The sequence below is a fragment of the Gouania willdenowi genome, chromosome 8 (assembly GCF_900634775.1).
Source record: "Gouania willdenowi chromosome 8, fGouWil2.1, whole genome shotgun sequence".
Lineage (NCBI taxonomy): Eukaryota > Metazoa > Chordata > Actinopteri > Blenniiformes > Gobiesocidae > Gouania > Gouania willdenowi.
In genome coordinates, this window is record NC_041051.1 from 15004576 (window position 1) to 15114107 (window position 109532).

General features: G+C 37.2%; 7 protein-coding genes, 1 long non-coding RNA gene and 1 other non-coding gene across 14 annotated transcripts; 7 read left to right on the top strand and 2 right to left on the bottom strand.

The window, feature by feature from the left end:
• Positions 1-7163: 7163 nt before the first annotated feature.
• hmox2b (heme oxygenase 2b) lies at positions 7164-14571 on the bottom strand. Of its 3 annotated transcripts, XR_003674684.1 has the most exons (7): positions 14444-14553; positions 11169-11270; positions 10908-11025; positions 9706-10197; positions 7721-7844; positions 7438-7618; positions 7164-7368 (listed from the first exon to the last, which is right to left on the bottom strand). XR_003674684.1 is itself a non-coding variant. In XM_028455969.1 (6 exons), exons 2-6 carry the CDS (start codon positions 11234-11236, stop codon positions 7491-7493), a joined length of 930 nt encoding a protein of 309 aa, XP_028311770.1. In that variant the 5' UTR covers positions 11237-11270; positions 14503-14571; the 3' UTR covers positions 7164-7490. The 3 variants fall into 3 exon arrangements, 2 of the variants coding, with proteins under 2 accessions (XP_028311770.1, XP_028311769.1); XM_028455969.1 differs by having other exon boundaries at positions 7164-7618; positions 14503-14571; XM_028455968.1 differs by having other exon boundaries at positions 7164-7618.
• A 961-nt stretch (positions 14572-15532) lies between these two features.
• tedc2 (tubulin epsilon and delta complex 2) lies at positions 15533-25557 on the top strand. Of its 4 annotated transcripts, none has more exons than XM_028456248.1 (10): positions 15533-15621; positions 15684-15817; positions 16180-16247; positions 17619-18192; positions 18286-18339; positions 18437-18515; positions 18655-18793; positions 21645-21740; positions 23186-23379; positions 23481-25557. In XM_028456248.1, the coding sequence occupies exons 2-10, from the start codon at positions 15714-15716 to the stop codon at positions 23628-23630; spliced, it is 1458 nt and encodes a 485-aa protein (XP_028312049.1). In that variant the 5' UTR covers positions 15533-15621; positions 15684-15713; the 3' UTR covers positions 23631-25557. The 4 variants fall into 4 exon arrangements, with proteins under 4 accessions (XP_028312049.1, XP_028312048.1, XP_028312047.1 ...); XM_028456247.1 differs by having other exon boundaries at positions 15535-15621; positions 15668-15817; XM_028456246.1 differs by having other exon boundaries at positions 15564-15621; positions 15696-15817.
• Positions 15888-15961, top strand: trnat-agu (transfer RNA threonine (anticodon AGU)). The gene has a single exon. It is a non-coding gene; the product is annotated as a tRNA-Thr (tRNA).
• A 1051-nt stretch (positions 25558-26608) lies between the features above and the next one.
• Positions 26609-28947, top strand: LOC114468994 (uncharacterized). The gene is made up of 2 exons (XR_003674691.1): positions 26609-27209; positions 27352-28947. It is a non-coding gene; the product is annotated as an uncharacterized LOC114468994 (long non-coding RNA).
• Positions 28948-33816: 4869 nt separating this feature from the next.
• ccnf (cyclin F) lies at positions 33817-46936 on the top strand. The gene is made up of 17 exons (XM_028455532.1): positions 33817-34021; positions 34779-34933; positions 35062-35168; positions 35258-35325; positions 36046-36242; positions 37157-37210; positions 37390-37494; positions 37603-37680; positions 38339-38493; positions 39806-39970; positions 40053-40176; positions 40261-40441; positions 40574-40661; positions 42547-42646; positions 43158-43288; positions 44726-44904; positions 46113-46936. Exons 1-17 carry the CDS (start codon positions 34009-34011, stop codon positions 46553-46555), a joined length of 2343 nt encoding a protein of 780 aa, XP_028311333.1. The 5' UTR covers positions 33817-34008; the 3' UTR covers positions 46556-46936.
• Positions 46937-49084: 2148 nt separating this feature from the next.
• On the top strand, positions 49085-88133 carry abca3b (ATP-binding cassette, sub-family A (ABC1), member 3b). Its single transcript, XM_028455888.1, has 31 exons — positions 49085-49357; positions 50118-50204; positions 53909-54158; positions 57005-57128; positions 59963-60128; positions 61618-61878; positions 61975-62091; positions 63633-63753; positions 67905-68078; positions 69011-69192; positions 70609-70755; positions 70939-71068; positions 71171-71325; positions 71410-71565; positions 71661-71871; positions 72683-72833; positions 73133-73231; positions 75906-76104; positions 76190-76496; positions 77847-78120; positions 79230-79434; positions 79515-79734; positions 80669-80827; positions 80946-81118; positions 81271-81405; positions 81963-82157; positions 82252-82439; positions 82523-82693; positions 83535-83731; positions 83806-83879; positions 88002-88133. Exons 5-31 carry the CDS (start codon positions 60114-60116, stop codon positions 88131-88133), a joined length of 4548 nt encoding a protein of 1515 aa, XP_028311689.1. The 5' UTR covers positions 49085-49357; positions 50118-50204; positions 53909-54158; positions 57005-57128; positions 59963-60113.
• A 2832-nt stretch (positions 88134-90965) lies between these two features.
• Positions 90966-97580, top strand: LOC114468802 (cytochrome P450 2K1-like). The gene is made up of 9 exons (XM_028455890.1): positions 90966-91275; positions 91362-91524; positions 92504-92653; positions 93023-93183; positions 93462-93635; positions 93709-93850; positions 95120-95304; positions 96475-96616; positions 96710-97580. Exons 1-9 carry the CDS (start codon positions 91069-91071, stop codon positions 96895-96897), a joined length of 1512 nt encoding a protein of 503 aa, XP_028311691.1. The 5' UTR covers positions 90966-91068; the 3' UTR covers positions 96898-97580.
• Positions 97581-98390: 810 nt separating this feature from the next.
• On the bottom strand, positions 98391-103753 carry LOC114468801 (uncharacterized). Its single transcript, XM_028455889.1, has 4 exons — positions 103441-103753; positions 101312-101995; positions 101119-101220; positions 98391-99538 (listed from the first exon to the last, which is right to left on the bottom strand). Exons 1-4 carry the CDS (start codon positions 103549-103551, stop codon positions 98591-98593), a joined length of 1845 nt encoding a protein of 614 aa, XP_028311690.1. The 5' UTR covers positions 103552-103753; the 3' UTR covers positions 98391-98590.
• Positions 103724-107362, top strand: rnps1 (RNA binding protein S1, serine-rich domain). The gene is made up of 7 exons (XM_028455891.1): positions 103724-103857; positions 104826-104972; positions 105089-105274; positions 105365-105470; positions 106264-106417; positions 106698-106839; positions 106928-107362. Coding segments are annotated over exons 1-7 (843 nt in total). The 5' UTR covers positions 103724-103855; the 3' UTR covers positions 107034-107362.
• Positions 107363-109532: the final 2170 nt, after the last annotated feature.

Here is a 109532-nt window from a genome sequence, read left to right on the forward strand (position 1 = left end):
TTGAGTTTCCTGCTGATTCAGAGATTCTTTTTTACATTTCTGGAGATGGACAGCGGTTGAGTTTCCCCCGCGGACCGGGGTTGAGTTTGGTTATTGTGCATGGCCGTGCGATTTCTGCCTGATCAGCAGCTAGTAGACTGTCAGTACTGCAAGGGACAATACTCTAAGTGTAGACTCCGCCAAGGCGGAAGTAAAAAGGAGCGTACCTCTTAGTAATCAGACAATACCAGTAAAAAGCAATTAATTAACACTAAAAGGTTGCCAAGCATGAGGGGGCAATAAGAGCTCATTGACCCCGAGAGACGAGGTGGACTGGCTATCGCCATTGGTGGGTTAGATGAGACCTATATTCCACTTAGACACTGCAGCAAAACCTTGTGAATGCATGGACGTGAAAATTGAGGCATGAACGTGTGCGGTGCATGAGTGACTGAATGATGACACGTTACGTATGCCTGAGAGAACCGCGTTGTGAGTGCGAATGTGCCGTGGACGTGTCATTGAGTGATTGACCGATGAATGGCTGTTTGACTACACATGTTCCTCTGTTTCACCTTCCTTTCCTCCTGGGTTTTGATGCACTTGATCTTCTCCCTGTTTTTGCCAATTATGTAGTGGGGTGTTCAGAAAACACTGCTGCTTGTTAAAAGAACTATGGTTTTAGGCCTTGGGCCTTCTAAAAAGATTACCAGGTTTTAAAGGGTTTTTTTTCTGGGTGTTTAAAAACACCAAACGACATTTTTTATATATGATACCACTTTCAGTGGAATGACTGGCTTTGACCTTGACTGACCTTACATGTTCAGTGTCCATGTTTTTTTGTTGTTATATGTGTATACTCGTTGTGGTGTGCACTTGTCTATGTCTTCGTCTTAGTTGTTGTTATTATGTAGCTTTTTCCAAAATACAGGTCGCTGTAAGGAGACGAATCAGATCCAACTAAAGAAAAGAGATATTTTAAATTATTAAGTTAAGTCTTAATGGTTTCCTCTCTTTCTGTTTCTGAGTGTTTCCTAACAGAATGCCACCGCCTTCTCGACTCCGATCCTTCCTCCAGCCGCCATGCCTAGTCACCGCTCTTATGATGAAGGATGAGAATTAAAGGGAAGTATTGTCCATAACTGTAACTGGGAAGCAAAGGGGAAATAGATTGAAATAGACACGTGACAATATGACATATTGTGGATGTTCTAACATAATATTTATTCCAGAGACTACAGAGACTTCCAATCCAACTGCAAAAGTGGGGACAGATCTTCAAATTTCCAAAAGGAGCGTACAGTTGACCCTGGCTTTGACCTTTATGGCTGAGGAGAAGGAGGTCGAGGAGGTTGGAGGGCACAAAGGCAGGCGGACACAAGAGAGAGGAAAACGGAGACACATCCAAAATGATCAGATAAGTAATTTTCCAATGATATTTATCATATGGTTTTAAGAATCCAAATGTATTCTTATGTAAAAAAAGGGAAGGGAGGGGCCAACGTCCCTCTGATTCTTTATTTATATTTTATCATAGGAAAATATACCTCAAACCCTCCAACCATTTTCTTCTTGTTCCAACAGCACTTAGCGTGCAAGACCATAAAACACCTTCACTGGGTTTAGACACTTTTAAGGGAAAAATTAAGTGTTCTCAACATTGGGTTGGTGGCCCAATCTGGGTCGCCTGAGATTTAAAAAAGGGTCCTCCTGAAAATCTTGATAATTGATTGAAATAAGAGATAGTTTAAAGTTAAGTAACTTCCAAGCATTTAAGGAAGCTCTCCAAACCGTGCTGGGGCTCGTCACCCCTACGAATGGGATAAATACAGAGAGCAAAAGACAATATGATTGTTCGACTCAACTTAACTTTAATTCTGTCTAACCTTAAAGGGCCAATAATCTCGCTAAACTCTGGTTCAGACACAGAATAGGAGACACTTTTGCCACCAATTGACCTTCAAAATTAAGTAAATTACATCTCAAATAATAATTATGAGGGAAAATAATGAAATAAATGAACTGACAAATTCAGCTCTATAAAAGAATTAGGCTATGTAATTAGGTGTGGAGTGTTAACATTATTCAGAATAAATAAAGGATAGAATAAGATTTCTCCTTCACAAATAAGAGATAGCAAAGAAAATAAACAAACAATTTAAATAAATAAATAACATTATTTATTTATTTGGTTAAACTCAGTTAGCTTTCTCACATCTCCATGTCTCCCAATTGTATGTATTCATCTTGAGAAGACATGTAATCACACTCCACACTTCTCCGTCTGACTTGCATGTCCTTCTCCGTCCGACTTGCATGTCCTTGTAAACAGTGGTTCTCAAATTGTTGCTTCTCACCAGGTAAGTAGATGTACCACAGATAATCACTGCAACTCCAGCTATGCTTCTTCTTACTCCAGGAAAAGAAAATCGAATTAATACTTCCTGCTTTTCTTTCAGCCTCATATTTTCCCACTCGCGTGCGAATGGGCTACAGAGCTAGCATGGCTAAAAGCTCACTAACCCACACCTAACCATTGTGTGATTGTGCAGCAGCACCTTTTAGGATCTGAAAAGCTCTCAGATCCTGGCCTCTGACCTGTCTCTGCCTTCCTGGCCATACTAACTATTCATTTAGTTAGTTAACTAAACCTAACACCCCTAAACTTTTATTCTATTCTATTCTATTCTATTCTATTCTATTCTATTCTATTCTATTCTATTCTATTCTATTTTATTCTATTTTATTTTATTTTATTTTATTTTATTTTATTTCATTTCGTTTTATTTTATTTTGTTTTGTTTTGTTCTGTTTTGTTTTTTCCCCCCCCCTTTTTTCTGTCCAGGTACCAGCTAAAGCCTACCAGGTACCAGGTACCAGCTAAAGCCTCAGTAGTGGGATCGCGCCTGTGTTCAGGTACCAGCCAATCCCAAGAGTTTTGTTTTGGTGTTTTTCCCCCTCTTCTGTTCAGGTACCTTCCGATCCCAAGAGAGGTTGCCAGGTGTGTGGAGACTACCCTTCCTCAGACAACAACCAATCATCTACAACGCCGACCGGAAATGAACGACCCACACGGCAGTGAAGGTCGCACAGCGGGCGACATGGATCCAAGATGATTGCCGAGACCAGCTGATGCTGAGACGGAGGCTGACCGAACAATGAAGGGGGAACCGACAAGGCCACTGAGACACACACACACAAGAAAACTCTCTAGAACAAGGGCCTAGCTTTGTTTATAAGCCACACCAAATGCTCATAGCTAGGTTGAGGGACAACAACCTCACACCTAGCTGCAGGAATACAGTCATAAACCCTTCTGCTACGATTGAGGAAAATACTCAAGGTTCTTCACTCATGATGCCACCAATCAAGTGCAGTGATTCTAACCATGGCTATTGGTTACCCCAGTTACCACTGAACTCAGCCGATGAAGACGAGTGATGTCCTTGATGCAAATGATGATTTTTGCTTATCTAGATGTAATAAAGGATGATTTTTGATGATTCATGCCATTGATAATAATGATGAAGTTTTTTTTAAGGTTTATTTCCACATTTTTCTTGATATATCTGTGCCTCACAAAAGAAGAATATATCCAATGTATGACAATAACGATGCTAATGGTTAACCCTGACAGACAGCAAAGGTGGAATATAATAATTTTGTTTCTTGATTTGGTCGTTGAGGCGACCAAAAGTGGGGAATGTTATGGTCATTTTTATATTCATCATCATATCCTCAAATGTATGTTCATGTGTACAATTTGTCATGTTTTAATACATGACGACTCCATTAATCTTTACACTTTTGAACAGCTGAATCATGATTAAACAGTACAGATCGTATTATTCTCAGTGCAGCACAGTCTCTGCCAAGGCTCACATGCAGACATACACTGACGCACACACTTATCAAGACAGATAAAGACTGGAGCCAAACCTTCTCATAACATCTTCATCATCCTCCAACATTTCCACTATGGGCATCTGACTCCCTCCCTTTTGTCTCTCACTGTTGGGACCTTTTCTTATCTGTATAAAAAGCTTAAGCTTTGAAACTGTTGGAGCGGGGCGCGGCACTTCCTTCGGACGTCCGCCTGGACGGACGCTAATTTTGTTTCACTTTGTTCCATTTTGTACCTTTTTTCTTAGTTTAGAATAAACATTTTTTTATATAAAATCATCAATGCTTCTCCTGGATTCCATCATTCAACCAGAGCAATGAATCATGTCTCAAATGAGGTCAACCGTAAATTCTGCCGTAACACCCATAATTGCCAACCTGTTGCTTTCCTTCAAACGGAAAAATAGAATAATTCAGTAATTCAGTGTTTAAGTCAGGGATGGGCATTTTAGGAGTGTTTTAGGGGTCATTATGTGTGTTGGTGTGTATATTTTTGGGTAAATTTCTCTCATTTTCTGTATTTTTTTTTGTTGTTTTCTGTATTTTCCTATCATTTTATGTAATTTTGTTAACAGTTTGTGTCTTTGAAGCTATTCTGTATCGTGTTGTTTTGTGTGTTTTTGTAGTCATTGTCTGTTTAAGTGGTTGTTGTGTCTGTCTTTGTTGTCATTTTATGTTTTATGAGTCATTTTGTGTATTTTGGAAAATTTTCTGGGTGCTTTGTGCATTTTGCTGCCGATTTGTGTGTTTTATGAGTTATTTTATGTATTATGTTGGGTTTCACGTTCCTTCGAACTTCTTGAATTACAATTTCTGGAGATTTGCTTCGGGGGGCCACAAAAAATTTGACTCGGGCCGCCAGTTTCCTATGTCTGGTTTAAGTAATAGAATAATACATTTTAAACATTATGAATGTTTTCTAAATATATTGTCACATTTTGAAAAACTATAGATATTTACCCTCTTGGAGCTATTCTTTTTTTTTTTTTACTGTAAATGTTTAGGTTAAAGTGTAGGTCATTGGCGGAACAATATCGAATAAGGAAAATCAATGCATTAAAAATAATGGTAACAAGTTGAAACCACTGAATTTGAGTTCAAACAGTGAATCTTTATTTTGCTCATTGACAGCAACACATTCCTGGGTTCACTCTTATTCAAGTGTGAGGGATACAGTTCAAAGGAGACAGTGAAGGGATAACAGCATAAATTAGTCCAACACTTTAACCATGTTAAATTACAATGTCCATATCTAACTTCTTTAAATCAACTAAAAAATACTGGAGCAGGTTATATAACACGAGTGCATCATAAAATGTTCAACCAGCTGAGAGTCACGCATCACGCTTGATGCAATGCAGAGGACGTGCTGCCATCTGAAGGCCAAATGAAACCCAGGCAGTTCAGGAAACATGTTAACTCATTCATTGGCGCCATCTGAGATCAAACAGCCACACTTCAACCGCTGAAAAGTAATACACTCACATATCATATTAGCATATCAAAGTCTTGTGCAAATACAAAGCAAAAGAGGCATACAGAAATATTACCATTGGGTTTGTTTTGGTGCTCAGTGCTTAAACTGCATTGAAATCTAACACATGAATTAGAGATTCCACAAGCACATTTTTAAAGTGCCAGTACTGGGTACAAGATACATGTCCCAAACTTAACCGGTTATGTGTTTGTGTGCTCCTCGGATTGTATTTTGGAGAAAGCAGCCAAATGGGTCCATCCATCCATTTAAAAAAATGCCCTGTATATTTCACTTTCCTCACACATTTATCCTCACTTAGGCTTCAATGGGAGGTCAAAGTGAATCATATTCAAGTCTTTCATTATGGATATCGAAGTTGCAAATTTAATTTAAACAGGCTGAAGCAGTACATTTATAACATGCATCAGCATAATCAATTCACTTCACTTGCATTAAAATATTGTGAACCTATGATGAGAATAATGCATCTGATCAATATTGGTGCCTTACGTTAAGAGGAAATGGGAGAGAAAGTTCACGTTTTCCAAACAGATGATGTTGTCGACGAGCACAGTTGTTTGTCCAGCAAAACTGTGTAGTATATTGTGCACAGCACGCACCTGCTGCTGTGTTTAAACACGCGCTAGGAGACCCATTCATTTTCTTTGGTTAAAAAACTAGTGATTAAATAGGAGTACTTAGCACTGCCAACTCCATTAAACCTGATGATGGAGCCCAAACTTTATGAAGGGACGTAAAATGACAGGATGGTAATAAAGGTAATACCAGTAACAATGCATTGAGCTGATTACAGTTGTTTGGGCAAACACTTCTTTTTCTGTGATCGTTTAACTCACCTATAATCTATTTCAAAACAACTCTTAAGTGTTGATGAATCTTTGCATTAGTTATGTTAAAGATACGTTCCGCCTGTTTAGGATGCATACAAGTCATTCCATGTCATTTCACAAATGGCCCACGCACTTCAGTCCTAAAGTGAAAAACTAATACATTATAAGACACAGAGGCAAGTTGACTTCATGTAAATTTGGGTTCAAAATAAAAATTAAGAAGTCGAATAAAGAAAAATTGTTCTATATCCCAAGAAAGAGTTATCTTTATACTATAAATTAAACCAGATCAGATTTTTTTCATACATTCCCACATGCAGTTATGAGCCAATGATTATAGTAAAAAAAAAAAAAAAAAGAAAGTAGTTTTTCAGTTTTCAAGAGACTGTCACCCACGAATGAATGCATATATTTGACTAATCATTAGTGATTTTAACAGTCTATGTACATAGCTCAAAGCTGATTACATGACAGGGAGCTGAGGCGTAACATTTTTACCGATCACACAAACATGTTCCAGCCCCAAACCGCAAACAAACTTTTGTTTCAATTTTGAGAGACTGGCATGTCCACCAGATAGGAAGACTACAGCAGATCTTTTTCTATATTCTGAGAGTAGATTGAGGTGTAGTCATTTACTGTACCAAATTTCTGTTTCCTATGTGGTGTCATTTTTTAGATGTTGGAAGCTGAAAATAGAATAAAAATAAAGAAGCACTAAAATTGTCCATATCTGAAAAAGCATTGATCTGATCAAACTAAAAATGTACAGCGTTCCAACTGAAATATTAAAAAAACAATAGGTAAAAATTTCAGAATTTTTTGAGACCGAAGTGGATGTCCTGAAAATGTGCTGAAATGACATGGAATGACCCATACATGTTAGAAGTTTTAGTCTTTTACAATATAAGATCGAAATTCATATTAAAACTTTTTTTTTTTTTTTTTTTTTATAAACTTAACCACAAGAAATCACTGATAAAACAAAAAAGTATTAATTCAAACTGAGGTGGTTGAACAGAGTAAGCATGTATGGACAAAGTTAGTAACAACCCCATGCTAAACAGATGGTGTATTTTTAATAATTCTAAAGCTCAGTGTGCGCTGCACGCCTGGAAACTGATCCAAGTGACATCCTTCATCGAGTTGTGAAAGAACCTGTACCAAAATATGAATGTTTCAGACAAACTATGGCGTGGCACAACATTTTCCAAGGTTTTTTCCAACTGTGAATGTTTTGGTCCTTCTCAAAGCAGCGATGCGACAGACTGAGTTCCAGATCACATCAGATACCACGCAGCTAATCCAGCCAAGGCAGCAAACCACGTGGCAAACAGCACCTGTCCAGTCGGGTGTCGTAGGACAGCCATGGCCAGTTGACAGGCGTACGCTGTTCCGCCTGATGCAGCTGCAACACACAAGAGATACAGAGCTTCAAGTCTTACTTTCATTTTCAGAGAATAAAATTGATTTTTCATTAAAATAAAACCATTTTTATACTAAAACTTACCAGTTTTGGCAGCATAATAAGGACATTTGCTGATGTCTCCACCCATTGTTCCATGAACAGGCATCCCAGCATCCAAAACATCCTCTTGAATGTTTTTCCCCATTTCCTCCAACTCATCAAACACCTGCCAAAACAGCCATTAACACATGGAGTTAATGTTGGAATCAAGTGTTTTATCGGGAATCTTTTTCCACCTTTGCTTACTTAAAAAATGAGAAAACTTCCTTATAAGTGTCCTGTTCCAGGTGGATCCTATCCAAAAATGACTATACTATATATAAAAGGTGGTGAAGTCCTGTTGTAATGCGCCCCATTACTTCACAATCACTCACCCATGTGTGAGTGATTGTAGTCAGTAAAAAAACAACACATTATGAAAAATATAGTGACAAACTTCCCCTGCATGAACAGAATTAAACTTTGAAATTATTTATTTTATTATTTTTCACTTCTTCCTACTCCTTTTTTGAATGTGTAAATGTTTTTTATTGAAATCTTCTTACTTCATGTTTTGGACATTCCTTTTATTTTATATGTATTGTTTTTGTTATTATTACATGTTCAAAAATAAATCAAATCAAATCAAATTATTGTAAATAATTTTGAGCTATAATTCAGAATAAGATGTTTTCTTGTGTGTTTACAGAGTAGTATTATTATTTATATTTAAATCATGCATTATTCCTCAACAGGATAGGTACAATTCAGAGACAAATTTCACTGTAGGGATGCAATGTACAGTATATGACATTATTATGTTTTTTTAAGTGTGCGAAGGTAGGGGGTACATGGCTTCAGATTAAATGTCTAAAGGGGTACGGGATTGTGAAAAGTTTGGCAACCACTGTAATACAGGGCAAACAATAGGGCTGGGCGATATGGACCAAAACTCACATTTAAATGTTTTTTCTCAAAAGGGCGATTTATACTATTATTCTCAATAATTTTAACTCAATAAAGTCTGACCAGAAAGACAATTCTGTGTTAAATTTGCTGACGCAAAATGCTACACAGGCTCATTTATTAACAAACAGCTGCACAATATGTGCCACTTTGGGCTTTTTCTCCTATAAGGGACAGCACGTGTGAGTGAGTTCTGTAATGTGGCTTGTTTAGGGAAAGGTCTGGGTTAGGACGCACTCAGTGATCCATGTAACTGTGAGAGAAAGCAGCAACTTCTAAAACAAGTACTTTAATACAAAATAAGCTATAAAAAATGTATATCTCAGAAATATGTTAAAATTGTAACTGACACTGTCGGACTGCACTATATAAATAATATTAAATACTTGTATGATGTGATTTGTAAGGCTGGAGTCAACCAAAGAAATGATTGGTCGACCAAGACAATGTCAGAGCCAGACCTGAAACTGACAATTAAAACCTATTGTTTCCTCATACAAATGACATATTTACATTTGTTTTAGTGGTAAGCCTGCTTTTATTAATATACAACTAATGTCAACATCAGATCAGCGCACGGGGAAACAAACGCACGTCATAACACAGGTGCGCAGTGCACGCCGCGGTGCCAGAGACAGCAGTGGATCTATTTCCATAACCCACGTATCAAATATAAGGATAATCCATGTTCTTGTGCAGACAAAGGATTGATTCAATAGTGGATGCTTGTGCTTAAGCCTGTCTTAATTTGTTCCCTCTCTGCTCCAATCAGAGCAGTCACTGACAGCACTCACTCACACAGCTGTTGCTGGACATAGAATCATGTTTAGGCATTAAATAAATTATATTTGATATCTAATCATTATCACCGATATAAGTGCATTGCATTTTTTTTTTTTAAACGCTACTGAAACTGATACCATTGCTGGTCGACCAATTAGTCGACTAAACGACCAAAGTTGGCAGCCATAGTGGTTTGTACTCTGTGATTGTAAAAATAAAAACAAGTAAAAAAATATATAGTTATATCTCAATATATAGGCGACATTGTCATTTTCTATATTGCCACATTTCCTTCTCACCTCCATGTTAAAATGGAAAGCTTTGACAGCTTCCTCCACCAGCCTCATCTTGGTCTCCGTGTCCAGTTCCAACTCATTCATCCGACTTCGGTACAGCTGCTTGAATGCTTTAGCGCTATGGATCGCATCAAACTGATAGAAATCCAGGCCCTCGCCTGTGGATGGCAGCTTTAGCGCTCTCTGAGCTACCTTCTTCAGCACCTGTCCACCAGACAGGTCGCCCATGTACCGGGTGTAAGCGTGGGCCACTAGAAGCACAGGGTCCTCCTGGCCCACTTGATGAATGCGATCTACGTAGCGCTGCGTGGCCACAGAGCAGCTGACTCGGGTCTGCCAATCTGAACCATAAAAGTATTGAAGGTCGCGTGCCAGGGCTTCATGACGGTGCAGCTCGGCAGGGAAATAAAGAGGAGCAAAGTGGGGATGATCCTTGTTCCTTTCAATCTCCTCCTCCATGGCTGTGTACGTGAAGTAAAGTGCCACTGCCCCAAGCTGAAGGAACACGAAAACTAAAATTTACCAAATGTCATCTTTTTATAGATCAGTGTTTCTCAAATGGGGGTACATATACCCCTAGTGGTAAGCAATGGCACTACAGGGGGTACTTGAGAGACGGAGAAAGAGAGAATGGATTTTTTTTTTTAAATTAAAACACACAATTTTAAAGAACTGTATTTTTATATAAATCTCATTCAGCTAAAATGCAATATAAAATATATACACATACATATATATGAGCTCAAACATGATCAAAAACTAATTCTAAAAAAAAATGTGTTTGGGGTCACCAGAAATTCTTGATATTAAAATGGGGTCACAATCTAAAATAGGATGAGAACCACTGCACTAAATACTGTCTCTTTCCACTTATTTACAGAGTGAAATTCTTTTTAAAATGTGTGTTATCACTCGTTCATTCCATCATTCTGCTCTATTGTTGGTTTTAAATAGTTTTCGAATCAAAATGTTGTAGTCGGACAAATGGGGTACATGGATTCAGAAATAAGAAAAAGGGAGCACTTGAGCCAAAAATGTTTGACAACCACAAATTTAAACCATCTTTCAATGAATAGTTTGGAGGGAAAAAATAAGACAATAGTTCTTTGTTTAATTCCTTTAGGTTTTTTTTCTTTTCTTTTTTGCTTGTCCTCTCTTTCGAAAACACATGTAAACTCATACTTTGATTAATTTCTGGGACCAACCTTGAAAAGGTCTTTGCGGATACGTCCCCTGAGAAAATCTTTCACAAACTGAGTGTTCTCAGCCTTCTCGTGCACCTCCTTTGTCCCTGCAGCAAGCATTTCAGACAGATCTTCAGGACTGCAGAAAAAGAACATTTTAAATGAATTTGACCAAAGAGGAAACACTGAAATCCTACTATATGATGATTCTATGACATCAAAATTCATCATTTGTAATTAAATTTTGGTCAACACTAATTTAAATAGCATAGAACATTTTACCGGAGAGTTTCCTCCTTCTCCTCATAGGCAGGTACGGATGCTTTGGAAACATGGGCTGTTGTCTCCATCTTCTTTGCTGTACAAGTATTCACTCTTCGATTACTGCAAGAACATAAAGATGATGGGGTAGAAATAGAACACTGCGTTCATACTAATGTTAAACTCATATTCTAAAAATGTTGTAAAATTAAATGAGCTATCATTGCTTGACTGCCAAGAAAACCGCATAAAGCAACTGAAGATTCATCTGATCCTCCAAATGTATTATAAGAATAAAAATAAGGAAATTCTTATATTAAGTATTTTGGAAAAAGGTTAGGGCCACTGGGGGAAAAAATACAGAGCCAATAGTGGATAAAAAAAAAAAGAAATAATCACAATTGTTTTTTTGTTTTTTTTTAAATCAAATAGTTATCTTTTTTTTTTTTTTCTTGCAGTCTTAATCTCTGATTTTTTGTCTTTTTCTAATTTTCCCCAGTCCTGTTTTTTTTTCTCCTTTCTCTTTCATTTGTTACTATTTTGGAACACCTGCAAGCTCCTCCCACACACGTCACAGGTAGATAGTAGCAGATTAAAAATAGAAAACCAGGACTGGGGAAAAAATTAAATGAAATTAACACTAAAAAAGAAATAAAGACTAATAAATAAGTAAATAAAAACCCAGACCCAAAAAAAGAAAACATAATCATGTTTTTAAAAAATGTTCCACAATTGTGAACTAGCGGCTCTTTTTTTTTTTTTTCAATGGCCCTAATCCTTTCCAAAAATTACTATTTACAATATTGAATAGCTCTTATTAAAAGACATTGTAGGTATTATTTCACAAAAATGAGAGGCTTCGACAAAGCCTGGTGTCACCGTGAAGAGAAACGTGAGCTCAGCGCTTTCATCATAAGACCGTGAGGTAGATCACAGATTTACTGATTTAAATCAGAGGGTACATAACACAGTGTATCCTAACGTATCATTAATCATCACAAAACAGAAAACATTCTCACAAAAATCTGATTTAATAATTTACTAGTCACAATCACTGTGGCTATTGGAATATTTGTATTCTGCCACAATCACTGTCATTAAATGTCAACCACACCATACCAAAGGGAGATGACACCCCACTACTTCACAAACTACAGGGGCTGTGATGTACCAACAGTGGATGGAAGTGCTCCACTGGCAGAGGAGCTCAACTACTTCTTTGCTCGTTTTGAGACCCCACAGCACTCACCAGCCTCAGCCCCGCCCCCACCAGGTTCCAGCACCTCTTCACTCACTATTATGGAGCGTGACGTCAGAAGGGTGCTCCTGGCAGTGAACCCCAGGAAGGCTGCTGGTCCAGATGGAGTACCTGGCAAGGTGCTCAGAGCATGTGCCCACCAGCTCACGCCCATCTTCAATAGGATTTTCAATCTCTCCCTGAACCAAGCAGTCATCTCCCCCTGCCTAAAATCTGCCACAATCATTCCCGTGCCAAAGAAGTCGCCTCCTGTCAGCCACAATGATTACCGTCCTGTGGCCCTAACACCTATAGTGATGAAATGCTTCGAGAGACTGGTTCTTCATCACATCAAAGATTGTCTCCCCTCCACCCTCGACACTCACCAATTTGCATATCGGACTAATAGATCGACAGAGGATGCCATCGCCATAGCCCTCCATTCTGCACTCAGCCACCTGGAACACCAGCAGAGCTATGTGAGGATGCTCTTTGTGGACTATAGCTCAGCATTTAACACAATCATCCCAGACATTTTGATCACCAAGCTGAACACCCTGGGCCTCCCCCCTCTCACATGTGCCTGGATAAGAGACTTTCTGACCAACCGGCCACAGACTGTGAGACTTGGACCCCACCTCTCCTCCACCCGCACACTGAGTACTGGCTCTCCACAGGGCTGCGTGCTGAGTCCCCTCCTGTACTGTCTCTACACCTACGACTGCAGGCCAACCCATGAGAGCAACATCACTGTGAAATTTGCTGATGACACCACAGTGGTTGGTCTGATCTCAAGGGGGGACGAGTCAGCCTACAGAGAGGAGGTCCTGAAGCTGACAGCGTGGTGCTCTGCTAACAACCTGCAGCTTAACATCACAAAAACCAAGGAGATTGTCGTGGACTTCCGGAGGCACAGAGCAGACCCTGCACCCCTCTACATCAACGGTGAGTGTGTGGAAAGGGTCCACACCTTCAGATTCCTCGGTGTCCTCATCTCTGCGGACCTCTCCTGGTCAAACAACATCTCTGCGGTTACCAAGAAGGCCCAACAGAGACTACATTTCCTGAGAGTCCTCAGGAAGCACAACCTGGACTCAAAACTGCTGCTGACCTTTTACCGCTCGACCATCGAGAGCCTGCTCACATACTGTATAACTGTATGGTACGGGAGCTGCACTGAGGCAGATAGGAGGAGGCTTCAGAGGGTAATAAAAACGGCTCAAAGGATTGTTGGCTGCCCTCTCCCCTCCCTGACGGACATCTACACCTCACGCTGCCTCAACAGAGCACATAGCATCATCAAGGACAGTTCACACCCTGGTTTCCACATGTTCAACCTGTTGCCCTCTGGTAGGCGCTACAGATGTATCAAAGCTAGAACAAACAGACTCAAGAACAGTTTCTTTCCGAAAGGCATAACCATTCTGAACTCTCATATGCACTAAATCTACAATACCATACACTGTTATGCAATATTATCTAACTGGTGCAATATACTGGGTAATGTGCAATAGTTTCTATGCAATATGCTGGCACAGTATTATGTTAATACTGATATGAGTGTGTGAACTTTTTTTAAATCTATTTATATTGTATTCTTATTATTATTCTTATGTTTGTATTTTTATGGGGAGCTCTATCTCATTACATGTTATGTAATGATAATAAAAGGCTATTCTATTCTATTCTATTCTATTCTGTTTACCAGAGATAATAAAAACTCTGAACGCGTGAAAAACATGGTCAAACAAAAGACAGCTCAGACACAGCACAGGCCTTCTAGCGTCCACTAGCAATCTGAGAACATAAACTGTGGACAAAAGCTACTATAGTTGATACTAAATATGTGTGGAGACCAACTGAATCATATAGTTCACATCACCTTAGGGTGACGGCTATAAAAACTGTAGCTGGTAGCTCGGAGCATCAATTTAAACTGCTAACTTTACTAAAAGGCGTTAGCTAAACCAGTTTTAGAGCTAACAAATTTAGCATGTTTACATCTACATATTCGCTTTAATCTACTTTATTAAAAGTGAGTACAATGACCACCACAAACCTTCACAGTTTAAAACAACAACTGAGGATGACAAGAAGAAAATCCACCGCTAACTTCACCTCAGTCAGTGACCAGTGTTTGTTTTTCCTCTGATACCATAGACAGCGGTGGGCAGCAAGATTAGTGTGACTTTAGCGCCACTCTGTGTATCGGAGGGTGCATTACACTGCTTTAAAACTTTAGAATAAAACTCAAATAACATTGTATGGTCCGTATGATCTACATTAAATTCGAAATCAATGTTTTATTTCCACATTTTCGACATCAGTGGAAAATATTGAAAAGCAATGTTTCAAAAAAAACAAAAAAAAAAACAAAAAACCTTTAAAGTGTTAAATAATATAAATCCATGCAACGATATCTTGTTGATTAACTGTTTAGTGCAGTGTTAATTTTGTAAAAAATAAATGAATAAATAATTCCGTCATAGTTTGAGGTTTTGTCTGTGATAATAACGAGACAATGAATAATGATAATGAAATAAAAAATACATGTGAACAAAAACTATTTTAAAAATATGCATATTTGTCAACTAATAAAAACGTGACTATAATTTTGCCACGTGGGACGAAATCCATTCAGAAGTCATGGGGTTTAAAAATTAAGGATAAAAGTAAATATTTTGTACCACTCAATTTTAATTTTGGCACAAGCAAGTATCCATAGCTGCAGCTTTAATAATAATAATAATAATAATAATAATAATAATAATAATAATAATAATAATAATAATAATAATAATAATAATAATAATAATAATTTCTTCAATTTTAATTTTGGCACAAACAAGTATTCATAGCTGCAGCTATAAAAAATTATAATAATAATAATTAATAGTAATAATTTCTTCATTTTCTGTGTGTTTTTATTAGTCACTTCCACCGAGAGTGAAGGGTTTTTAACTTTCTTCTTTTCTTGTTTTTTTTGTTTTGTTTTATCGTTGTTTTGCGACATTGAGAACTGAGCTACAAATATTAAAGGTAATTTTCGGAATTAAAAAAAATCTGCAAAGAAGACAACAAATATATCAATAGAAGAAGATATCGTAATGTCAAATTTTCAAACTGTTCATTCTTTTTTCTTCTGATCCAGCTGACTTCCGCATCCGTTCGCGGGTCAGCGCGATCTAGTCTTTTTCCCTCATGTTTGTGTTTTTCTTTCACTTGGCGGTATTTCATGTAAGTATTCGCGCAGTTTTTTAATCTGACGCTCATCCATTTGAAGTTTTCATTCTTTTCAGTTTTAATCGCAGAGGACTGGGATCGTGAGCATGTCGCTGTTGTCAACGCTGGAACAAACTATCAGGGCCTACAAAGACCAACAAGCCGAGATCGATGCTAATATTCGGCTGTTAAAAGAAATTCTGAAAAGCTTGTAAGTAACCATGCAACATATGACGGTACACCATGATCAAAAGCTGATGTCATGGTCACAACAGGCATCAGGCGCTGTGGCTTAGTTGGTTAAAGCGCCTGTCTAGTAAACAGGAGATCCTGGGTTCGAATCCCAGCAGTGCCTTTTGATAGTTATATGTACACATGACTGAATGCTTTAAATCCCATATTAAAGGTAATTTTAAGAAATGGCATTTGAATCATAAGTACTGCTATGATTCTGTAATTCATATCCTCAGGTTTCGGGTTACTCTAAAGGTCCATGTTGCTGTTATTAGTGTTGGAAGCTCTATTTTCCCATATTTATTTGAACCCATAGTGATTTTAGATCCTTTCCCACAGGGTATCACAGCCCAAGTCAGGCTTTGATGCGTCAGAAGTAAAGGATGAGGCCGGAGATGCGGCTGCAGGTAATTGTGAAATTAATGTAAGTTTTTGCATAATACTGGTCAGAGAATACAGAGCTAAGAAATGTTGAATCATTGCAAAAAAGGAAATAAATATAAAATAATGTTGTGTTTTGCTTTGTGTGGCATATAATCCTAAATCCATGGGCAACTGGTGGCCCAGGAGCCACATGCAGCCCTTGGTTTAATTTTGTGCGGCTCCAAAAATGAACACAGAAAATGGCTCCAAAAACTCACAGTTTTATAAAAAAAGGACAATAAAATGCACAAAAACACAGAAAATAACAAACAAAAAAATGGACATAAAAACACACAAAAATACAACAGCAACCTAAAAATACATATATATAAAAAATAAATTCTCATCACACAAAAAAATGACAAAAAACAGACAAAATAACAACAAGAATGAACAAAATTCACACAAAACAACAACAGAATACATAAAATGAGGGAAGAAAATTTTAAATGACAACAAAAAAGTGAAACATTTAAAAAAAAATCTACAAATGACAGGAATTTACAAGACAATAAACAGACAAAAACCCATTTTCTTTCCTGTATTAAAAATTTGATTGTTTTTTATTCTAAATTCTGACATGAATTTTGATAATGTAGCCCTCGGATTGGACAATCACATTTTTGTGGCCCTTACTGTGATTAGATTTGCTCATTGCTTACTTAGAACATGCCATCATAAATGCCTAGAGAGAAAGGGCCTAAACTACAAAGCTAGATAATTATATCCTGGATTATCTCCGTTAGCGGGCACAATTGAGGAATAATTCTTTAAAAATCTGAAGAATTAATATCCACAATTCAGACCAAAAACAACACTGTTGCTGCAGTAAAAGCAGCAAGTAATTAATGCTGGAATTGATTGAATTGAGTGTTAATGCTTAAATTAGTGAGACTAAACGGATACTGATCAGTTTCTATTTCATTTTTACCTTTTTTGCGTGGCTCTGATGCTGCATTCATACAGAACAGCGTAAATCAAAAAGTCAGGAGACGGGACTTTAGTACTCGCTAAGATCCGAGCCAGAACAAAACCTGGTCTCGACCAGGTTAGTCGTTCAGCCTAAGTTACCATGGTGATTTAGCTCCGTAAAACGTTAGCCAGCTTTGTAGGACAGCACACACTGATTAAATCCCGGAAGTTTGCGCGATATGAGGTAATCTCGCTTCATAGTATAGGCTCAAAATGGCTAACACCATTAAACTAAATCAACACTGAAATCTTGAAAGCTAGAGTTTATTAAACTTTATTAAACATTGAACAAAAACATTTCAACATTTTTTTTTAAATAGAGATGTCCAACTCACTCAAGAGGAACACACACAGCAATGATATTTGTGTGATTCCATTTTCAGATCCAGCTTCCCCTCCAGGGCAGAAGGATGATATTGACCTGCTCGACCAAGCTCTGGAAAAAGCCCTTAAGATACGCAGTGGCATTGATTCCTCTAAAAAACACACAGTTAGAAACAAATTCCCCGGATGTGAAAAAGAACAAGGCCCTGGAGCTGACTCAGCCAATGACAGAACAATGTCTGCATCAATTAAAGGGTGTCAGAAAATCACTAAATCAAGCTCAAAACCTGCATGTGTGATAAGAAAGGGGAACCATAAGGACAGATCGTCAGCCAGCTCACGACATGCTGCTAGCTTTAGGTCTGGACATTCCAAAACCACAAATAACAGAAACATAATCCAAGAGCATCTTGCCTCATCAGCTGGGCTAGTGCATCATCAGGCTGCCTCAGCGTCTGCTTCTGCTAATGACATCTCCACTCGGCTGTCTAAAAACAAGAACACTCGGAACAACATGCTGTGTGATGACAACCTGGAGAAATCAGCGTCTGTCTCCACGACGTCTCCCAATAGCGTTACTACTGTTTCACATACTGAAAAATCTGGAGAAAGCGGTGTGTTTCAGCAGGATGGGTACGCTCTTCACAGAGTATCAGTCAATCCTTATATATTTCCTATCTGTTTACATCATTTTTTCTCCTTTCTTTATTTCTTTGCATCATGCAGGGTTCCTCCTGGAGAGGCGATAAGATGGAAATCGTTAAAGAGAAGACAAAACAGGTCACTGAAAAATAGTATTTATTTATTTTTTACCAGAATTTACAAATTATGTTTGGGTTGTTTTTTCTCACATTTGAAAACTCTATATTTTGTGCAGATTGTGGGACAAAGTCGTTGCTGTAAATCAGAAACATGTGGCTGGGAGGAGTCGCTTCATGGAGAGAATGAGAACTACAGTATCCTTCGTTGTTTCGCTGCTTGTGTAGCAGGACAGAATCATATCACTGTCGTTTTAAATGAATTAGTGTAATTGCACTTTTATTCATTGAGATTGTCTTCATACAGTGTTTTGACCTTGACAGTTTTGGCCACAAGTTCCCTAAGGACTGGCCGTGTGGAAGTCCAGATCAAACCAGAGTTCTATTAAACAGGCTGACTCATAGAGGGCGTGACCTCTTGCAGCTCCGCCCAGTAAATGATGTACTACCGACCTCCAAAACCCACAGGGAACTGGGTAAGTCTGGTCAAAAACTACACTGGTAAGCTGGGAATGATGAAATCAAAAAGAGTTGTGGTTGAAAATCGGCACCACAAAGTTTGAGGAAGATGTAGGGATCCCTCTCCAGGTCAGGGGGTGGTACTGCTTGAAGTTAAGCAGTGGTTCCCAACTTTGACGCCATTTTGATATCAAGAATTTCTGGTGAACCCTAAAGACATATTTGATCGAGTTTGTTATACTGTATTACAAACACAGAGTTACCAGTATTAGTAACAAGTTGTGCCAGCTCAGATATTTTTATACTGCATTTTATTATTATTAACTAGATGTACATTTGACAAAGTGAAAGTATAGAATACAGTTGTTTAAGATAGTGTGTTGTTTTAATTTGTAAAAGAAGAAGAATTTAAAAATGTCAAAAGCAAATTTTTAATCAATAATTAAAAAAAAAAAAAAAAAAAAAAGATCAATTACTAGACATTTCAGGGGACCCCATTTAAACTCAAGGCAACTTCACATGGGGTCCCGACTCCAAGGTTGAAAAACACTGGGTTAAAGTATTGTGAAAAATCACGATATTATGTTCACGAGTAAGAATATGATGGATTATGCAGAATGGCATTCGTAGTAACGTGTTTGCTCAGTCCATACATTGTGGTGAAGAAGGAAATTAGCCAGAAGATGAAGTATAAGCATATGATAAAGCTACGGCTGGCCTAAAAAAAATCAGATTTTTTTTTTAAAGAAAAAATTGAGATTCAATTTTCAGTTGTTTTTTCTAATGACTGCAGACATCAGATTTATATTGTCAAAAGTGCAACTTTATTGCTGTGATTGTCCTAAAGAGTTAAAAAGCATAAAACAATCCAAAAATAAAAAGTAAATGAGGCTCTGTCATTCAACAATTTCAAGCTTTAACCCAGGTTTAAGCAAAAGTGCAACAGCAACTTCACAGTAGCTTAAATTTTCTGATTAATAAATCAGATAACTACATATTTTATAACATAACATAACATTACAAAAAAAAAAATAATGAACTCTTCCCATAGTATCTCAGCATAGTGCGAATAAAAAATGAAACATGTCTGTGGCACACATATAGCCTACTCAAAGGGTAAACACAAAGAGGGGGCTGGCTCACACGGTAACCCACAAGGACGGAATGCGAAAAAGTCCGAAAAAACTGGTGGGAAAAAAACCCCCCAAAAAGTTAAAGAAATGTTTTTTTTTTTTTTTTTTTTATTAAACTTGAATTTTCAAAATAAAAATAGTTTTTATCTACAAATTCAATAAATCAATTAAATAAATTTTTTACCCAACTTTAGATGAAGCTCATTCAAGTGTTCCATTAGAGATATTGCATTAGAGAAGGCTTGTATCTTGGATAAAGCAAGCGCAGCATCCATTACATGATTAACGTTCTAAGACTAGTGATAAACATTTAGTTGTTAATTGAGTTTAGCCTTTATTTTCACCAGTTATATTCATGACCTCCGCCAACAAAGTCATATTTTCACTGTTTCACTTTTAGCAGGATTATGTCAAAAGTACAGATTTTGACCAAAGGTAGACCTTATGCCATGGAAGATTTCATTACATTTTGGAGGGGATTCAGATCAATATACCTCTAGATTAGTTAAAAAAATAAATATATATATATATATATCATCATTGGCAACGATAAAGATTTTCCTATCCCGGTTTGTAATTGACCGAACTTTATGTAATTTCAGGTTGGTTCCTCAATTACCACACTGAGTTTCATCCAGATCTGATCTGGACTGAGTATATCATCGTGATTTTTCAAAAACGAAAAAGGGGTTCCCGTATATTTGGACCTACTGTATCATTATTAACTCGTATAGGAATTTCTTCCAAGCCTTTAAAGCAGTCATGCGGCCCTCGGTCTAATTTTTTGCGGCCCCAAAATTGTAATTCATGAGTTTGGAGGTTGCATGAAGCCCAACATAACACAAAACTCCAAAAACACAAAAAATGACAGCAAAATGCACAAAATGATAACAAAGACACACTAAAAAACCACTTAAACATAAAATGACTACAAAAACAAAAACATAAACAAAAGGACATTCAAAGTGCCCAAAATGACAGAAAAATACACTAAATGACAACAATAACACACAAAATGACTCAAAAAACACACAAAAAGGCAACAAAAATGTCCCATATTGACAAGAAAATAGACAAAATAAATTGAAAAACACCAACAAAACCCACACAAATGGGCTACAAAGACAAAACCCTTTGTTCTTTCCTGTATTAATGCTCAGATTGGTCTTAATTCTAAATGGAAGGATCACTTCCACATAACTGTTAATATCTGATAGAGGAGATTTGGCGCTTGGCAGAGGTGAGTGCTCTTGTTGATTGATTTTAGTGTTTTTTTTTTTTTTTCACCATTTATATTCATTTGTGTTCATTCTTAACTATCAAAACCTCTTTCCTGCAAACTCGTCGCAGAAGAGCTTCAAAATTAATGACAGGTTCTTTTCAGCAACTCACAAACATCACCTAATCTAATGGTGCCCATGATCTGATCACTGAATGCACAGTTTAATTACACTGAATCTGAATAAGTGATGGGCAATTCAAGGTTAGAAGTCCCATTTATCTGTTTGTCTTTGTTCTTCTTCAGCATACCTTATTACAGGGACTAGATCATTGTCAGTTATTCTGTAGTGCTGCATGAGGATCTCACCGTTATGAAGGGTTGCATGGAAGCACGGTGGCTTCTAAAATATGCAGGAATGTGGCCCTGGAGGAAAGTTATTCTCACCCCAGATCTAAATTTAATTCCATTAATATTAAAATGAATGACTTTAGGTATTTCTATGCTTCTGCACAGTTAGTGACGAAGGAAAGACTGAGTTGAGTTTGACGAAGGAAGAGTTGGAGCACACCGTGGAAGAGTTTCGTAACCAGGCTGATCAAGTGATACAAGGTAGGAATTTATTGATTTTTTTTTTTTATAATCAAAATACATTTTGAAAAGCTGTTTGGTCCGTCACTACATACTTTAATATTCATGGAAATAAAATATAGAAAAGGTCATATATTTTTTCAAATAATTCACATGATCTAAACCATTGGTTACCAACACGGTGTCCGTGGGCCCCAGGTAGCGCTCATAGACCATGTGAGCGGCCCTCAGGAGCTCTAGTCACTAATGAGAGATGTAGTTGTTACTTAGTAAAGTTAAATGTTGTTGATAAAGTTTTAGTATTAACTAACCATCATTTAATGGTCATTTTCACAGAAACATTGCGACAAATGTTTTTAAGTGTTGGAGATCTATGTATGGTCAGTGTTATGTTATATATATATAGTACGATATGCTGTATATAAGATATTTAAACAAAAAATCAAGGGGATTTTTCAAAAAAATTAGGAGAAATAAAGTGTTTCATGTCAAAACCTCAACATTTCCTACCTTTTTAAGTTACTGCTAGCCTTCCTTATTATCTTACCCTTTAATTAAAGTGAAACATGAACATTTAGTATTTAAGAAGTACTTTTCTTACTGGTAGCCCTTCTGACTATTCACTACCTATGAAGTAGCCCACAGTTTAAGAAAAGTTGATGACCCCTCATCTAAACTGTAGTTATGTGATTGTACTACAAAGTAGATTTATTATATATATATATATCTATATATATTATAAACATTCCTTGGAAACAATATATTTGTAAATCACAACATACCTTTTGAAACCCATGACTGCTTTGTCAGAATATCCATGTAGAAGTATCAGGGTATCACTCAGGTGCTGGTGACAGAAAATACCCTGGTACAGTTTCCATGAGCTTCAGTGATACAGTTGTAATTAAGCTTAAAGCCCAGTCATTTTTTCCAATCACGCCACTCAGACGACCCTGTCACCTTCATGGATTAGGGTGTGTTTATCATTACCAGATTAAAGCTCATGTGCAGATCACGCGTGCTGCTTAAGCCAGAGAAGTTTCCAGTGTCTACGCCCACGCACATCAACCAGTCTGTGTGTATTCACACCAACATTACCTCTCAGAAAATGATTTGGCTTGTATTTTCAGTAACTGATCACACAGAGAGTGTAAACATCATTGTATTTTAATGTTTTTTGGGGGGGGGATATTATTTGTGAAAAATGCACTGTGCTAATGAGCTAATACAGTCTCTCCATCTTGGCTTACGGAAAATGAAAATAGAGCTGGCACAAAACCTCAGTGCCAGATTAGTACTTTCCTTGGCCTTCACAGATCCCCCTCCCTGTGATGGAGGGTTTTTAAAGCTGTCTCTCCTGACGTAGCTTAGCAAGGGTCTCGCTATTTAAAGCTGAGGCAACAGAGCAGAAAAAAGTTTTAGGGTACGGTTGCTCGCGCTCTAAAAATAACTATATTTTCCGTCAGAATGGAAAGCATGGAATCGATGGAGTCCGGAGGGAGGCTGTCTTTGTGCCACTGAAGCAAGCTGTGTGTGGGCAGATGGGATGACTGCACCCCTGCCCCTCTCTGTAACCTACACAACCGAGGCAGAGCTCCAAGAGCTGGAGAGGCTGCGGATGACGGTTGCACTTCTGCAACAGGAGAATTCCCTCCAACAGGTAGGGGGGGCGCCGCATCAGCAATAATTACATGGCTGATGATTAGCAACACAGCTGTGCTAATGTACTAATGAATCGTGTTTAACCTCTTTGTGTGGCAGGCTTTATCGGAGGCTCTCGCTCCCCAGCTTCTGTCCGCAGTGCCGGAGTCTGGATTTCCAAACCCAAGTGTGCTGAGAGATCTGTACTCGCTGCTTGGGGAAGGAGGGGAGCGCTTCCCAGCCATCGTCCTGGACTCTGAGCATGACTGACTGCAGGTGTTAATGAAAGGGCTGATTGTAGATTTAAGTAACCTTCTACATTTTCAGCATGTATAGGGAATGGAACAACATTTCTTTTCAAAATACTTCAGAACTTCCATGTATGAATGACATCACAGATATTTATTACATCAGAATGTAATAAAATAATTGTGACAACACTATTTTATTGTTCTTTCTAATAATTCTCATGGTGTAAAATAAACATGTTTCTAGTTTTTACTGCACAATTTCTTGAATTTAAAGCCCATTAGCCTTGCCAGCAGGGGGCACTACATTCTCAAAAGAAGTGACCTCAGAGTAGGTGTCTCCTAGCACCGTGTTCAGGTATTATTAGATCTAGGGGTGGATGTTATTCTGAGGTGTAAACTAAGGGGGAAAAAACAACTACTTTTTTTTTTTGTAATTTTATGAATGTATGTGAGCCACTGTGTCCCCAGCTGGACTTGAAAAAGCTGGAGTTTTTCAATGTATTGTATTTCCAATAAAAACAATACTATCTGATATATCTTGACTTCATAAATTCGTTGAAACCATGATTTCAACATCAAGTCCTCATTCAGTCTTTGAAGACCTCTCAGCCCCCCACTCTAATAATGCCCCATATTGTTTTTCCATAAAACACTTTGAATCCTACATTGAACTGAAATTGGAAAAACCTACAAAGCTTGTGCCCACAGATTTGTGCCCACAGATGACGTGTCAATGGCAGGGGCTGTGCCAGACTGGGCGACAGGTGGTGGTGGGTTCACACAGCAGGACGTGGGTGTTTTAGCTCTGGTGCACCAACCTTCATACATGCACGCACACTCACAGATGATGCTTCTGGGGGGTTTAATTCCCCACATGCTTCTATCTTCAAATAGCAAAGTAACAGAATGATGTAAAAATATTGTCAGTATGATTTTTTTAATGTCCCCCCAACACACACACACACACACAAACACTTCATGCTTTCCATCTCTACATTTCCAAAACCTGAAGTGTTTTCCTTTTGCAGATTGCAGTCTCATGTCATCTTTACAAGATGGTAGCAATGTGCTGCAGACTTCTGGTCCACCCATGCAGTCTTGGAACAGAATGTGTGCGTGAAGAAGTGCATGACACGAGGAAGCAGGGGTAGCATCCGTGCATCATGATAACACTACACACGAGTCCCATAGTGTGAGTGGCACCCACGCAATGTAGTTTTCCCGTGACCTGCATGCTGTCCAACTTTGGCTGTCACCACCTCAAATTAGGGTGTAAAAAAAAATGGATTCGGCGATACATTACGATATTTCACCATGCGATTATCGCATGGATCATATATCATGTTTTTTAACGAAAATAACAATTTATTTGCGCTAACAAATGCATAGCACATAAATGCCCGGTCACGAGGTGTCAGTGAACCACATCAAACCTTGTTAAGCTACCTCACTTATGAAATAGAAAGTGTCTATTCGTACGGTTGTCGTACGGACAACCTCCGATGCTATTGATGCAGTTACCGAAGTACAACATAGCGTCTTAGGGTTAAGGTTAAGATTTGGTTTAGTGTGAGGGTTAGGTTATAACCCAATATCACAACATATTTTAGAGTTAGGGTTAGGTTTAGGGTAAGGTTTAGTCTTAGTCACGCGACCTAAACTGGCCAAATAGGGGTGCTGCGTACGGATAGAATGTCGGTATATTGATACGGCAACCGTATGGATAACCACTGCCTATGAAATATACTGGGCACTTTGATAGATGTATGTGGTTACCTTTTTGTAAAGAATTTAAGAACCGAACAGAATCAGAATCTGTTGTAAAAGCAGAAGTTCAACTTTTTTGAGAAATGTAATTTGTCAGTTTGATAAACATGACACTTGTTTTTGATATTGGTACTTGAGTTACAGTTAGTTACCATTTACTTGTTCTCGCAAGTTTAAAACATCAAATAAATTTCATACCCTTTTGTACTTGTAAAGGTGAAATATGTAATTACTGATATCGTGATATATTGCAATGTATATTGTATATGTCGTATAGTGAAGTGCAAATTGTGAATTGTTTCGTTAGATTGATGGCAATGCACAGCTCAGATCCTTCACTTTCACCAATGTGGCCGTGCCCCTACCAGGTTATCTTGGTCTCACGCCCTTATGGTTTACACTGTTTTCTCATACTCTTTTTGTCATTTAATGAAAGATCCCATTTTACTTTGCAAAGATGAATAGGGAATACAAGAACTGCTCTTGTAGAATACAAATTACTGCTACATTTCACTTATTTACCCATCCAAAATAGTGCCAAAGTACAAATCCACAGAAACCAAACATTGCTACCAAGAATCCACTTCACTCCTTTTAATGCCCATTAGCCTTTAACATCTTGTTACCCATGGAAGCCTAACAAACACGCCTCTCTTTCCCTCATTCTGCTGTTCGGCCGATCGAGTTAGTCTTGTTGATTATCTTAAATGCAATTTCAGTAAACACACCTCTGACATTTGTATTAGAATTGATGGTTTTTTTTTTCTTCTTTTTTTTCAATAATCGATCAATGAATAATTCCCATTAAGTAGTAAAGAGCATGGCTTTCTCTTGACAACTATGAAAATAAACCTATGAGCTTAAGGTTTGTTTCAATTAGTAAAACTGAATAAAGGTTTATTTATATTTATAAGATATATTTTAGAACACTTGTGGCTAAATATAATAATACTCGGATTTGTACACGCATGCAGTGTTCCCCTCCAAATTTATCTTGTCTGATGTGTGGAAGTTAGGTTGGAAAGACTGGAAGGACAAAGCATCGATTGATTTCTTGATATTAGAAAATATTGAATATGTAAAACATTAACTAACTAACTAATCAGGTAGCCTTTCATTCAACAAGAACTGGCTAGCAGTATGTGTAGCCTATGTGGGGGTGGGTAACTGTTTTTTTTTTCTGTGTGCGCCATGTGTGGTCACAACATATTTGTAGTGATTGTGGAGGCTCTGGATTTTCATGTCCTCCTACAAATCAGTGTTTTCCGGTGATGGGATGAACGAAGGGAAGAATGCGTGGGAGGCAGCATCATTTTTATTTCTTTTTTGCTCTGCTTTGACATTCACATAGTACGATTTGAGGAACAGGAGAAGTGTTGGAGAACTGTTGCTACAGTTGCTATATGAAAGTCATATGTCAGTCTTATGTGTACTGAAGACGTTGCTTTTGATCTAAAATGATTGTTGAAGATGAAAGATCTTCCGCTTCCCTTCGATTTTCAGTGATCAATGAGCTCATGTTTTCCCAAAGGGGGGGTTTTATCCTGCAGAAAAAGAAACAGAGACTATACAATTTAGAGGCAGTGATGTGGGCATGAAGAAAAAAGGAGGCACCCGAATCTTCTCCCCTCCCCCTTTCTCTCTGCTCTACTGTCTGATGTCACTGAAAAAGGTCCAATGCTAGTGCTCGGACATAGCAGTTTTTCTCCTTTGCTCCTCCCCATCTGTTGGTGCTTTATATATCCACGTCACTGTGCTCTGCAGAGTGTACAATGTGCTGCCAGAGAACCAACAGGCAGTGCAGAGAGAAACAGGATCAGAAGGGAAAAGTGTAAGTGGATTTCAGCGCTGACTCACAAACCTTTATCTGACGCACTGAATTTGTTCCTCCTCTGGTCATTTTTTCCCATCTCACACAGATCGTACTTCATGGTTTTCTTTTTCTTTCTATTTACCCATTGTTGTTTCTTCAGGCCAGAGCTGACCACAACGAACATCCCAGAAGTCACTGTTACTGATCTGGTCAACCTCCATCAGCCTACATAGTCAGGATGGGCTGCACCACTGGCCAGCTGTCATGTCAACCGCAAACCAACACTGGGCAGGAGTGTCAGTCACTGGAGGCTGGAGGAGCCAAAGTTCCAGAGGTACTATCCTCTCTGGAGCGCCTGTCCCAGGCCACCGGTGGGATGGAGAAGTCCTGGTACCGCTGCATCTTTCCCTTCGGAATCATCTCCCTGGTCATTGGTGCAGCGGGCACAGGGGTAACCTATGCCTATAATGACCTGCCACAGACTAAAGTTGTGTCACTAGTGCTTCTTGTCCTGGGGGTTTTGCTGTTGCTGATGACGGTTTCTTGTTGGACCGTTCACAAGAAGAAGAGAAGAAAAAAGAAAGAGGGAGGTTCACTCACCTCTGAGCAGTGTCCATTATAAGCCTCACAGGAGGGGAGCTTTTAGACACTGGAAGACAAAGACCTGACATGAACTGGTAGCAGAGATTATAGGTGGAAAGCCTCCACTTCACCCTGCTAATGTCTATCAGTACGTCTCGGCTTTATTTAGTGATAATTCGAGACTCGGGATCATAGGATGTAAAACGATGGATTGGGTTGTTCTAGTAGACGGGGCACTGAGTATCTGATTAGTCTGATTGGGGTCTGGACCAGACTTTTAGGCTTAGTAAGAAGGCAGTAAGAAAACTTCACATGTCATCATCAGACATTGGGTGTCCAGTGTCAAAACAACCTCTAAGGAGACACACGTACACACAAATATGCAATGCCAACTGCATTCATATGCACACTCATTAATAGACTGTGGCAGTCCTGTCTGACACATGCAGAAGCAGTCACAGTGGAAGTTCCGACTGACACCCAACACGCTATGCAGAGCTGCTGTTGGAGTCAATGCTGGCGTCACAAGGCACGTCAGTCACAACATTCTTCTTTCCAGGACAGGTGACTCTCCAAGAGGCCAAAACTGGGCCAATGATGGCAACCTGATACCCAGCTGAAAGAGCAGCGGACTCGCGTCAGGGGCCAACGTCATTCACTCGTCCTGTGACACTGCAGCAATGTGTTATGTTGTTTTTTTTAAACGTAATGGGCAAGTGGAACTTGAGTCTACTTGGATCTTACTTGCTTTTATGTGGACGATCATCAGGAGGGATAAATAATGAAGGAGAAAACGGTTAGGTGAAATGTGAGACTTGTGGACTTAAGGAACAAAAGATTTGCACATATGACCAGACAAGGATCCCACTCTGGAAGGCCTTATGTAGCTTTAGCTTCCCAACACAGAAGAATTGGGCATTGAGACTCTGACTTAGTGAATGACTGACTGTCATGTATTTACATCCAGCCTACTGTATACGTGGGACACTCAAAGTCCACCGAGGCCAGTCCAGCATTACTGAAGGACACAGACTGAGGGGACATGCCTCTACAGGGAAACTTTGCCTAATCCCACCCCTGCGGCCCCTCCCGTTAGTTGGCTTGAACAAGCACTCATGAAAAAAAAAAAAAAAAAAAAGAAGCTCTGTCACATTCCCATTTCAATCGGAACTTCTGAGAATTTGCCCCCGTGTGATTTCTTTCCTTGCGTATCTAGTAAGGTCTCTATCGTCTCTCACTTATGATTTGTTCAAACAATATTTTGTTTCAGAACTATAGAGGCCCCTTTGCAGCCTTTCGGCACATAAACTTACTCCTGCTTATCACCAAGACTCTGACACCACTATAGCCTTTGTGCCAAAGGAACTGAATTTTTGTTTTGAGGGATGAAAGGAGAGTAAACTGTTATAGAGAAAAATATTTAAATGTAGCTGAATTTAACGTCACATTACAGTGCTTTTTGTTTGTCTGGGTCATCCAAAATTGATACGTTATGTTATCTCAGTCTTTAGAAACTTAAATCAGCAGTAGATTCAATCACAGGTTAGCTTCCTGAGAGTCTTCTATAATTGACTATCAATGATCTTGACAAAGTAATCAGGAAAGTGCTCCTCTGATTGGCTGACTACCTTTCTTTCCCTCACAGACACATCATATTAATCATTCTTATTCTCATGTATCCCACCTGTGTTTGCCTTTTGAGGATATCCATGTTGTCTGCAGGCCCTGCTTAGTTTGATTGATGTAGAAGACAAAGATACAATGGAGGATGAAAAGCAGAATTAGTCATTTCTGTCAATCACATGTAGGAATGAAGCGCTACTTTTAGTATTAAATGGGTGTCAGTCATCCTTTACAATCCCAGTGAATACAATGCATTACTACAAACAGCAACTAAGCTATGTTATGATGCCATAACAGTAAAGAAGAGTTGATGTTATATTTATTACAAATGTATTGCCTTGATTCACAGCTAATGCTGGAATACTCTACAAGAGGAAGTGGCTGTTGTGTATGATCAAACTGTACTTACAGTGATGAAGAGGTTGAAGCTGTCCTGTTTTATAAATAACTAAGCTTATTTTATTTGTGTCACACAAGAAGATGACCCCTTAATCAGGACAAATTGGCCCCAGGCAAATTTTGACATAAAAGGACTAGAAAAAGATAAAAGATTGCCTATTAGTATGTAGTGTACTGTAAGGTAGACTGAAGAGCTGTGCTGTGTGTGCCATTGATAGGATAAAAAAAAAGACTTCTAACACATGAAATACAAATGTGACAAACCATTTTTATTTTATTTTTTGCGAGTAAACAGCACATGCATGAAGAACCAGACAAGTGTATAACAGTACAATTTCTACATGTACTATAGCACACACTGACTACATGAATAGTTGGGGTTTTTTCTTGCTCATTCTAAACTATATTGTGCCAGTATGTTGTTGCTGGAAAATTAATGGAACGTGAATAGAAAGTACCTTTTTTTTTAAGGCGTAAAGTGATTTCCCTCTAGTAACCTTCTGATGAACGAAAGGGAAAATCTACCTCTCTTTGCTGCAGGGAAATGTGTCCCTCTCACTGAAGACAATTAAACTGTCTCACTATGCTGTTTGCCACTCAAGTGAGTGACAAGAACATGTTTTTGTGCCCTCTGATATTTGGTGCTGTATATATCGTTACCTTTTTTTTGTACTGTATATTTCTACTCTGTATGTAAAATGTTACGGTTTATAATTGTATTGTTTTAATAAACGTAATGATGATGTCGGTTTTTGGTTGTGGTTTCCTGAATCATTCCAGTCAATGATCTTTTTTTTTTTTTTTTTTTAAATACATCCTTAATTAACTATACCTGGATCTAAATAACATTGATTTTCCATTGGTATTTTCCAATTTTGTTTGCATTCATTAAGTTTGACACAATATCTGAAAGGGCAGCAGATACAAGCAGAAGACAATGAGGGTAGTTGAAGCGTCAGGATTTGTATACAAGCTAGCCAGTTTGAATGGCTGTAATTGGACGTAATGGTAGCCTACGGTAATTGTTGGAATGTGTGCATCAAAGTGACTCTCTGCTCTTTTATGGATCAATGAGCTGTCTAAGGACTACCCTAGTTCCACTTAGTATAATTTGTATAGGCTATACAACATTGAAAAAAAAATAATTGGACATTGAAGATCTGTGGATTAAGATTTCATCACCCTCTCTGAATCTCCAGGTCTTGGTCTAGTTCAGGGATCTGAAACCTTTACTCTCAAAAGAGCCATTTTGCCTCATCTCACCTGGATAAAAAGTCCTCCCGGAGCCGAAAAAAATACCTTTTTCATGATGACAACATAGTGTATGAAATTCTATGCAGTTAGAATTCTATTGAATACTGTTATGTAAGTAATAATTTTTTTAGATAATGTATTTGAAGGGCTACAAAAAATAACTTGATTGCTTATTGCTATTTCTTGCCACATATCAAGCATGCATATTTAGCCGACATGTTGGCAGCTAAATTAATCTGTCCCCACACGATTAAAATGCATATTTACTTCCAGAATAGTCTTTTAGTTGGTTTAGTTATCTTAACAGGGATAGCTGTAGGGAGCCATTGCAAAAGAGTCAAAGAGCCACATGAGGCTCCAGAGCCGCAGGTTGCAGACCCCTAGTTTAAACTGTTATCAGACTGTATAGCAGTAAATATGAAGAGCAGGAATAATGCCAAAAGAAACAATGAACTGACGCCATCAGGGATTAATCCTTATGTGTAGCATTTGTGTAAAAGAAAGAAATGAATCACCAGATAATAACTTCATTGTAGGAGAGTTTAATAAAAAAAAAAATGCTTTGGAGACACACGTAAAAGACTGTAGAATCATTCCAATCAAATATGATAAAAGTGCAAAATAATCAAATATTAAAATAAGTCCCTCCAACACTTACACATGTACAAAATGTATAGAAACTGAATTGCATAGAGTTAAAAAGCATATATATCCCAAAAATACATTTTCTTTTATTATGTTTTTTTCCTATTCTGGGTTTGCTGATTAATCCACATCACGGTTTTTTTTTTTTTCATACATAACATCTTCACTTTAAAATTCTCAACCACCTACAAAGTGTAATTCTATGATCAGACTTATATGTGCACACAGAAATAGACCTATCGGGTCTGCGAGTGCGTTGCATGTTCATGTTATTTTTTTAATCAGGCTCTCACTGTTTCTGGTTACTCTGTGTTTCCCTGAGAAAAAAAAGGTTGAAATTGGTTGGTTTTGTTTCTATGGAAACAGCATGTCACAGCCCTCCATGGCCTGCCACTCAGCAACGATACATGATAAGTTCATCATACTGCAATGGGCATATTAAACAGGAAATAAATGTTTTCTAGTTATATTCATCATCACAGGAGTAGTTTTGTTGAAGTACTGAAGCCTTGACTCTTGTAATGATAGTGCTGACTAAGCAGGTGACGTGCAGATCAATAGAGACCATGACTAGTGCAAGTGAATGCTAATTTGTTTTTCTTTTAAAAAATAACAGCAATAAAGAAAACATTATTCAGCTAAGAGCGTTACATGTTTTTCACAGCACAGTGGACAACACTACTGTGACATTTTACAGTCAAAAGCTAGTGTTGCGCAAACTGAAAGCAGCCATTGCTTTATTCGTTGACATTTGTTCTTGGTCACAATATAATTGATGAATTAATAAGTTCCCTGTGAATGCTTTGTGTGGTGCTGCCGTGCAAAAGGACAAGACAATCAATAAAATGATTTTCTTTTTAGCTCTAGAGTGGGGAAAAACATCAACAATCTTGTTTTCTCCAACAGAACTGTGCTCAATCATGAATCACTGAATAGTAGGCCAATAATGATAATGGAGTGAACGTGGTTCAGTGGTAGACTGGGTCGTCCAATAACTGAAGGGTTGGAGGTTTGAATCCCACTATATCCAAGTCATTGTCATCGTGTCCTTGGGCAAGGCACTTTACCCATATTGCCTCATATGAATGTAATGTGTGAGTGAGTGCTGGTGGTGGTCAGAGCAACCGATGGTGCACTATGGCAGCCTCATCTCTGTCAGTCTGCAACCAGGGCAGCTGTGGCTACATTAGTAGCTTACCACCCCCATGTGTGGAGTGAAAGAATAATGCACATCAATGTAAAGTGCTTTTGAGTGTCTATGAAAAACCGCTATATTATTATTATTATTATTATTATTAACATTTTACTGAATATTAGACCTATACTTGATGTTTGTGTGTGCACGCATGTATTTCCACCGGGCAGATCTGATTTGTCCCACAAATTTAAACAATATTTTTATTATTTAATTATTAATATTGTGAGTTTTTTTTTTGGGGGGGGGGGGGTGTATTATACCTGCAATGTATCTTATTGTCATAATTATATATTTGTAAGACCAGTGACAAGAGGTAAAAAAAAAAAACACACACACACACACACACACACACACACACACACACACACACACACACACACACACACACACACACACACACACACACACACACACACACACACAAACTAAATGAATTAAAGTTTTCCCTTTGGCTTTACATATTTTAATTAGTTCTACTGTTTTATTATTTCGGGGAGGTTTACTAAAATATCGTGCTGCCCTCTTTTTTCTTACACTGGCCCTTTAAACATGTTACCTTTAAATCCAATAACCCCTTAAACTTCATTTCCCACAGTTCATTAAAGAAGGCGGACTTTCAGGATGCTTCGTAATCAGGTCAGCCAATAGTTACGTCTCATTCACGAGCGCGTACTTCGAAAAGGTGTTACGTTCTCCAATGGGCCTTTAATATTTTACAATTTACGACAGTGAACCAATCGTCTCTTGGCATTTGTCATGTGAGCCAATCAAAACGACGTAGTATTTTAAAAAGGCGGTGTTACTCTCAACCAATCAGATTGAATGTGGAGTTTAAACACTGAGTGAGGGCGGGACATAAAGCCTTTTTAGGGGCGTGGTTAACCAGTGAGGACTCGTGTGTGAATTTGAATCCAATGAGTTAATACTAGGCTATGCGGACATTTACAGCCACTATAGCAACACACAGAGACTATTACTGTACTTTATCGTATATATCACCGGTAAAATAATCACATTTGTAGGTGCGTCGAACCTAATATTTACTATTACAAAGTGTACGTCTCTTTTCGGCATTATAAACTACTGGTTCCATTGAGGAAGGATCACTGCTTTGCAATGAAAGCGGGCGGTAAGTAACTATCACATTATACTCTTAAAGTTTCACTTTCACCTCGAACTTATAAAATGATGCACTTAGTGTTCAATGGCTGTTTGTAAACGTGTGTTGGATGATTATTGAGTGACATAAATTGTAGCTAAACTCATACTAGCTGACGGTAGCGTTACATAATGTAGCCATGGACTCCCTCTCTAAGTTACAGCCCTGTTTGATTAAAGTATCCATTCTTTATTCACCGTAGTACATTTTCACCCATTCTGTGATTTGTTGTCATAATAATTGTTAGTCGTATGGCACATTTTGAGCCTAAAAAAAGCTAAACGCCTATAATGCTAACCCACAGGAGGGAAATTTGGGCGCTCACTTGATGTGTGCTTCAACCATTCAGATCATTCAGACATCGCATTAAACAGTTGTTTATCACTTCAACTTGGCTATTTACTTTCTATAGTATCTTATTTACATGTTTAAAATGTTTTCACCATGAGGATCTTAGTTAAAACCAACTAAGTCTGATGTTTTGTCGCTTTGAAAGTGTAGACATGTGTCCTCAGTCCTCACCATGGTGTGCCTGTTGCTTTAATGAAGTGCAAACAGAAATATTTGTTCCAAAGGTGTTAATAAGCTTTACACTCAGTTGTCACATTCTTTGTGATTGACTTTTGTGCAGCAGCTGAAGTTGAAATGTGCCACCCTAGTATCTGTGCATGCTGTATAATCTACTAAATGTCTTCACTTTTATTTATTTCCCCTTTTTGTCTTTCAGTTTTTCACTGCCATTGCTCAAAATGTTACTCGGTTCCGGCTCGCAAGCGGATTCGTAAGCGTCCCTCAGCCGTGACCCTCCTGTCTTTACCTGAGGAGGTGATTCTGTGTGTACTCCAGTGCCTGTCAGCAGAGGATCTCCTGTCCATCAGAGCAGTGAGTGATTCCCTCTGTCACACACACAACCCCTTCATGTGTGTGCTGTGACCACCAGTTCTGCTAAATTGGGACCGTCTTTTTTTTTTTTTTTTTTGAAAATCAATTTGTTTGGATCTTTGTTGCAGGTTCACTCTCAGCTGCGGGATATTGTTGATAACCACTCCAGTATCTGGGCCAGGGTCAGTTTCAGAGACAAGTGGCCTTCCCCTAATACTCTATGGCTCTTTGAAAGGTTCAATTCATTTCCTATAAAAAAGTTTCATCTTATTTGCCTGTCAAGGTTTTTACATGTTTTTTGTTTTTTTTTAAAACATCTTTCAGAGCTGCTGAAAAAGGGAATTTTGAAGCCGCTGTGAAGCTTGGGATTGCGTTCCTGTACAACGAAGGGCGTAAGTTGGCTCATTTAGAATCCTCTTAATGATCGTATAGGTCAGTGTTTCTCAAATGGAGGTACGCAAGGGCACTACTTGGGATACTTGAGAGAAAGAGGAAAATTTACAAATAAAAACATAAAAAGATATGGAGTTTTAGAATGTTTATTTTTAGTTAACAAATGAAAATCGTACAAAATATTACCAACAACTCACCAAGCAATAAAAAGTGCACAAAATAAGAGAAAAATATACTGAATACTAAAAAGAACAGACAACAACAAAATACACAAAATGACATTAAAACACACACATTAAGAGAGAAAAATACTTACTATTATCAGCAGCGCACAAAATAACAGACACACTGAATGAGAGAAAAACACGCAAAAATAACAGATAAACATTCAAAACCACATAAGAAACAACCAAACGACACAGAAAACACACATTGTGAGAATATTTTAAATAATACCAACAACACACAAAATAAGAGAAAAATATACTGAATAATAAAAAGAACAGATAAACAACAAAATACTCAAAATGACACGAAAAACACACAAAATTATGATAGAAATCTTCAATTCAGTTTTTCAAAATGTGTTATCACTCATTCATTCCATCATTATGCTCCATAGTTGCTTTTCCACAGAATTCTGAGCAAAAAGTAAGAGAACCACTGATATATGCGATTATATCTCCTCTTCACTTGTGCCTTCTCTCTCGCGCCTCCAGCATTATTGAGCGACGAGGGCCGAGCAGACGTGTGTGGCCGAAAGGCCTCCCACTTCTTCAGTCTGGCAGAGAGCCTGCGCTCTCCTGCAGCCGATCCCTTCATCTGGGTGTTCATCCGTCCACCGTGGTCGCCCACTGGCAGCTGCTGCAAGGCCGTGGTGTTTGATCGTCTCAAGGCTGAGTGCGATAACAATGTGGTGGGTTTTAATAATGACAATTCATGTGGTGTCACTCTGGATAATTTATCCTAATATAAAAACAACATTTAATTAAATAACCCTGATGCCCGGCATGTAAAGTTTGTATTTTAATACAGTTTTTGGTCAAAAACAGTACTGTTAAGTCATATTTGCTCACAATTTTATCCTTAAAAAGTATTAAAAGGCATTAAATTATTGATTCTAAAAATTAATTGTCATTAAAATGTCTTCAATTAATGTTTCAAAAGTCTTAGATTTTAGCACATAATAAGTATGATTGTAATTGGTCTCACATTTCAAAATAAAGGGTAACATTCATTGAAAAATAAAATAAAAAATTATAAACAACATGGGAAAATGTAAATTTAATGAAAATTGCCTGTGCAACAAATATTTTTCTTAATGGTTTTTATTTTTGTATATTTGTTGTTGTTTTATAGATTTCTGGCTTTTTTGTAGCTATTTTGAGTTTTTGGTGTGATTTGAATTATTTTAGACTGTTTTTTGTGTATTTTCCCCCATTTTTTTCCCCAATTATGTTTACTGTGAAGTTGGTCTTAAATTTGCTTTCAAATAGCAATAAAAAGTCTTGAATTTAATTTGACTAAAGCTGTAGGAACCCTGTGTAATAAAACTGCCACCACAGTACTGTATAGGGCAAAGTTACAGGCAGCTTCCTCTCATTATGTTGTGGCTTTTTGCCACCCGATCAACCTTTTTATTAAACAATAAATTAATATATATATATTTTTTTATTATTATTAGTTTGTTTGCCAGGGGCTATTCAAAAAAAAAAGAAGTCAAGCCAGAGTTAGGTATAAAGGAAATTCTCATCTGTGGTCCCTGGGTACAACATAATAACGGTTTCATTTAATCGATATCTGTTTGTTTGTCTGTCTTTCCTTCCACAGGAGAAGAGGGGGCCCCTGTTGCACTGCTTGGCCAGAGTTTTGCAACTTTTCGAGGTGAGTGAAACCGCCTGGGTGTGGTTATTCATCCCAGTTTCTGTGTCTTGGCTATTGTTAAAGCTAACTAAAACCACGCCCTCGGGGCAATAGCAATACTACAGATATGTTTAGCTTTGGCATCATTTTAGGAATGAATGTAGCATTCGTGATTGTAGTAAACCTGTTGTGTTTTCCAGGAGGATAACAAACACTGTGATGCCGTATCGATGCTAGAGGAGTCGTCGCTGGCAGGGTGTGTTCAGAGCTCCTACCTGCTGTGGGAGCACAGCCGTAAGGCAGCTGTGAGTGCTTCCCTTGATATTCCTGTTCAAACACAGACCTTACTGCTCATCTTTAAGTCAAAACGACTCACAAAGTTAAAACAACTGCGTTGGTTTTATGATTGCCAGGTTTCAGATCCAGGAAGATACCTGCAGTGCATACGAAGGCTCAGGGACTATGCTGGCAAAGGATGCTGGGAAGCACAGGTGAGTGTGAGGGAAGTGATCAACATTCCAAGGCTTTTATCATGTGGACAGCGTTGGGGTCAGTTATAATTCTAACTGCGTGATTAAATTGTTATTGAGTTGTAATTGTAATTGTCAGGAAAATTCTATAATTGAACCCAAAACTGGGGAACCATGTTACAGTTCTACACATATGTAGTTAACAATTATTAAAATATGTTTCATATCAAGCTTTCCCACATTTTACCATAAAAAAAAAAAATGAAATCAAGGCGTATAGTGAGACAAAAAATGCTCAGATGTCCACACCAAAAACATTAAAACCTATATTTTCATTGATAAGGAAGCTTACCAACAAGGTGACCAATAGATAGGAATTAGTTTTTAGTGTATTTTAGAGCTGATTTAGGACCCGTTATCATAAGAAATGCTAACAGAAAGCTAACACAAGAAGAAGGTTTACTATTTTTGGCTCAGTAATTGTGATTAATGTTAATTGAACTTTAGTAATTAAGAGCGTTATTGTAATTTACTTTTTGAGGATAAAAATAATTGTAATTAGAAAAAATGCTGGTCACTGTAATTGTAATTGAAACACTTAGTTTTTCTTCTTTCCTTCAGATTTCAGTGACTCATCATTTAGTTTACTCATCATTGACACATGGTTTCCTGTCCACAGTTGTCCCTGGCTAAAGTCTATTGCAGTGGGAATCCATTGGGTTTGGAGCCAAAAGCTCGCTCTGACCTGGTGGCGCAGGTGTTCAGCTCCTCTAATCCAGCATCCCAACATTGCATTAATGCCATTCTCAGGAAAAGCATTAAGGACACCATGAGGTACAATTTCAGTAAATATATATTGCCAAACTGTTACTGGGACCAATATGATTAGATTTATTTTTATCTCGATGAATCTGATTACCTGATCTAGGGCTGGGCGATATATCGAGAGTCAAGATATATTGAGTTTTCTATTTTGGCGATACGGAAAATGACAATATTGCCTATGTCGATAAATCTAATAATCATAGCATTTATTTATTTTTTTTAAACACTTGTTTTTGGAGTCACTGCTTTTGCTACTTTTCAGAACAGCATTAAAATCACAGATGGATTTGTGAATGCGTCCTATCCCTAAACACATTTTGTGCAACTGTTTGTTAATAAATGTCCGTGTGGCATTTAGCAACAGCAAATTTAATCCAGATTTGTCTTTTTGGTCAGATTTGAATTAAAATTGAGATTTATGTCGTCATTTTGACGATAAATATTGAATTATGAGTTTTGGTCTATATCGGGGTTAGGGTCAATTATAATTGTACTCGCGTAATTGCTAATTAATTACAATTGTGGCGTAGTTGTAGTCGTAATTCAAAAAATCTATTGCTGTTGTAATCGTAATTGAATTCAGATATTTGACTTTAATAATTGCCATGAACATTCTATCAAAACTGTCATTTACAATTTAATTAAACGCGAAACTGGGGTACCATGTTATAGTTCTATGGCTTAACAGTTATTAAAATATGTTTCAGATCAAGTTTACCTGTCATTTTACCATTTCTAGGGGTATATTGACACAAAAAAGGCTCAGACGCCCACACCAAAAATATGAATATCAATATTTTTAGGGATAAGGAAGCCTAACAAAGTAATCAAGAGATGAGAAACTAATAAGGTGATCGATATTATTTTTTAGTGTATTTTACAGCTGATTTATGACATAATATGATAATGGGTCAGTTTTGACCCATTATCACAAGAGATGCTAACACAAGAGGAAGGTAGTAATAAATATGGGTTTTTTTTTTATTTCAAACTCAGTATTTGCAATTAATTGTAAATTAACTTTAGTAATAGAGATTGTAATTGATTTTCAGGGGGGAAAATAATCGTTGTAATTTGAAAAAATGTCGGCCACCGTAATCGTAGTGATGTTGTAATTTAACATGAATAATTGAAGATGTGCTTGTAAATGAAAAGGTCTATATTGCCCAGCCCTAACCTGATATTTTTTTAAATTATAATAATTATCAGTAGATGTATATATAATGATTACTTTACAATGGCACAATCATTTTAAATAATTTGATCAGTCATTAGTGTGCTGCACAGTTCTCACGCTACCTGGCTCCGATATTGTGTGTAGGTACATCCTTGTGGACTGGCTGGTGGAGGTGACCACCATGAAGGACTTTTCCAGCCTGACTCTCCATGTAACGGTGAGCTGTGTGGATCGTTATTTGGCTCGGCGCTCTGTCCCCAAGGCCCGCCTCCAGTTACTGGGAATCGCCTGCATGGTGGTCTGTACTCGGTGAGGGGTTCATCCTTGTGGCTGCTGTGTAACGACACAACAACAACACGATTTCTAAAACAGTGTTATTCTTATTTTGTAGCTATATCAGTAAAGAAATCCTGACCATACGTGAAGCTGTGTGGCTCACAGACAACACGTATAAATATGAGGACTTGGTGCGAATGATGGGAGAGGTTGTGTCTGTGCTGGAGGGAAACATCAGGGTGAGGGATTCTGCACAAATTAAAAAATAAAAATCAATGAAATCAATAGACTAATTGTATTTGTATTGTTTTGAAATCTCTCAGAGTCCAACACTGCTGGATTACGGGGAGGTGCTGCTGCTCCTGCTCCCACTCGAGAGGCGGACGTCGCATCTCTTCAGCTACATCTGTGAGCTGTCGCTGCTCTACTCCTCTCTCTCCAGACCTCCGCCTGCTAAACTAGCCTGTGCTGCATTGTTGCTCACACGAGCACTACATCACTGTGGTAATAAGATAACACTCAGAGGCTCACAATGATTCACTACTGCAGCTAATGTAGACAAACTGAGTTAAATGCGTTATTCTGTTTGTAGGTTATGGTCACGCTGACTTGCGTTTGTGCTCTCTCCCTCTCCAGCTCCCATCTGGCCCACAATTTTACACGATTACACAGGCTTCTCCAAGGACGACCTCGTGCCACTTTCTGTGCTGCTTTATGTCAAGTGGTGAGGATGTTATTCAGTTTGTTTTTCTTTTCAAACTGTTCAGAGGATCAATAGCAGTTGCAAAATAAGTTTGGTGTTGTTTTTCAAGCATGTGTGCTATTCCATTTAAAGGTGTTCATGATTCTCTCTTCTTTTTTTTTTCTTTCTTTTTTTTATAATTAATTAATTTACCATAACATCAACAGATTTCACAGCTCATAAACAACAACAACTCTATAGTAATTAGTGACAAAACAGGCAGAAGCACAAAATGCTTATTTTAAGCCCAGCCTACTCCCGAAAAAAACATAGATTCAATGAACTACCCTCTTCCAAAATGCAATTAATAAAAACAAAAACATTCAAATCTTCTATAACATTCAGAAAGAAAATTCTTTAAAATTTAAAATAATTCACAATGTTTTAGGTTCGCACTCGCATCATTCCAGTGTTTCACTCCACTAACAGAAATACATCTCCTTTTAATTCCTTTAACATCTTTTTTGTGTAGAGAAATTACAAGCACCTCTTAAATATGGAATAATGTTTGTAGACCTAGAGTGTAGAAGTGATTGTGACTTTGCCTTAAACATTATTAGCATTATTTTATAATAAAATAAGTCATTAATAATACATATTGCTCACTTTTGTGAAATGACTATTGATTTTATTATTGTTTTATTGTTTTTTAGTTTTCAGATTTGTCAAATCCGTGATTTTGGAAAACTGAATTCACGTTGTGAAACGGAGAAAGCAACCTGTAATGGGGAAAAAAAATCTCATTATTTACAATTCAGCGCCAACAGATTATTTAGATTATTGATTATTCAGATTACATTCAAATCTGAAAAGGCACTGGTACTGGTGTTAGCTGAGCTGGTGATGAGTTTATCTGGTGACACGTCACGTTAGAAGCCTCTATTTACATGACTGTGTGAGATTTCGGGCCAAATGTAAGGGTGATTGGACGGTTCCAGGTACTGTGTTTAAGAATCATTGCTGTACATGATCAGCACTTATGGAAAGGGTATGTTGATCATTATTAGAGAACCAGCCTGATTCCCTTTGTGCTACATTTTGCAAAGACTACATCTGTGCATACAAGAATCAGCACCATAGCTGTTGGAGATCATTTATTCTAAGGGCCACTCAAACGTAAGCGTGTAGTGTAGAAGTGTCCTGCTGAGTTGAACATAGATTGAATTGCTTTGAGTATTGTATTTAACTACATTGAATGAAAGCTGTAAAGCCCTGCTGAGGTTAAGTTGCCCCTTATCGTCACCAATTTAGTTCAGTCAAAAGGCAGTTGCATAGAGAGCTGTTTGCCACCTGCTTTGGGCAGTAATTTACTTCTCGGCAAAAGAACGCTTGTACTCTGATTTCTTTGTTCCACTTTTCCAGCTATGTATGTATGACTGCAATTTCACCAATTCACCAGTCAGTGAGACTTATACAAGAGGGTGTTATAAAAACAAACAATGGCAGCATCACTTTTGACTGCTGCCTCTGAGCTTTCCTCCATAAAACATTCACAAATTGGAATTGATTAGCGATGCATATGTTTTCAGCACGTTCACATATTCATATTGATTGGATATTAAACTGCTCCTAACATCTGATGAGCAGAATAATGGAGGGCTGTTACGTTAAGCGAGTAAGGAGAGAACCACAAGGTGGATGAGACAGCAGTATGTAACCATTAGTGAATCACCCAGTGAGTCACAGAGACAGGCCCCAGGGTGAGTCACTTTGATAGCTTTGCATTGTATTGACAAATTTAGAATTACCAAATGGACAAGTAACAAGATTTGTCCTCAAGAGTTAATTAGAGAGATGCACAGATCAAAGTGGGGGTGAACTCATTTTTTTCTTTCTTTTTCTCCTCTCGCCGTCTGTCATTCGTCAGTTTCAGTCAAGATGTACCAAAAGATTACAGACACATTTCACTGACCGGTGTCAAGCAACGGTTTGAAGACGAAGCCTACCAAGACATCAGCAAAGAAAAGGTAAACAGTAAGGGTGGTAGGAAATATTGATTTTCAATATATCGCTTTTTGTGATGATATTAAAATGGATATTTTTCCCAGGATTTATTTTGAAAAAGTTACCATTTACTTGTTCTCGCAAGTTTGAAAAAATTAAATAAATTGTATTTCATACCATTTTTGTACGTGAAAAGGTGAAATATGTAATCATTGATATTGCAATATATCGTGATGTATAGCATTGTTTAGTATCGGGATATATCGTATTGTCACATGTGAATTGTATCACACCCCTTGTTTTGTAGTGCACTTTGTATAATAAAACATTAACTTTCGATTAAAAAAAAAAAAAAAAGCAAATGAATTAAAATAACCATAATTGTTACAACCGAATCACAAAACGTATTAAATCAGAATCTCAATATAAATCACATGGACACCCATGTATTAGGACAAAAGGATATCGTCCCAGCCCTAATAATGGGTCATTGCAGGGTTGGGACTAATTTGTTTTTTGTTTGGTCGTAATAAGGTGATGGATTATGGAGACCTGTGTCAGGTCCTGGGGATTCCTGAGGTGGAGCCTCAAATGGAGACTTTCAGTCCAGCAGGACAACCATCAGATATCCACACCTTCCTCGCCTCTCCATCCAGCAGCAAAAGGTAAAACCAGCAGACAAGTGTGTTCATACATCGTCAGCTGTTGTGTTGTGTTGAATTTGTGCATCACATCTACAGGCAGAGTTTCTGTCAATTACATTTCAGTTATGATTACCATAGCCAATTACAATTAAAAATAGGATTATTTTTCCCTTAAAATGAAATTACGTTATCAATAGGGCTGGGCGATTTTACCTAAAAAAAAATCTCAGATTTTTTAAAGCAAAATTCGAGAAAGCATAAAACAATCCCAAAATAAAAAGTAAATGAGGCTCTGTCATTCAGCAAGTTCAAGCTTTAACCCAGGTTTAAGCAAAAGTGCAGCAGCAACTTCACGATAGCTTAAACTTTCTGATTAATAAATCAGATAACTACATATTTTATAACATTACCGTTAAAAAAATAAACTCTTCCCATAGCATCTCAGCATAGTGTGAATAAAACATTTGACATGCCTGTGGCATACACATGACGTACTCAAAGGGTAAACACATTTAAACAAAGAGGGGGCTGGTTCACATCGGAACGCAAAAAAGTCTGAAAAAACTGTGGTAAAATTTTTTATTTTTTTTTATTATTTTTTTTAAACTCGAATTTGCAAAATAAAAATAGTTTTTATCTACAAATTTGATTAATCAATTAAATCAATTTTTTGCCCATTTTGTGTTAGCTTTTTGTTAGCATCTCTTTTGGTAACGGGTTTTGACCCATGTCTCAAATCAGCTATAAAATACATAAAAATGTTGTCTATCATCTAATTTGTTTCTTTTCTCTTGGTTACCTTGTTAGTATTCCTTATTCAGGAAAATATTGGTATTAGTGTTTTCTGGTGTGGGCGTCTGAGCATTTTTCCTGTCAGTATACCCCTAGATTTCAATTTTTGATATCAATTACAACTGAGTTATGATTACAAGAGCAACAGATTTATTTAAATTACAAATATAATTATGTCATAATTGTAATTAATTATCAATTACAATTATAATTGACACCAACCTTGTCCACAGTTATATCAAAAGGGTTTCACGACATCTGTTTTCTCTTCTGCAATGTGCATCAAAAGATTTTATTCTGGAGACTTTTATCTCATTAATTATGGCGTTACTTACTTTAATGTTGCATTAAGGTATTTATTGCCTGAATAATGGTCAGTTAGTGGCATAAATTATAAAAAAAAAAGTTATAGGTCAAAATCCTTGTTTAAATGAATGCCTAATCTTTTTAATTAAATATTTTAATGTAAAATGATGTAATGACAAATGGATGTCCACTGTTACAGATTCTTAATGCTCTTTTAGCCATTTTGGTCCTGGCTGACCAGCTCGTGTGCCATGACAGACACTAGTGAGCCTTCCATCCAGAAGGTGTTTGTTTGTGCCATCTGCGGCAGGCTCCTCTGACTCACTGTAGCCCCCTCATGCTTGTCCAATTTCTCTAAAGGAGACGTGATGACGGCATGCAGCTCCACAGAGGCAGCTTTGTGGCCACGCCCACAATGGAATTGTCCAATCAGGAGGAGATGTTGCTGGACGACATCCTGGACTGGAGTCTGGACACTTCCTGCTCCGGCTACGAGGGAGACAGGGAGGAGGAGAGCGAGGGAGAGAGGGAGGAGGACTGTAAGTATGGAGGAAGGAGCTGGGTTGTGAACGCAGGGTGTTAACAGCATGAAATCATATAAAAACTAGGGCTGGGACTTTAACGCGTTATTGTGATTAATTAATTACAGATGAATAACACCCTAAAACAAATAAACGCAGTTAATCGCTTTTTTTTTTAACCCGAGCAGGCGGTTTTGGCCGTCCACACAGGATGACCAGGGTTCAGAGCCAAAATCAGAGCCTGGGCGGTATACCTGGTTCATATTCAATACTGGTAATATTTTTGTTATGATATGAATTTTTAATATACCGCCATACCGGTGTATTTGAATGCTGCACCGCATTTCAGACTGGACCCTTTTCAGAATCAGAATTCCTTTATTAATCCCAGGGGGAAATTGGTTTTGTTACAGCCACAGGGAAAAAAAATCACAAATAAAAGAATAAAAATGTTAACAAAGATGAAAGAATCAACAATAAAAAAGTGTATAATTAAGTAAAAGACTGTTAAAAAAAAATAGGGATCAGATACACACACATTACAGTTGTAGAAAATAAAGTAGGATAGATAATACTAATAATAATAATAATACAAATATACAGCTATTTACAAAAATAATACAAATATACAAAAAATATTTAGATATTTACAACAATCAAGCTGTGAGGTTACAGTGATTTCAACGTTGCACTTCTAAATAGAAAGGTTAACAGTTGTAAAACAGACCATCATAAGTCAATCTACTGCAATAATTCCTCTCTCTTATCTTTTCTTTATCCTTTATTCTTTATGTATCCCTTATCCGTATATTTATCACTGTTATTATTATTATTATTATTATTGCTGCTGGCTTGTGTTTTTGTTTTTTTGTTCCGCGTACCGACTACCCATGTCAAATTCCAGGTGCTGTTTTTTTTTTTTAAACTGTACTCGGCAAAATAAACCTTTTTGATTTTCAACCAGTAGAAAATGCAGTGAACACCTGATTATGCATGTACCGTGAAACCGTTAGAATTTAGAAAAATACCGTGATATACATTTTTGGTCATACCGCCCAGCCCTAGCACTCTGTGATGAAAATAATAAAAACATTTTTTTGGTTTTGCTCATTCATTGTTTTCATTGATTGTCACATACCAAAATCCATTTAAATATTTTTTATCCAATCCCACCACGAATGAACACAATATGAATCGTAGTTTCTTGCTCTTTCTGATCTCCATAGCTTCGATGACGTCCATCAGGCTCCAGCCAGTGTTTGACGCAGACAGCCGACTGGAGCACTGCCGCGCCCTGTCCAGTGATGAAGACAGCTTCTGTGAGGAGGAGCAAAACAATGCCATCAATGATCACTTAGACCAAAAACCCCTTTCTTTCCCCGTAGACCCTCACAGCTCTGGATACTCCTCTGTCAGCCCATCATCTTCATGCTCCCCCTCCCTCATGCCCTACACATTTAAGACCTTTACCAACTCCCTGGGGGGTGTTTCTGCTAATGCTCAGCAGGGCTTTCGCCTCCTCGTGCCCATGCAGAGGCCCCGGGGGACGTCAAGCCAACAAGTAAAGAGGAAAAACATCGCAGCTCATAGCGGTGGTGAGGTGGAAGAGGAAGGAAATGATTTGAAAGGGGGCGAATATTCCGCCAGTGGGGGATTTATGAGCCTATAGATCGTAGTTATCCAAATGGTTCAGTTCAAATGTCTGCTTAGTTATTACCTCCAGCACTTTTGGTTTTCTTCTGATAGCGTTACTCGGTTCTGTCAGTGTGCACTGATTGTTTACTGGATCAGGAGTGTTTGAGTTTAGAGACAAATGCCTCATACAATGACTTTTTTTTTTTTTTTTTTTTTTTAAAAAAGGCGCCTTGCATTGTTTTTGCGTTTAATTACATTTCCAAGCATAGACCTGGTGCCAACAACAGCTCAGTAAACCAAAATGAATTCACAGTTGGCTCTGGAACTACTGGAACACGACTTGACTGTCCTCAGGTGCTTTGGTTCACATTTCAGTGGGTTTACAGCCTCCTACAACAACCTATCTCATATCATGTCAGATAGCTGTGAAAACAATACAACCTTGCATAATGTTATTTTTTGTTTTGTTTTCTAAGGACATTTTACACTGTTTATTTGGTTTAGAATGTCTGATGTGCACTGTTGGTATAAAAGTCTATCTGTATTTGATAGGTTTCATCCATGAATGATAACAATCACCTGGTAAATGACAATGTTTGCAGCTGAAGTGTGAAAATACGCTTATTTGAGTTCTTTATTGTTCTTCTTTTACCTGTTTGCCAAAGGTACTGTGGTTGATTTTCTACTTTTCACAGTGAATAGAAAAAAAAATAATTGTGAAAGTTCTTTTATGATCTGTTTCTTTGACGAGAATTTACTGCTTTTCTAACTCGTCATTATTCAAAACCAGAGCATCTGAGTCATTGTATTCCTTATCAGGTGATATAGACACGAGTCTCCAGCTAAAGGTTCCATTAATTGTTCCTTTTTTTAATGGAAATTAACATGATACACGTTGTACCTAATCTCTAGGATTAACCATAGTAATTGGGTCTTAACCTACTGTATGTTTTCACAGTGAAATGTTCAAACTGAACACAAAAGGATACATTCATACCTTCTTGTTCATCAGTTGCTACACTAAAGGGAAACCATTACTTGTGGTTATTTTTTTTTTCAAGAAAAGTAAGCCTAGAAAAGTGTTGCTGACTGTAAATGCAAATATCTGTTTTAAGTAACTGGTTATTTCCTGTGTTTTATATAAAAAAAAAAGAAAATGTACATAGTAAATGTATAAATAGAGGAAAGGCAAAGAACAAGCCACTACTACTTGAAACGTTTTGCCTTATTCTAACAAAAAAAGTTTCCTTTTTACAAAAAAAGCTTTTAAACAGTGCTGTGTTTTTCTAATTAAACCTGATATGTGAATAAGTGTTGAAATAAAGCATTGTTTTTCACTCAATTGTTTTTTGGAACTCGCCATCATTTTAATGTGTTTATTTAAAAACAAAAAAACGTTTGACCATTTTGCAGTCACTAAGCAAAGCTTTATTTTGTGGAGGTTATACCTTTACCTTTTCATTCTATTAAAATTACATCTGATATTCCTGCATTTTTGTGCATTTTATACATAATTTTGAAGCACTTTGGTCAGGTTCCTAAGTTTTCAGTTACTGAGATTCTCTAAGATGTTAAATAAGTCAAGGATATATTTAAATATATATTAAAAAAGATAAAAACTATTTCCTCCCCATGTTAGTTTTAATATTGTAAAAATGCTTTAAAATGTTTGACCACTGTAAAAAGTAGAGTGAACAAAGTTGTCTGACAAGTTCACTCATAAAAATTAAATTTTGAAAAAAATCATGAAAATTTTACATGCACAAGTCCATTAGTGAAAGAAATATATCATGAAGCAACGATTGTAAAGTTGTGCCTGCTAAAAGAAACAGCAATTATTTTGCAACATTTAGCAACAAATAACGATTAAAATACGTGCAGTTTTTTATGTTAGTTTTGACCAGATTTACAACAATATTTGTGAAATCTAAATATTAATATTTCGATTTAACATTTAGATGTATTTAGATTTATCTAACATCTACATTTAATATTTCGATTTAACATTTATATTTAGATTTCATATTTAACATTGATTTAGATTTAATGCTTAACATTTACATTTTATATTGACATATTTTTAGGAGAAAAAATATCACAATTGATACAAATATTGCTGTAAATCTGGTCAAACGCAACAAAAAAATTCACGTACGTCTTTTAAACGTGATTTGTTGCTAAATGTAAAAAGTTACCCCAGCAGTAGGGGGCGCGCTGTGCAAGTAAATATCAACAAATGTTGGTAAAATGATATTGCATGGTCAATTATGTATAGGAAATTTGTTTTGATTTAAAAAAAAAATAAATACATTCATTAAAGAGAATTAGCATAGGTAAAGCATTATAAAGATATATAATTACAATTTTATAATTAGTCATTGCTGTAGTATTTAAATTAAAAGACAGTTAAAAAAGAAAGAAAACATTGTTTCTGAATAAATTAAGTCTATAGCTATACATTGTGTACACAGTACATGTATAATAAACTCAATATCTTTATCAGGATGTTATTGTAAGTGCAGAAGTGAGCTGAATCGCCCTGTGAGCCCATGTGACACCTGGGTCACGTGACGGGTTTTGTTGACGTTTCTCGCGAATTTTTGCGATGAACTCCCAGGTTGAGCTGGTGCAATATCACAGCCGAGCTAGCAGCAAAGCGGCGAAGCAGACCTGACTCAGACCACCTCTGTCATCCGGCTATCCCAATGAGACGCTGCATCACCCGGGTTGGTAAAGGACAAAGCCCCGCAGCGATGTCTGTTGCTGGGTTAACACAATAAGGAAGCAACCGCGGTCTCACCAGAAAGAAGAAGGACCCTAAAAACCTGTTTTTAAGGTAATTATGAATACATGTATCTTCAAATTATTTTCATTAAGGACATGTATGCGTTTATATAGCGTGGAACAAAACAAAACATAACCGTGTCCGTGAGTCAGCACAATAATAACTCAATTCATCCCCAAATGTGTTTGTCGACGAAGTCCCTCGGGAGTGACGAGCAGCGCGATTGTCCAATCACAGAGCGTATGGGGACGATTTCAACCAATCAGAAAAGAGAAAAGGTGGTGCTTATTGTATGTAGGTTATCGCTAACGTTGACATTATTTAGAAATGGTAACTCTAAAAACAAACAATTATTAGTGTAATACGTGAAATGATTTGTGACATCCAGTATGTTGTTATATATAATCGTTTGACTTGTTTGCATAAACATGTCACTTAGTTAATAATTCATCTCCTTCTTTTGTCTATAACTGTTGATCACATTGTAAACTAGATAGAATACCTGAATCCTAACTATTCATTTTATTGCAGAGAGTTGTATTAGCTATTATAGATTATTATCAAAGTTAGATTAGGATCTGTCATGCCAATTTAGTGCTTAATTGTGAATGACCTGTTTTTCCTTGTATATTATTTTGACCACTGGCATTGAACTCGTTTTAAGGCTGTTGTTGTTAATGAAATTGTTGTATTCCTTGACTGATTATTACATCTTAACCAGGGCACCATTTTTATTCTTATGTTTTGATAAACAGAAATTGAGTGATCTGACTCCTCACATTATTTTCAATTTTTTCTAATCCTCCTAAAGCAACCTGAGCTGCGTACATATCTGCTTTTCAACATGGCTATTGTGCAACAATTTGGACTTCTGTTGTGGAAGAACTATCTCCAGAAGGTGAGTTAGAAGATCACGCACCTCAGTGTCATTTTATAGGAATTCACTGTTTTTTACTGTCTGGGTCAATGCCTTAGAGGAAGCCACTGTTTATGGTTCTTCTTCTTCTTCTTCTTCTTCTTGTTCTTCTTCTTCTTCTTCTTCTTCTCTTCTCACCCCCTGTGGTTTTATTTTTCACATTGTTGTGACAAAGGTCATGCGATTCAATCGTAAGACCAGGAACCATACAGTCTCCCAGGCAACACATTATCTTCAGATTTTGTGAGAATGCAAAAATATAGACGATACATTTCTTCACCTGTATTTGACTTTCTTTATATCGGCCCATCTTTCTGTGTTGCCACATTTCAGGCTGAATAATAGCTTGAATAGTTTTAAACACCAATATCAGTTAATGATTTCACAATACTGCAGCTATTGAGAAATTGGAATGCTTTACTGCTGCTCAGTGGGAAGTCATTGCTCTTCCAACCCTGACCTCCCCTAGTTTTTGTTTCCTTAAGTTTTAATGAGCATGAAACAGAGAGCTGAATAATCTCCTTCTGTACTGTATTCTGACATTACCTTCTTTTAAATAAAAATTGGAGTTTTGATTCAATTTTTTTTTTTTCAATGCGCTTAAAAATGACTGCAGACATCAGATATATTGTCAGAAGTGCAACTTTATTGCTGTGATCTTCCTCAAGAGTTAAAATGCATAGAACAATCCCATAATAAAAAGTAAATGAGGCTCTGTCATTCAACAAGTTCAAGCTTTAACCCAGGTTTAAGTAAAAGTGCAACAGCAACTTCACAGTAGCTTAAATTTTCTGAAAAAATCAGATAACTACATATTTTACAACATTACAATTAAAAAAAATGAACTCTTCCCTTGCATCTCAGCATAGTGCGATTAAAAAAATTGAACAGGCCTTTGGCACACATACAGCCTACTCAAAGGATAAATAAAGAGGGGGCTGGCTCACATCGGAACGCAAAAAAGTCTGAAAATCTGTGGTGGGAAATTGAAAAATAATAACTTTTTTTTTTTTTTTTTTTTTTAAACTCGAATTTGTTTTTATCTACAAATTAGATTAATTGATTAAATAAATTTTTTACCCAGCCCTAGTTATCAATTACTTAAGTTAAATTACAATTTAACACAATTACTGAGCCTGAAGTAAAACCTCATGAAACGTATCCTTCCTCTTGTGTTAGCTTTTTGTTAGCATCTCTTTTGATAATGGATTTTGACCCATGTCTCAAATCAGCTGTAAAATACAATAAAAATGTTATCTATCATCTACATATTTTATAACCCATAACATTACAATTGAAAAATAATAAACCTTAGCATCTCAGCATACTGTGAATAAAAAAGTAAGCATGCTGTGGCACACATATAGCCTACTGAAGGGTAAATAAATGTAAACAACGAGGCTGGCTCACATCACGCTACGGTAACCCACAAGGACGGAACGTAAAAAAGTCAGAAAAAAACTGTGGTGGAAGAAAAAAAAAAAAGAAAAATAATGACTATTTTTTTTTTATAACAAATTTGCAAAATAAAAATCGTTTTTATCAACAAAGTCGATAAATCGATTACATTTTTTGCCCAGGCCAGTTTATGTAACGTGCTTTTAGTCTCCTCGAAAAAAGCGCTATATCAATCCAAGCCATTATTATATACAAAAACAATGAAGATACAGTAATATTATAAACTACCCATATACAAGTTATAATTATGAATATATACCTACTGTATATTTCTATACATTGCTATACCCGTACCAAAGATACCACATATTTTCAATTATATTGTTCGCCTCGTTTTACAATTCTTACTATGTTTTTTTGTCATAACAGCTAATTTATATAGAATATATTATACACATAGTTGATGCAGGCACAGGGAAAAGATCCGCACCAGACAAGAATCATCATGTTGACCCGCCTTGGGTCAGCATGCTGATTCTCAGCTTTGTATTTGTATAAAATATGTTTTGGTTTTTTTTGTATATATTTTTAAAGTTGCTAATGTTTTTACTGTCTTTTATTTCTTCTATTTATGTATTTCCTTCTTTCTGAAAACAGTGTCCTTATGTTATGTGGAAGTAAGTTGTTTTTGTTTTTTAAAAGCACTTGAGCTATTTTGAACTTTTTTTTTTATTTTTCACAATGTTAAACAAGAAAAACAAAACAAAACAAAGAGCCCAACCCCTGCTATGCCGGATCAGAAAATCAGGTTACATTATTATGTTACACTGATTTGTAGTTTGTGAGCTTATGCAAATTAAAAAGCTTATCAGCAGACACACTTTCAAAATAAGACAACAATGGCAGCCACTGGTCATAAAATTTCTTTTTTCAGTGTATATCTGATTTTTTTTTCCAAATGCATGTGACCCATAACCTCTTTCACCCAATCATCATATGTTGGAGATCATGAAGTTTAAGTGTTTTTAGTTTTAAAAGAAATATATTTGTGTGGTCTCTAAAAACCTGCTTTAAAAATGAGTTGAATGGACTTTTCTGCATGATATTTGTTGTTTGGAGGTTGCTTTTATATGTATTTCCCATAAGTCTCAATGCAGTGTGTAAAATTGTGTTGTACAGTGTAATATACGGTATATAATGCTTTCTGGCTGAAGAATTGCCTTGTTTTCCCAGGACGGCAATGCTCAGGCCAACTTCCCCCAAACTTATTTGATATGTGGTTTCCAGTTCATTTTATGGTCAAGAATTACACCTAGGAATTTAATTTAATACATGGTACTGTTTCGAAGTTCACACCATCAATATTTAGTTTTACATCTATATTTTTCTATATCTTTAATTTTAAAAAAAACAGTTACATGTACAATCTTATTAAATAAATCAACTTCAAAACTAAAACCTTGTATTATTATTATCATGTTTTTTCAAGGTCAAAAGCTGTAACTCATTACAGCTTTCGTCTACTTTTGCGCCGCAACCCATTATTGAGAACCACTGCTTTATGAAGGAAGCAGTTGTCTTTCTCTATTTTACTCACTACATAGCAAACATTTATTCACTGTTACTGCAATGTTAAAGGAAAGGAGAAGCTTTTGAGTGCATATTGTGAGTGTTGGAGTAGGTTTTAGTTTTATTCTATTAAAATACACAATTTTCTCATTGTTTTCACACTAGAATAACATATTTCTCTCAATGTTTGAGTATTTTATTAACAATTACTAGTTGTGACATGGTGATACTTTACTTATATGAATAGACTGTGTTTAGAATCCAATAGTGGGTGAAACCTAATAAAATAGAGGCTTACCCATAATTCTTACTTAATTTAATTTACACAAAAAAGTGTAAAAAGATGATTCGGTATTCAGTAATTGCTGAGTAACCTCATTTGCTTGACTAAACTGTAATGAACCCTGTGATCATAACGCATTGTTAAAATATTCACACCATTAATATATTTTTTGTGTTTGTGAGGCATTCTTTTGTCATATTTTTTTTGCAATTATATGTATATATATATATATTTTTTTAGATATTTATAGATGAAATTAAAATAAGTTTAAAATATATAATAAACCAAATTATTCCATGGTCACAATTCACAGTCATTGTCAAGAGGTCCATTAATAGTTCCCAGAGACTTTAAAAAAAAAAAAAACGATTTGAATTTTTTAAATTTGATTTCCTGTTAAAATATTTTTTCTTCATGTACAATTTGATTTCTACAGAAACGTCGGATTCTGGTGACTTTGGGAGAAATACTGCTCCCGCTGCTCTTCTCCAGCATCCTCATCGTCCTGCGTCAGAAGGTGCCTTTCACTGACTACCCCAACGCCACCATCTATGAGAGCTTCTCCATCGATTCGCTACCAAAATTCTTCTTACGAGATCTACAGCTGGCTTATGTTCCTGGTAACTCGAGTGTGGTGCGTCGGGTGGCGGAGGACGTGCAAAGCAGCCTTAGACTCAAGTTGCAAGGTGGGTTCTACTTGGAAGATGAAGAAATGTCTAAAGTAATGAGTTTTATTGATAATTAAAACACTCTGGACAAAATTGAGACTGGATTAGTTTGTTTTTAAAACTGGCACAATAGGCATAATCAATAGATACATCAATGACATTAAAGCTATTATAAACAATTATGTGGTTTATGGCAAAGCTTGACGTTTGCTTTTTCAGTTCATGATGTTTTCATCACCACAATGGCCAGGAAAATAGATACCACAGCCCTGACACCATTTGTAGTTTAGGGTTGTGCTGGGAATACTGGTTTTTCCAGAAACAGCTCCCAGGAGAGCAAATAGTCCACACCTTGCTTACATTGTCTACGCGTTTTACTGTAAGTTTAAAGTGAAACACAGGAAGTGTGACGTATTTTATTTCCTCGAAATCATTTACAGCATGAGCAACATTTTTTTTTAATGGCTATTACTTGGAGCTTTATGTGTATTCACCTTTTTGACATGTAATAAATATAATGATGAATAGTGCAGACGAGCAGCCTGTGTGAGATCCTCATGGAGCACATGGAGCCACAAGTAAATAATTGAGTTTATCTTGGCATTGAATCAAATATTAGAGAAAAAGACAATGATGGAGTGTTCTGAATATAAACATGTTTTCTTTAACAGATAAGATCAAAGATTATTCAGTATATATATATATATATATATATATATATATATATATATATATATATGCACATTTTATTTTCATATTGATACATGTGTGTATAGAATTATATCGTTATGTAATGCATTGGGTTTTAAACCTCGTACAGAATCAAATAAAAACATTTCATATTTTACAATGTAAAAATATACTGAATTCTGAATGGATTAAAAAAGGCATTAGATTATTTTTAATGAATTATAGAATTCATGTTTAAAATCTAAAATTATATAGAGTTTTTAAATAGAAGTATGACTATATTCAGGAACTAGTAGTTCATGAACTAAGTTGGAGCTAACCAGACCTTCAGTGTGTGTAATGTACCACATTAGTTTTTTCCTTGTCTCTGTATCTCTATGCAAGTATTTGTTTTTAGTCTGGTCCACATTCAACTCTGGATAGGGATAGTTTTGCGAAACTATTTTTGATAACATGAAGGTTTTGTTATGTTTGCATCATAGGTTGAGTATTAAGTAAGTTGTGCAATAAAGTAATTTTTCCAAAGTGAATTTTTTTTTGTTTTTTTATTGTTTGGAGGGTTTTCAAACTCACGATGCTCTAATCAGTTGTTTCCAAACCGGGACGTGTACGCCGCATTACTACTAAGATTTAACATCTAACCTAAAATAATCGGGAAATGTTCCTCGTTCCTTTTTAATTTTTAATTTTTTTTTTCACCACAAACTAACAGCACTATTGCTCAGTAGAATACTATATTTTCTTGTAGATTATTGAAACAGGATTATTTTATGCTGTAGAGGCCATTTTATCACACTTCTGACAGTCGGAGAAATAGCTACATTTTACAAAGGATACCATATTTACTATTGAATAATTGCATAAAAGTTGAATGGTGATTAAAGAATAAAATAGAAAATAAATTTCACTTTAATTCCAATCATTGTTTTGAATTTGTAGATTAAGCTTATGGCGCGTTCACACAATCGCAACCAAAGCATCAACAGCGTCAAGTGTACATTCACAATATATGGTGGACGCGCTTCTAGGAGCGTCAAGAGGTCCCGCTGCACACCCCGCGCCTCCTGTGTGGTGCATTTTTAAGTTTTACCTGCCGCACGTATTGAGATTTCAAGCTTTTGACGTGTGTCCGGCGCCTCCAAAGCGGCCGACGCTGGAGTTGGGATTTTTGGGTCGTATCGACCAATCAGGAGCTTTTCCCAACCGTGACGAATTCAGAATAATGAAAAGAAAAACACTAACCGGAGACAGATGGACAGGTGCTCTTCTGCTGGAATAGAGCGCCTGTAGTTGGTGTCCTGGAAGAAGATGCGAGAGGCGATGCTGGTCAGCAGGTGGTCAAACTTGGCACCGGAGAGACTGAAGTAGCGCTGAAAGCGACTCTCGTCCAAGCGCAGCTCTGGTGAATCCAGAAACGGCGCCGAGGCGCAAATAAAGCCAAGCCACTTTCTATATAATGTAGAATCGATGAACGGGAGTCGGAGGGGGCGTGTTCAGCAAGGAATTCAAAATTTTATTCTCCATTCAACCACACTTCTCAATAGCCCTCTAACATCACAGTGCACACACTGAATCACACCAAGATATATCCGACTTGAAACACAGCCTTCTCAACACAGTAATGTTCCCCACCACTTCACAGTCACTGGGTGAATTATGAACGTAACTGATCGCCACAAAATCATCCATTGTATGAACACCACCGGCAATAGAGAAAGCCCTCCCCTAAACGCGCTCAACGTTCTCTCTTCCCAACTTGTTTGGGCGCGCGTCCAGAGCGTCCTTGATGCTTGTGACAAGCGTCTGATTCAATGAGTACAAGCGTCCACAAGTAGGGCCTGAAATGCGTTTGGTGTGAATGCATCATAAGGGAACCAATGTTGAGACACAGTTGGAGGTTTAGGCGAGCCCGCTGTTCCACAAATGAAAAAGAATTTGAAATTATGGAGAGGGTACTTATGATTTGAAGAGGGGGTTCACATGATTTGACTAAAATGCAAAGTGGGTACACGGGACAAAAAAGATTGGGAACAACTGCTCTAGATGTTATGCCTTTCCTCCTGGCTAGCATGTAAAACACAATGAGCGAAAGGTAGAAATAAGTGATATCTAATCCTTTTTCTCCCCCTCTTTGTATCTTTTTTTTGTGCGTTTTTTTGGTTATTTTTTTCCAGTGCGTGGCTTTGTGACAGAGGAGCAGTTGAGGCATTTGTGAGAAACGACCCTCATTCACGGGCAGTGCTTGCTGCTGTGGTGTTCGATCACCCCTTCACTCGATGATGAGCCATTGCCCTGAAGGTAAGAAAGCAGCAGGAACTGCGTGAAATGAGGCTTCTGGGTCACAACAGAATAACCTGAATAACAGCTCTTGAGCCTTTTTACTGATCTTCGGTTATGATTACATGCCCAACCAGTGCAACCAGTGACACTGGTTCAAAGGCTTCTCTTTGTTTCTTTAAATCCTGTTTTTTTGTAGAGGTTTATTAGTGTTGTTGTTTTGTTTCCTGTATAACTTGACAGAGGACTCAGGAATGGCTTTACCGATGCAGAGACAAGCTTTCCCATACTGATTTCGTGATTTGTGTGTGAACAAAAAGCTTGACCGACTTAGGAATCTATAATCCATTTGTAACCTGCTTTATTTCATAAATCATTGGGCCAAAACCTCAGAGGAATGGGATCTGTGTGATTAACCCCTTACAAGGCATAAAGGCTTCAGGTTTTCTCAATGGATCACATTGCATGTGCTAGTATTTAGTGTTTTAAAACAAAGAAGAAAAATGTATATATATGTTTTATATATCTGCTTGGGTTAGTATAATTGCAGATGTGTATTTGTATTCGTAGACACATTTGTATGATCTAGGTCAGTGGTTCTCAAACTTTTTTGGCCCAAGTACCGACGTCAACATTTTGCTCAGAATTCTATGAAAAAACCCACTATAGAGCATAATGATGGATAATGATAAGTGATAACACATTTTAAAGAGTCCCATTGTTAATAAGATGAATTAAACAGCATTTAGTGCCTCCTGAATGAATTTATACAGGTCCTGGTCATGAAATTAAAATATCTTGAAAAAGATATTTTATTTCAGTAATTCCATTCAAAAAGTGAAACTTGTATGATGTATACATTCATTTCACACAGACTGACATATTTTAAGTGTTTATTTCTTTTAATGTTGATGATTAGAACTGACAACTAATGAAAATCCCAGATTGAGTATCTTAGAAAATTAGAATATTGTGGAGAGGTTCAATATTGAAGACACCTGGTGCCCTGCAACGACCTTTAAATGTCTCAGTCTAGTTCTTGTTGGCTACACAATCATGGGGAAGACTGCTGACCTGACAGTTGTCCAAAAGACGACCATTGACACCCTTGCACAGGGAGGGCAAGACACAAAGGTCATCGCTAAAGAGGCTGGCTGTTCACAGAGCTCTGTGTCCAAGCACATCAATCGAGAGGCGATGGGAAGGAAAAGATGTGGTAGAAAAAAGTGTACAAGCATAAGGATAACACGCCCTGGAGAGGATTGTGAAACTAAACAATTTCAAAAATGTGGGGAGATTCACAAAGAGTGGACTTCAGCTGGAGTCAGTGCTTCAAGAACCACCACGCACAGACATATGCAAGACGTGTTTCAGCTTTCGCATTCCTTGTGTCAATCCACTGAACTAGAGACAGCATCAGAAGCGTCTCACCTGGGCTAAAGACAAAAAGGACTGGACTGATGCTCAGTGGTTCTAAGTTATGTTCTCTGATGAAAGTACATTTTGCATGTCCTTTGGAAGCAAGGTCCCAGAGTCTGGAGGAAGAGGCACAGAATCCATTGCTTGAGGTCGAGTGTAAAGTTTCCACAGTCAGTGATGGTTTGGGGTGCCATGTCATGTGCTGGTCCACTGTGTTTCCTTTGGTCCAAAGTCAACGCAGCCGTCTACCAGGAAGTTTTAGAGCACTTCATGCTTCCTGCTGCTGACCAACTTTATGGAGATGCAGACCTAGTTTTCCAGCAGGAATTGACACCTGCACACAGTGCCAAAGCTACCAGTACCTGGTTTAAGGACCATGGTATCCCTGTTTTTGATTGGCCAGCAAACTCACCTGACCTTAACCCTGGCTCTCATAACACCTGAGCAGTGCCACAGACTGATTCACTCCATGCCACGCCGCATTGCTGTAGTAATTCAGGCAAAAAGAGCCCCAACTAAGTATTGAGTGCTGTATATGCTCATACTTTTCATGTTCATACCTTTCAGTTGGTCAAAATTTCTAGAAATTTTCTTAAGTAGTATTCTAGATTCCTGCGATATTGAATTTGGGATTTTCATTAGTTGTCAGTTATAATCATCAAAATTAAAAGAAATAAACATTTGAAATATAATAGGTCTGTGTGTGATGAATTAATATAATATACAAGTTTCACTTTTTGAATGGAATAACTGAAATAAATCAACTTTTTCATGATATTTTAATCTTATGACCAGCACCTGTATTCTATAGTTTTTATCATTTCTGGTCATCTCGAACCTGATGTGGGACCACGACTGACCCTTGTATTTCCAGTTCATGTTCTGATCAAAATTATTTTCATCATCATTATTATGATTATCATTTTTAACTAAACACAAATTTTACAGAACCCTATAATTTTTACGTTTTTTGTTTGTTAATTTTCCACTTTCTCTCAAGGAGCCCCTGTATTTCTGATTTAACTGGCTTCAGTCCAATATGTGAATTATGTTCTTGTAACAAAAAAAAATAAAAAATATCACATTACAAAACCTCATAAGTTTTAATTTATTTATTTTCCACTATCTCTCAAGTACCCCCTGTGGTGCCATCACGTACCCCTAAGGGTACACGTACCCCATTTGAGAAACACTGGTCTAGGTTGTGTGTCATGCCTTACATGTTGATGGCCTTGGTTTGAATTTGTATTTATTTGTGTTTCTTTTTGTTTTGTATGTTCCTGTCTATTGCACATTGGATTGTACTGTAGATACTCATTGGGAATTTCTCATCCAGAGTTTTTGTACATTGAATTATTTTCAATAGAAAAATTCTAAATAAAATAAAAAATACTGCATGTGCTGACCACGTGTTGTGTTTTGGCATTTCCGCACAGGTGAGCTATCACCTGCGCTTCAGCTTCAGCCCACGTAACGCGCCCGCCAAGGAGAAGTCGGAGCTGAGCCCCAACAGTGACCTGGATTGGCACACTCTCAGTCTCTTTCCCCTTTTCCAGTTACCTGGCCCCAGAGAGCAGTTCTCCATGGATGGTGGCACACCAGGTGAGGGCTTTAACTACTTAAAAATGATCTCTTTACCTCGTTATTTTAGATTTCCTGCCAACGTTTTTAGGACTTCTTGTGTTGTAAATTAATGTGCTCACATATTTTCATAGATGGTAGGAATTTAGTCAAAAGGTGTAAAGAGTACTGATATATCCTACTTAAGTAGAAGTACTGTTACTTGATTTAAATTGTTCTCAAGTACAAGTTAATCATACATAAAATACTCAAGCACAAGTAAAAAGTAGCTCAATTAAATAGTACTCAAAGTAAAAGTTACTAGTTACTTTCACCCCCCATGTTTATTTTTTGGTAATAAATCTTACCACGGTACCCTTGCATACAATAAACATCTCATGTATAAACTTAAAAAGGAAGATATAAAATCTTGCACAATTGGAACTCAATTTGTTTATTCATGAAATAAAAGGTTTGTCAAAATGTACAAATAAAAAATAAATAAAAAAATGACGTAAATTAATTCAATTCAAAATAAAAGAATTCTCAGGCTCTAAGTATAGTTAAAATTATGAAGTCTAAAACTGAGAAATGTAGAGGCATTCACTGCTGTTTTGTCATGGTGCTTTAGATTAAGTTTGGTTGGTGATGCTTTTGATTGTTGTCTAATCATTTCATTTTTTTGCAGTTTCACAATGTCTCGTTTTAAAACAAAAAAATAAATAAATTACTCAGTAATGTTTGGGTAAAGAAATGTAACAAATTACTTTTAAAATGTACTTAAATACAAATAAAATTACTGATTTAGAAATATGCTAAAAAAAAAGTACAAGTACCCATAAAAACAACTAATTTACTGTAATGCAAGTACTTGTAATCCATTACTTTCACCTCTGGAAAGAGGAATGTTTTATTTCTGTTCTTTCATTGTAAGGTTTAGTATTAGATTGAATATAATTTGTTTTGGTTAATATTAATAATTAGGGATGTCCGATACAACTTTTTCATTTCCGATACAATGTCGATATTGCAGCTGATTCCGATATCGATCCGATACAATATCAGCACGATTCATACGTTCTTTTATTAATTATTTTGGAGTGTGGAATGTTAGAAAAGGCTTGATCAAGTGATGTTACTCAAACAGAGAACAATAGTCAGCTCCAGTAGGTCTGAGAAAAACTGACCCATTTATTATTAACCAGTTGGTTACATACATTTTAGCCTTCCACATAATATCTACAGTATTCTACAATTGAATAAATATAATGTATATTGGAGATTTTAGATATAGTCCGATAAAATCCGATATTAGTTTTCTGGCTGATATCGGACCGATATCTGATATCAATATCCGATCAGGACACCTCTTAATCTAAATCAATTCTAAATTACAGTATCATGCTTATGTAGTTTTTATTTTTTTTAAAGTGTTTTTAATGCATAAAAATACATGTTTACCTTCATCCAAACATGTCTTCTTGGTCAATAATTAGTGACATTTGTCTTATTCTTGCTGTCTCCTTTGCAGGTTATTACCGTGAGGGCTTCCTGGCAGTGCAGCATGCCGTGGACAGAGCCATCATGCTCTCTCACAACAAAGGAGCTGCTTCCCACCTGCTGCAAACGGATTCGAGTGGTTCTGTCCCGATTTCCCTTTCCAGCCTTTATATATGACGTCTTCATCTTGGCGATTCAGAACCAGCTGCCTCTACTGCTGGTGCTCAGCTTCACTTACACATCCATCAACATCGTACGAGCCGTGGTGGAGGAGAAGGAAAGGAAGCTCAGGGTCGGTTTCACTAAATTCGTGCAACATTGTGGAGTCTTTAATCCAAGATGTCAGACTTTTTTTAATTTAAGTCTTTCCTGTCTTTGTACATTACAGGAGTACATGAGGATGATGGGTCTCAGTAACTGGCTGCACTGGAGTGCTTGGTTCCTCATGTTCTTCCTTTTCCTCTCCATTTCAGTGTTTTGTGTTACTCTTCTCCTTTGTATTCACGTAAGTCTGGGCTTTTTTTAATTGATTTTTTACATATGAAGGGAGCAATTACAAGGAATAATAACATCAATAATGCATGGCAGTTACTGTTCTTGCATCAAGAACAATCTTGATGCATTGGATAATCAAACAAACAGTTCAAACATTTGCTCTCTCTCTCTTTTTTTTTTTAATGATTTATAACTTTATTTTATTTTCAAATAAACACCATACAGACACTTAAGCTAAACATAAAAGCAGGGTCATGTGCAAGTGTCATTATGAGGGTATCAATAAATTTCATTAACACAGACAAAAAAAATAAATAATAAAATCAAGAAATAATAATAAAAATAATAGAAAAAAATAAGATCATAATCATAATAGCTTTGAGATGCCTTATATATTAAGAACAATACAAATCAATTCAGACTCATAAGATATTTACTTGAGCTGGAAACTTAATTCATTGCAGGTATAATAAATAAGGTCACCATTTATTATAATAATCCTTGATTCTATTCAACAACTTGTAAGATAGTTTTTTTAATGACCAAGAGAGGTTTGCTATTGAATAACAGAAGGTGCTGAAGGGGACAAACATTCACACAACAGACAAAACAATTAAAACAATTAAAGATTATAAGTCATCAACAAGTGGGGACTGATATAAGAGTATAGCAAAACAATGACTATATATATATACATACAGTATATATTGGAAGTTGTGGACGGGGGCTAATAATGTATAAAATGCATATTGAAAAAAAACAGCTCAGTTGTTCATCAGTTCTCAGGTTGGATATGCAAGGTGTTCATATACTGTATATTAAAAAAAGACTGCCAGATTTTATGAAACATCTGTAGTGGCCCATTCCTGGAGAATCACGTTTTCTCAAGTCTCACACATGGTAATGTTTCCTGGATCCATCTATCATGTGTAGGTGGTCCTGAGTGAGTTCATTTAAGGAGGATGAGTCTCCTTGCAAGTAAGCTGGTGAAAGCAATAATGTGTTGGGCCAACTGGAAGTGGGTGATATTCTAAAGAGGGCAATAAGGGGGTCTAGATTCACTTTCCTAATGTATCAAAGATGCTGTGCCAGAATTCAGTAAGTTTGGGACATGACCAGAACATATATACTGTATGTGATCGGCTGGTGGAAGTTCACATCTATTGCATGAGTCAGATCTGATTGGATACATTTTTGCTAGTCTGGCATAGGTGAGGTAAGTCAGGGCTTACTAAGTCGTGTTGGTTCTGCGTTATATTGCAGCCCACTCATCAAAAAGCTTTATTTATTTATTTTTTTTTAATTCAATGTGAAAATATATATATTTTTTAGGTCTTAACCATTCAATTCAACTTTATTTGTATAGTGCAAATTACAAAAAAGTCATCTCAAAGCACTTAACAAAAAAGAGAGTCCATAGTAAGAAAGAAAGAACCCAACAAGATCCACATGTACAGGCAATTAGCGACAGTGGGAAGAAAAAACTCCCTCTTTTTTATTGGAAGAAATCTCCAGTGGAACCATCTGCTAAATATGAATGTGTTTATTCAGGTGAAGCCCAACGGTGCAGTGCTGACCAGCAGTGACCCCACGCTGATCTTCATCTTCCTGCTCGTCTTCACTGTGGCCACCATCAACTTCAGCTTCATGATCAGTGCCTTTTTTTCACGAGGTTTGTTTTTTTTTTTCTTCCCCCAATTTTGTTTGTTTGGTGCAAAGCATGAATGAAATACTTATAATGAAAATATACATATGAAAGAAATGAAAATACAGAGAAAAATTCTGAGTATTTGATAGTTACCGTACACCATTTCTGCCTGAAAGTGAATGAAAAACAAAAACACAAATCTAAAGTTTACTTAACCATTAATTTATTTGGCTGTTTCCACTTCTGCTTGAGTTTTCCAAAATTTATTTTTCAAGCATTTAAGAACAATTTCTTGTTCACAAAGGTGGCTTGACAAAAGAAAAACAATTGGAGGGATGGGGTTGAGGAAGTCAAAGGAGAAAACATAAACACAAAAAATGCCCAACTAACAATACTTATTTTTTTTTAATTTTGTTTTAGTTCTGTAATAAACTTTGGTGTGCTGCACCCACAGACTTCTCCACTATGTCATCCCTATAAAGGTTAAAAATTACCTGCAGAATGTAACTATAAACTTTTATAGGCAAATACGGTAGGGCAAAAAAGTATTTAGTCAGCCACCAATTGTGCAAGTTCTCCCACTTAAAATGATGACAGAGGTCTGTAATTTTCATCATAGGTACACTTCAACTGTGAGAGACAGAATGTGAAAAAAAAATCCAGGAATTCACATTGTAGGATTTTTAAAGAATTTATTTGTAAATTATGGTGGAAAATAACAAGAAAGATCTCTGGCTCTCACAGACCTGTAACTTCTTCTTTAAGAAGCTCTTCTGTCCTCCACTCGTTACCTGTATTAATGGCACCTGTTTGAACTCGTTATCTGTATAAAAGACACCTGTCCACAACCTCAAACAGTCAGACTCCAAACTCCACTATGGCCAAGACCAAAGAGCTGTCGAAGGACACCAGGAAAAGAATTGTAGACCTGCACCAGCCTGGGAAGAGTGAATCTACAATAGGCAAGCAGCTTGGTGTGAAAAAATCAACTGTGGGAGCAATTATCAGAAAATGGAAGACATACTAGACCACTGATAATCTCCCTCGATCTGGGGCTCCACGCAAGATCTCATCCCGTGGGGTCAAAATGATCATGAGAACGGTGAGCAAAAATCCCAGAACCACACGGGGGGACCTGGTGAATGACCTGCAGAGAGCGGGGACCAAAGTAACAAAGGTTACCATCAGTAACACACTACGCCGACAGGGAATCAAATCCTGCAGTGCCAGACGTGTCCCCCTGCTTAAGCCAGTGCATGTCCAGGCCCGTCTGAAGTTTGCCAGATAGCACATGGATGATACAGCAGAGGATTGGGAGAATGTCATGTGGTCAGATGAAACCAAAATAGAACTTTTTGGTATAAACTCAACTCGTCGTGTTTGGAGGAAGAAGAATACTGAGTTGCATCCCAAGAACACCATACCTACTGTGAAGCATGGGGGTGGAAACATTATGCTTTGGGGCTGTTTTTCTGCTAAGGGGACAGGACGACTGATCCGTGTTAAGAAAAGAATGAATGGGGCTATGCATCGTGAGATTTTGATCCAAAACCTCCTTCCATCAGTGAGAGCTTTGAAGATGAAACGTGGCTGGGTCTTCCAGCATGACAATGATCCCAAACACACCGCCCGGGCAATGAAGGAGTGGCTCCGTAAGAAGCATTTGAAAGTCCTGGAGTGGCCTAGCCAGTCTCCAGACCTCAACCCCATAGAAAATCTGTGGAGGGAGTTGAAAGTCCATGTTGCTCGGCGACAGCCCCAAAACATCACTGCTCTCGAGAAGATCTGCATGGAGGAATGAGCCAAAATACCAGCTACTGTGTGTGCAAACCTGGTAAAGACCTATAGTAATCGTTTGACCTCTGTTATTGCCAACAAAGGTTATATTACAAAGTATTGAGTTGAATTTTTGTTATTGACCAAATACTTATTTTCCACCATAATTTACAAATAAATTCTTTAAAAATCCTACAATGTGAATTCCTGGATTTTTTTTTCACATTCTGTCTCTCACAGTTGAAGTGTACCTATGATGAAAATTACAGACCTCCGTCATCATTTTAAGTGGGAGAACTTGCACAATTGGTGGCTGACTAAATATTTTTTGCCCCACTGTAAATATATGATAAAAAAATTGTAGAGCAGAGAAAAGTAAAAGGAAGGGACAAATCCTCCTGCTTTCTGTTTTTAATGTTCTAAAGCTCCACACAAACTCACATATTCCAAAACATTTCAACATCATTGATCAAAAACGGAAACTTATTTTGTTTGGTATATTTACAAGCATGCTGTATACAGGGGCTACTCAGGGTCACATTTGGCTGCTGTCGACTTGTGCATATAGGCATAAATATTGAATTTGTTCCAAAGTTATCGCTGTAATGCGGTCCGTCATCTGCTCCAGTTTTGTTTTATTGCTTTGACACGGTAACAGTATTGATGGATATTTTCCAACAGTCTTCTTTTATCTCTTGTTTAGGATGTTTTTCTGTTTTTTGACAACAGCTCTTCAACTATCAGAACAATGAATCAATCTATGAACTTGATTATAATAAGAACTAGAATATTTGCATTTCCTGAAGAAAATGCAAGTGAGGATGTAGGTGCTGGCCCACGTCGCACTGCATTAGCTTAGCATTAGCATTTGCATTAGCAGGAACATTAACAATATACAGCAATAGCATTAGCATAAACATTAGCTAGTATTAGCATACATATTAACTAGCATTAGTATTGGCGTTAGCTAGAGTTAACCTAGCATTAGCATTCAACTAGCAATAGCATTTGCCTTGCATTAACATTAATATTGCATTAGCATTAGCACTAACATAGCTTTAGCATTCACTTAGCATTAATCTAGCATTAGCATTAACCTAGCATTACCACTAACATAGCATTAATATTCAACGAGCGATATAATTAGCATTATTCTAGCATTATCATTGATCTAGCATTAACACTAACATAACACAAGCATTCCTCTTGCTAAAACATTAATCTAGCATTAGCACTAATTTAGCATTAGCATTGGCCTAGCATTAACATTAATCTAGCAATAGCGATAACCTAGCAATAATATCAGCCTAGCATTAGCACTAACCTAGCATTAGCATTAACCTAGCATTAGCATCGGCCTAGCATTAACATTAACCTAGCAATAGCACTAACCTAGTCTTTATGTTTTAATAATGAATATTTTGTGGTAATATACAAGGCTTTCACAGAACGATTGACCTTCTTTTGTAACAATTTTAAGTAGGGGTGGGAACCTCTGGGTACCTCACAATACGATACGCGATGCGAAGCTCACGATAACGATTATCTCATGATATGACGATACTGCGATTATTGATATGTGATGAAATATGAAATCAATCTACGATAATGTATGACATAAAAATAAAATTTTTATTTTATATCTCTGAAAGACAATACATTGAAAAAGTGTCCTATGAGCAGTGACACTATTTTAGTACAACATTTCTGTAAATAAGTGTCAACATATTAATGTAAATGAATAAGTATCTCCAATAGTGTTTTCTGTAAACAAAAAATTGGATCTTTCTTACCAGTGACACCATTATAGTGTAATATCCCAGTAAATAAAATGTTGGTTCCTTCAACAAACAGTGAGAAAATTTCTGTGAAGACGTACCTGCACATTTTAGTAAAAAAGCAGAAAAAGATTTTGAAAAAAAAAAAATGATAGCGCGAGCATATCAATAATCAATCGTGCGAAAAAATATTGCGATATATCGCCGTATTGAGATATTGTCACACTCCTAATTTTGAGAAAGGGTAATATAATATAATATTTCTCAGAAGGAGTTAACAAGTGGAGTTTTGTTTTTGTACCTTCAAAGAGAGTAAAACCTCCCTGTGAGTGTTCTGTCGCATTCATAAATCTTCTAGTTCTTTCCCATTTCCCAGGTACAATTTCTCTTTCTAGTGTTTTAAATAAACTGTCAGCTGGAGAAATTGGTTCTGCAGGACAATTTACCTGTCAGCTTGTCTCTATGGCTTTGGATAAATGTGGGTTTCACTACAAAAGAAAAAAAAGAAGTTGGACAAACTGTGATTGCTTTGTCACTGACGTGAAATGGTTTTGCACTCAATTCAATTGACTCTGCATGTCATGTGGTATTTGTTTTGTCTTTTCACTCTGTGACTTTTAGCAAACGTGGCAGCTGCAGCAGGTGGTTTCCTCTACTTCATCAGCTACCTGCCTTATTTGTTCCTGTGGCCCCGCTACGATTTACTGAGCCATGCCCAGAAGGTGTCAGCTTGCCTTATCTCTAACGTGGCCATGGCCATGGGAGCACAGCTCATAGGAATGTTTGAAGGCAAAGGTAAGATGTGGTATTACATTTTCATTGGTCTTATACTCCTTCTGTATCCTCGTCATAGCACAGCTGACAAAATGAGTTAGAGTTGTTCAATGACTAACAATTAATTCCTTTTATCAGAGGTGTAAAGAGTACTGATATATCATACTCAAGTAGAAGTACTGTTACTTGATTGAAATAGTACTCAAGTACAAGAAAATCATACATAAAATACAAGTGAAGTACAAGTAAAAAGTAGCTCAATTAAATAGTACTCCAAGTAAAACTTACTAGTTACTTTCACCCCTCACGTTTATTTTGGTAATAAATCTTGCCACAGTTCCATTGCATACAGTAAACATTTCATGTATAAAAGGAAGAGATGAAATCTTGCACAATTGGAATCTGTATAATATAAAAAGTTAAACATTATTAATATTATTATTATTTTAATGAAATAACACTATTGAATTGAATTCAAAATTTAAAAAAAAGTATAGCTACCTTTATGAACTCTAAAACTGAGAAAATAACCAGCATTCAATGCTGTTTTGGCACAGTGCATTATGTTTAATCTGATTGGTCGGCTATAATGCGATGCATTTGATTGTTGTCTGGTCATTTCATTTTTTTTGCCGTTTCACAATGTCCGTTGATCATTTTAAAACAAAAAAATAAAATAATTTACTCTGTACCGGCTGGGTGTCGAAATGTAACAAATGACTTCTTTTAAAACGTACTGAAGAACAAGTAAAATGACTGATTTAGAAATATACTAAAAAAAAGTACAAGTACCCATAAGAGGCACTCAATTACAGTAACTTGAGCACTTGTAATCTGTTACTTTCACCTCTGCCTCTTATTACTGGTCATTACAGAAATATTACATGAAACCTTGAAGAATCACAGCTTGTATTTTAATATATTTCTCATAGTGGACTCTGCTCTTGTGTCAGGTACTGGAATCCAGTGGTCCAACCTGTTTGACTCTGTAACGGTGGATGACGACTTCTCCATGGCACAGGTTCTGTGCTTGCTGCTGTTTGATGCTGTGCTCTACGGGCTGGTGGCCTGGTACGTGGAGGCTGTGTTTCCTGGGGAGTACGGAGTGCCTCTGCCGTCCTATTTCTTTTTATTGGTATGTTTTCACTCACATTTTCATTTATTCATATGTGCAGATATTTTTTATTTCTTTGGCTGGGTTCGAAATCGCATACTAACGTTCCACTCATACTACATCTGACATCAAAATGAGTATGTAGTGCGTATACATAAGATAGAATAGAAAGAGTGAGTACGCAAGAAATACCAGGACGTGTACTATATAGGGACATTTTTTAAGTATTCACCTTGGGAACACTAGTTATACTCAACTGCCCCATGATGCATTGCAAGTAGAACTTAAAATCATCCTGCATGGGACCGGCTTCAAGCTAAGAGTCAAACATTCCCGTTTCAAAATAAAAGCATCTCTTGTTGTCTTCCAGTAGATTTTACCAGTTTTGTAAATACAGTAGGGCTCTTTTTTGAAGTTACCTGGAAGTTTTTTCAGTTTCCGCGAGTTTTATAGATCAAATGACCAAATGTTAATCTTTTACTTTGTTAATTTCTCGCTTAAAATGTTTTCAGGACTTCAATGGAGATACAGTATTTAGCCTCACTGCGCTTCAGGTTTTTGTCGTTGTAGGTTCCAAATGCATCTTGGGAAACTTGGAGGTATACTTCAGTCTTGCAAGTTTCATCCTAATCCTCCTAACCATACTTATACTATACTGTATAGTAGACAGTATATACTCAATGAGTGTGTAGTGTATAGTATGTTGGTATGCAAATTCGAACACAGCTTTTGACTAAACACAGACACATTATAAACTAATCTTCGTTGTGTATTTTAGTGTCTCAATTCAATCTGCCATATTTGAAACATTAAAGACATTTTTAACCAAACTATCACCTGTGAGACCCAGATTATTTACTTACAACTCAAACTCCCGCATAAACAACTCTCTGCTAATGAATCACACTAAAAGTATAGCGTCAGAGCTTTATTTTTTCTTTATAAAGTGCACAAAATCAGGCCATTATCAAAGAAAGATTGTTACCGTCAAGTAATTATTTTTTTTCTAATGTGCTTCTTACTGTGGCATTACTGCTAAATGCATTTTGTTCGAAATAACGGCTTTCCAACAGCCTTTGTAAAAGGACAAAGACAGAATCTCACAAAGCTCTTTATGCCCCACTAAGTGGTACTTGATTGTTAGGCCTCCAATGGATACTGACAGGGTTAAGGGTCAGGTCTGCTAGACCCCCGAGTTAAAAATAAGATTAAATGGAAAATAATTGTATAGAAAAAAAATACAAGGTTATAGAAACTGCAGCACAAATGATTCTTGAACACCGATTGAGAATGATCACTGAGTACTACTAGCTTAAAGAAACCATTAAATTCAATGACTTTGACACTAGCATTGAAAATATGTTACTTTTATTTATTTATTTTACTTTTCCTGATTCTTTTCTGATTTTTTTTTTTTTTTGATGCACCAACTTGTAGCCTTCATACTGGTGCAGCAGCCCTCATATGTTTTTGGTGAATGAAAAAGAAGAGGAGGAGGATCCTGAAAAGGCCCTTAAAGGGGAGTTCATCGAGGCAGAACCATCCGGACTGGTCTCTGGGATCAAGATTAAACACCTTGCAAAGGTAAAGGACCAAACTCGGTCCTGCAGATTCCATTAGCCTCCAAAAATTAACACTGATTCGACACAGCATTTTGTAGTTCATTGGTTTTTTTTTTTAGTTTTAGTTCTTGCTAATAAGGTAGCACAAAAGCAGTTGTTCTATGGTTAATATCTTTTTTTTTTTTTTTTTTTTTTTTTTTTACAGAAATTTAAAGTTGGAAACAAAACACGACAGGCGGTTCGAGATCTCACTGTGAACATGTTTGAAGGGCAGGTCACAGTGATGTTGGGGCACAACGGTGCTGGCAAGACCACAACACTCTCCATGCTCACGGGTATGCACACAAAAACACAACTTTATCAAGTTATGTTATACAATCTGCACACAACTGTAATATGGCCCCCATAATATGAATAATTGAGATTGTATCCTTCAGGTCTATTTCCTCCGACCAGTGGAAGGGCCTACATCAACGGATATGACATTTGTCAAGACATGCCTTTGATCCGCCGCAGTCTGGGCCTCTGTCCACAGCACGATGTGTTGTTCGATAACCTAACAGTTGTTGAACACCTGCTCTTTTATGCGCAGGTACAGTATTTTGCACAAAACTGTTCATTTTATAGGATAAGAGGCACTTGTGACTTGTGTGATCTGTTTTTGTCCCCTGTGCAGCTAAAAGGCTTCTCAAAAAACAAGATACCAGATGAAGTGGATCGTATTATTCGTATTCTCAACCTTGAGAACAAGCGACAGGCTCGTTCTAAAACCCTTTCTGGTGGGATGAAGAGAAAGCTTTCTATTGGAATTGCCCTCATAGGAGACTCCAAGGTGAATATCTTCACCAGTTTACTTCACAATCTTTTATTTTTGCCTCCTATTTATGAAAGATTTCTTTCCTCTTCTTTTCGTTTTCCAATCTTCAGGTTGTCATGTTAGATGAGCCCACATCAGGCATGGATCCCTCAGCCCGCCGAGCCACCTGGGACCTCCTGCAAGGGGAGAAACACGGTCGCACCATCCTGCTTACAACACACTTTATGGATGAGGCAGACTTACTGGGAGATCGTATTGCCATCATAGCAGGAGGAGAGCTGCAGTGCTGCGGGTCACCGCTCTTCCTGAAAAACAAATACGGTCAGTGAGAAGAGAAACTCTAACTGTTCATACACAGCATTAACTCATTCAGTGCCAACCATTTTCAGAATTTCTACCCCCCTCAGTGCCAGCCGTTTGGGAGCATTTTGACTGATTTTTAAAGACCCACAGAATATTTTGTACTATGACAATCTGAAATCTGAGACCAGATTCTGAAAGATTAAAGTCTCTACTTTCATCAGAAAAAAAATTGTTTGTAGCTCGTTTCGTTCTTCCGTAATCAGCAGTTGAATGGAGCAAGTTTTACACAAATACGCAAAATTATTAAATTATTATTTTTCTATCTGGCTCACAATTTAATATTTTGTTTACTGTATTTTATATCTGCTCCCCCAGTCAATCACATTGACGTAACTTCCTCTTCCTCCTGAAACGCAGAGATGACCCATTTAGCCCGGTTAGTTGATGGTTTTATCTCACGATCGAGACATTATCAATAATCCACTCAGGTATGTGGTACTGTGAGCTGCTGGATACTTCACAATATCACTTCATAGTGCCATAATCTCCCTCATCCCTGCTTCTCCCTCCTTAGCTAATGGTAGCATCAGTGGCTAATTTCTCATCCAAAGGTGCGCTGCTGCCACCTTCAGGACACCAGTTGGTCACTACATCAACAGAGAAGCCTTATATTTACAGTAGAACTCCGTCACAGTGTATTCTAGCAACTTCTGTGAAAAAACTCAATATTACGTCAGTGGCACTGAGTGAGTTAAAGAGCATTAAAGGAACTAAAAAATAACGAGTTTTCTTGACAGTATTTAGTTTAATGCGCTGATTGTCCCAATAGGTGCTGGCTACCACATGGTGATCGTTAAAGACGCTCTCTGTAACGTGTCTGAGATCAGCCGGCGGGTTCGGTTACATGTTCCTAATGCCACACTGGAGAGCAGTGCTGGAGCTGAGCTCTCATATATTTTACCTAAAGAAAGCACCGGCAGGTACGTTAATGCACCCGGTACTAACATTTGTGTGTATCATTAACTGAAAGAAACAAACGTTATAAAGTAAAAGACATTCAGGAAAGATCATTAATTGGCAAAATTAGTCAATGACTAATCGACCCTCTTTGTGTCTTACTTGTGTTATCGTGTTTATTTGTTTTGTATGTTTATTTAGAGCCAATTGAAAATAACAGTGTTGCTTAGTGATGCTCAGCATTAATCCACAGCTTCCACTGAAATAGTGTGTGTCAGTCCCTGGGTGTTTTTTTCTGATCCACGTCTGTGTTTTTACTCAGTTTTGAGTTGCTGTTTGCTGAGCTGGAGATGAACAGAGAGGAGCTCGGCATTGCCAGTTATGGAGCCTCAGTCACCACCATGGAGGAGGTTTTCCTCAGGTAGTCAACGTGAACTCTCACTCCATTTTAGGAATACGTACAAGAGCAGTTGGTATTTACAAAGTCTAATTGAGAATAGGTGTAGGGAAACACAAATATTTGGTGCGACTTCATTCCATTTTAAAGTATGTATTTATTTCAATGATCTTTTCTTTCTTATGATTGGATTTAATCACCGGTATTGATGTTAATGTTAAAATTTTATTTCAATGTTGCACTTGCCCATTCTGCTCTTGATCTGCAACTCATTGACGTCAATTATTATTATTCAGGCCTGGGCGATTAATAATTTTTTTTAGATTAATATAAGTTTTTTGTTGCAGACATTTTAAAAAATTTTTAAATTTGACTTTTTTCTTCTCTTGCTACGTCGTACAAGTTCTAAACATCAAGCACAGACCCTCATATTCTGCACTGTATTCAGGGATGCAAGTGGCACAGTTTATCTTTAAAAACAAAGTTTAACAAAAGTTAAGTTTGCATTTTATTAATCTCCATGTTGGGGGTTGATTGATTTCTTTTTTGTATACAATGTGCTATGCTACCTTTTTCATGTAGCCCTGTAAGTTGTGGGATTGTTTGAAAATTGTCATTATTTTATGTTTTTCTATAGGTTAAGTATTGAGAGAATTCTTTGTTAATGTGTTTTAAAATTTAGTCTTCATTCAAACTACAAATTATTATTATTATTTTTTTAACAAAAGAACAGTTGGCACTTTAATTCGAGGAGGTAAATAGATGAAATCCAAACTTGTTTTGAGACATCGCTGTCATTTGTACTTTTTGTTTTCTTTAAAAAGTAGGTGGGAGAATCGGGAAAAATCATAAATCAAATTTTTTGTGATAAAATCATTGGATATTTTTATTTTAGGCCTAATCGCACAGCCCTATTATTATTATTATTTTTATGATTATTATTATTATAACAAACTACTCATGCGAGCTCAGAAGTGTGTTTTAATCCTCCACACACACTACTCAGTCCCAGCTGCTTGTTACTCATGGTTACATCTGCCTCACCGGGGATTCGTTAAGCTGTATCCATGGTAACGAGCTCTAGAGGCCATCACTAGCACCGTATGATACATTAGCTGATGTGAATGGTTAACATTGCAATGTGTCCTGCCAAGACCTCATTATCTGTAGCTAAACTGGAAGTCCAGCAGTGTTCTCAGTGTATTTACAGTGTCAGCCGACATAAAGAAAAGCTGCTGTTTGAACGTTGCTCGTATAGCTTCACTTTGTTGTTTAGTTAAAAAACGACACTTTTTTTCCTGGTAATATCAGAAAAATATAAAACCATTCAGGAGAAACCCTGGAATGGACATCGGGGGAAGATATTTCAAGTGCATTTTCTTTTATTTAGATTTTTTTTTTTTACTTCACTAAATGAAAAGATTACTGGCTTGCATATTAAATTGACCGAATAGATTAACATTACTACGATGGCTCAGCAAAAACAGGGTATAAGACAGTTAGAAGTGTTTGCTGTGTGGGTGTATAGACTCACTGATCTAGAGCAGTGTTTTTCAACCTTTTTTGAGCCAATATACATCTTTTCATTTAAAAAAAATCCAGAGGTAAATGTTAAAAAATGAAACATTGTAGCCTATATTAACTATATATAGTCATTCTTATCAAAGTGTTTTTAATGGGAATCAAATAAAAAAAAAAATCTTGTGATTTTCTTTTTGACATTTCCTTTTTCATATAAAAAGTGCAATTATTTATATATATATATATATAATTTAATTTTCTTCTGTGTTGTTAAACGTTAAGAGTGTCACATTTGATCCAAAGGCTGTTATGTAAGGGTGTGATGTTGAAGAATGAACCGAATTTAGTTTATTTAACATGAACGATGAGAACTGAGTGGCAGTTGTGTCTTTTTCAATATTTTATTTCTTATCGTTGTGTTTCACACACAGGCAAACACAAGTTCCTCATCTGTTCCTCCTCAGAGTGAGAACAGTCCTAAAGTGCAACAAAGTTGCATGTCTTTAATTTGTTTTTAGGATGAAAAGTAAATGTCTGAATGAGACGATTGATTGATTTTTATTTTTATTTTTTTGTATTTTTTTTGTATTCATTCTTGGCTGTCATCCAACATAATACAATACAGAGAATAAACAATAGTTTTAACAACCAAAATTGGAATGGACTTATTGGAGCCCATCCCCAAACAGCATAATATAGAAACAACTCAATAACGGCAGTATTCATCAGCTTATCAACTTGTGTTTCAGTAGGTGCAAAACATTTAGTTTTTTATAGAATTTTTTGACATAGACAGTGGATTCATTAAGTCAGTGATCCTCAAAATCATTCCAAACTTTAACACTGTAAACAGAAATGCATCTTCTAAATTTACTTTGTCCAAAAATATAAACCCCTCTTTAATTTTACTTTCCTTCTTTTTGTTTAAAAAGTGATATAATACCCAAAGGTAGGCTTTTGTTTTTTACTCGGAATAAAATCTCTAACACTTTTAATATTACTAAATCCATAAGTTTTATTGTTCTTGATTTTGTAAACAGTTCTTTAGTAGATGCCCGGAATTCCACTTAATGTATTATTTTTTAATGATCTCTTTTGTAATTTGATTAATGAATCTACATATGTTTAGCTACGATTAGAAATCAGATTTTAATAGGAGATTGATTTCTGTTGCCAGAGTTGGAAAGCTGGTGGATTCCAGTTTGGACATTCAAGCTATCCAACTGCCACCCCTGCAGTACCAACACGAGAGACGCTGTCATGACTGGACCGCTGACGACGCCAGCAGCATCAGCGGCTTGACCGACATCACAGACTTTACAGACAGTGGAACGCTCATATCAGAGGACTGCTCCAACATTAAGCTGAACATCGGGGTGAGAAAGCTCACACATGTTTGCTCTGATTCTTAAAGTGAAACATGCTTAATGCTTGTGTCTTGATTGTTAATGCGTCGAGCAGGTTCGACTCCACCTGCAGCAGTTCTATGCCATGTTCCTGAAGAGGGCTTTGTACAGCTGGAGAAACTGGAAAGTGATGGTGGCTCAGTTCCTTGTTCCATTAGTCTTCACCATCATGGCCTTAGTTGTGGCCCGTACCTTACCTGATCACATGGAAGCTCCGCCGCTGAGGCTGGCCCTCAGTCGGTACGGTTCTACCAGGGTTCCTGTGGCTCTGCCCACGGGGGCCGGATCGCTGGCCTCTTCCCTGGCAGAATCTTACATTTCACAGCTATCTGGGCAGCTAGGCCAGCCAATTAACATCACTGGTGAGCATTTTGAGACTTGTGGTGCCTCTTAATAGTCCCTCCTATCTCCTTTCCTATCTACTTTTCCTTAACCCTGTGGATGACGTCACAGGGTTAAGGAAGAGGTGTTAGGACTAAGAGACTTCCTAAAGGAGTTAGGGAAAGGCGATTACATTGTTTTCACAATCAGACGCACTTCCACTAGGTTACATAATGATCAGACGGCGGGAAAGGCTAGTAACTAAAAACACATTTATAACACTTTCCCCTGTGCCTCTAACCACTGATATAATCTCAAATATCACAAGGTTTGAATGTAAATCAAAGAAAAAGAGGCTAGGAGGAACAAAAGTGAAACTAAAAGAACGTCACATTGAAAATTGAATGAATAAATAACCAATGGATAGGGGGTTTAATTGTTCAAGGCATTGATAACTTATATGATCTATGTCCCTTTTCAGTTTTCTTGGGTTTCCGTGAATGCTCGGATGAGCGGGTCCCATTAAAGCTGCAGAATGTAGAATCGTGAGACGCTCCACACTCCCCGCTCCCCTCCTGAACGAAACTTACTGGTCTTCTTGTGAACGCTTGTGCGAACGTGCACAACTGTGGCGCTCTGAGTGACTTTTTTCCTAATAGAGACTAGTGACAAATGTAGGGACTTAATCTCGTGTTATTGGAGAGTATTCTGGTTTTAGAGACATGAAAGCTTCTATCACTCACTGCTGTGAGGACAGTAAGAGGCTCACAGCCGCTAACCGTAGCCGCGATGGAGACTTCTGCTGGAACATCTGCCATGGGACTTTCAGTACTCTCAGATCGTGACCGTGTATAGACTTGACGAGCAGCTTGAGCAGCCAATAGTAACAACTAAAACAGCTTTATGGATTGCTCTGTTGGTAGAAAGATCTCTGATTGGCTGAAGTCTAGCGTCACGCTCCTGGATTTCTAAAGTTAATTTACAGAACCAGGAGAAGGAGAAGAGATTCACTGTTCACTCAGAACACTTTGGATTACAATATGCTCAAAGATTATTATGGATTTTTTATTTGACCAAATTACACCAAAAACTTACATACTGCAGCTTTAATTGTTGTCACCGCAAGTCATTGTGGGGCAGCATTATCTTGTCTCCTTTGGTAAAGGATGCATCAGTGTTTCCTAGGCTAAAGGAGGTTATAAAGCAAGCACTGAGCCTCCTTTCCTTAGCTTTTAGAGAATTAGAACACTCCTTATCATGGCTGCCACTCTTCTGGGGGTTAAGGAAAAGTGGATAGGAAAGGAGATAAGAGGGATTATTTGGAGGCACCCTTGGACATCAAAACCATCTTTATTCTCAGACCCACTAATCTGTTTTTACTCTCCATATAGACTTTACTGAATACATCCTGACCCAGGCAGAGGAAGAAGGAGGGAGCTTTAATGAGCGCTGTGTGGTGGGAGCAGCGTTTCGTGGTAGAAGTAGTCAGTACACAGAGGCGACGGCCTACTTCAACAACGAGGGCTACCACACGCCTGCTACGGCTCTCATGATGGTGGACAACGCTCTGTTTCAAATGATCGCTGGGCCCAATGCCTCCATTGAGACCTCCAATCACCCCATGCCACCCAATCAGAGTGAGGCTGCTCATAGCCAGCTCTTAGAGTGAGTAATGGAGCCTTTGGACAGGATGAGCCTGTAAATAAAATATAAAGTGGGGAGGTTTTTTTAGCATAAGAAACATTTGATGATGCGCTGAACTGACAAAAAAAAACCCCAAACAATTCAGAAACTAGTATTTAGGCATTTTTGGGAGTGTTAAGTTATGTTAAAAAGGTTACATTGTAGCAATTGAACTTTTAAGAGCCCCATCTTTAAGAAAAAAATAAAAAATAAATTCTGCTCTTTCAAGGCTTCTATTTATATTCATAGAGCTGAGGCACATTTAAAAAATATGTTTTTTAATTTTAAAATATTTAACCACTTGCTTCTTGGAAAATAAACTTAGAACAGAAAATATAAATAAATATAATCTTAAATTTATGTAGAGAAAAAATATTGTTGAATTTGCTTTAAATTTTATAAATTGGAAATAATATTATTACTTTTGAAAAGTCAAGTATAGCCTTTATTTATCAGTTTGTTATCAAAATCAGTCACTTAAGATTCCGTTTTTTCTACAACCCGGTGTTGTAAAAAACCAAATATTTTCCTTGAAGAGAAAATGTACACATAAATATATATATACACACTTAACAATATTAAAATTGATGATCAAATGGCAATACAGACAATTTTAAAATGTGTAGTTTTTGGTTAAAAATCACAATAATGATGATAAACATAATCTTGATTAGAATATGAACTGAAAACACAGTACAGGTCAGTCTAGGTCTCACACCAGGTGGACGATGACTGGAAATGATCAAAACTATAGAAATAAATTAAGTCAGGAGGCACTAAATACTGTTTCATTCCACTTATTTACAAAAGGAGATTCTTTAAAATGTGTGTTAACACTCATTATGTTCTAGAGTTCTTTATTAAATGCCGGTAGTATTCTGAGCAAAATATTGTGGGGTTACTTGGACTCAGAAATAAGAGAATGGGGGTACTTGAGTCAAACAAGTTTGAGAACCACTGGTCTATTGTGTTCTTATTTCATAAATGTAGTGATGTTGGATTTTGTTCATTGGGAAATTCTAATTTAAGGGTGAAGTCTCAGTTTTGTGTAATTCCACTCCTAACCATTTTATTTATTGTTCTAATTTTAGCGGTAAGACAGGTTTCGCCATTTCCATCAACCTGATGTACGGTATGGCCTCGCTGTCCAGTACGTTTGCACTACTACTAGTCATAGAGTCCTCTCTGAAGTCCAAGCACGTGCAGCAGGTCAGCGGTGTTTACCTGTCAAACTTCTGGTTCTCGGCTCTGCTGTGGGACTTGATCAACTTTGTGCTGCCTTGTCTCCTCATGCTGGTCAGTGTGACATTTGCTTTGTACGCACAGATGTGAGATGTGTGGTTTCTACAACCCTGTGATGATTTCCCTGTTCTCAGGTGGTGTTCAAGGCGTTTGGAGTGAAGGCTTTTGTGGAGGACAACCACCTGGTGGATGTTTTGTTGATGCTGCTGCTGTATGGATGGGGGGTGATACCTCTCATGTATCTGCTCAGCTTCCTCTTTTCCTCTGCTGCTTCCGCCTACACGCGCCTCACCATCTTTAACATGATCTCTGGCACCGCTACTTTTCTGGCTGTCACCATCATGACCATCCCTGGTGAGAATGACAACGAAGATCCTTTTTTAGATATTTACTCATTAGATGTGTGTTCTACGCTCTATAGCAGCTGGTATTCATAGAACAGTGTTTCGAAAATGAAGGTACGTGAAAGAGAGAGTGGAAAATTAACAAATAAAGTGCCAGTCTTGGGGCCACCCCAGGCTTGAGATGATCGGAAATTATAAAAGCTAAAGAAATAGATCTATTCAGGAGCCACTAAATTAGAGTTCTTGGGGTCAGGACCCCATGTGGGGTTGCCTGAAATTTCTGAAAAATTAAAATACATTTTTGAAATGTTTTAATTACTCTTCTTTTTTAAATGTTTTAATCATTGTTCTTTTAAAAAAAAATGAAAACAACACACCATCTTAAACAACTGTATTTCTATATGTTCACTTTGTGAAATATAGATCTAGCTAAACGAAATTGCAGTTAAAAATGGGGTCACGATCCAAAAAAGGTTGGGAACCACTGCACTAAATACTGTTTCTTTCCACTTATTTACAAAATGAGATAATTTAAAATGTGAGTTACCACTCGTTCATTCCTTCATTATGCTGTGTAGTTGTTTTTAAATAGTTTCCTAAGCAAAAATGTCAGACAAAGGGGGTACATGGATTCAGAAATAAGAGAAAGGAGGAACTTGAGCCAAAGAAGTTTGAGAACCACTGCTATAGAAAATAATTTACCTACTGTGTTTAAAATGCGTAGCATTGCTATTAACAACAGTTACCTGTTTCAATGTTTACCACTAAATCATTTTAGCCGTGATCTAATGCCAGCTAGTTGTATCTATGGTTTCAACAGAAGTTGGAAATCTGAATGTGTGAGTTTTTTAGCATCTTACAGAAAATCTGCATCTTTATTCGGACCACAAAGACAAAAAAAAATTGTTTACTCATTTTTTTTGATGTTCTCTTTTTCATTCCAGCGCTGAAACTGGAGCACATGGCGCATTTACTGGATAAGGTTTTCCTGATTTTCCCAAACTACTGCCTGGGCATGTCTTTCAACCAGTTCTACAAGAACTATGAGTTACTCACTTTTTGCACCTCCAGTCCTCTGAGTATTATAATATGTCAGTCTTACAGTGAGTACTACAAGTCTTTTTGCATATATTTGATCACACTTACTGTACTTTTAATGTGTTATTGTTCTGCAGTGTACATTATTTGAAGAAAACACCATTTGTGTTTTTCGATTTCTAGACATCACGTACCAGACAAACTACTTTTCCATGTCAGACCCTGGTGTGGGACGCTACCTTGTTTCCCTCTCGGTACAGGGGGTGGTTTTCATCATTCTGTTGTTCACCATTGAGCTACAGTTCATCCGCAATATTTGGAGGTTCCTCGGCTCCTTTGGTAGAAAACGCAAACTGGTAAATTCTGGGAAAGCTTAAAAAATAGATGATTGAGAGTGTATCTGTGGAGGATACAGTATTTACATAACTACTGTGTTGATTTTAATGTGCAGCTACTTTTGATGAATTGTGTTGTAAAGGTTGCCTTGTGTCTGTTTTGCTTGTGTTAGCTGACTTTAATTCAAGATGCTGCACTGCTGCCAGAGGACCGAGATGTAGCTGAGGAGAGGAAGAGGGTTACCGACTGTCAGCCCATTGTGGAGTCGATAGTTGGGAGTCCCCTTGTTCTGCAGGAGCTCAGCAAGGTATACAACATAAAACATAATGTTTGGGTAACACTTTACTTTACTTGAAGTTTTATACATAAGGCTGACATTAGCGTTAGTTGTGCATAATTAAAAAATTAAAATACAATAATACAAAAAATGTCATTACATTTGTGAGACACACAGTCATATACATGTCGCACACAAACTAATCATGTGCAGCAGTATATAACTTAAGTACTAACTATAGTACATCTGTCATCTGTATTTATAAATGAGTTTGAATCCTGGAAAGTAAATCAGATTTTAGATGGAGCTCATATGTGACTAGAGTTCCTGAGGATCCCTCACGTGGTCCATGCGGGCTACCTGATGCCCACGGGCATCGTGTTGGTGACTCCTGGGTTAGGGTAACGAACGACACTTAATGACAGCCTTCATGACACCTTATTCATGCTAATGACGGCGCCATGTCTGCCTTTATGTATAAAACTTCAAGTAAAGTGTTACCACTGCTTATTTAATGAAGCTGGATTTCTAAAATGGAATATTCAGTGACTTTGTGCTGAACTGATGAACATATTATTGGTATCCAGGTGTACAGCAGAGGGACGAGCCTCCTGGCTGTGGATAGACTGTCCCTCGCTGTGGGGAAAGGGGAATGTTTTGGCCTCCTGGGCTTTAACGGTGCGGGGAAGACCACCACGTTTAAGATGCTGACGGGAGATGAGACTGTTACATCTGGGGACGCATTCATTGATGGTTACAGCATCCTGAGGGACATTAAGAAGGTGGTGTGAGACATGATTTTTGGATTTGAAATAGAAAAAACCCCCCCAAAAAGTTCATTACATGATGGTAAGGGATCGTCTACAATGGTTGCAGGTGCAGCAGCGCATCGGCTATTGTCCTCAGTTCGATGCCATATTGGATCACATGACAGGAAGAGAAACTCTAAGCATGTACGCACGCCTCCGAGGAATACCAGAGAAGTATGTGTCGGGCTGTGTTGAGAACGTCCTGCGCTCGCTGCTGCTTGAGCCTCATGCTGACAAACTGGTCCGAAGCTACAGGTGAGTGATCCATAGTAGCTCCTCTGTTCACTCACCTGTGCAGAGATTGTGAGTCGTTAATGTGGCACAATGGTCGTGTGCAGTGGAGGCAACAAGCGGAAGCTGAGTGCAGGCATCGCTCTGATTGGTGGACCTCCGGTCATCTTCTTGGATGAGCCTTCCACTGGGATGGACCCTGTGGCCAGGAGGCTGCTGTGGGACGCCGTCACACGCACAAGAGAGTCTGGAAAAGCCATAATCATCACTTCCCACAGGTGAGTGACACAAAGGTAAAGGTTTGGGTTGAAACTAAACTACACCATGTCATAACTTTTGATCAGGGTTGGGGTCAATTATAGTTGTAACTGCGTAATTGATAGTTAATTACAATTATGGCAGAATTATAATTGAACTGTATTTGAGAAAAATCTGTTGCTCTTGTAATATAATTGAGTTCAGAAAAATTACTTTGTAATTGTAATTGGCATAGAAATTCTACAACAACTATTAATTACAATTTAATTTAACGCAAATCTGGAGAACCATGTTACAGTTCTATGGCTTACACATACGTAGTTAACAATTATTAAAATATGTTTAATATCACCTTTTCCCACTACCTGTCACTTCTTTTGAGGATCATTTTACCAGTAAAAAAAAAATCTAGGGGTATACAGACACTAAAAAGGCTCAGACGCGCACACCAAATATATTAATACCAATAATTTCATGGATAAGGAAGCCTAACAAGGTAAACGAGATTTTTTTTTTTGTGTATTTTACAGTTGATTTAATACATGGGTCAAAACTGACCCGTTATTATAAGAGCTGCTAAAAGAAGGTGATTAACTTTTACTGGGTGATTTATTTCATGCTCAGTAATTATAAATAATTTAATTTGAACTGAGTAATTGAGAATGTAATTGTAATTGACTTTCAGGGGGAAAATAATAATTGTAATTTGAATTGGAATTGGGGAAAAAATGCTGTTCAACGTAATCATAGTTGAGTTGTAATTGAACATCGATAATTGAAGACGTAATTGTAATTGAAAAATGTAATTGACCCCAACCCTAGCTGCAATGCTCACCTCTCTTTATTCTGCTGACTCACCAGTATGGAGGAGTGCGAGGCCCTGTGCACGCGGCTGGCGGTGATGGTGAACGGTCAGTTCAAGTGCCTTGGAAGTCCACAACACCTGAAGAGCAAGTTTGGCAGCGGTTACACTCTGCTGGCCAAAGTACACGTAGAGGCCGAGCTGGAGGACAGCGACCTGCTGCTGTTTAAAGACTTCATTGAAAGCACCTTCCCAGGTCGGACTGTGAACACATCAATGCACTGAACCGTACGAGTTGATCTAACCGTGTGAATGTTCCTCCTCCAACAGGAAGCCAGCTGAAGGATGAGCATCAGGGGATGGTGCACTACCATCTGACAGACAAAACACTGACCTGGGCACAGGTACTAGAACTGATGCACTGACAGAACAGCCAGAAACGAGCATAGATAAATTAGATGAAATAGTCTAAGGAGGAGTTTGAGATTCTTGCCGTGGGGGGCAAAAGAAATATATAAAATAGAAAATACATAGACCATCTCGGGATTCGTGCCAACCACAATGTGTGTAACACACAGAATAATGCAAAAATGATTAGTAACATAATTGATAATGTCAACAATAACATGTGTGTCGCCGCATTGCAAGTTTTCTCTCGTTCACGTTCTTAAGGGATTAAATGCTTTTCAAGTATCATATACCGTTTGAAACCTTAAAATCGTCCGTTTTTAGCCATATAATTCATTCTAAGACCCATCCATCACAGCAAACACAGTCAATTATTTTGTCAAACTAAATGGTGACATAAACAAGCCAGCACTCCTCACCTTTAAAGCAATGTCATGTCTTACTGATCTGGTCTTAAAATCTTCCCAAGACATTCAAAAATCCAATGAATCTCAGCATTTAGAAGAACCAAGTCACATGACTCGAGCACCAAAAAATTACTTTTATTAAAAAAAAACAACAAATGAATTTACTATATATATTCTGTACAGTCATATTTGAGAATATTTGTATATTGTGTACATTATATAAAGAATTGTATTTTTTCAAATGAATTTGGGAAAACTGTAATGAAAACCTTTGATCACTGGGGGAGGGCAATGCTCTCCCTTCCCCCGCAAACTCTGCGTATGTAAATAGGGCGACCATACGTGTCCTCTTTTCTTGTCTTGTCGGGAGCGGCCGGCCAGGTTTTACAAACTCATCAAAATGTCCGAGTTTTCCAGGGACCCTGAACGCATCTAGGGGAACACGTTAAATGAAATGACCGCAACTCCGCTAATGTTTGCTCTATCTGAGAAATTCCAGCAGTTTCTAAAAGGTAATGAGTTGCTTTTTACAGCTAGTTTAATGTAATTCTGGTAATTTTACGCATATAATAATAATAAATACTGATAATAACAATAATGATAAATAAAATGTTTTAACAGTTAAAACACTTACACACAAGTCCAAAAAGAAACTAACAACAACAAAGGTAAATACAGGAAATAAGTAACATCATAAGTTAAAAGCTAGTTTGAGTTTTGATGAGTGACTTGAAGGTTGGAGGGTCAGTACAGTGTTGAATGTGTGCAGGGAGTGTGTTCCAGAGGGAGGGGGCAGTGATGGAGAAGGCTCTGTCCCCCAGGTTCAGTGCTTGGTTCTGAGTGGGGGAGACAGGAGGTTGGCTTTAGAAGTACGGGGTATGAGGGTGTAGGAGGGGGCTTGGTGGTTCAGTGCTTTATGTGTGAGGAGAAGGATTTTGAAGTGGATATGATAAGGGACAGGTAGCCAGTGGAGATTTTGAAGGACAGGGGTGATGTGTTTGCATTTTTGGGTGTGGGTGAGAAGGCGTGGAGCAGAGTTTTGGATGTATTGAAGTTTATGAAGATGATGTGCCAAACAGGCTTGGGGAGTAACGGATTACAAGTAACGTTGTTATGTAATCTGGATACAAAAATAATGTAACTGTAATCAGTATATTTAAAAACATGTAATCAGATTACTGCAATTTTTTAATAAAAATGGGGTTTACATAGTGGGAATACATTTTAAAAGCAAGCGGAATATACATCGTGCAGCAGATGCACACGGTGCGTGTGCACACATTGCAACACTTCACAGCACTTCACATTAAACGTGAAACCAACACTCTGCCTGCCTGGCTGTTTATCATCATGAACCTGCATGAAAACTCCTGCGTCACTGTCTGCCCTGTCAAAACCAAATACATTATGAGGATGAACCCAAAGTTAACTTCTGAGGTCTGACACAAACTCTTTACACACACACACACACACACACAAAGTCAAACACCTCCGCTCCACATCCTTGAGTTGCCTTCACTGACTGCCATAGCTGTAGGAATTAAGAACATCTACAACGAACACATCCATCAAACAGCAGAGCTGTTACAATGTAAGGCTATTATAGTAACAGATTTGCACTGTGTTGTAAGTTATAACCATCCAGTCTTTCAAAAGCTCATCTGAGGTAGGTTTAAAGACAAAAACAAATATTGAAATGTAAATATAATATATGCCAGAAGGCTGCAGGATGCAGACTAGCTGCATTTGTTTATATAGGAAATATTTTTCAGCAAATAGTATTTGGCACACATTGAATTAAAGTCACTACATGTACATTAAATGAAAGACATGCTGACACCAGTGTAGAAAAAAATTACTTATAATTAACTTAATAGAAATGGCAATTGTTGCTATGTTGTGTATATAACCTTTATATCTATAACTATAGAAGTTGTTCAAACCTGACATACAACTTTCAGGTGGTGCTTTTTTGTTTTACATATATTACAAAACTGTAACAATGATCTTATATAATACAATAATCAATATGATATGGTCTGTGGTCAATGATTCAACTGAATTGTTCATATTTAATGAGTAAACTGATTTTTTCAACACCTTATTTATTTAAACTACTGTGGGCTCTTCCAGTCTGTGTTAAACATTTCCTTTAATGTAGTGTGACTGTTAAATGTGTTTTTATGTTTGTCTAAAATAATACAGTGAGCAGGTTACAGGTACTCTACCGCTTGTGTCTTTATTTGCATGTTTTGTATTGAAGTAATCCAAAAAGTAACTAAAAGTAATCAGTTACGGATTCCATTTTTTAACAGGTGACTTTTTTAAAGAAATCCTCCGAACCCTGGTGCTGAACAGGATGCTACTGCAATATTCTAGTCTGGAGGTGATGAATGCATGGATAAGGGTTTCAGCAGCAGAAACTGAGAGTAGTGGATGTAGGCGGGCTTTGTTTTTCAGATGAAAGAAGGCGGTTCTAGTGAGCTGGGTGACGTGGTGGTCAAAGGAGAGCTGGCTGTCAAAGATGACTCCGATATTTCAAATATGAGGGGGGAGAGAGAGAGTGGAGTTGTCTGTTTTGAAGGAAAAGTTGTGAAAGGAATTTGTGAGGGATTTGGGGCCCATAGTAATGATGTCTGATTTAGCATAGTTGAGAGAGAGGAAGTTGGTATGCATCCATTGTATGTGACGGAATCATTAAAGATGCTGCTTTGTCACACAAGAGGAAAATAGAGGAGAGACTTCAGTCCAAGATGGATTAAAAAAGACCAAATACTGGTGCATTTAAGTAAAAAAATATCAGCAGGAAGATCCTCCTGGATGATAAAACCTCCATGGAGGTTCAGAGAGGGATTTAAAAATGAAGGAGCCACTGGGAGAAACTTAGAATGTAGGAAGTTAAGTCAATTTTTCATCATCTGGTCGAGACCTCATCACCTTCCCTGTCTCTACAGACAACAGACAGAATAATTATTTATTGAAGTGAATATTTATGATTATTTAATAATCTGTAAGCCTTGAGGTTGTTTTTTTTCCTATCTTTTACATTTATTTTTTTTATTTCTTATTTCTTGGAGTCGATGTTTCTCATTGTTTCCATGACTGAGAGATGTTAAGAATGTATATATGAAATTAATTTTTAAACCTCATGAACAATAACAACCCTTTTTATCTACTATATGGCATTTTGCCGTTACAAGGTAGATTCAAGAAAACGTTGAGTACTTTGAGCATGTTGAGTGTCCTCTCTTTTTTAAGAGTCAAAATATGGCCAAAAATATGGAATAAAGTCACATTTATTTGCTTTGTCGTCCCCTAGTGGAAAAAATAAAACATTGCATCTATGGTCACATTTCTGAAACCTGTAGGTGAAAAACAACCTAACTTAATTCCATATGCAGTTGTAAGTGACACCAGCAGTTTTTCAATCTGAGACATTTTAAAATGTTTATTATTTGGTCAGAAAACAAGATGGGGGATTAACAATGAGGAGTAACTTTTAATTAATATCTTAAACACATTATTGACCTTATTACAAATATTTCAACAGTATGCCATGCAACATGCTTCAGCATGTCGTGTAAAATCCCAAGATATGTTAATATGTAATGTAATGCAGTTCCACCATACAGTGTGTTTGTTTAACGTTTTCCTGCTCAGTTAGACCAAGTTGTTGACATCACACCTCTCTTTCCCTCCTTCCTTTAACAGGTGTTTGGCACTCTGGAAGCAGCCAAAGAAAAATACCGCATTGATGACTACTCTGTGAGCCAGATTTCACTGGAGCAAGTGTTCCTCAGCTTTGCCCAGTTCCAGCACTGCGTACAGAGTGGGAGGAAGTGAGGAAGAATCTAGCTTCCATATAGGGCATAGGACCCCGGTTTAGTCACACAGCTGTTTGGGAACGAAGCTCGGGGCGGGATGCAGATTCACGAACCGTCCAGTTTGTACCTTGAACCCAGCAAACACCGACGTGAGCGTTTGTTCTACAGCATCACTCAATTGTATCTGCATTTGGTCGCTCATGCTGTTTGTTTTTGCACGAAAGGAGGGAAAGTGATTCCGTTGTTGGTTTATGTAAAAACAAAAAAAAAAAAAAAATCAAAGTTACATGACTTCACCTTCATCGAGAAGACGTCTAATAATCGTAAATGTGTCTGATGAAGATTCTGTAGCGTTTGCACTCACCGTGTGTCTTTTGTTTTTTGTTATTTATGAGTTTCTGTTTTAAAAAATCTGCGCTTTTTTGGCGATTGTCTGACGAAAGAATGAACCACTCCATGCAATTTATGGTTTAAATGTTTCACATTTAAAGGGCTCCAGGTTCTTTCCACTGCTCTTTACAGAAGGACTGATGGTCCTGAAAAGCCACCTGATCAATAATCAATGCATGCAGAAAATCTGACGTATTTAACACATACCAATAGAAGTGAGGGAACAGAGCTGGAAGCAAACAAAAGACTGCCATGAAGTTGTCGTCCAATGTTACCATCTGCACATTTTCATTGACTGTGTGTTGCAATATTATTGTCTTTAATGATGTTTTAAATCGAAGCTACTGTGATGAAAGCCCACAGTCTATTTGTGTTCTTTAGATGTTGCTGCTGCCACTGATTTATTTCCAGATTTATCACGATTATGTGGATCAACCACCACAGCGCTCCGTTAATTCTTGTGATAATCCAGGTTATCGCTCACTGGAAAAATTGTTTTTAGGATTGTGTCAAAAAAACTAACAAAATAAACCACTATTATAAAGGTGAAGATGAATTATAGGCCCTCTGTAAACAGACTGATGCATTGTTGTGAGGAATAATAGCTGCATTATTTGTTCTTTTTTAGCCATTAGCTCAGTTTGTTACATTCCTAAGGCCTTTTTTAAAACTGGAATGAGGAATGAGTTTCATGTATAGATATGCATAATGATAATAAAAGCTTAGAAGAAAAAAAAGCTATCCAATAGGGAAGATAAGTAGATGAACAGTTATATTTCTAAACTAGTTTTAATGTGCAAAGAATGGTCTTACTCATAAAAAATCACTTAAGGGGAGTCAAACTGAATGTATTCATACAGAAAAGCAAAAAGCTCTCACTTGATATTCATTACTGCTTGCTAAGTAATACTAGCATCCTAATTCTTCTTAGGCTGACGTAAGTGAACGACACTAATATGTTGGCTGTAAACTTTTTTAAGATGTATCCTCTTCATTTTCTGTCTCTTTCTCTCTTTTTTTTTTTGTTTTTACACCTGTGTTTTGTCAGAGGAAAGGCTATGTTCAATGTAAGAACCGTCTCAGTGCACTGGAAATATTTACTGTCATCTCGCTTAGTGAATATTTGATTGAATTACGCTCACTTTTTGGTGTGTAATTTATGAAAAGGGAAATTGCAGTCCTGTTATTGTACTTAAAAAAACTGATCCTGTGCTCTACACGTACTGCTGTTGTTTTTTTAAATAAATGATGCTCAATGCAAATGGTAGCCGTCTAATCTTTTTTTCTTTTCACTTTTCATGTGTCACACCGGAAAAATAGAAATAAGGTGGACTGACATTTTGCAAGCATTCAATCATTCACATAAAATACATTGTGGGTGCAATTCTTTAATTCTTTAAGTTGCTACAGTGATGACAAAACTCTCAATCAATCATCTAAAGCAAGGAATTGACCTGAGACTTTCAACATGGCTGCTGCTTGGTTCCAAGGTGTGCAACGTCAGATTTGTTTGGACTGCAATGATACCGTTAATGAAATTTTTTCATAAAATTGTCTTAAATGCTGCGTTGCAGAACAGCTCAATGTTGATAGGTAGTCATGGTAACTCCGGTTAAGTTTTAAGCTGCGTAGAATCTCTTGCACAAAGGGCAAAACAACAAAACTGGATCTAATATCCTAAAAAAAAAAAAAAAAACATAAATATTGACCAGCAGGTGTCCTCAGTGAGCAACGCTTGTAACTAAAGTGAGTAATAAAAGATCCTGTGTGTGTGTAATTCAGAATTAAATTTGCATTGGGAATTGAGTGTTCACAAGGTCAGTTTAAAGAAGATTAAACTTTTATTTTGAATTAAAGAGGAATTAAAGCTGCCATGTGAATAATCCATGAAAAAGCCACTTAACCTCCTACTTTTCTATAGCAAGACATACAAACACTGCAATAACACTGCCTTTATTTTGTGAGCTGAGGTTAAACCGCCATGAGACATTTGTTTTACTCTACTGATGACATGTTGTTAAATGGTAATCCTTGCAAATACATTCATTTTTCAGCTCACACCTGAATAACAAATATTCTTCTATTAACATGTATAAAAATATATTTTTGTGTGTGTAAAAGCAGCCACTTTTATTATTTAGATATTATTTTTTGATAAAGACCATCTTCACTCATCTTTTTTTATCAATATAATTAAATTCTGTACAGGATTTACTTACTATATATATATTGTACTTTGCAGAAGCAACAACATGCAGTAGTATATACTGTATAGTTAATTAATGGTCAGTCGTAATAAAGAATTATAGCAAAGACACCTAAGAACGAGTGAGATCTTTGTGTTCTTTCTCTTTGTATCACATGTCAGTTGTCATTGTCTGAGTGTGCAGGAAAAAGAAAAGAGCCCAGCCCTTACTGGTTTTTTCACAAAGGCTCCTCCTCAGTTTGAGCTGTTGTTTTAATTCCCACTAAGTGCAGAGCTTCAGCTCTGCTTGAAAACACTTACCGTGTGTCTTCCTGCTTCATTGTTGGATTAAATCTGAACCTTATAAGTGAGTGCAGAGATGGAGAAGGATTATGCCTTGTCACTCCTTTGCACCCCCACCTTTACCATGGGAGCTGTTGTCTTCATCCTTCTTGTTTTCCACATCGTCTTCACTCATCTCACCAAACAACCAACAGGAAAGGAGCCTCCTGGGCCTAGACCAGTGCCACTGCTGGGAAACCTGCTCCAGTTTGATCTCAATAGACTTCACATGAGTTTTCATGAGGTAAAAGCAGCATGAATGACTCACTCATCACTAGACATGAGCATTGCACCACATTTGGATAAAGTTGTGTCTTTTTATTCATATAGATGTCAAAGAAATATGGGTCTGTATTTACGGTCTACTTGGGAAATCGGAAGGTGGTGGTACTGGCTGGGTACAAGACAATCAGAGATGCTCTGGTCAACCATGCAGAAGTGTTTGGAGACAGAGATATCTTCCCTATATTTGAATATGTGAATGATGGCCACGGTAAAAGATTTAAGTGTTTGGAGTACTTCATATGTGTTCAGCAGATTGTCTGTAAATTCAAAATGTAACATATCTTGAATTTCCTTTTTTCTTTTTAATCAATCTATTATTGACTTAAGGGGAAGTAACATGTAAAAGTTTTTGTATGTCAATTTGTGAAGTACAGTTATGGAACAGAATGTGTGGCGCTAAAACAATGTTCAAATATAATTCAGTTTAAAAACAGGTATAAAGATAAGAAATTAATTTCACAAGGCACAGGAATTAATCTGATCACTAATCACCTGTTGGTTTTTTTCCTGTGTTGATGATTAACTATGGACTATTTGTAAATATGTAGATTGTTTGTTTAATGGTATATGGATAATTAATTATATTATTAGTTGTACTTAAAAAAGCAAAATTGGAAGTGATTAAAAGATTGAATAAGTTTAAACTTCCTCCTACTTCTTGGTGGGTGGGTGGAATGGATGGCCAAAGAAGGCGTTGAAACATGATCCGTTCACTTAATTCTGTTCAGTTCCCGTCGCAGATGTCCTGTGACGACCTTGGGTAGATGTGATTCAGAAACAAACTTCCAGGGGGTGGTGGGGAAGGGGGAGGAGGAGGACGGAGCGTCAGAAAGCTGCCAGCTCCAATCAGCAGCATATCTGCTACCATAATTCCAATCATGTAGATGTTTTCCTTGTCCTCGATGGAAAGGATCAATCAATCAATCGCAAAAATATTATATTTTTTTGAAAATGCATGCATTTTGATAAAGTAATTAATAACTTAATAAACTTTATTGATAGAGCACTTTTTACAGACAGAGGTCACAAAGTGCTGTACATTAAATCAAGCAAAAAACAACAACAACAAACACACAACAATGTTAAAAACAGTGAGATAAAATTGTGAATTTACAGTACATCATCCATAATACCTTTATAACGAATCTTGGCATTGTTTACAAAATGTTTATACTGTTTTGTTGCAGGAATACTGTTTGCAAATGGAGACACGTGGAAAGAGATGAGACGCTTTGCCCTCTCTGCCCTGAAAGATTTTGGCATGGGCAAAAGAGTAGCAGAGGATAGAATACAGGAGGAGTGTGAACATCTGATACATGTATTTGAAAGTCACAAAGGTATAGCTGCTCTTAATACTCTTAAAATGCAAGTGATATTATTACCAGCTTATGTATTCATGCTATGGCACACGTTTACACAAAGGCACCATATGGAGGCACCATAAAAGGAGCCCTTTAATCAGTTTAAAACAAAAATAAAAATAATAAAAATAATTTGATCTAGTAATGAGTAATCTGCTTTAAATTCATCTGAATGTTTACGTTTTTGCTGCAGGACCATAAAATGCGGGTTTCAGCAATTTTTTTTACATCGCTTACATTTTCAATGGCATTTTATATAATGTCATAGAATTTAGAAAATAATGAAAAATCTAAATTAATTATTGTATTGCCATGTAAAAAGAGTTTCTCTCTGTCTTTTCCCAGGAAAACCATTTGATACATGGCCTCCTCTGACTCATACGACAGCTAATGTGGTTTCCTCCATTGTATATGGAAGCAGGTTTGAATATAGCGACCCCCGATTCATGAACTTGGTGAGCCGAGCCAATCAGAACGTACGTCTCACAGGTTCACCAGCAATCCAGGTATTTGTCTATTTATTTATTTATTTATTTATTTATAAAAGGGACAATACATATTCATGAATGTTAAACGTAAATATGCTCGATTGTTGCAATTTTTATTCATTATTAGTAAATGAGTGCCTCTGTGGTTTGTATGAATACTGTTATGATGATATTATATTATATTCTAAGAGAGCGTTCAGTCCTCACAGCAGCTGCAGGGAGAATTGTGGCCCTTTGACAAATGTTTTTGCATGAACTTGCTTTGCCTGAGCTATTTTTCTGCTGCTCTTCGACAGCTCTACAATATGTTTCCCCGACTGGTCAGTTGGGTCAAAAACAGGCAGGTGATATTAGAAAATGTTGCAAAGACCTTCCAAGATATGAAGGATTTATTCAAGAACCTGAAGGAGACGCTTGACTCCAGCCGAGGCCTCGTGGACTGTTTTCTTCTCCGTATGCAGAAAGAAGAGGTCATTAAACATGTTTTTCTATTGAAACCACTTCTACAATTTCCCTTGTTAAAAACATGTGTTTGTTTCATAGGATTCCTGTGTTACAAACACTTACTACAATGAGAGGAACTTGTTATGTGTGGTTGCCAACTTGTTTGTAGCTGGTACTGACACCACAGCATCTACTTTAAGATGGGCTTTACTTCTAATGGCCAAATATCCACACATACAGGGTAAGTATTATTAATTATGATGACACAAAAAGAGTACTGATATGTATAATATCCTACTCAAGTGAAGTACTGTTACTGGATTATAATTGTACTCAAGTACAAGTACAGCTAAGCCATACATAAAGTAGCTCAAAATAAACAGTACTCAAAGTAAAATGTACGAGTTACTTTCACGCCCCATGTTTATTTTTGGTAATGAATCTTGCCTTTGCATATTAAAATATTATAATTTACTTTCAACAAAAGCATTTGTATATAATAAAAGGTTCGTCAAAATGTACAATTCTTTCATAAATAAAATAACACCAAAAAATAAATTAAAAATTAAAAAATAAATCTAAATGTTACATTTAAATCTAAATGTTAAATCTAAATCTAAAATCTAAATGTTACATTTAAATCTAAATGTTAAATCTAAATCTAAAATCTAAATGTTACATTTAAATCTAAATGTTAAATCTAAATCTAAAATCTAAATGTTAAAATCTAAATTTTAATTTAATATGAAATCTATGAGCTTTTATTTGCTAAATATTTAGTTTAACCCGTGACATTTAGATTTCACATTTAACATTTAGATTTAGTATTTAGATCTAATATTTATGTAGGTTTAATATTTAGGATTTAGGTTTTACATTTAACATTTAGATTTACATTTAGCATTTAGATTTAGCATTTAGATTTAGCATTTAGATTTAGCATTTAATATATAGCATTTAGCATTTAGATTTAACATTTATATTTAGATTTAACATTTAGATTTAGATTTAACATTTAGATTTAGATTTAACATTTAGATTTAACATGGATGTTATATTTTTACAAGAAATAAACATCATAAATTTCAGAAATATTGATGTAAATCTGGTCAAAAGTAACATTAAAAAATTCACATAGGTTTTTTGAACGTGGTTTGTTGCAAAAAGTTGCTGTTTATTTTAGCAAGCACAACTTTACAATCGTTGCCCCATAAATGTGCCTTCATGAACTACTGATCTGAGGTCGGCAGTTTACGAATAGTAAAAAAATAATCACAAAAAATAACAATATACTCAGTAACATTTGGGGGTAGAAATGTAACTAATTACTTTACTTCTTTTAAAACGTACTTAAGTACAAGTCAAATTACTGATTTAGAAATATACTCAAAAAAGTATAAGTAAAAAGTAAGTATCCATGAAAGCATTACAGTAACGTGAGTACTCTGCTCAGGACACGAGACATGCAGATAAAGTGTCAGGTTGATGACTTCCTCCTGTGTGTCTCTAGATCAGGTCCAGGAGGAGCTGATGATGGTAGTTGGCAGCAGACAGGTGAAGGTGGAGGACCGGAAAAACCTGCCCTACACCAATGCTGTCATTCATGAGATTCTAAGAACAGCTAACGTTCTCCCTGTGGCCCTCCCTCACAAAACCAGCAAAGATGTGACCTTCCAGGGACATTTCATCAAAAAAGTCAGTTGTTCACATTTCTTTTTTTGTCCAAATGATTTATAAAGCAAAAATGGTTGCAGAAAATATTTTATAGAGAGAAGGGGAATATAATTTAAGAGGAAAGCTACATTTCAAGATCCAATATGCCAGAACAACACTGAAAAGGATGAGTATAACTATAGCAGGGGGTACATTGTGGAACTGTCTAAAGCAGAGGTTCTCAACTGGTCTCACCCTGTGACCCACATTTTGCCACGGACATTAAATCGCAACACACTTTTTTTTTTTTTTTTTAGAATTCAACCGACAAAACTTTTTTTTCAAAAATAGCTGGTGAAAACACATATTTAATCTTTTTTTTAAACATAAATCTATATATTTTCCCGTGTAACATGCATTTCACAGCATGTCTGTCAAAAGAAAAGTTTCTTTCAAAATAAAATACAAGTCCAACATGAGAGACATTAAGCATTTTATTTTTGACCAGCTGTCCGTGACCCACCCAGTACAGGTCCGCGACCCACTTTTGGGTCTCAACCCACCAGTTGAGAACCACTGGTCTCGATAAAAACCAGTTTAAAAAGCTTTTTAAGTCATATATAGTTAGTAAGTATAAGAAAGAAGAGCAACAATATATATAATATGTATAAAATATATTAATACTTAATAAACATAATGAAATGTATATATTGTGATAGAGAATATTATTTAAGAAATATGAAATATAATTTAAATATTGCCACATATTTTAAAATGTGTGTAGTAAATATTAAATAGTATATTATTAATATTTTGTAGGTGTCATGTACATGCATGTGTATGTATGTATGAATGTATGTATATGTGTAAATGTGTGAACGTATATGTAAATACAGTAAAACATGTCTGATTAATTATGTGCATGTATACTGTACTTAAAACTTTGTGTAGAATATATATTGAGTGTATATTGTAAAACTAGTAACATTATTTTTGTAATTATTATAATATATTTTTTTAGATAGAGCCTTGTTTTGTTTCTTGTGATGGGGGAGGTGTGTATAAGCTTTTGCTTAAACCTACACCCTTTCAGCTGATTAGTCCGATAATTGAGTGTTTGTTCATTTTTTTTCCGAAGATTGCCAAAATAAAATTCAAATTCAGTTGTTTTTGTGTCTTGATATGACAAACACACTTTATCTTTTGATTTAGGGGACTACAGTGTTTCCTCTTCTCACCTCTGTCCTGCATGATGAGAGTGAATGGGAGAGCCCTCATGACTTTAACCCTTCTCATTTCCTGGATGAGAAAGGCAGTTTCATCAGGAGGGATGCCTTTATGCCCTTTTCTGCAGGTACGCCCACTGAGACAACATTTTTTCCAGCATGGAATGCAGAAATATCTACACCTCTATCTATAGCCTGCTTTTCACTTCTCCATCCTGTAGGTCGCAGAGTTTGTCTTGGAGAAAGTTTAGCTATGATGGAGCTTTTCATTATCTTCACATCCATCCTCCATCGCTTCCGTTTCACTCCCCCACCTGGAACGTCAGAGGATGAACTCGATCTGACCGAAGCAGTGGGCTTCACCCGCTGCCCTCTGCCACACGAGCTGTGTGCTGTCAGTCGCTTTTAAACGTCACAATCCTGGCTTAGTCACACACTTCTGCACCAATAGGATGTACAGTATTTGTATTATTTTGGTTCAATTCAATTCAACTTTATTTATGTAGTGCAAATTACAACAAAGTCAATTTAATGCGCTAAACAACAATATAAAGTTCAAGGTAAGAAAGAAAAAACCCAACAAGATCCACATGAACAAGCATTTAGCAACAGTGGGAAGAAAAAACTCCCTTTTAACAGGAAGAAATCTCCAGTAGAACCAGGTTCAGAGGTGGGCAAGGGCGAGGAGAAGACACAGACTGCAGAAAAACATATTAGCAGGTCTGCCTGCCTGGTTTTAGGCTTCATTCTAAGTAGTGGTTAGGTTAACATCAAACGTCTTGCGGCGCCTGCCATCTGTCTGAAATGCTACTACAGGTGAGACTTTGTCTTGTACTGGGCGCACGTAATGGTCTGTGATTGCGACCATTACAGACGAGACCCTGTCCGCTTTAAGTTAATGCTATTATACGGTCTACGCTTTAGCAAATAAGTAGGTTTTGAGTTTAACGGTTGCACGTAATGGTCTGAGGTGTTGACCACGGTCTGTGATTGTAACCATTACAGACGAGACCATGTTTGTTTTAGGTTAGTGCTGTTATACAATATATGTTTTAGCAGATAAGTCGGTTTTGAGTTTAGTTTTAAAGGTGGAGAGAGCCTGGTAGCCCAACGCTCTGCCTCCTCTTCTACTTCTAGACATCTTTGAAGCTTTCAGAAAACCAGAACGGAGTGTTCTGCCCAGACGATAGGGCACTAACAGGTTTTTAAGATATGGAGGAGCTTAATTATGTGAAGCATTTTAAACTTTATTATAGATTTTACAGGAAGCCAATGAAGCGAAGCCAATACTGGAAAAATATGCTCTCACCTGGTTTTAACGGATGTGTCAAATTTAAGTGCTGCAGGTACATTTTGACCCGACGAGCATTTAGGAATTTAGCTTTTGCTAAGTCAAAGATTATCTATGATACACACACACATCAGCACACAATACTGTACTATTTTTATGGATACAATTGATCTATAAACACAATTATTTAACATGACGATAAAAAAGCACATTACACTCAAAGATAATTGAAGTTGTTGTTTTCTGTAACTTCTGACCTCAAGTCTGATTAAACATTATTTTTTTGGACTGTTTATTTATGTTCATCAAAGAAGAAATTCCAATTTACTCAATGTTTGCACATATTTCAATGATCACATCTGAACACAATTAACTAGATTACCTAAAATAAATAGATTTTAATTTAATTTAGCATTGCAGGCCCCGAGCGCAAAACTAGTTAGTTGTGTTTAGTGAAGTCGGCCTTTTTCTCAGTATTGTGATGAAGTGAGGTGCACATAACAGGCTGAACCCCATGTTTAATATCTCACGTTTGTGTCTCTTTATTTGCGAGAACAATTAGCATTTCAGTCGAAGTAATGGCTTGTAACAAAATACAGACACACCTTAGATCATAGAGCTTGCATTATTTATTAATCACAAACATCTGATCAGTCCAAACGAATATGAATAACGGATCTAATAACACCAAAGTATTCAGCTTCATAATTACATTTTCCTCCAGGTAACCCTCCTATTATCCTATTAAAAAATAACTACTTTCAAAAGGATCTACTTTATTTATTGGTTACTTTTAAGGCATACTGGTTCCTTAGGGTCCTTCCACTTTGATAATACTGGTCTGCTGGTCCTGAACGGAGAGTTCAGAGTTCATCAGTGTCCGACTACCCACGCTGCAGTCCTGGAACGTCTGTGCTGAGCAGCTGCTGGAGAAGTCTGATGTTTTACTATCTGGTGCTCTGAAGGTCTGAGATAGTGACTGGGTGTAAGTAGAGGCGTAGGACTGTGTGAAGGCGGGTAAGTGTGTTTGGCTGACCTGCTGTGCGTAAGCATCATATGATTGTGAGTGAGGAGGAGTATGGGAAAGAGGAAGGCTCTCACTGTTACTACACAGTGGAAATCCATTAATGCTACTGGGGCTGAGTTCAGGCAGTTTAAAGGCATCAACGTTTTGTAAACTCTCCAATGAGCTGAAGCCAGTCTGGGTTTGGTTACACTGTGGGTACGCGCCTTGGCTGAAGCTGAAGGAGTTCGGGCTGAAGGAGCTGGAGGCAGAAACTGCTGGTAAAGCAGTGGGTGACGGGGTTTTGGTGTGTTGCGGAGGAACCGTCCTACAGGGGCTCATTTTGGAGGCGATGCTCTGCAGAGTGCTGAGGATCTGCTTCTGAACGTGTGTCTGCTGAACCTGCTCTCTCTCCAGGCGGCCCTGCTGCTCCACCAGCATTTTCAACGCTACGCCCAAGCTGCGCACTTCACAGCCCAGAGTCTGAATCTGGTCCTGCAAGCCACCTCTCCCACCCCCATCCTGGGCTGTCTGTTGTGGGCTTGGATTCCTGTCAGCGCGGGGCGTGCTCTGGCTCCCAGGGGCCTGTAGACGGATCATGGCACCTCCAGGAGCCGAGGTGTTTAAAGGTGCAGGGGGGCGGTTTGGGAGGCGGATCCCGACACGAGGAGGAAGGGATCGGACCCCCATGCCAGTTTGCTGAGTGAGGAATCGTCTGGTGGTGCTGCTGCCTCCAGGCTGACCATCCATTAGATTCTGAGGGAAGCACAAACATATTTGAGGAAAATTAGAACCAGAGGGTCCAAACAAAAACAATTTGATGGAGAAATGTCATGAATGGGAGAAATTAGGGCCCTATAAAATATGTTTTATTTTTTTTTTTCTAAATTCTGTTTAATTTTTTCCCTAATTCCGTGTTTTCCACTTTAATTTTTTAAAGTTCAGTTTTTTTAGAAATATTAATCATTTTTTCCCCCAGAAAATATTAGTTTTTAACTCCTGTAAGGAAACAAATAAATACTAATACATAATTAAACAAAAATGTATGTCAAAAATAAAGTAAGATACAATTAAAAGGTAGATATAAGTTGTAGTGACATGGATTATTCTGACTGCTCCTTTTAATTATGTGTCATATAAAGATGTACGAGAACAGAATTAATGTCACCAAATTTCCCCTCAGGGATCAATAATTTACTGAATCTGAGCAGGTTTATTGATTAAGTTTTGATTAATTTAAATGATCCTGATGACATCATTCCAGTCCATAATGATTAAACAAAAACAAATTGACACAAGGATGCATCAGTTATTTCACGACTGGGGGCCAGAATATTTAACAGTATCAGAAGTTATCATTAACCTACGATGTTAAAGTCTCCACCACAACAACAATGAGATGTTGTTCCAACGCTCTCAGCAGGTGAAGACGATTAAAGATGCTCATGTTTTCACAGAGCGATGCAGCACTACACAAAAAAACGGATGGAGTTTTACAGGCACAGCAAAGGTAAACGGGCACTGGTGGCTCTGTATTTAGGAGTCAGCGATGATTTGCATAACTTTTTGACAGTTTGTGGTGGTTTAGGCAGTGTTTGATGCAGCCGGGACAGAAGGGGGAGGGCAGTGAACCTAATTAACCCTCCCCGGAGCATTTCCCTAAAAAAAAAAAAAACCTTCCATTTCCTAGTTTAACCGTTTTCATTGGTCGACTCCGTAATTTCCACCGCGATTCCGTTAACGCGGATTTTATAGGGCCCAAAGTAATGTGGCAAAAATGCATTAAAAGCAGCAATAATATTGCAAGAAAAAATTATGAAAATAGGTTAAAATATGGCAATTTGTTCCAAAAAAAGGGTAAGAATAGGGATGTAACGATTAATCGTAAGGCAGTTAAAAATCGATTCATAAGTAATACTACAGTATTTTTCCCAATAAAAAAAAAGGAATATTTTTCAGTCATTTGTTTACAGTACCATTTTTTTTATAATAAATCGGGAAAGAATCGTATCGTGAACCCAGTATCGTGAATGGAATCGTATCGGGAGTTGAGTGAATCGTTACATCCCTCGGTAAGAATAAGCAACAATGTGCTCAAATTGTTTAAAAAAATATTATTTTTTTCTTTAACGCATCTGGAAACCTCATCTCAATCTCTCGGTACCCCAAATGGGGTCCTGACCCCAAGGTTGGGAACCCCTTTCCTACAGGACCACCATTCATTTAATAATATAAAACTTTACTTTCTAAATATTTAAGTCAGCAATTGTTTTTGTTTTTAAAAAAATAACTTTTAGCATCATGAAACAGAAATATTTTTATTTAAGTGTTTTTACCTTTCCAGAGGTCAGATGATAAGTGTCGCGTGGTTGAGCGATTCCCCCACTCAAATCAGAACTTTGAACATTAGTGAGACTATTCCTCATCAGTGGCGATACCTGATGGAATAACAGGGGAAAAAAAGGAGTGCAATTTTGAGACAGGTTACGTTAAGTAATTAGGAATTAGAATTCTGATTCTGTAACAAACCTTTATCTTGTGTGACAGAGCTTTGTCCAGAATTCTCTTTTTCGCTGCCAGGATTGAACTGGTGGCTGGAGAAGGTGTGACTCTCCTCCTCAAAAGTCCTGGAAATGTTGTTGGTGTTGAACCACTGGATACAGCAGCTGTATTACCACTCGCTGCAGCAGACTGAGGAGCTTTTTGTTGACTCTGCTGAGCAAGTGACGTCACGCTAACAATCTGGATGTCCTTTTCATTCTGGCTTTGTTTACGCTGCAGTTCTGACCTAGTGCTCCCACTGGCTGCCCCAGAGCTGGACACATTTCCAGGAGTCCCAGAGCTCCCAGATGTCTGCGTGGAAAAGTCTCCAGCTGATAAGAAAGCAGCATGGTGGCTGTGAGTGGATTCTTGTAGCAGATTCCGCAGATTAACATTATTCCAGCTCTCCCGTGCTGTCCAACGATGAGCCTGCACTTGTGCTGAGGATGTTCCGGCCTCTGCGGGTCTGACCCTTCCGGGCGGCCTTCCCTGGAACTCCCTCAAGAAAAGATAGATGGCCTGAGCAGAAACCCTAATGTTCTCCAACTCCAGCACAGCTTTGATTTTACGGAAACTCAGACCAGCCTTTCGCAGCTCCACCACTTTGTGTTTAGCAGCATCATCCAGTCGGCCCATGGTCTCTCGGGGATAGGCAACAGCGGTTGACCTGAGCTGATTAATTAAACAATAAATATATTCATATCGTTTATTAAAAAATAAAAATAACAAGACCAATGCTAATAAACAAAGTGCTATTTGTCCGTGACCAATGACATTACCGGAAGTCATGTGACCATTCCGTACGGACAAAAAAATGGCTGAACAAGCGATACACATACAAATTCACGGTGGCAAGAAATTCAAATCCACTTCAGAAGGTTAGGGTTAGTTAGTCCGTAACGCAATTTATTAATTTACGTATTAATAGCAAACAGAAGTACTGGCCAATGACGGTTGTATGATCACAACAATTCATAAATACTTAGCATGTCCGTAACGCACTTTAACAATCTACGTGTTAATAGCAAACAGAAGTACAAGTACGTAGCTTCTTAGTCACGTGACCTATCAAGTTACCTAAACTGGCCAATGAGGGGCGCTACATACGGGTAGAATGTCTATATACTGATATGTCTACGTGCAGATAGCCACTGTCAAAAATAAAGTGTCTATTTGTACGGTTGCCATGAGGACAACCCCTGGTGCTATTGGTACTTTTACCGAAGTACACTTACGTAGCGTCTTAGGGTTAGGGTTAGAGTTAGGTTTAGGTTATAACCCTATGTCGCAACAATTGTTAGGGTTAGGTTTAGTCTTAGTCACGTCACTAAACTGGCCAATGAGGGGCGCTGCTTACGGATAGAATGTCGGGATAAAGTAACCATACTGATAGCCACTGCCAAAAATAAAACAGGATGAATATACAGTAATTTTAAACGAAGTGTCTATTGATACGGAAATGTATCCATAGCCTCCGGGACAATGGGTACGTTTTCCGGACTTTTTCTACATAAGTGTAATGTCCCTGTGTTTCTTCACTGTACCAGGATGGCCGAGTGATCTAAGGCGCCGCACTCAAGGATCCTTCCTTCCGCTAACGTGGGTTTGAATCCCACTTTTGCACATATATTTTTTCATTTTAACATATTTAACGCAGCAAATTCCACCTTTAAAAATACATACACAAAAAAAAAATAAACATTTTAGGGTATTTCCTATGTTAGGGTGTTAAAGTTAGGGCTAAAATAAAAGGGTGAGCGGGGTAGCTAAAAATACATATGAGCTAAAATAAAACTGACGGACACTAAGTCACGTGGTGCACCAACCACATCACCTAAACTGGCCAATGAGGGGCACTCCGTATGAATAGACTGCCAGAATATTCATAACTTTCCGTATGAATAGCCACGACCAATTTCAAAAGCTGTCACAATGTTGTTGGTTTGAAGAAAAAGAGCAGTAACAGAGAAGCCAAAAATGTACAGGCCAATACTTAATTAAACAATAATCACACAGAAACAATAAACCAAGTGTTCTTTAGAACAAAACACATTTCTTAATTTAAAAAGTAAGACTACATTGGACACCTAAATACGCTTTTCTTGTACTATGCTTACCTTGAGTGAATATGAAGGTATCTCCAGTCCAAACTTACAGATGATTGTAAAAAAAAAAAAACACCCACTAAAATAAATTGTTGTATATTCTATGCACCGATGGCTGTACATTAGTTAAGTAGTTAGCTGAGCTCCAACACGGCGTCTGCTTTAAAAGGCGATTTTCGTTTGCGCTCCAGGTATTCCACACGCTGAGAACCATTGGCTGAATAGTTCCGTCATATTTTTTATCCCAACTCATGCTAATGAAACGTGTTCAACCGTGTTGACAGTGTGAATTTGATATACACATCCGTCCTAACAAACTGGTTGTAAGTGACGCTTGGGTTAGTGCGTCACTTCCGTTCTGTCATACCCGGGCGACGTTTGTACCGATTACAAGCGGTCGGATAGAAGCCACATTGTCTGACACAAAATGTAAGTTTTCCACTTAAATTGGCACTGCAATTAAAGTAGTTTTGGTGGTATTGTGTCCTTAACTGCACATAAAAAGCAGTGGGGTGTTTTTGGGCCGTGTGTGTGGCTAATATTAAGTGCTAAAGCTCGACAAACAACAGCCGCCTTCTTCGTTCAATGGCGGCGGAAATCTGTCCGAGAGCTGCTGCTGGCTCGAGGGTCTCGATCCACCTCAGATTGAAGATTACACTTAGATTTGTCTTCCCTAAAGCTTATATCTGCTTTATAAACTGTTACATATAAAATAGATTATATGAAAGTGATCAAATTCAGTAATGATAATGGATTCACCGGCAACATTATTGTTTTTGTGTTGTGTTTTAAAAACCTTTGTTTTACTGTGGCTTATTAGCTCCAAAAAATAATGCTAATTTATTTGAATCCGTAGTTATTTTTTTTACTTTGAATATAAATCATAACAGCTTTACTTCGTTTTATTGCTTTTAAACTAGGCTTTTGCTCATTGTTCCATATTTAAAATTAAATAACCGATTGTTTATTGTTAATTTTAAATTTAATAAAATAAATAAAATTGATATTGTCCCAATCATGTAATCATCATTACCTCTTTTATAAATAGTTTAAGCTGTGGCTTAGACTTTGTAAATAAAAGCCTATGCCCCATCACTTGTGATTAATTGCTGTAATTAAAGTTGATGTATTTTTTTTTAATAATAATTGGTGAAACACAAAAATTTATTTTGATTCAAACCAAATTACCATAATGACTGTTTTCACCATCCTGTACTTCAAGCTGGATATCAGAAAAAGACAATACTTTATAAAGATGTGTTCCTTAATTAAATGGGAAATCAACAATTGATATTCATCATTCGCTGTTGACATAACATTTTTCCTACTATTTCTGTCAATATGTCGAAAATGACAAAGTTTTACTTTTTTTGTTTTTTTCAAACTTCAAATCTTAGGGCACCATCACCTACAAAACGGAAGGAAGAGGAAAAAACAAAAGAACGAGGAAAAGAGAAGACGGCTACCAAAGAAGGAGACAAAGAGAGGGGCCGTGAGAAAGTGAGGAAGCGCCGCAGCGCCTCCACTGGCAGTAGCAGCAGCAGGTTGGCACCAGTTATTCTCTTTCTTTTCAAAATAAGATTGGGTTGAAGAAATGAAGAAAACACAAAAGCACACTGTGATAATGTTTAACTTGATCCTGTCCTCCTGTTACCACAAGGTCAAGATCTAGCTCCAGCTCCAGCAGCAGCTCTGGTTCCAGCTCCGGGTCCTCCAGTGGATCCAGCTCATCTGGTTCCAGCCGCTCTGGTTCCTCAAGCTCTCGATCCTCCTCCTCCTCCAGCTCCTCTGCCTCTCCCAGTCCCAGCCGCCGACGTCATGACAACCGCCGCCGCTCCCGTTCTGCGTAAGTCCCTCCAACTAGAAATCTTGACAGTGTTTGAAGCTTTTTTTTTTCATCATATTGAAGTCATTTTGTTTGTTTTTGTATTTTCAGCTCCAAAACACAGAAAAGGGGAGAGGAAAAGGAGCGAAGAAAAAGAAGCCCGAGTCCAAAACCAACTAAAGTTCACCTGGGGAGACTGACTAAGAACGTAACCAAGGTTTGATGAGAATGTTTAATGTCAATATTAAGACTGTTGTTCAAAAACTAGCCTAGCACAGACATGTTTCTCTGCATTAACACAGAACAGGGAAAACATTATTTTATTTGTGCAATGCCATGAATCTGACGATATGATATGATTCATGATTTGTATGTCACGATATGATAAATCACGATATACCACAGTATCAATAATTTCACCTTTACAACTACAAAATAGTATGAAATACAATTTATTTCAATTTTTAAACTTGCGATAACAAGTAAATGGTAACTAACTGTAATTCAATTACCAATATCAAAAATAAGTGCAATCAGAATCAGAATTCCTTTATTAATCCCAGGGGGAAATTGCTTGATGATAATCAAACTGTCAAATTCAATTGTTCAAAAAAGTTTAACTTTTGCTTCTACAACAAATTCAGATTCTGTTAAGTTCTTAAATCCTTAATTATTATTATTATTTTTTTTTTTTTTACCACATACATCTATAAAAGTGCCCAGTATGTTTTTAAAGTGCAATTAACTTCCAAGGTAAAATGCATTAAGGAGTGAGATAGTTTAACGAGGTCTGATGTGGTTCACTGACACCTACTGACAGGGTGTTTACGTGCTATGCATATTAACGCAATTAAAAGGTCTTTTTTTAGTTAAAAAATATAATAAATTTTTTTATTTTGAACATATATATATGTTTGTTTTTGTTTTTTTTCTTACACCCTTAGTTTCTCAGTCAGTGTATTTGTTGCAACCACACACTCACACATCCACTGTTACATCTTGTTCAACAGGACCACATCCAAGAGATCTTTTCAACCTATGGCAAAATCAAAATGATTGACCTTCCAATGGATAGGCTCCACCCACACCTGCCCAGAGGTCATGCATATGTGGAGTTTGAGACTCCTGATGATGCTCAGAAGGCCCTCAAACACATGGATGGAGGTATGTGATAATTACCCATAGTTTTGTGTCTTTCATAATTAACCAAGAGTCTAGATTAAAAAAAAATAATAAAATAAATCACTAGTAGCGTCAAGATAAACATTCTGTTTTTCACTTTCCAACAGAGATCAATGTTTTCTTATTGTCATTTTTTATGGTAATTGAAGTTGGAAGATTTTTTTTTCCAGTGACACTTGATTCCAAATGGTGCTGATAGTGTGTCAGCAGACCTCTTATTAGACTAGTGTGCTTTATATAGATTTATTTCTTAAATTTTAAGGTCAGATTGATGGACAAGAAATCACAGCAGCTGCTGTGTTGCCTCAGCGAGTCCGTCCTATTCCTCGCCGACCTTCACCGCCTCGCAGAATGCCCCCACCTCCACCCATGTGGCGTCGTAGCCCACCACGCATGAGGAGAAGGTGACAAGAATGAGTTTGTGTTTTTATTGCCAGAAAAATAGTTCCTGCCCTAAAACCATGAACCTTTTCTGTCTCATTGTCTGTGTAGGTCCCGTTCTCCCAGGAGGCGATCCCCAGTACGTCGGCGTTCTCGCTCTAGATCACCTGGCCGAAGACGCCACCGCTCTCGTTCCAGTTCCAACTCCTCTCGCTAGATGCACCTGAAATGTCCAGATTCTCTGTGATGTGTTTGATGCTCCGACACTCATAGTTTTTGATTTGCCAGTTGTTTCAGAAACCACGGGGATAAAAAGCTTCCGTGGACAAAAATGTGTTTGTCCATGTTGAAAACAAACATGCAAATGTAAGGTCTTTTTAAAAACTATTTTGTGATTCTGCATCTAAAAACTTTCCCCTGTGCTTTTGTTGTATCACCCTAACTTTGGACTTCAGTGAAATCTATTAGGCTCCTGTTTATTGTGTGACTTTCTTTTTACTCATTGAATTAAAGCCGTTTTGAGAAATAAAGGTGATGAAACATCAAGGCTGCAAAAGACTTTGACAATTATTTCATTTTTGATTGACATGGTTTCATTTGTGATCCGTAATGGACTGAAAAGTCTCCAAGGTGCATTTTGTTGTTCACCCTGAGTGAGTTAGGACAAGCTTGCGAACAGGAAAAAAAAGAATAGATTTGAAATAACATGCATGCTCTGTGCACAAATACCAAGAACTTGAGTTTTTTTTTTTACATGGATGGTAAAAATGTTTGGTATTGCAAAAATAAAAGTAAGCTATTAATAATTCAGACTTGGTGAACTAACTGTTTTCGAGCGATTATCATGAGTCAAGGAGTGGCTGAGGTTAGTGGACTCCAACACATTTGGTTTCTGATTGTAAATATGCTGCTTTTCATAATACGATACCAGCTTTTTCCAGTCACGTGTTGCAGAGCTTGGAAACATGGAAAATGAAGATGACTTCAGTCCAAGACCAGGTTTAGACAACTTTGTTATCAAATGAAACCAGATCACCTGGAAAAACTCATGATTTTCACATGGTCTGGTTTAATTTGTTTCCTTGCCATATTCTACAGAGGGATTGAAGCAGTGAGTGAACTGATAGGTTATAGACCTTCCCTGGTAGCAGCTCATAAAAGACAACTGGTGTAGTTACTCACTGTGCACAGCAGATGCTACTGTTGGACTTCCCGTGTTTTAGAAACATCATCAGTTCTGGTAATAACCCAGTCAGACTAGCTACTGTGGCTACACTGAGTGTTTATCATACATACTGTATGAAAGCATGAATGACAAACCCAAAATTGGCCAATGTGTTTAGTTTGACCACACCCCTTTTCAATTCTATAAGCTGGATGGCAAAGGTTCATTGTTGGTTCAAAAGCCTTCCACCTTATAGAGCCACCAATAGCAGTTTGAAATCCCCACTACTACTTAGCTGATAATCTTTATTTGCCTGGATCACTGCCTGTCTGATGGTAATCCACTGAGCAATGTTGCCTCGGAAACAGGCAGGTGAACTTAACATGAAAGTCAAGTCGTGATGTCTGTCTCATTGTTAGTGTTTAGGCTTAATACTAATTGTGTAAATAAAGAGTGGCTGGTGCATGATGTGGAATCAGAACCACACAGCATCATTGCATCTGAATAGAAACTAATAAAGGGTAATAAAATAAAAGATATTAAGGTGGAGCTACATTTCTCTTTATTGCCCCTCCTGTCCTCCTCACCTTCTCCTAAATGATGAGCCAGGCTCATTTATCAGGTTATGAAGTTCACTCACTCGTGTGATGTGACCTCTATACATGGAGGTCAGTGGTTTCTGACCTGAAGAATTTAATTATGTGCACGGAGGAACTGGACATATACCTTCTTGTTTTTCAGGCTGGTATCACTTATTGCACCGTGTCCATCACACCAGTGCAAATCCATTTTAATAATATTTAAACACATTTATCATCTACAAAGTAAAGGTTAGAAACATGTAGCACATAAACATTACTTTAAGATGATTATTATATATTTATAACACTTTACCTGAAGCTTTTATCATTACAATACTGAGGCTTAATAATCATTTCTCTTTTCAATCTACTGTATTTTTTTCTACTGTATTATGTAAATTCTGCCTTGTCATAACAGCTCAATACAGTATTAAAAAAAACATAATTTTTGACAGTTGATTATTTCTTTTTAATGGTTAAATCATAATCTATAAACAAAAATAACAAAAACAAAAAAAGAGTGCATTTATTATTAGGATTATATCAAAAGGACTCAAAGATTCCATTCCATTTTCTCATCTGAAATTACATTTATTTTTGCAGGAGGGATGATCAGAGAGCTAATGTAGTATTACAAATTCAAATTGTCCTTAAAGCTGAAGATTTGGAAGCAACCAAAGTGTATTTTTGGCGGGGCTTGATACGTGATTACATCCAGCTCCTTCTACTTTGCAATGGGCAGCAGGTATTCAAAAATATTTTTTATTTACCGTAATTAAGTTATGAACCTCAACCTGCTGCTGGTCAGTGGCCAAAGCTGATTCATGGAAGTGAAAAACATCACTTTTTCTCCTTTAGAACCACTGACTGAGCCAGTAAGAAAACAGTTTTTATGAATATGTAATCAGGTCATCAAAAATAAATGAAAGAAATGACAGCAATCTGTACTGTATATTATATATTTGTTTTT

Excerpts from the sequence above, each read along its gene's own strand:
- hmox2b (XM_028455969.1), bottom strand. The coding sequence starts at position 11,236 with ATGGAGACAACAGCCCATGTTTCCAAAGCATCCGTACCTGCCTATGAG. Across the intron at positions 11,026-11,168 it reads GAGAAGGAGGAAACTCTCCG|TCCTGAAGATCTGTCTGAAA; the intron begins GTAAAATGTTCT and ends CTTTTTCTGCAG. Across the intron at positions 10,198-10,907 it reads TCCGCAAAGACCTTTTCAAG|CTTGGGGCAGTGGCACTTTA; the intron begins GTTGGTCCCAGA and ends GTGTTCCTTCAG.
- tedc2 (XM_028456246.1), top strand. The coding sequence starts at position 15,586 with ATGTTTGTGTTTTTCTTTCACTTGGCGGTATTTCAT. Across the intron at positions 15,622-15,695 it reads TTCACTTGGCGGTATTTCAT|AGGACTGGGATCGTGAGCAT; the intron begins GTAAGTATTCGC and ends TTTTAATCGCAG. Across the intron at positions 18,340-18,436 it reads TTAAAGAGAAGACAAAACAG|ATTGTGGGACAAAGTCGTTG; the intron begins GTCACTGAAAAA and ends TATTTTGTGCAG.
- ccnf (XM_028455532.1), top strand. Across the intron at positions 35,169-35,257 it reads ACTCTATGGCTCTTTGAAAG|AGCTGCTGAAAAAGGGAATT; the intron begins GTTCAATTCATT and ends AACATCTTTCAG. Across the intron at positions 40,662-42,546 it reads GTGCTGCTTTATGTCAAGTG|TTTCAGTCAAGATGTACCAA; the intron begins GTGAGGATGTTA and ends GTCATTCGTCAG.
- abca3b (XM_028455888.1), top strand. Across the intron at positions 63,754-67,904 it reads CAGTGCCTTTTTTTCACGAG|CAAACGTGGCAGCTGCAGCA; the intron begins GTTTGTTTTTTT and ends TGTGACTTTTAG. Across the intron at positions 80,828-80,945 it reads TATAATATGTCAGTCTTACA|ACATCACGTACCAGACAAAC; the intron begins GTGAGTACTACA and ends TTCGATTTCTAG.
- LOC114468802 (XM_028455890.1), top strand. The coding sequence starts at position 91,069 with ATGGAGAAGGATTATGCCTTGTCACTCCTTTGCACCCCCACCTTTACC. Across the intron at positions 93,184-93,461 it reads CAGGTTCACCAGCAATCCAG|CTCTACAATATGTTTCCCCG; the intron begins GTATTTGTCTAT and ends GCTCTTCGACAG. Across the intron at positions 93,636-93,708 it reads TCCGTATGCAGAAAGAAGAG|GATTCCTGTGTTACAAACAC; the intron begins GTCATTAAACAT and ends TTTGTTTCATAG.
- LOC114468801 (XM_028455889.1), bottom strand. The coding sequence starts at position 103,551 with ATGTACAGCCATCGGTGCATAGAATATACAACAATTTATTTTAGTGGG. Across the intron at positions 101,996-103,440 it reads TACCTTCATATTCACTCAAG|CTCAGGTCAACCGCTGTTGC; the intron begins GTAAGCATAGTA and ends TTAATTAATCAG. Across the intron at positions 101,221-101,311 it reads CTCTGTCACACAAGATAAAG|GTATCGCCACTGATGAGGAA; the intron begins GTTTGTTACAGA and ends TTATTCCATCAG.
- rnps1 (XM_028455891.1), top strand. Across the intron at positions 104,973-105,088 it reads ACTGGCAGTAGCAGCAGCAG|GTCAAGATCTAGCTCCAGCT; the intron begins GTTGGCACCAGT and ends TGTTACCACAAG. Across the intron at positions 105,471-106,263 it reads TGACTAAGAACGTAACCAAG|GACCACATCCAAGAGATCTT; the intron begins GTTTGATGAGAA and ends CTTGTTCAACAG.